The 107,670-nt window shown below is 33.9% G+C and overlaps 16 protein-coding genes, 2 long non-coding RNA genes and 2 other non-coding genes across 36 annotated transcripts; 9 read left to right on the top strand and 11 right to left on the bottom strand.

Annotated features, from left to right (window-relative positions):
• Positions 1–2,173: 2,173 nt before the first annotated feature.
• AGL8 (AGAMOUS-like 8) lies at positions 2,174–6,802 on the top strand. Its single transcript, XM_022281876.2, has 8 exons — positions 2,174–2,518; positions 4,436–4,514; positions 4,675–4,739; positions 4,817–4,916; positions 5,534–5,575; positions 5,983–6,024; positions 6,111–6,232; positions 6,316–6,802. The coding sequence occupies exons 1-8, from the start codon at positions 2,334–2,336 to the stop codon at positions 6,422–6,424; spliced, it is 744 nt and encodes a 247-aa protein (XP_022137568.1). The 5' UTR covers positions 2,174–2,333; the 3' UTR covers positions 6,425–6,802.
• A 3,527-nt stretch (positions 6,803–10,329) lies between these two features.
• Positions 10,330–11,502, top strand: LOC111008987 (uncharacterized). The gene is made up of 3 exons (XM_022281878.2): positions 10,330–10,665; positions 10,786–10,874; positions 11,025–11,502. Exons 1-3 carry the CDS (start codon positions 10,404–10,406, stop codon positions 11,337–11,339), a joined length of 666 nt encoding a protein of 221 aa, XP_022137570.1. The 5' UTR covers positions 10,330–10,403; the 3' UTR covers positions 11,340–11,502.
• Positions 11,503–11,709: 207 nt separating this feature from the next.
• ER-ANT1 (endoplasmic reticulum-adenine nucleotide transporter 1) lies at positions 11,710–13,903 on the bottom strand. Its single transcript, XM_022282058.2, has 4 exons — positions 13,755–13,903; positions 13,341–13,616; positions 12,650–13,021; positions 11,710–12,275 (listed from the first exon to the last, which is right to left on the bottom strand). Exons 2-4 carry the CDS (start codon positions 13,596–13,598, stop codon positions 11,964–11,966), a joined length of 942 nt encoding a protein of 313 aa, XP_022137750.1. The 5' UTR covers positions 13,599–13,616; positions 13,755–13,903; the 3' UTR covers positions 11,710–11,963.
• Positions 13,904–14,680: 777 nt separating this feature from the next.
• BASL (breaking of asymmetry in the stomatal lineage) lies at positions 14,681–17,867 on the top strand. Of its 7 annotated transcripts, none has more exons than XM_088122041.1 (7): positions 14,681–15,077; positions 16,071–16,177; positions 16,530–16,660; positions 16,769–17,127; positions 17,204–17,281; positions 17,402–17,541; positions 17,640–17,867. In XM_088122041.1, exons 3-7 carry the CDS (start codon positions 16,573–16,575, stop codon positions 17,746–17,748), a joined length of 774 nt encoding a protein of 257 aa, XP_087978167.1. In that variant the 5' UTR covers positions 14,681–15,077; positions 16,071–16,177; positions 16,530–16,572; the 3' UTR covers positions 17,749–17,867. The 7 variants fall into 7 exon arrangements, with proteins under 7 accessions (XP_087978167.1, XP_087978166.1, XP_022137114.1 ...); XM_088122040.1 differs by having other exon boundaries at positions 16,071–16,253; XM_022281422.2 differs by having other exon boundaries at positions 16,040–16,177.
• Positions 17,868–18,230: 363 nt separating this feature from the next.
• On the bottom strand, positions 18,231–20,805 carry MPB2C (movement protein binding protein 2C). The gene is made up of 5 exons (XM_022282054.2): positions 20,422–20,805; positions 19,934–20,017; positions 19,218–19,571; positions 18,796–19,014; positions 18,231–18,626 (listed from the first exon to the last, which is right to left on the bottom strand). The coding sequence occupies exons 1-5, from the start codon at positions 20,653–20,655 to the stop codon at positions 18,453–18,455; spliced, it is 1,065 nt and encodes a 354-aa protein (XP_022137746.1). The 5' UTR covers positions 20,656–20,805; the 3' UTR covers positions 18,231–18,452.
• Positions 20,806–21,831: 1,026 nt separating this feature from the next.
• LOC111008785 (dof zinc finger protein DOF5.8) lies at positions 21,832–22,604 on the bottom strand. Its single transcript, XM_022281595.2, has one exon. The coding sequence runs from the start codon at positions 22,517–22,519 to the stop codon at positions 21,932–21,934; it is 588 nt and encodes a 195-aa protein (XP_022137287.1). The 5' UTR covers positions 22,520–22,604; the 3' UTR covers positions 21,832–21,931.
• A 6,107-nt stretch (positions 22,605–28,711) lies between these two features.
• On the top strand, positions 28,712–32,660 carry LOC111009016 (rhamnogalacturonan I rhamnosyltransferase 1). The gene is made up of 8 exons (XM_022281925.2): positions 28,712–29,772; positions 30,161–30,228; positions 30,327–30,415; positions 30,501–30,666; positions 30,819–31,108; positions 31,200–31,404; positions 31,494–31,651; positions 31,828–32,660. Exons 1-8 carry the CDS (start codon positions 29,448–29,450, stop codon positions 32,099–32,101), a joined length of 1,575 nt encoding a protein of 524 aa, XP_022137617.1. The 5' UTR covers positions 28,712–29,447; the 3' UTR covers positions 32,102–32,660.
• A 1,207-nt stretch (positions 32,661–33,867) lies between these two features.
• LOC111008815 (transcription factor BIM1) lies at positions 33,868–39,414 on the bottom strand. 2 transcript variants are annotated; one of them, XM_022281628.2, is made up of 12 exons: positions 39,091–39,414; positions 38,595–38,961; positions 38,355–38,435; positions 36,906–37,271; positions 36,432–36,534; positions 36,205–36,341; positions 35,890–35,998; positions 35,674–35,743; positions 35,495–35,590; positions 34,929–35,380; positions 34,636–34,765; positions 33,868–34,523 (listed from the first exon to the last, which is right to left on the bottom strand). In XM_022281628.2, exons 2-12 carry the CDS (start codon positions 38,632–38,634, stop codon positions 34,425–34,427), a joined length of 1,683 nt encoding a protein of 560 aa, XP_022137320.1. In that variant the 5' UTR covers positions 38,635–38,961; positions 39,091–39,414; the 3' UTR covers positions 33,868–34,424. The 2 variants fall into 2 exon arrangements, with proteins under 2 accessions (XP_022137320.1, XP_022137321.1); XM_022281629.2 differs by having other exon boundaries at positions 38,595–38,930.
• Positions 39,415–42,094: 2,680 nt separating this feature from the next.
• Positions 42,095–45,631, bottom strand: LOC111008874 (uncharacterized). Of its 2 annotated transcripts, none has more exons than XM_022281730.2 (3): positions 45,032–45,629; positions 43,140–44,358; positions 42,095–43,052 (listed from the first exon to the last, which is right to left on the bottom strand). In XM_022281730.2, the coding sequence occupies exons 1-3, from the start codon at positions 45,401–45,403 to the stop codon at positions 42,805–42,807; spliced, it is 1,839 nt and encodes a 612-aa protein (XP_022137422.1). In that variant the 5' UTR covers positions 45,404–45,629; the 3' UTR covers positions 42,095–42,804. The 2 variants fall into 2 exon arrangements, with proteins under 2 accessions (XP_022137422.1, XP_022137423.1); XM_022281731.2 differs by having other exon boundaries at positions 42,845–43,062; positions 45,032–45,631.
• LOC148212602 (uncharacterized) lies at positions 44,355–45,162 on the top strand. The gene is made up of 3 exons (XR_015789937.1): positions 44,355–44,492; positions 44,611–44,713; positions 45,022–45,162. It is a non-coding gene; the product is annotated as an uncharacterized LOC148212602 (long non-coding RNA).
• A 3,164-nt stretch (positions 45,632–48,795) lies between the features above and the next one.
• LOC111008998 (uncharacterized) lies at positions 48,796–52,055 on the bottom strand. 5 transcript variants are annotated; one of them, XM_088121911.1, is made up of 3 exons: positions 51,416–52,055; positions 51,068–51,329; positions 48,796–49,136 (listed from the first exon to the last, which is right to left on the bottom strand). In XM_088121911.1, the coding sequence occupies exons 1-2, from the start codon at positions 51,899–51,901 to the stop codon at positions 51,093–51,095; spliced, it is 723 nt and encodes a 240-aa protein (XP_087978037.1). In that variant the 5' UTR covers positions 51,902–52,055; the 3' UTR covers positions 48,796–49,136; positions 51,068–51,092. The 5 variants fall into 5 exon arrangements, with proteins under 5 accessions (XP_087978037.1, XP_087978040.1, XP_087978038.1 ...); XM_088121914.1 differs by having other exon boundaries at positions 48,796–49,131; XM_088121912.1 differs by lacking the exon at positions 48,796–49,136 and adding an exon at positions 50,830–50,922.
• A 13,286-nt stretch (positions 52,056–65,341) lies between these two features.
• Positions 65,342–67,709, top strand: LOC111009083 (Ribosomal protein L7Ae/L30e/S12e/Gadd45 family protein). Of its 3 annotated transcripts, none has more exons than XM_022282025.2 (5): positions 65,342–65,559; positions 66,011–66,080; positions 66,379–66,484; positions 66,925–67,089; positions 67,432–67,709. In XM_022282025.2, the coding sequence occupies exons 1-4, from the start codon at positions 65,430–65,432 to the stop codon at positions 67,084–67,086; spliced, it is 468 nt and encodes a 155-aa protein (XP_022137717.1). In that variant the 5' UTR covers positions 65,342–65,429; the 3' UTR covers positions 67,087–67,089; positions 67,432–67,709. The 3 variants fall into 3 exon arrangements, with proteins under 3 accessions (XP_022137717.1, XP_022137716.1, XP_022137715.1); XM_022282024.2 differs by having other exon boundaries at positions 67,323–67,709; XM_022282023.2 differs by lacking the exon at positions 67,432–67,709 and having other exon boundaries at positions 66,925–67,260.
• Positions 67,710–68,719: 1,010 nt separating this feature from the next.
• On the top strand, positions 68,720–72,541 carry PK3 (serine/threonine protein kinase 3). The gene is made up of 6 exons (XM_022281936.2): positions 68,720–69,197; positions 69,445–69,587; positions 70,409–70,552; positions 70,996–71,181; positions 71,475–71,599; positions 72,073–72,541. The coding sequence occupies exons 1-6, from the start codon at positions 68,984–68,986 to the stop codon at positions 72,296–72,298; spliced, it is 1,038 nt and encodes a 345-aa protein (XP_022137628.1). The 5' UTR covers positions 68,720–68,983; the 3' UTR covers positions 72,299–72,541.
• A 743-nt stretch (positions 72,542–73,284) lies between these two features.
• TRNAV-AAC (transfer RNA valine (anticodon AAC)) lies at positions 73,285–73,358 on the bottom strand. Its single transcript has one exon. It is a non-coding gene; the product is annotated as a tRNA-Val (tRNA).
• Positions 73,359–73,892: 534 nt separating this feature from the next.
• On the top strand, positions 73,893–76,018 carry LOC111009038 (tetraspanin-8). Its single transcript, XM_022281952.2, has 2 exons — positions 73,893–74,526; positions 75,127–76,018. The coding sequence occupies exons 1-2, from the start codon at positions 74,023–74,025 to the stop codon at positions 75,439–75,441; spliced, it is 819 nt and encodes a 272-aa protein (XP_022137644.1). The 5' UTR covers positions 73,893–74,022; the 3' UTR covers positions 75,442–76,018.
• Positions 75,929–78,407, bottom strand: CAS (calcium sensing receptor). The gene is made up of 6 exons (XM_022281950.2): positions 78,028–78,407; positions 77,663–77,908; positions 77,040–77,232; positions 76,711–76,852; positions 76,455–76,586; positions 75,929–76,352 (listed from the first exon to the last, which is right to left on the bottom strand). The coding sequence occupies exons 1-6, from the start codon at positions 78,238–78,240 to the stop codon at positions 76,103–76,105; spliced, it is 1,176 nt and encodes a 391-aa protein (XP_022137642.1). The 5' UTR covers positions 78,241–78,407; the 3' UTR covers positions 75,929–76,102.
• Positions 78,408–78,726: 319 nt separating this feature from the next.
• TRNAA-UGC (transfer RNA alanine (anticodon UGC)) lies at positions 78,727–78,799 on the bottom strand. Its single transcript has one exon. It is a non-coding gene; the product is annotated as a tRNA-Ala (tRNA).
• A 1,165-nt stretch (positions 78,800–79,964) lies between these two features.
• On the bottom strand, positions 79,965–81,219 carry LOC111008656 (uncharacterized). 3 transcript variants are annotated; one of them, XR_002601143.2, is made up of 3 exons: positions 81,045–81,219; positions 80,490–80,555; positions 79,965–80,296 (listed from the first exon to the last, which is right to left on the bottom strand). It is a non-coding gene; the product is annotated as an uncharacterized LOC111008656 (long non-coding RNA). The 3 variants fall into 3 exon arrangements; XR_015789686.1 differs by having other exon boundaries at positions 79,965–80,555; positions 80,997–81,219; XR_015789685.1 differs by having other exon boundaries at positions 79,965–80,555.
• Positions 81,220–84,442: 3,223 nt separating this feature from the next.
• On the bottom strand, positions 84,443–90,499 carry LOC111008860 (putative phospholipid-transporting ATPase 9). The gene is made up of 12 exons (XM_022281707.2): positions 89,607–90,499; positions 89,021–89,450; positions 87,536–88,878; positions 87,289–87,399; positions 86,916–87,192; positions 86,710–86,798; positions 86,498–86,612; positions 86,080–86,289; positions 85,854–85,979; positions 85,654–85,752; positions 85,359–85,550; positions 84,443–85,257 (listed from the first exon to the last, which is right to left on the bottom strand). Exons 2-12 carry the CDS (start codon positions 89,414–89,416, stop codon positions 84,625–84,627), a joined length of 3,591 nt encoding a protein of 1,196 aa, XP_022137399.1. The 5' UTR covers positions 89,417–89,450; positions 89,607–90,499; the 3' UTR covers positions 84,443–84,624.
• Positions 90,500–100,576: 10,077 nt separating this feature from the next.
• On the top strand, positions 100,577–106,288 carry LOC111009085 (protein MIZU-KUSSEI 1). Its single transcript, XM_088121542.1, has 7 exons — positions 100,577–100,949; positions 101,604–101,712; positions 102,310–102,558; positions 102,684–102,769; positions 103,836–104,073; positions 104,193–104,403; positions 104,957–106,288. The coding sequence occupies exon 7, from the start codon at positions 105,122–105,124 to the stop codon at positions 105,968–105,970; it is 849 nt and encodes a 282-aa protein (XP_087977668.1). The 5' UTR covers positions 100,577–100,949; positions 101,604–101,712; positions 102,310–102,558; positions 102,684–102,769; positions 103,836–104,073; positions 104,193–104,403; positions 104,957–105,121; the 3' UTR covers positions 105,971–106,288.
• The last annotated feature ends 1,382 nt before the right edge of the window (positions 106,289–107,670 follow it).

The raw sequence follows: 107,670 nt of genomic DNA, 5'->3' as shown, positions 1-107,670 counted from the left end.
GCTATATTAGGATCATCTGCCAATGAAATTTTTTCGACTTAAAAAGACTAAGGGTTAGTTTGAGTGAGTTTGTGAGGCTTTAGACACAATTTTTTATACTTAAGCAAGTACTTTACACACATTTAAGCTATGGGAGTTAGACATGTTTGGTTCCAATTTAGTTAAATGCATTTCAGGGTGACTTGATTAAGTTTAGACATTAAAATTATCAAAAGTTAGATGAAAAGAAAGTGGGAACCATAAGATTTAAGGTGTTATTATATTTTGAAACACATACTAATTTTTTTTTTATGAATTTAATTTATATGCAAGCTAAATAATAGCGTTGGTTCTCATGCAAATATATAATTATGGTCACGCAAATTTAACCACTATGGAATTGTGTCTTAATTAAGTTTAAAAGGAAATTTAAGCATTATATCAAATTTGTAAATATAAAATAAGATTGTAGTAGTTGAGTGATGCTTTTTTACTCCAACTAAATGTCCATATGTATATAATATGATTTAAAAGTGACTGTGCAAACCTGAATAAATTGACTAAATTGACCAAACTTGAACTAGATATTGGTCAAGATTGATCGAAAGTAATTAAAGCCCATTTAATTAAACTTCAATATTTTGGATTTTATGAAATTTATTCAACTAACGTATGTTGTTCAAATTGATTGAATTAAATTTTAGTCCCTGTATAATGAAATATCTTAAGATTGGTCTTTATCATTAGTTAAATTAATCAATGCATGCATGATGACATGTCACTAGTAGGTTGATGTGTAGAGCTATTAAGGCCTTCACATTAGCAATATCTTAACTTAAAAGGACCATTCACATACTTTATTGAAGGTATAATGGCCAAATTAAAATATTCAAAATGTATAGGGACTTAGATATAAAATAATCCTTAAAGTTCAAGGTACCAACTAAAATATATATTTATTTAGTGGGACAAATTCTGTTTTTGTTTCAAACAAAATTTTAAATAATTAAATATATTGAAAATAGTGTCTTGAAATTAATTTAAGAATATTCCTTTTCTCACTAATATTTTTTTGGTTTTCACGTTTGAGACTTTGACGTCAATATCAGAGAAAAAAAAAGAAAAAAGAAAAAAAAAGAGAGAAAATTCTCTACTTAATACCCATCGAAAAAGAAAAAGAAAACGACAAGTGATTTAAAAATATATATATTATCAATACTCTTACGATAATAATGGCTCAAATGGAGTACTATTTCACGTGAATGAACTTTATCTTATTATTTAAAAAAAAATTATCTTATTTATTTAAAAGGCATAAATTTCATATTCGTGCCTGTAAACTTTCAAAATTATTATAATTTGATACTTAAATTTTCAAAGGTTATATTTTAATCTCCGAACCTTGTAGAAAAAAATCCATTAAAGTCATTGTTATTTTTAGTACAAAGTCATCCAATTTTGAAGACAGATTTAAATTTTTATTAAATATAAAATTAAAGGCTAGAATATGAAATTCTGGAAGTTAACTTAAGATACTCTCACGTGAAAATTAAATATCCTAATAAGTGTTTAGACGACTTTCCAAAACATTACTCAAGGGATTCTCTCAAGACGAGTTCTTAATCATACACGCGTCAGAAATTGTTTCTCTCATTTACAAGCCATACATTATTAACTTCGAAAAGTCATCCAAAACTCTCTCAAAACATTATACTTCACGTAAAAGCATTTGACGCCGTATATGAAAAAGATTTATGTTAAAGCCAACAATGGAGTGTTACCCAAATTTAAAGAAAGAAAAAAACCCAGTTTAGAGATAAAGAGGAGAGAAAGAGTAGATTCATAAATATGCCCAAAACAAAGGGTAATTTGGTGTCAGCAAATTTAACTGTTTAACATCAACGCATACCCAACCATAGTAAAATATATATATATAAAAAAACATAGAGTGGTCCCGAATCCGTACGAAGAGGAGCAAAAACAAAGCGGTAAAAGAAAAAAAAAAAACAGGCAAAATGGCTACGTCACGGACACCCGGTCAGCCAATGAGAAATCGACAGCGTTTTTGACGAAACCAGTCTGGTTTTGGAAAACCACTCATCTCATATCCGATCCCCCCCCCCCCCCCCCCCCCCCCCCCCCCCAACAACATCAACTACTTGTTGAGTAGTTGTTTCCTGTTTTCCACAGGAAAAATAAATAAAAAAATATATATTGCTTCATCGCCACTAATCTTCTTCCATTTCCATGTTTGAAGGAACTGGAACTAAAGAGAGAGACTCAGAGATAATAAAAGAGGGATTTTTTTTTTACCCTTTTTGCGTCTCTTGTTGTTCTTGTTGGTACTATTGGAGATGGGGAGAGGGAGAGTGCAACTGAAGAGGATTGAGAACAAGATCAACAGGCAAGTGACTTTCTCAAAGAGGAGGTCTGGTTTGCTTAAGAAAGCCCATGAAATTTCTGTTCTTTGTGATGCTGAAGTTGCTCTTATTGTCTTCTCCACAAAGGGCAAACTCTTTGAATACTCCACTGATTCTTGGTATGCCTTTACTCTCCATTCTTCTTCTTCTGATCTTCTTCTTTATTTCCATTCAATTTCTTTAATTTCTTTCTTTCATATTCATCACAAAAAAAAACCCCAATTGGAAAAGGTTGGAACTTTTCAACTATTTGTGTTTTGTTCGTGTACATGATTTATGTTGGAATATAAACTAATGCTTTCATTTATGTATGTAGTTCTCAATTCCAGCCGATGGGCAGCCAATTTTTTTCGTGAGAATCTAAGAATTTGAGAAAATTTGTATGATTTCTTTAATTAAAAATATGTTTTTTTTTTCTTGAGTATTTGGATCAACTTATAGGCGTGCCTCGCTTTGCGAGATTGTGACGTTGCACCATATTCTCTACTCATTGGGAGTTGTTCGGGGTAGTCACTAGTGTTGCACTCATTTTCAGTAGAAACTGTGTTTTCATTAAAAAAAATTAAAGGGGGACTAAAGTTAAAAGCTTGGTCCATGGGAACCTAGACTCTCCTTCCTCCTGATCATGCACTTGTTGTATCATTGGATGAACAATAATTCTCAGGATTATATATAGATTATTGTGTGTGGGTCTAATTCTTTTTTGAATAATAATAAAATAATATGATTTAATGTACTATATATATGCTGTTGAATAATGAAGCATGTCAATTTAGCAACAGCATCATCTTTAATTTGTGTTTCTAGAAGTGATCAACGTTACGTTAGTTTTTTTATATGCTTTGGGCACATATATATATATATATATATACATATATAAAATAACGAACAAAAAATTTAAGAATAGGATATTGGGTGAGTTTTTATATTTAGAAATATTTATATTTCTACTTTCTTTTAATCTTTTTGTTTATTATTATTATTTGGGTGTTTTTGTGTGAATGTTAGAACCAGCTAGACTGGATGATCTCTCAACTATCCTTCAATTCATCTCTCATTATTCATTAGTAAAAATATTCAAAAGGATTAGAATAAATGTTCTATTCAAGAACAAAATATCAAGACTTTGAATACAATAAAAATTATAAACAGAAATTATTTGTAAATTTAACATTGTTTGATAATGATTATGGTTTTAAGAAATTTGTTGGCTTATTAGATTTTCTAGTTGAAATTAAAAAATAATAATAATAATAAAAATATATTTTTCAGAAAATATTTTTCGTTTTTTAATTGTTTATAAACAAGATTTATAAAGCAAAAGTCAAAAACACTCCAAAGTACCTTTAGAAAAGCAATCCCTAGGTCCTTTGGCTCAAATGTTCATAATTAATTACTCTCATAATAGGCTTCTTTTATATATATAATCATTAATCTCTCCATATACAATTTTTTTTTAAATATACATTCTCTCGATCAATTGTTGTTAAAAAAATTAAAAAAAAAAAAAGCCAATTGATAAGTCCTCTATCAATTAATTCCAAAATTTGAGATTAACATTGTGTTAAATGTAAAGGTTTGATTATTACTTTTTCTAAGCTTGTAATCACAGGCAGCAATGTGAAGTTATGTCACTTTCAAAACTTTATTATAAGAAACTTTTTGAGTTGGGAAATTGACCATCTTTATGTTCCTCGTCCAATGATTTGTGTGCTTTTATTTCCCCAATTGGGGACCAAATGATTTCATACCATCTTCGTTCTTACTCAATTTACATGATCTCAAGTATATTCATACAATTCTTTTTCACTTTGAAAACATTGAAGGCCCTCCCTTTGCTTTTATCTAAAGTTTCTGTTTTTCTTTTTGTGCTGCAGGTTCTTCTTTTAAACCATGTTGTAATGATTGCATTATAAACACAATGTCATGGGCATTAATTACTTGATTTGAGTTACTAATAATGATAGTGTAACTAGAAGTTTACTATTATTTAAATTGGAGTATTACTACACTAATGAGTTTAACTTCGTGATCAGCATGGAAAAAATTCTGGAGCGATATGAAAGGTATTCATATGCAGAGAGGCGACTTGTTGCAAATGATAACCAATCCAACGTACGTACTAAACATGTTGATCCGTTACATATGTATAGAATGAAACCTTCATTCTCGATTCTATGAGAATTTTTATGACACTTTCATTCTCCAACTCAATAAATACTTTTTCTTTTTGCTTCATCGATTATAAAAACTGTGTTTTGCATTTTTTGTTTAGGGAAATTGGACTCTTGAACATGCAAAGCTTAAAGCTAGAGTAGAGGTTCTACAGAAAAACCACAGGTTAATCTCATTATCGATGAGTTTTTCATTAAAATTTGTGAGTAGGCTGTAAAGGGAAAACTTTGTTGATGGTTCAGGCATTTCATGGGGGAAGAACTTGACTCCTTGAGTCTAAAAGAGCTCCAAAATATTGAGCAACAGCTTGATTCTGCACTCAAGCATATAAGAGCTAGAAAGGTACGTAGAAATATTTTACTATACTTTGATCGGGTTGTTCAAGTCACTGAGAAGCACGAACACAAGACCCGGTGACCCGTTGTTTTTTAAAAATTTATGATATGGACTCAATGAAGGGCACATTTATTAAAATATACGATTTGTTTAGGAAGGTGAATTCAAAGTCAATAAGCTGCATATGCACTTTTATGTTTAAAAAAATAGTATAATGTATTTTACTCTCAAAATTTATTATTTTGTCATATTTTATGATTTATGTCTATTTCCTATGCGTAACAAGTGCCCGATATGTGTCCAACAATTATCAAATCCATATTCACTCTGTATAGCTAGTGTGTGTGATAAGTGTCGGAGTGTCGTTGGAGTGACCGACATGGAGACGTTACCCAAAATGTAGAGTCCGTGCTTCTTAGATTCAAGATTTCTTAAACATGTATAAATCACTAATTAAACAATACAGCAGTTGAACACATGGTTTTGCTGGCTCTAATACCATCTTAAACATCATATATTGAAATACTTAAATTGATGAATTAGGATAAATTTAATCATTTATTAGAAATATAACCACATTTATATATTTTGTTGAGGAGACTCCTAAACTTTTTCTCCTGCAGAACCAACTCATGCATGAATCCATTTCAGAGCTTCAGAAAAAGGTAAACTTGCTTCCTCAGTTTATTTTTTCCTTTTCTTTTTCGGCCCCACCCCACACTACTCTATAGAGAGAGTACACATGTCTAATGCAACTCTCAAGAGAGATAAAATTTTTTCGAGAGAAAAATCATTAGATTTTAAGATGGTAAAGTGGGTGACTACTACCAAGTTTGAAATCATGACCATTAAGATCAGATAAATCATGATAGCGTGTATTTGAACGAGACAATACAGGAACACAATTTCTTTCAATTTTCTTCCTCCTATATCACTTTAAACAAGAATAATGTGCATAAATATATAGTTGAATCTCTCCAAGTTATATTTTAGTACAAGACAATGATCTCACGTTAGAGTGTAAATAAAAGTTGAATAAGAGATCTTAATCCATATTGCAATGTTTGATCAGGACAAGGCACTACAGGAGCAAAATAACATGTTAGCAAAGAAGGTGATGACTCTTACCTCCGCATATTATAGAGAAGACAATAATATAGTTAATTATCTAATTCTTTGATTTCAAAAAACAACATGTAGATTAAGGAGAAGGAGAAAGCACAGGCTCAAAATCCACAATTGGAGCAGCAACAACAGAGTAGCCATGGAATAGAATCTTCCCCACTTCTCATACCTCAGCCATTCCATTCCCTTAACATGACGTTAGTATATATCTTGTTCAAATATTCGCTCCCCAGGTCACTCTTGTCGTAACAGTTAATTCAGTTGTTGACAATACATGCAGTTGTCCTTACCCGACGCGTGACACCGGAGGCGAAGACATAACCGCCTGTCACGACAGATCAGGCGCCCTCCTGCCGCCGTGGATGCTCCGCCACCACCTTGGGGATTAAAAATGGTATCTCACAGACATGTGTGATTGTAAAATCCTTATATATGTGTAGCCATGCAAATGAAACAGTACCTAACTCTTTAGGTGAATATCTGATCCTCCCTTTGGATGGATATGGATATTGGATCCTTTCTGAAACTTGTAGCTGAAAGGGTATGTAATCCAGAAAAAAGGGTATAATGGGTAAAGAAGCCATGCAATGCAGGCTTTTTGATTCCAAAAATATATATGAGACATAATATATAATATAATTTATAGAATAAGGTAGTGTCAGAACATGATTGTATAGATATATAATGTGTAAATGGCAGCCACCAACTTTTGTCATATCAAAATTAGCCATGTAATTCACAATCTTAGAATGTAATCAACTTCTGCAGCTCTGTGTATATGTAATGTTGTATTATGTGTCTGTCAAATCATCACACTTTGTATTTCAAACAGGAAAACATTCAACAATCATGCTACTTTAATTTTGTTCATACACACTTTACTCTAATTTTGTATAATGGGATTGGGACTGTTTTTTTTTTCTTCTTTTTGTCACATTTGTTTATGAAATGTTAGAATCATATATGGTATTGAAAATAATTGGATTTGTGTAGCTTCTAAGTTTATGTTGTACGTTGAGGTTTGATTAACAAAGTTTGAAATTTAAATATATATCTGAACCTATTATCAGATTTATTTGGTATTCCGTAATTGGGATAAAACCATCGCGAAAATTGAAAGTTTTGATAATTCAAATGGGACCTTTGCTTTTTTTTTTTTTAATTAATATTATATTTTTAGTACAACTTTTAATTAAATTTAAGCAATGGTTAGTTTGTGTCATTGACGCATTATTCAAATTTTAATCTAAAATGAAATCCGTACCAGAAAATAAAAAGAAAAAAGAAAAAAATCGTTCCGTACCAAAAAAGGAGAAAAAAAGAAAAAAGAAACCCTAGCGGATTCTTTCCACTTTCTTCAGCCGCCTCGCTTCGCTCCGTCTCTGTTCTGTGTTCTCTGCTTCTTCTTTGATTTTGTTTCGGATGTTCGTTTTTGGCTCTGTAATCATACCATAAACTCCACTGTAATTCCTCTTTAATTTGTTTTTTCATATGAGCTTCCAATTGGATCGAAAGCGAAAGCGAAAGCAAAGCATCGAATCGAAATGGGCCAAAGACGACGTATGGTATAAATTATGAAATAGGTATGGAATTTTTTCAGAATGTTTTTCCAAATTACGCATTAGATTTTGAGAACGTTGGGATTGATGAGAAATCGTTTGGAGCCCGAGCCTCCTCTTTTCCAAAATCAGTTTGTTACTGTCCCAGAATTTTAATTTGAATCGGAAATCGAACTGAGTTTCTGTTCGATTTTGACTGTGCTGGTGCAGGTAGATGAATCGATCCAGTTCGAAGTAATCCAATTGCTTTTTAGAAGTTTTGTTTGATTTCTCCCCATTTTTTGTACGTTTTTCACATGAATTCTTTAAGTTTAGCCCATTTTCATAAACGAAAACGAATTTTAAAAAACTAAACCAAGAAACTTCTCGTGTTCTTGACGTCGATTTCTCAAATTACAGGTAAAGTAAAACCTCTTCCTATTTTCAGAAATTCCAGCTTCATCAGCACATGCACGATCTTCCTTTTTTTGAGAAGTTCTAGGAATTTTTTTTTTTTTTTTTTTTTTAGTGAAGAATCCATTTGAGAATAAAAAGGTTGATGTAATCATGAAAGTAACTCTTAAATTTAAGAGTGCCATAGTTTTAATGACATATTTAGACATTTTTTAAATTAATTGATTTATTAGATATAAAATTGAATCGATAGGATCCTAAATTTTTTTGTATGTCCGAAAAATTTTAAAATGTGTAAAAGTTCAAAAACTTAAGATTTTTTTTTTCAATTTAAGAATCTATAAGATGTATATATTTTTAAAAATTTAAAGATTTATTAGATACGACCAACTAAACTTTTAATTAGTACAAATTCTTCCTCCTCGAAGGAAAAGTGAGTCTTTTTTTAATTGGCAATGAATACGTGTTTGAGGTTCAATAGATTTGTTTTTCATAACTATTTTTAGATTCTGTGACCTGAAAAATTCTAATTGTAGGATTACATTGAAAAAAAAATAAAAAGTTTGATAAAATATATTATTTAATATTATGAATTTATTTCATTTTTTAATTAAAAACATGTAAATTATAATATACTATAAAATAATAATTGTACCAAATTTATAAAAAAATGTTAATAAATAAATTAATAATATTTTAAAACAAACTAAATATTTAGTGGGTAACTAACTATTAAAAATTTACAAAATATATTAATTATTTTAAATTGAAATTGAAATTTCAAATATGTACAAATTATATATCAAAAAACATCTCTGATCCAACATAACTCCAGTGACAATGAAGGGATGGAAATTGTCATAATTTAAATTGTAATTTAATTTTGAAAATGATGTGAGTTTTGTTTGGGTAGATATTAGAATTTCCCTCAATAAGAAGATAAATGTGAACCCATTTATTTGTATGGCATTATTTGTTGGATTACATAAAAAAACAAATGGAGAATGACAGGTGTCACAACTCAACCAATATTGACCTTTAATTTTATTTCCTATTGTCAAGCTATTTTGTCCCGCTTCAATTTCATTTAAAATTTCAACATCCTTTTAACTCAACTTTATAATTGCATTTAATTCAAATTTAACATATTTATTTAATATAACAAGACCAACCAACCCAGCTCATTTACTTATCAATAGTAAATAATTTTTCACCATTGTTACCATTTCATTAAAAATGAAGGTACATCATGCAGTAATAATTTTGAAGAGAGGAAAATTGATATTGTCGGTGGGTAACTGAACAATCCAATCCACAGTAATTAAATTGAAAATTAATGAACCATTTACTCCATTTAACTACGTACTTGGAAAGCACCCCATATTGCCACCTTATTTGGAGAAATTTGTCTCAATCTTTGATATATTTGACAAACCACATTATGATTTCATATTTAAATAATACCAAATTAAATGCAATTCATATCACCGTCAAAAATGAAAAGAAATATGCTAATTGTCAATCTCAGACATATAAAAATATTCATGAACTGAACTAAAAAAATATAGACGTGAAGATTCCGATTCATAGACGTTTAATTGGAGATATATGTCTTGATTAATTATATTATACTTAACATATTTAAAAGTTAACACGATAAAGACTTAGAAAACTTTTATTCTCACGTCATGAAATTGTTTGTTTTCAACTTTTAGAAATAAACTCGAATTTTTGTTAAATAGTTAATAAAACGTTTCACGAGAGGAACGTGATACTAAATTATTACATACTTAAATTTGGGACTAAATTATTACCAATTTGAGAGTACATCGATTAAATTATTAAGGACTAAATTGCTACTTTGGATACGAACGAAAAACGTTTTTTTTTTTACTGGGAAGAAATATGACATTAGAACTAAAATTGTTTACCAAAGCAAATGCATCTTGAATTATTGAATATGACCAAATAATTGCTGGTTCAACGCCATTGTAAGAGCAGAGTGTTAGGTGGAAAGAGTCAAATCACTTATCTTGCAACCAAAAAAAGAAAAAGAAAGAAAAAAAAAACAAAGACAAAGGCAGGCCTCGTGTGAAATAATGCAAAGAATTCATATTACCAATCTTCCCCCCAAAAAAGGAATGAATGAATGGGGCACCACATTTTGTTGAAGACTTGGGTCCCAAAAATTAATGTCCACCACGTCTAGCTAGTAACAGCTCCTGCCGTCTTTGACATCCAAACAATAAAAAAACAACCTTAGTTTTTAATGCCCAAAATGTTGGACTTCAATTCCACTCCATTAAAGTCAATGGATTTATGTTGCTTCGTTTTGCCACTAACTTTAAAGCTACATAAATGGGTGGGGGAAAAAATAGTGGGTGTTGAGTTTCAGAGGGTGAGAGTGAGGATTTTCATGGCTGGCTTTTGGGTGTGTTCTGGACCCAACAAGAAGAATAAGAAGAAGAAGAAGAAGAAGAATGAGCTGTTGAGAAGTGGGGAAGAAGAGTTGAGCTCCAACAGCTCAAAATCTGTGTCTGAAAATGGAAACAGAGTAATGGTGGTTGTGGATTGGAGCATTGAGGCTCAGGGGGCTCTCCAATGGACTCTTTCTCATGCCCTTCACACCCATGACACCATTCTTCTTCTTCATGTTCTCAAGACTTCCAACAAACAAGGTCACAAATTTCATAGATATGCCTCTGTTTTTGCTCGCTGTTAAATAAATGTTTTAGTCCTCCATGTTTGAATAATCAAGTGGATTGAGATGGAGGAGATTGTTTTTGTTCTTTTTGCAGGTTTTGGGTTTAATAATAAGGTGGATTACATAAAGGCCTATGAGCTCCTCTTTTCTATGAGGAATATGTGCCTAAAGAGAAGGCCTGAGGTAAGTTCATGTTGATACTACGTTACGCTTTTCGTGCGGGTCGGAACTTACCCGACAAGAAATTCCGTTATCTTAGGGCCTTTATAGTTACACATACCATATATGTATAGAAATCCATGTACATACGTACAACTCAATTGCTTTGAATAGGTGCAAGTAGAGATAGCATTGCTGGAAGGGAAGGAAAGAGGTCCAGTAATTGTGGAAGAGGCAAAGAAGCATAAACTGTCCCTTTTGGTACTTGGTCAAAGAAAGAGGCCGATCCTACGACGTCTGTTGAACAGATGGGCAACCAGAAGCGATCGGAGAGGGAGGAAGAAGAAGAAAACAACTTGTCGAGGGACGGTAGAATATTGCATTCAGAACTCATCTTGCTTGACAATTGCAGTGAGGAAGAAGAGCAGACAGATTGGAGGATATTTGATCACAACCAAACGTCACAGGAACTTCTGGCTCTTGGCTTGATTCTCTTTTCTTTCCCCTTTTTCTGTAACATATTCTCTCATCTTTTATCTTTTAGGGTTAAAAAGTGGATATCATATTCAGTCCTTCAAACTTGGACTTGCTATACTATAGAGTGATTGAAACTGTTGCTTGCATTTATAGGTAAAGTTGGGATTTTCTCACATCAATCAGATACAAAAGGTTTTGAAATTGTAGCTTTTGTCCCGCAGAGAGTTATAGCAAGATCCACCTCTAAAATTCTGTTGTTCAAGCATATTTTTAAACAAAATTCGATAACTGAGGTCGAGGTAGATTATCATCGGACCCCCTTTTAATGGAACGACAGATACAGAATAATTCATTAAGCTAAGATTATCTACCAACCAAGATATAAAATGGAACAGAAACTTGTTAAGTGTGTCCTTCAATCTGTATTTTCAACTTGAATTCATCAATTACATAAAAAACCAACAAATGTAGATGAACGTATTTGGATTATACACAGACAATGCCTTCAATTCCGGAAGGACACTTTTCCAGTGGATCAACATCTTCTCTTCTCCCTTTTTCAAGTCTGCAATGCTTAATGTTGAGGTTGAACCAGGAAACAATAGAAGCTATATATCTCCATTTTCAGACTTTCAGTCATTTTGAGGCTATTTGATGTGGCCCAATGGAGTAACCATGTCTACATGCAATTTCGTGCAGTTGATCATAACCAGCAAGAACCCCAGCCCCTGCAACACCAACAAGCATATTGGCAGTTACTCCTCGAAAAAGAGCGGTAATACCCTCAACGCGAATGATCTCTGAAAATGCATGGAAAGGACTACGGTACTTCAGGGTTTGTCCAGAGGTAAGCATCATTCTCCGTCGCAAAGTGTCGAAAGGATAAGCACATACCCCAGAAAAGGTTGTGATACTCCACCCCAATAAGAAACTAGCAAAAAAACTTCCCTGCATATAACATTAAACTATACAGAATTTCAAGCCATTTGAAAGAGAGGTATAAAATAGGCGAGAAAAGAAATTGAAGATATATCTAGGAGTTGTATATCATCCATGCTTATGACAATCAGAGATGGTATTTCTCCAAGAATCAGGTCCCAAGCCAATCATTTGTGTACTGACAATTATGAAATGTAAATGAACGTAATTGGTTTATGGATATTGTTGAAAGTTATATGACGTAATTTCCATATCTAGTATCAGAACTGCTATAAGCATGAGACCAGAATCTTCTGGTTAAAGGTTTGAGATACAAGTTAATTGTCTACCTAGAAGAATATAGACCGAAATTAATTGATGTTCTAAATAGAATAGATGCTTACCTCAAAGTGCCCAACCAAAACAAGTGGCTTTAAAGTGTCGTAAATCCCAAAATACAATCCCCTGTACAAAGTGATTCCCATGATTGAAACACTGAATCCTCGGTAAAGTCCAACAATTCCATCACTCGAAAAGGTTTTTCTGTAGACATCCAGAAGCCCTTTAAACTGGCGCTGACCGTTACCGCCACAATCCTTTGCATCTGTGGCTAGTCGAGTGCGTGCATAATCCAAATGATACAGAAACAAAGATGTAGTTGCTCCTGCAGCACTTCCTGAAGCAACATTTCCAGCAAACCACTTGACGTATCCATCATTCTCCTTTGAGCGCCCAAATTTTGTTTTGAAGTAACCTTTGAACGCAAAGTTGAAAGCCTATGGGCAATTCAAATTCTCTTCTGTAAAAGCATTTGGAGATAGTAACATAAATTTAAACCTCTGGTTATCTAAAAAACATATCAACTAAGCGTTTAAACATAGATTCAACTAATTCTCAACCAGTTCGTGAGAATCTTGAACATTCTCCAAACTGCCATCAATTAGAATGCATCATATCTATGAGTATAGTTCTGCAACCTACTTACTAAACCTTCATAATAGGAGCTATGATGTTGATTTAGTTCCTCAATCAGTGCTCTGAAATTCATGAATTTATCCAAATGCTAATTTAGTTAATGATGAAAATAAAAAGTACCTGGGTAGGGAAATATCGTATAACGTTAGCCTGATTTCCCCTCCAAAGGGACAAGGGACCTTCTTCTCTCAAAACCCTTGTGAAACAGTCATGGATTCCGAGATATGGGTTCCTAAGGTGTCCTCTCTTTATCATCTCCCCTTGATTCTGCAACAAAAGCTTCACCCTCTCGATTGGCGCCGCTGCACTTTTCGCCACAATCGCAGCGACCCCACCCATCACGAAATCCGCCGAAAATTTCTCAGATTTTGAGGCCATTGCTCTCTCCTTGTCTCGCTGCACAAGTAATCGCGATAACACATTTACTCCCAATACGGAAAAGAGGAAACAATCCATAATCCAAATTCCAAAATCCATATAACAGTTTATTTCTATGGAAAAAAAAAAGAAACAGATATGAACCATAAGACTAACAATTGGAGAGGAGGCTGAGCCTGCGCCTGGAGGATTCAACTTTTTTAATTAACAATTTGATTCCATTTCGTGTGTTCTTCCTCCCACGGCGCGATGAAATCTCTGGCAAAAAATATACAGTTTCCTTTGCAAAAAAACAAAAAGTCTAAATTTTTTATATATATAGTGAGGAGGAGAGGAGTATCGTTCACAATTTTTTATTTTAATTAAAAAGTTATAAATTTTTATTGTCTTTCTCCCTATTTTCCTTTTCAATGCTTTATTTTGATTTACTTTTTAAAAACATGTGGTTTTATAGTCCGTTAAAAAAATAAAAAATCAAATCTCAATATCTCAAATTTGTGGTACTTAACCAAAAAAAAACTTACATGAAATCAATATATTTAAAAGAAAAGTCTCTTTTTCTCCCCAAAAGAAAAAAATTCATTTTTAATCTTTATATTTAATTCAACCGGTAGCTTGTAACATCATATAATGAAATTTCAATTTCATGAGATTTAAATTTAATTAATTGGTATAAAAAATTTGAACTCGCAACTTTTTAACTAAAAATAGTAAGTATTTTAATTAGATAAGTAAAGTAAGTTAAAAATAAATCACCTAAAATTAAATCAACAAAATACTTAAAATCAAATAATGAAATGTTAGAAAATAGATTGGATTAAAAAGTAAAAAGTAATATATATACACAATTAAAATAGTGACACAATCGATGTTAATTTCGTTCTTCTATTTTTTAATTTAAAGGATTAAAATATAATATTTAGGCGTCACTGCACTACTTTTAAGTTATAATTATTTTTTTATCAACAAATCAATGAAAAAAAAATTAATAATACTTGGTAATTGACAACCAAAATATGAGTCGGAATCCTCCACACTAAAAAAGAGTATATATATATTTCATTTTCAAAAAAAAAAAATAATAACAAAGTACATTTGTGTGGCAGTTAACAAAGTTTGCAGTGGACTTCCCCGCCGGAAGTCAAAAATAAACCAGAAAACGAAGAAACTTCCACTAATCTCCGCCTGTTTCAATCTCCTCTACGCTTCGTATTAGCTAGATTTACGCGAATATCTTTCTCCATTACTTCACAGGTATTAATTATCAATGCGCAATCTGGGCAATGTCGATAATTTCCTTTTCTCTGCGGGCAAGATTTCATATGAAGAGTCCCAAGAGTTCGAAATCAGTCGCCTCTTTTATGAAGAATTCAAAGAGTTCGAAACATTTTCCGTTTCAAATGGCGACCAATCTGGTTGTTACGCTGATCGTCGTCGTTACAATCCAGAAGAATTGGATTTCACATGAAACGATTGCAGGTCAGGGTATAACCAATTCATAGGGTTTTCCCTCTTTTTTTTTTTTTTTGTTGCTGTTGTTAATTCTGGATCAAGGCCTGAAATATAATTATACTAAATCCTGGTTTTAGATGTTCACACGTTCTGGCCACCATGTCCACAAACTTCTTACTTCATATAATTGCACGAATCTAAACCAAAGAAGAATCTACATATATAGACAGAAAAAAGTTGTTTATATGTTTGTAAATTAGCTGCATATGTTCGCTATCGGGTCTGTGGGTCCTGAATTGTTACCTTTTAGAAGAAAGCAAATCAAATCCAATGAACTTTCCGGCTTCTGTTCTACTTTACTGTTATTTTCATGTAAAGTAGATTATAATTCCTGCAAGAACACCAACGACTTATATTCCTTTTTTCTAAACATGGATATGGCGGTTAAGGCACCTATCTCTAACCAAAAGGTCATGAGTTCGAACCTCCACCCCACAATCTTGTACTCAAAAAAGAAAAAAAACATGGATATGGCTATTCATGAATGAGTTAGAGAAATAAATGCGTGGGTTTTATTTTTAAATTTTAAAATGTGTGAGTTTTCTGCAATAATTAGGAGTGTAATCTCCACAAATTTCTCCTTTTTACCATGTTTAGGAATATAACCAACTCATACCTCATTATTAGTCTTACAACAATGGAACTTCCCTCCATCTATTCTGGATTAAGTGGAGTCTGAGCCTGAAACTGTGACTCTAACAGCTAGGGTCTAAGAGGCCACGAGCCGCAATTCAACGCCTTGCATATTTCTATATTGTACAGGATCACGAACATATCTAATTGTTTGGACGGACCATCACAAGGTGTAGTATTGACTCAATCTTATGAGTTAAGAAGGAATCATTAGTTAGAATTCTAATAAACTGCGAGGGAACTGTATCTAGATCTCTTTTACGTGCATTGCTTACATTTTTTTTCCTTAATTGCAGATTAAGAATTTAACTGCACTTGTATGCATAGTTAGGAGATGATTGGTTGAAGATGTGTACTTACACCGGCCGATGAAAACTCGTACTTCTTCTTGATTTGATCAACTGCGCCTACCTTATTATCTGGATTCTAGTCAGGTTGCTCTTCCTTGGCCGAGTTTCCTGAATTTTTTTTGATGAAGCATGTACTGATTCAATTAACTCGAAGATCTAAGTTAAGTATAGTTTGGATTTGTAAAGCGTAAAGCCATAGTTGGTAGTTTAATTCTCATAGAAATAGAAGTTTCAATTTCACATTCACGTTCACACACCAAGCAGCCAATAGCCAATAGTAAATGTAGGCATAAAATGTGGAAAATATAATTCTACAGTTTCACATTCTCACACCAAGCCGCCAACAATAAATTCAGACATGCTCTCCCTTTCAAATTCAAAGGTTAGTTTCCCTCTCTCTCACACTCTTTCTCTCTCTGCAAAACTGTTTTAAAAGAGCGAAAAGGAGGAAACATTGGACGATAGAAAGAGACACAAAAATGTCCACTCCATGGACAATGACACGGCTGGTGAGATGGCAAGTCAGAGACTGGGCTTCATGCTTCTTAGCTTGCAGATTTCCTTTAGGTAAAAGTAATAGAAAATATCAGTATCTAGAATCAATCATTTTTAGCTGTCTTTGTGTGATTTTTCGTTCTGTTATGTTAATTGTGACTTGAGTTTCCTCTTATACAGATGATGAACCAGACAGATATTTCACTTCTACACCACCTCCAGTGCCAATAAGAACCATGGTTGTTGATAGAAAGAGTATTGCCTCGAGAGGTAAAGAGGATAGCAAGAAGATGTCAAGGCAGAGAAAGGGTGAGAAGGGTGAGAACAAGAGGCAGGAAAAACGCTTCTCGCCACAGACTTCTGATGCTGCTGTTGAAAACAAGATGACTGATAATCCAAACTGGCTACAATTCGAAGATGAAAACTACATTGTCTTCTGCTTCAATGATGGAGCATTTGATGTTACAAAGAATGGGAACTCAGAGGCTTCCAATCGCATTGATTTGGTTGCAGCACGTTCAAGACCAGTTAGTCGGAAGGTTAAAATATGATATTTTATTGTCTTGTCTGTGAGATGATGCTATATAAAAGCTTATAAAATCTCTCTCTAAACAGCTTGATTATGGCAAAGATGACAAATCAGTCAAAAGAAGCAGTAGTGAGAAGAAGTTAAATGGAGGCCCACCTCAAAAGGTACATAATCCAACCATTTATATATCTTTCCATGATAACAGAAGGACTGCCCACTTGAAAAATCACCATGATCACAACGGTCATGTTACTTGCTGCTTGGTGTTTTATTGTGGGTTGTAGGATGAAGAAGAACAAGTGGATAAAGAATCAGCTATGGGTGAGAGTGAGGCGATTTGTGACTGTAGGATCGTGGCAGTGTCTACTGAATCAAGTGACTCAAATCATTCAGATGTCAGCAATGGCTCCTTCGCCTTTCCTGTGTAAGGCCCTCCCCTCTCCCTTTGCCTTGCCCCCAAATAATAACATAAAGTAAAGAGAAGAATGGATAATGTTATTAGGAATTGGATTCTAATTGCAGGTTGGGATTGGAGTGGAGTGGAAGTCCTGTGCAGATGCCAAAATCAGAGGGTTTGCAGCTGAGAAAGCACAAGTCGCGGTGTGTAGGATTCCAGTGTTGTAAATTCTGAAACAGAAACTGAAATTAGGATTTTATTTGCCTCCATTTTTATTCAAAATCCCAAACCAATTCTCAAGTTGACCTTGCTAATAATTAAAGATTGTTTACGTTTTTCTTTTCTTGCTTTAATTATGGTTGAAGAAAAAGGATTCAAATAATTTACTTGAACCGTTTGGAAACCAAGAATGTTCTTTTATTTTAACATTATGAAGAGGGAGAACATACCACATTCCTGACAGTGGCCGTTGCACTTTACAATTCAGAATACTCAGAAGATACATTATTTCGTGTTAAAACGTCCTGAAATACCCAATCCATTTCATTAACCAGATATGATGACACCTGAGAACCATCTTTCTTTCTCATAGCATATATAAATGCTCATTCTCAGGGTTTTTTCCAAATTTAGATGGGGTTTGTTTCGATTGAACAAGTCTGAATTATCTAAACTACATCAGAAAATGAGAGATGTTCTCCAAACAAGACTCACCCTAGCGCACAACCAAGTGTGGCGACGTTTTCCATTAAACACAAACATGGGAAAGGTTTCATCATACATACAACATGAAACAAATGTTTCCTTTTTCATGTTCGACGAATATATTATTACGGATAAATAACTCAAGTAACCCTCTAGAGAACACCATAACATTATGTCGTAGTAACTATCAGAGAAAAATGCCAGTTGATATCAAAAGAAGCAACCGTGATCATCTAATGAACGTCTGAAAATTTTGTTCTGAAAACGAATGACTGTAGATGTGATCTTGCAGCTGCAGCAGCAGCAATGGATTCTTCATCTTGCCTTGCCTTTGCAGCAGCAACAGCAGCTACATAAGCTTCTCTTGCTTCTTCCATTTTCTGCATTTCAAGGTCGTCCAAATCATCCTGCATCAAAAAAGAAATAGTCTCAGACGTTAGAGGTCAAAAATGAAGGCAAACGAATTATTCATATGAGCATTTTCATAACGAGCTGGATTATCACATCTTGTAAGGGAACTATAAACACAGACTGCTACGAACTCATATATACAAAAGCATATCATAATGTGCTCACAATATAAGGACTGCTCTCTGGAAGATAGAATGAAAGACTATAATCTTGAACACGTTCGTCGGAATCATTCTTTGTCAAGCCTTCAAGAAAAAGCATAAAAGACGAAACATCTCCTCGTGAGGACTTTAGCTCTTCTTGAAGTTCTTCTATTTTTGTATTTGATGTCATTACCTCCCATTGTATCTTCTCCAAGGCAGCTTGCTTGTCTGCAAGCTTAATCTGCAAATGGAAAAGAATCATGCAATGATTTAAACAGTAGTTCGTAATCCATCTTTGGTACATAACCAGAATATTTACAATTGGAAAGCTGCTAGGCATCTTCTTCTGGAAATATTTTCAAGATAGTGGGATTCATCAATCAACTCATGTTACTACTGATAAATATATTTGAGCCAACAAAAACAAAATGCAATTTTTAGAACCTTTGCATCTGAAAGTTGGGAACGGATGGACTTTATCATAGAATCCTTCTCTGAATACTGGAGACTCAAAGCATCAAGTTTTGCATAAACACTGTTCATCTGGTCCTTCGACATCTCTGCTGATTTTAGAAGTTCATCCTTTTCAAGTAATTTCTTTTGCAGATCCTCCACTTGTTCTCTCAATGTATTTAATTCTTCTTTGTCCCTTTCACATACCAAAGAACTTGAGGAGAACATTGCAAAGGCATCAGCATCTGGATTATTATCAACATTATGACCTTGATCCTTGTCCCCGTGACCCTTTTTCTTCTTGTTCGGAATAGATTGGGCATTATTCCTACCTTTCTGTTCAATCTTCAAAGTAAACATAAAAGGAGCAAAAAGAACCATCAATTTATGAATGCACAGAAGAATAATTCTGCAAATGGCTAAATGGCCATGCATTGGGATTTGAAAAGTGACATTCAATTATAACGGTTAAAAGATTTACAATCGGCTATTAGCAACAGAATAGATAAAAATTAGAAAGTCAGGGTTCTGCGGTTAAATCAACAGAACACGACACAAAGAATTCAGTAAACTCTTCACAACTTGAAATCTAATCCCTTTTGTTTTCATGCCGAAAACTGGCAATACCGCACCCGATGAATTTTCTTAAAATGAGGGATAGAGTGTATACAAGAAGATCAAATTGCATAGAAGTTGAAAATACTTACTTTCTTGTGTAATGATTCTCTAGAAGGTGTCTTGGTGTAAATCATCGAACCGCGCTTTGTGAATGAACTGCTCGCTTTACGATCCTAAACCAAAATCAATAAACGTCAAAAAGAACAAAGAAAGCAAGAAGAAAGAGATGCAACGAAGCGCTTTGAATTTGACAAGAAATCACAAAAGAACATAATAGAGTTACATTCTCAACCATTACGCCTTCCTCAAAAACAGAAATATGCACTGGAAGAATCAATTTCTTTCCTAACTTTCTTCCCTTTCCTATTTCTGAAAATAAACACCTCCAGGCTTTCGGCCCCCAGTAGAATTTATACATCAACCTAAAAATAGTACGATTTCAAAATCAAATTTCCCTCGATCACGAGACTCCCGACACTACCCCCTCCCCCCTCCAGGAACCACGATACAACATTTAAACTTCAAATACTTTCCCCGCATCGGAACAAAAAGATTTCAAAAGAGAGGGAGGAATTACAATAAGAGACTGAACAAGCGGCACGATCTCGACGAGATTTTTGAAGAGTACGCGATCGACGTTGCCATTAGTAGTAGCAGCAGAAGTTGCCGAAGTTGCAATGGATGCGTCGGCGAGTGATGACTGAGTGAGGCGGCGAGTCGGGGACGAGTTGTGGTCGGCGGAAAGCCACGATTTCTGGTCCCCAAAACCAGAATTGTCTTGCAAATCGATGAAATGTTGGGGCTCAAACATGGTGGAGAAGAGGAAAATCTTGAGAAATTTACCGAAACGAAAAATCCTGTAAATACCAAAACAAGAGAGTAAAGCAAAAAAAAGGAATCCGATAGCGAGACGAGAGAGAGTCGTTGGAAACTCAGTTTTGAAAATCGTTCTCTTTCCTCCCGATGGATCAATGCAAATGAATTCGGTGTTTACTAAAATACCCCTCGAATTTCGATAAACTACAGTAATACCCTCCTGTTTTTCGTTTGAAAATGAATAAATAGTTATAGTATGGTTAGAGAGAGGAGATGTCATTTTAGAAAAGGAAAGTTTATAATTCCTTAGAAAAGGAAAGTTTAATTCTATTTTAAACTGGTAAAATGCGATTTATTCGAAGGGGGTAAAATTGGACCTTTGGAATATATAACGGCCGTCACTGTTCGAAATATAGGGGCCAGGGGGAAGAGAATTTAAAGAGTATTTGCACTAATCATGCTTTCATTAATTTACTATAACCTATGGATTAACTAAATTTTATTATAGGTTATAATAATTATTAGTAATCATTAGGTTAACTGTGTGATCTGAAAAGCAATGGACTGAACATACGAAGAAACCTACATAAAGAAATTAAAAAGTTCTGATGTTCAAGTCAATTTCGGTAGGATCGATTGTCATGGAGAAAAAACGACTTAAACGACTCTATTTATAAGTGTTGCTTTTTCGACAATTGTGTGTTGAAGGGTGATAACAATTATCTTATAAATCACAGAAAGTTGTCAGAAATACGGTGGAATGATTTTGTGATATAACTCATTTTTATTGACTGTGTATGAATTAAAGATGAACTATATTTATAGTCGAACTATGAAGCGGATGTTTTTTATGGTCGGTCCTAAGTGAGCTTTATAATCGAGCTAATTCTTATAGTCTAGCTACTTCTTATGGTCGAGCGGTATGACTGACTGAGGTACGCTTTATAAGCGAGCTTAACTCTTATGACCAAGTTGAGTTTTAAGACCGACTTAGTCTACGTATCATGATGGGTCGTTTTTATCAACTAACATTATCTTTGATTTATCCATATAAATCACTAATTTTCTCCGTCATTTTTTTAAATACTAACTACTTCGTTACGAGTTTTATATTATATTTTATATTTCTTCTGCTTTTAGTTTTAAGCTATCAAAATTGAAATCAGACATCAAATACAACAATTGATTCATATATATTTGGATTTTAGCTAAAATTAATTTCTCATGGAACCAGAAACTTCAGCCGATCAAATTTGAGTGTAGCCTTTGATTTAATTGTCGAAAGGAGTGGTTAATCCGCAGTGTTCGAACCAGGAAGCTTCATCCATTTCCATGGCGCCGCTGCAAATTTCGAGCATTCCTTCATTTTGAATTTGATCACCACCACTTGACAAATCCAACGATCCAAATCCCTCGCCAGTCCTCCCCCTTTTCTGCGCCGTCGGATCGGCAGGCCCCACCGCGATCCCCCGGCCTTGACTCTGAATCCAACCGTAGTAATCAGCTGCTACTTCTTCACTCAACTTAAACGGCGTCGTGAGATCAGATCTCGATTCATCCGACAGCGCACCGGTGGCGTTTGCGGCGCTATTCTTGGACCCAACAATTGCAGCTGGCTTCGGTTTCAATTTGGAGTTGTTGGATTTTCGGGTTGCACCGCCGACCGGAATATTGCGGAGGGTACCGCCGATGGTCCAGTAGCGGCGGCAGGTCTTGCAGAGGTGGCGTGGTTGGGAGTAATTGTAGTTATTGTAATAGCAGAATTTGGTGTCGAGAGAATGGCACCTAGGGCAGGGGCACTTCACTCTCCGGTCATCTCCACCGATTGATCCGATGTTCTGCTTCTGCGCGGCGTCCATGTCTGGAAAAATCAAAATCAGCGGCGGAATTTGGGAGGAAAATGGGAGGATTATTGTGGTGCATTTGTATATATGGAATTGGCCAGCGGAGGCATTGGTCGGCAGCGGCGGATGAGGGCGGCGGATGGAGGCGTAGGAGACGCGTGGAGAAAGGCCATGCCTTTTGTCGGCCACTAACATCATCAGACAGAGGTTTAGGGAGCGCCACGTAGGCATTGAGGGAATTGCTGAGCTGGCAATGAATGTCGGCGGTTGTGCCGTACCATGTACCCGATCGGATGCTTCGAATGTGTTCTATTTTTCTTTTTCTATTTTTTTAATTATAATTTATGAATCAGATGATCCGTGCGGGACTTGATTTGTTATTGGTGTCGAAGATCCAGTCATGTGGGCTATACTTATTTTGAAGAAACTCTTCGATTGATTTTCTTTTTAACTCTCTTAGAATTCAATTGATTATTATAATTGAGGGGAATATACGGCGTTGGTAACTATATCCAGTAAATCTACTTTATTGTGTGTTTCGTGTCGATATGGTTGAGGTACTGGCTGTTCGAATAGCTTTGTTGTTGATTCGTGATGTGGGGTTTCATCCTATCTAGATCGTGATCGACTCATTTGGATTCCAAAATGGACTTGATGATCTTTTCAGATGTGGATGTCTCCTTAACGACATCCGGTGATGCTGTATTTTATCTGATTTGATTAGTTTTTTTCTTTTCTTACTCTTCGCGAAGGAAATGGTGCAGCTCACCAGATGACATTTCACCAACATTTAAATTGTCCAGAAGATGGTCTAGTGAAAATTACTAGGATTATTATAATGATGCATATTATTTATATTGTTCCTGGTGTGCTTTTTTTTTTTATCTCAAAAGATAAATTTTTTTATTATTATAATTTATAAGTTTGTTTGGATACTTCATTTGTATAGAGCTAAATACGACAAAAATTTGAGCATTCGAAAATAGTGGATTTTAAATGTGTGAACATATCATTCACCATTTGTTTTTGAAGCTCCCAAAATTCTCAAATTGAAATGTAATAGTGGCATTTACTTATTAGGGTTTAGAATGAGAAAATGAGCATCATTCACCTCTTTCTTATTGGTAGCTTTTAAAAAAATGATTTTTTTATTCATTAGTCGAGTTGATGCACAGATTTGACCTATCAAAATTATTAAATTTGTATCACTCCTCTAAAATAAAAAAGGATTCGACAAAACCTGCAAAGTAGAAATATTATTATACATTAGATCGATACTAGCCACACATGCTCTGATGCTTAAGTCGAGTTTACGTGAAGCACGAAAAAAAATAAGTTTTGTAGCGTACCTTGACTACGAGTATTTTATCCTTTATTTATAGAAGGAAAAATATAGGGTCATATTCTCCGAACCAAATGGTTAATATCACACCTCCTTTTGAATTTCTTAGATGATGGGAATTCATTGTTCCTAGGGACAATTTGAATTTCTTAGATAAGGACATTTCAAATTACTTAGGTGGAGGGAATTTAAATTCGAGAACGATTACTTTTCCTACCCATAATAGTGGCCCCACCCTCAAATAGAAGTTTGTGAGTACAAATATATATTTTGAGAGTATTAATGACCATTTGGTTTGGTTTGGTTAACTAGTTAAGTGATCTATTAGATTTTTAATCGACTCAACTCTTTTCCTTACTTTGGCCAAACTCATTAGGTTCCTTAATTGGTTCGTTAGGTGGCAATTAGTCTGTTGGGCTCATAATTAATTAGTTTGGTTCTCTGGCCTACTTACAATTATGATAGCCTTGGAGATCCTTGACTCGGTAGATCACAATTAAGTTTGACAGACTCATGATCAGTTTGGCTCTCTAGCATGCTTACAATAATTATGATACCTTTGGAGATCCTGAATTGGTTTATGAGCTACAATTAGGTATATTGGACTTATAATTGGCTCGAGTCTTTCACCTACTACAATTACGATACCGTCAAAGTTTCCTAATTGCCTTGGTGTGGTACAATTAAGTTTAATGGGCTCGTTAATCATCTCGAATTTTTTCCCTGCAATTACGTCCTTGGAGTTCCTTAATTGGCCTATCCTTAAGTAGCTGCAACCAAGTCCTCTTCTAGGTTTCTTAGTTAGTTAAAATTCTTTGTTTTGTTACTACTTACCTGGACAATTCTTGGTCGGTCATTTTTGGTCTATTATTATTGGTTGGTCATTTATGGTTGGCCATTTCTAATATTCTTGGTCGACAATTCCTGGTTCGCCATTCTTACTCTGTCATTTGTATTACTAAATTTTATCCAAAACAATAGCCCCACTCTCAAATATGAGTTGATAAGCTTGCTTCAAACTTAAAGGTTTCTATTTTCTGACTCATTGATTTCTTAATTGGTACAATGGGCTTTTAATCAAGTCTCTTGGGTTTATTTACTAGTTCGGCTTGTTTGCCTACTTTCATTGTTAGTACCTTTAATTTTGGTTTATTAATCGGCTCGACTTGTTTACCTACTTTTAGTTTTAATACTATTTGGTTTATTAACCGACTCAAACTCATTTGTCTATTTTCAGTAAGTTTCTTGATTAGCCATGATGAATTATTACTATTTACCAGACCTCCACTCTCTTGATGAAATTTGTTGAGTTGATGGTCATCACGTGACTGTCAATTTCTATCTTGAAAGTAGTAAGATTTTCGTGTTAGGTGTAGTCTTTCTAAATCAGCAAGTCATTCCATTTGATGTAATTTTTCGTAGTTGTTTTCCTCAAGAGTTAATCGAAGGTGAGAATGTGTTGGTCATACGATTTTAGCTTGGTGAAGTTCTTTGGTTTTGTGTTGAGATATCCAATTCGTAAAATGTTATGATTCTTCAAATCTTCACAGAGTCTTATAATGCTTTTTGAGTGATGGTGGACTCTGAGTGGCTGCTCTACTTAAGAGCGGCTCAACCAATAAAATTTTTGCACGACCAAGTCCTTATTAAGTTTACATGGTTTGCTTTATTTGTAGAACCCTAACACAACCAAGTCCTTATAAGATTTTCTTGGTCGATTCAATCTACAGGACTCTGACGTGACTATCGAACATTGGTGTTACTTTTAAGGAACATGGTTCTCGGCTTTTTTCTCGTTCATGACCTTGGCCTCGTTCTCGATATCAACCCGCTCTTAACCTCGAGATAGTTCTTGCTTCTGTTTCGCGGTGAATATTGTTGTTGCATCGAGATAGATTGTTTCTTCCTCTAAGGAAATTAATGAAATTTTTTCTCTTCTCAGATCCCAACTTCTTTTCGATGTTAACTTGTCAATCTTCGGATGTAAGTGGTATGGACTCCAAATCTTAGTCAGTTTTTCTTCTTTAGTCTTTCATACCTCCAAAGCTGGATGTCTCTATGCAGCCGGGGAACCTTTTTCCTACCCATAACAAATCTACGCGAAATTAATTAGAGAATAGAAATTCCTTAAAATAAGAAATCATTTTATGTTTCCTAAATTCATAGGTCGGAGAAAAAATACAAAATAACTAAATATATGTTCCAATCTCTAATATTGGTCGGTAGTTTTTTCAATATAGTCTTTGTTATTTAAAGAGTTTCAATTTAGTCATTTATATTTTAACATTTCTTTATTTAGTCCGTCACTATTGGTGAAGGTTAAATTTGGCTAAGGTTAACTTAGCTAACCTAATAGGTATTGACTTGAAATTTCTACCCCTTTTTAAAAAATTTGGAGGAAGCCAATTCACTAAATATTATGCGATTTAAACTTTTCATCACCTCCTTTTAACATTTACCAGAGACTAAACTTTAAAACGTTAAATACATAAGAGATTAAATTGAAACTTTTGAAACAATAAAGATTAAATTGAAAAAACACCTAAAAATTAGGGACTAAAACATATATTTAACCCTTTTTTTTTTAAATTTCACTTCCGAACTATTTTTTAGCTAACACAATATTAGAATTTCAATTTAAATTCTACAATTTTCCATTTATAGATGTTTCTATTCATTTCCATCCCCACTTTAATAAATGTGTCTTACTTAATTTGAATTAAAATAAATGACATTTATCTCTTTGAACTTTAGCAATATGCTTCACTCGCAAAAAACAATAATAATAATAATAATAATAATAAATATATATAAGAAAAATCTCTTTTGAGCTAAAGGGCAATACTAGAAGTACAAATAATATCTCCACACATCAATCTTAGCTTTAATTTCCGAACTTTTCCATACTGCAAATAATATTAAACATTGGTCTTCATTTAATCGTAGCTATATGATTCTTTTCAAATATTGTCCACCAATCACATAAGAAATATTCCTGATTCATTACAGATTAATTAATATTTATGAACGAATCTCAACCGTTCGTTTTAACAAATATTAAATGGAGTACCAAGAATTAGCCATAAAAAATTAAAGTCTCCCCAGCTAATTTGCTAATTTATAAGTTTAATTAAAGTGGTCCAAAGAATATTATGCTTTACACCACAACACTTATGAAATTAAAGTCTCCTATCAAATATTTTTGTTTACTTTCAATTTATAAGATTGTGTTTGCATTCTTGAAGTAAAAAAAAAAAAAAAAAAAGATTATGTTTGCATTCTTGTTATAAAATTAACAACTACATTAATTTTTTTTTTTTAAAAAAAAGAAGTTGTAATTGAAATTACAAAAGAATAATAAAAAATGAGGAAACAAAATGATCCTCGTGACAGTAAGATGTTTCTTTAAATATAATATCTGCAGTCAAAATCTTGAAAATGATATCACGGGTTCAGGACTTTGAATAAAATAATTAAATATAAGAGTACAAATAATATTCATAGATTAAAAATGGAAGAATATAATATAATATATTCATCAACAAATTTAATTATTTAAAATTAGTTCTTTCATTTCTCGATTTTTCTCCCTTTTAATAATAAAAAATATATATAATTGCATTATTTCAACCCCTGCCAATAATAGAAGAATGATAAAATAATATTTTTATTTTATATTTCATAATAAAAAAATTATTTTTGTTATTTAAAAAATATCTATACATGTCAAATTCAGTTCCTACGCTATATATTTTGAATTTCCATGCTTTTAGATATTCACACTAAATTTTTGGAATTATTTGTAATTAAAAAAAATTATTAAGCTACATCATAAATTTAAGTAGTCAGGCTGATCTACTAACTCACGTAAGTAATCTCCCAAATTTAATCCGGCCAACTAACCAAAATTCAATGACAAAAATTCTAAAAGACTCAAAGTTATTTTATGAATTTTATAAAATATTTAGTATGCAGATTAAATGCTATATTTAATAGGTCTTAAATTTTTAATTTTATATCTAATATATCGTTAACCTACTTAATTTTTAAAATTTACGAAAAAAATAAAATTTAAAAGGTAAGAGATTTATTAACTACACAATTGAAAGTTTAAAGATCTAATACATATTTTTTAAATATAATATTGAAAATTTTAGAACCATACACAATTATGAAATTTTATGAATCAAATTTATAATTTACCAAAACTTTAAATAGACAAAAATGTGAAAATTTGAAAGAAAAATGTAACCAAACACGACTTAAATGGTAGAAATGAAATATATAATTTAACATATTTTCTCCTCAAAAACAAAAATGATTTTATTTATGATAAATAAATAGTAATTTTGATAAATTAAGAAAATTTTGTAGAGTATAAATACTTCTCTCATTCTATATATGTCACGTCATAATCTTATTAAAAATGAGGTAGGGTTTATCAATATTACAAATTATTTATAGAAATAAAATGAAGAAATGAAGTAGGTAACGGTGTTACTAAAAAAAATTAAGAAAAAAAACAAAATAAATTCTGTGAGTGGCTACCATGTCAAGCTAAAAAAATATTAAAGAAAAGAAAACTCAAATCTACGGCCACCGACTGCAAAATTCAATCAGGGAAGCGTGATTTGGTGAAATTATCGCGAGTTGTCGGCGTATGTCGTCAGATTGGATCTTATCGGCGATTATTTCACCACCCCAGACCCACGGCCACGCGAGATTTCTTTTAAGCCGTGTTCTCGAAGTAACACGTGGAAGAATGTCAGTGGACAGTGTTGGATGACCGTGACAGTGCGGTGACCTGCATGGGTCCTAGTTGAGCCCGAGCCCGAGCCCACGGCCGAAAAGCCCAGACCCGACTCCATCCATCCATCCACCCACCGGTGCGTCTCTTTTTCTCTCTCTCTCCCTCCGATTCCTATATATTCTCAACAGCGCCCTCGGTATTCGCGGCGACGTACTGGCGATGCGAAGACGATCTTCTACCGCCGAAAAATTCTATTTGTAGAATCATCGTTTTACAATTTCGAATTTGAATTTCCAAGAATCTCTGGAGGATGTTGTTAATGTTTTTTCGTTTCTTTGAGGGGACTGATTTCGGGGGGTCAACAACGGAGATTTCGGTAATGTAGGTTGCGGAAGGAAGGAAGGAAGGAATGAAGGAAGTATAGTTTGTGGATGTATTTTGAATTTCAACATATTTTTTTCTGTTGTTTCGAAGGAAGAATTGGTGCTGAAGGTTCGTTTTCTCAGAGGTCCGGGATTTTTGTTTTAGTTGCTATCTTGTTTTGATCTGGTTTCCCCAACCGTATCTGCGCGTTATGAATCTTGGAGATTCGGGGATTAGCTTACTAGACGGCCTGCACTTTCGTTCTGTTTTAACTTATTCGCAATATATATAATTCAGTTTTGGCTGTATTTGTTAGTTTTTTACGTTTCTGATCCGGCATTCAACGAATACGGAACAGATCGAGTTTAGGGGGAGGGGTCTCTTCTTGATTTCCTGATATTAGTATATAATACATAGATCAGGAGGGGAGGGGAGGGGGGTTCACTTTGTCGATTTCTTGACTTAATGCACGGCCAAGAGGAACAGAAATGTGCAAGATAGAGGGAAGTCGGAGGAAGCTTAGTGACTCTACGGTGATGGAATTGAAAGCGCTAGGAGAGAGCAAAGTCGATAAAGTAAAGATCTCGACGGTTTCATCTGGGTCCAGAGTTCGGCCGTGGTTAATCCGTTTAACCACCACCGTTTTGCTCTGGACTTGCATCGTCCAATTGATTTCGCTACGGGAGGTGTGGGGGCCTGGAGTCTTGAAAGGATGGCCCTCTTGTTTTTCCCAGGAATCGGCGGCCGCTGCTGTGTTAGGAATTCAGGAGAAAACCCTTTCAGTTCCGCCCAAAATAGTACTTCCTCCGAAAAGTGAGTTTTCTTAATTTTATACTTTCAAGTTTTGATTTCAATTGTTGTTAGTGAAACACTGCCTAACTGGTCAGATATGATGAGCTGTGCTTTCTAGAACTGTTTTTCGTTCTTGGAATTGGAAATTTCTGAAAATGATGTAGATACCATTTTCTTATCTGCCTGTCTTTTTGGAGGTGTATTGAAATTGATTTTGTTGCTTGGCAATTTCCCCTTTTCATTCTTAAGTTAGCGGAGGAATCGTGTGAAATTTTCCATTTCATTTTTGGAAACACAGAAGGGTTATTGTCAATTTTATTTTAACTATTTCCGAAACTTAAGTTTTTACTTACAATTAAAGGGAAATTTGCTGCTATTCTTATCTGTGAAATTTGATTCGCTCCCTCAGGATATTACAAGAACAATGGCTACTTGATGGTGTCGTGCAATGGGGGGCTCAACCAAATGAGAGGAGCGGTGGGTGGTAGTCGATGTGCATACTGCATTTCTTACAATCTCTATACTCAAATAACCCTACTTTGACTCCCCCTTTCCCTTCTCTGTATGTTGTGCAGATATGTGACATGGTTGCTATCGCAAGATATTTGAATGTCACCCTTATAGTACCCGAATTGGATAAAACCTCATTCTGGGCTGATCCCAGGTGCGTTATTTTTCATTCCTTTTCATTCATCTCGGGCTGGACGAAACTTCATATGGTTGAATTGCAAAAACCTTAAACGTTTCAGTGAATTTCAAGATATATTTGATGTGGAACATTTCATTGGATCATTGAGAGATCAAGTACGCATCATAAGAGAGTTGCCTATGGGGCTCAAGAAGAGATTTAAACAACGGAAGATTTACTCTATGCCACCTATTAGTTGGTCTGACATTTCATACTATCACAATCAGGTTAGTTTTCTTTATGTTCATGTAGATACCTTTGTACCTATCATATCAATGTTATTTCCAAACATATGAAGAACTCCCTAATTTTATTTGTTCTGTCTTTCTTACACAATTTTGAAAACTATTTGCCCCCTTTTTTTGTTTTCCAATTATAGATTCTTCCCCTGATTCAGAAGCACAAAGTTTTACATCTGAACCGAACTGATGCCCGACTTGCCAACAATGCCCAACCAAAGGAGTTACAGAAGCTGAGATGTCGAGTAAACTATAGTGCTCTGAGATTCACCTCAGAGATAGAGCAGTTAGGAAGAAGGGTTGTCAAGCTCCTTAGACAAAATGGCCCTTTCCTAGTGCTTCATCTTAGGTATGAGATGGATATGTTGGCTTTTTCAGGCTGTACTCAAGGTTGTAACAGTGAAGAAGTAGAAGAATTGACAAGAATGAGGTGACGTTTACGTTTTTATTTTTCAGTTTTTGGTATTGGGCTATTTGCAAACTCTTTTGCATTCTCATTCAAACTCACTTTATCCATGCAGATATGCATATCCATGGTGGAAAGAGAAAGTAATAGACTCTGACCTGAAAAGGAAAGATGGGCTGTGTCCGTTGACCCCAGAGGAAACTGCACTTACCCTGAGGGCTCTGGGCGTTGATTCTAATTTTCAGATTTATATTGCAGCTGGTGAAATCTATGGAGGACACAGGAGACTGGAGAGTCTTGCAAAGGCATATCCAAAACTGGTCTGTAGATTAGTTACGCACCAGTTTTTGTGTTCCATTATCATATGTTTTCTTGTCCTTACAAGTTGCCTCTGCTTTTGTTGAAATAGGTCAAGAAAGAGACACTGCTAAAACCTTCTGACCTCAGGTTCTTTCAGAATCACTCATCCCAGATGGCTGCATTAGATTACCTTGTCTCGTTGGAAAGTGATATATTCATTCCTACATATGATGGGAATATGGCTAAAGTTGTTGAAGGTCATCGCAGGTACTATATGATGCGACTTACATTTATTTACTGCACATGAAGAACTCCTTATGAGGAGATGATATTCAGCTAAACTTATCGAAATTTAGTATCTACCTATTGTGACTCTGCTGATTTTTAGGTGTCAAAGTATGTAATTACTGATATGTGACTTCTTATGTGTTGTGATGTCCTAGATTTCTTGGGTTTAAGAAGACCATACTGTTGGACAGAAAGATACTTGTTGATTTGATAGATCAATACAACAGTGGAAAGTTAAGCTGGGACGAGTTCTCTTCGGCTGTAAAAGAAGCCCACACAGACCGCATGGGGAAACCAGCAAAAAGGCTGGTGATCCAAGACAAACCTAAAGAAGAGGATTATTTCTATGCCAACCCTGAAGAATGTTTGCCACCGTCGGAGGAACAAGATGGGTTCATTTCCACTCCAGTGCTGAAGAGACTAATGTGAGTTTTGTATGTAGGGATTGTGACATTTCGGTACATGGAGAATTGAACTGATGGGATTAATCAAAGATTATCGATGTCAAGAACTTTGTATCTAGAAAAGCCCTGAGTACATAAGAAGCCAGTTGGAGGACGTTATTTTGTTCGACATATGGAAACTATTGTGCAACATGGTCGTATATAACCAGCTACCTTGCTGTTACAAGATGAGAGCAGTAGATCAAATTGCATAGGCAGCCATTGTTGTACACAGAGATGAATTGGTATGAATCGCACAACCTCTTTTTTTTTTTTTTTCTTTTTCCTTCTTCTCATAGTTCATTGCCTCACTCCCAGTGTTAGCCTCAGTCTTCATATTAGTTAGGAGGGGAGCTATAGGGAGTGAAAATTTGTTTATTTTTACCCCTTTCCCAATAAGCACAGGTAGTTTCATATTTATGTATTTAGGAAAGGTTAGATCACTTTTCCTTCCACCCCCACCCACCCTCTGATCTCCACTTTGCCTATCAAAAGACAATAGGCAATCAGATTCATTGATTTTTATGATTATTTTCATTTGATTCCGGATCATCTTCATTATCCTGTTCAATTGCTTTTTTGGTAGCTAAGGTCCAAATTTGTGCTGATTGCCATTTGTCTGGTGAAATCAAATTAAATGATGCAGCAGCATATCAAATTATAAGTTTAGAAAGAATTCAAAGTGTGAACTGAATTAAAAATATTGAAAGGGGTTTGCAGATTTGTAGGAGATATTTCATTTTGTAAATGGAAGATAATGGGGGGAGGAATCATGAATGCGCATGGCCATGGAAGCTGGCTGGCAATTCTGGTAACGTGTGAAACAAGGGGTTGAATTTGAATTCTAATTGTCTGAGATTCGAAGAGTAGACAAGAAGTGGGTGTCCATACAATATTTCTCTTCTCATAATTACTCATAATTCCAATGATTTCTGGGAGATTAGAAATACTCAACTTTGAATTTTGTTATAGAAATACTCAACCTTTTTTTTTTTTTTTTTCGTGTGTGTGTGTGTGTGGTTTGAACATAGAAATAGCGTGGACATCCCGAAAAGGGGGAGATAATGGAGTCGTGCCAGCAAAGTAAACATAATTATTTTCTTATGATTCTTTTTACCTCACTCCCTCCTATTAAAATATCATTTAAATTTATTATATTCTATTCCAGAATAAAATTTAAAATATATATATCAAATTCGTACTAGTTGACTTTGTGATTTGTTGGCAAGGAATTTCAATATAATTTTTTCTAATGATAAGTCAATTTGAGCGTTTACTGTTGAGAAACTTACAAAAATAGCAAAATGGAAGTATCATTTACGTTTGATATTTTCAAATTTACAAAGTTAAAAACTAAAAAGCCATATTTGAAAGAGATAACAATACAATTAGAAAAACTCTAATATTTAGAGATTTGTCAAAAATAGAACTCATTTATGATGGGCCCACTTGAAAATTATCAAATTACAAATATTGAACATTTGTGAAATAGTTCATAGTATTGACAATTTCTGTATTTGAAAAACCACACAATGTGTTGCTTTTGTTTTGTACCGTAAAAATAATGACATTATTTTTAATTACAGTTGGGTAGTAATTTTTCATTTCGCTTAACACAAGTAGAGAATCAAATTAATTCACAACATTTTCGGTTTAGTTGAGTTTTTTGAATACAAAAAGTGTAGAAAAAGATTTTGAGAAGAGAAAGAATAGACGTCTAAAAGAAACTATTAGCAGAGTATCAGTGCTTGGTTCAAGAGCAAACTACACACGTTTTGTTATTGATTCATTCCTAAAAATAAACAAGAAAAACGAGCAATGAGACCAATTTTACATCGAATGAAAGTCTTTACATGATAAAAAAGCCTCTAAATATTTTAGGGAAGCCCAACTTCCAAGCAGGCTACAGCTTCACCAGATGGGGAATGCCCAAAAAAGAAAAATCAAAACTAGCTACAATACTCACATTCATGGGGAAAAGTGGCGATTCCCAATAATACGAAAATAAACTACCCTAATGTACAATCAATCTGGGTCAGATGCCATAGATTCCCATATAACTGAAAGACCATAAACCCCATGGAAGAAATGGAACGTAAAACTGAAGCGATGTAGCCCCAAAGAGCGGCTTGGTTGGTAAGGACATAGGCTCTCTTAATCATGCTGGCTTAGCGGTCTCACGTTTGAGCCTTGATTCTCCAGGGTATTGAGGAGCAAAGCTCCAAATCCCAATTATAATAAAAAAATGAAGTGATCCATGTTATAATTAAATTGAATTAATGGGAGAACACTTGTTATATCCTCTCTTTTTATGTCTTCTGCTTCTTGCTTAAGGCCTGCTCCAAGTGCTCCGTAGCTGCAACTCTGGTACGAATGGTCCCTCCATCACTTGGGCGAACAGAATCATCCTATAAACACAACAAAGAAAATTCAAGAAAAGGGGGAAAAGTTCTGCCCCAAAAAGTTGATGCAACTAGTAAACGGACGTTCATTTTATAGTGCTATGAAGAACTGGTTTACCACAATAGCAGACGTAGGGACAGTTTCTCTATAATTGGTCCTCTTTCCAAGTTCTATCTGTACGGAGATGCTGGCCTGAGACATATCCACTCCAGAACTCTGTAACGCTTGTGTGAGAATATTCAACAACCTGCTCATCAACAAACCAAATCTAATGTCGCTTAATTGACAAATCAAAGCTCTAATTAAGTGTCAGTCTTGATGGTCACTAAATTTATTATTGATCGGTTGAAAAAAAATGATATATCAGAATATACATATTAAACAAGCAGATATAATAAGAATATACTCACCCTTGAGAATAGGCACTTGAGATGCTAATTCTACCACCTTCAACACTCTGCTCAGGTTTTTTCAGCTTGTTACCAACAGCAGCAACGTCGTTAGAACATGATCTCATCTCACATGATGCTGGTTGCGCTTCACATGGTTTGTTGTCTGAATCATATGCCAATTGAGAATGGAATTTAGTTTTTGCACCTTCACCTACGACAGGTGTGAAATGGCGTGGCTGCGACATCGGGTAGGGTGTTGCTTTGTTGGTTGTTCCAGGATGGTGATCCGTTCCTCTGAAAGTAGTGGCGGTACTAATTTCAGATTCTACTGGATAGAGCGAGTACCTCGGAAACGCTGAAGAGTGAGGATTATTTTTCTCGTCGGACTTGGCAGCAAATATAAATACAGGACTACTCTTTGCTATTTGAGATTGATCAATGTAACATTGTGCTGGATTGCAATTGTTCCTCTGCACAACAGAGGGTCAGACGGTTTACAGATTAGATAGCTAACTGTTAAGTTTAGTGGAGCACAGAAAAAAATCGGGAACCTTTTTTTTTTCTAGGGAGAATGGAGTATTTACCGAGGGAATTAATTTCGTCGGTTCAGGGTACCATCCTTGGTGAGAGCTTTCATACTTGCGAACCTTTTCTTGTAGAAACTGAATGTACTCTATAACCTGGAAACATGTTCGGAAATCAATCTACAACGCACCATAATCGAAAGAGAAGTGAAATATCACCAAGTGAGATGCACATTTACCTCTAACAGAAATGATGCCTTGTCTCTCTTCTGGTCGCTACGAGGAATAATTTCTCTCAACTTCAGAAATCTGCATGTAATGTTTACCTTCATGAGAAATGGAAATGAACGCTAAAGTGATTCTTCCACTAATTGCGTCTTATAAGAAAATATATACATATGTTATGGAAAAGGACACGTCTGCCATTGAACTAACGTATGTCGGTGGAAACTTGCCTATCATTAATTTTGCTCCTTCGGCGCTGTTCTGTTGCAGAATGTTTGGACCTCGGCGTGTTAGCCTTCTGATCAGAGCATTTTCCTCCGACATTTATCCTCAATTCACCTGTTAATTCAAGATTTCCAGAAAGATTAATATTAATCGAAGAGAGTTTTCCTGGAAAAAAAATTCCTCAAAGTCATAAAAACATATATCAGCTCCATCATTTCTGATACATTTTCCTTAAAGTGGCTTATCGTTATTTATAATCTAGTAGTCAAAATTTTGTACACAAAACAACCCAGAGAATGAAATCTGCGAGAATAATGTACCTTCGTAGGCAGTGGATGGTGATGATTCCTTCTTAATAACAAATACTTTGCCGTCGTCTAGTTCCTCTTCCTCGGAGGAAACCTTCACCGCGGACTTTAACATCTCATCAAAGCTCCGGTTCCTCTGGCCTGAAGGCCTGCTCGAAAATTTCCAGGAAGTCCAGTCTCAGTATTTAAATAATTGGGAAACCAAAATAAGAATATAGACGTTTAGAGAAGTGACTGACTGAGAGGATGAGAGAGAGCTGAAGCTGTTGCGATGGTTGCTTGATGATGATTGCGATGGCCGCTCCGTCGAAACGGCCCATTGCTCAATCTTCGCCGTTGATTCTGCAAGGAAGAACACGAGATCCGTTGAAATGGGAAGCAACGTAATTGGAAAACTCAAATGATAAAGGAAAAATATGCGCTAATACCAAGAACTCCATATATATTCGAATTCTAATCCATGTAATCCAATAATCCATGCAAGAAAAACAAACAAAAATTAGAGTTGATAAGAACACTAATTGATTTAACAGACTAAGACAATTTTATACGATCAGATATACGAAAGAGAAATTGAAAACTGTAATTATTTGAACGACCCTTAAGAGGGAACAACCATGTTAATTTTTTTAGAATCCCACACAGATGTCGCATATGGGCTGGTTGTACACGAATGATTAGAACTGAAAAGCAAATAAAGATAAAAACTTTACCCCTTAAACCGGGCTTTTCGCCCAAATTCTCGTTCATTGTCTTTCCCTTTTTAACTGCAGATTCTTCCCACAACGTGAAGCCACTTCCAGACAAAGAACTACAGCGGGAGTCATCATCACTTTTGTCAGTGTTACTCGGTTGAGCAACTGAAAACACCGATCCTTCTGGCTTTGGAGCCCTCTGGTTGAAATAAGAAATGTGGCTTATACTGTAAGAACCAATTCCACCTGGTAGAAGACGCGAATTCTGAGCCGGAGGAGCTGCTAACGGCGGCGCTGACACATTGACCGTTGTCTCTTCCTTGGCACATGTCTTCCCAATCCGTTCCAGCGGACGTAGAAAATCATGCGTTTTAATATACCCTCCTGTTCTCACAAAAATAGAAAAAATATCATCATTAATCCAAATGCAGCCATATGGCTTCTAAATTAATACTAATGCAATTAATCGCAAGGGACTAAATCGATAATACTTATTATTAGAGTCTTCCGGACAAATTACATGTACTGTAATCAACAAAGTCTTTTACCCAAAATGTCCACAAATATGGCAATAATTGGCAAAACGAATTGAACAAATAATTGTCCCCAGAAACAAGAACAATCTGAATGCAAGAATTTCAAAGTCCCAATTCAAATGAACACTACTTTATAATGAGGATCTCGTAAGAGATACGCGTGGTGGGGGCAGTAAGAATAGATTCGCTTTATTTATGATGGAAATTATTCAGAAGCAAAGAAGCATGCGCTTTTTTCAGCAAAAAGAAAACAAAAAAAAAATTGCAGATTTAAGCGGTTCCCGACGGTCATCTGAACTGAATTTGCTAATCGCTTATCCAGAATGTGCGATACGTCAAGTCAGTTGTCGAAACCCTAAGTGGGTCCCACATCGAAAGGATAAACCAATCAGATTGCGCCAACTGGCCACATGCTCAGCCTTTCATTTTCCTTTATGGAATTCGGTGAGCCTGTTCTGTATTCAATTCACAGCTCTTCATTTTTTTTTTAAGTTTGCAAAATTATTTTAATATCTCTTTTTTCTATATTTATCATTTAAAATTTTAAAGGTGGATTACTCAACATCTGTTCAATTGAGCCCACCCCCTCTCTTAATTTGTGCCCTAGATCCATGATTTTATTAGAGGTCACGTGCAGGGACATCCATAATTTCATTTTCAAACAAAAAGTGATTTGAATAAATACAGAAAATAGACCATGGCCTTTATCAAAAACAAACGCCCAACCAATCATAAAATTTTGAGTCTTAAGCCTATTGATTTTGGGTCTAAAATAATGGAGATTTTTATGTGAATAACAATAGAATTAGAATACAGCGATGGAGATTAAAATTTGAGTTGAATTTTATTAGAATTTGAATGTGTAAAAAGTTAAATTAGTGCAATAAAACTGTAATTAAATGGGCAGTTTTGATTAGAGAGGGAATAATACCTTGGAAGGAGTGGCATGGATCTTGTTGGACAGTTGAATGACTATAGAGTGACGACAGAAAGTCATGTGTTGGTTTCCGTCCTGTACAACCAACACCTCACAAATTAACATGCTGCTCAATCAAATCATTCATTTAATTTCCAAAAACTCAATTTAATCCAAAAAAAAAAAAACTCGAGAGATCACAGATATTTGATGAAGTTTGAAGAAATTGTGTTCTGCGAACAGAAGAATTAACACCTTCGTTTCCGAGGGGACGGGGGGGTTGGGGAAGCTCCATCGTCGACTATTGGGAGAATTACCGAGGACGTACTAATTGGGAACAGTTTTCCGCGAATTCGTCGCGTAATTTCTGGATTTTGAATTCGAAGCCCTCCAAATAGTCGAATTCTCTCGCTGAATTCGAAAATCCTTTTCCAGCCAGAATTGAATCGTTCAGGACGACGTGAACACCTGCAAAAGCTGGCGGATCGGAGAATATATGCCTCGGTGTGGAGATCTGAAAGGCGCATTCACTTTTTAGCTTTTCAGCGATCGGACTGTACTACTTCTCTGATTGTTACTCCACAAAAACATCTCCAGAAGAGAAATAATAATTGAGTTCCGGCTTCAGCAGTAGAAGAACAAGATGAATTATATTGTATAACAAAAAATTCGGATGAACAAAAGAGAGAGAGAGAGAGATATATATATATATAATATAAAACCAAAAATAAAGCAGAGAGGATCGGAGTACCTAATTAATTCAATCAGAAGAGCGAAGATCGAGTTCGTCACACAAAGTGAAGAGGTTGTTGAGAATCAAAGTGGATTTTGAAATTGAAAACTGAAATAGGGAGAGAATTAGAGATGGAAAATGGCAAAGAATCTGCTTCGGATTGCCGCTTACAAACAAAACGCTCTTTTCTCTCTCTCTCTCTCTCTCTCTCTCTCTCTGTGTTGTGTTGGAATTGGAATTGGAATATCTCTTTTTCTTCTTCTCTGCCCTTGTTTAAAAAATCAAACCAAAACAAAACGCTGCAGCGCTATCTCACAGCGCCGGGGGGCGGAGTCGCAGTCTCTCTCTCGCGGCGGATTCAGCATCTTTATATATACTCTCTCTCTCTCTGTTTCTTTCTTTAACTTTTTCGTTCGTCTGTTTTCGTCGTTTTCCGTTGGGTGAGGGGACGCCGTTTCATTCACGGCGTTACCGTCCACGGAGACGGACAACGGGGTTTATTTTAATTTAATTTGATTAATTTATTATTAGCCCCTCGCCGGAGCGTCAATCCCGATTTGTTTTTCTAATATTTTTTCGGCAATCCCAACTTGTGGAAATTGTTATTTTAATTTGCCATTACATATATTTTTCTTTTCCGTGGAGTCCAATTTTCTATTCGCCCTAACTAAGCTGTAATCCACAATACTATGATTTTTTTAGTTCGGATAAGTTGAAGCAAGGATTTGAACGTGTTAAGACTGAAATTACCCATCAAATTTTTTATAAACTAAAGTTATGATATGGCTCAAGCTAGATGATTAGAACTTAGTCGACCCAAATCCAATAAATTCAAAAGAGATTCTGAGTGAGACATATACCTTCACAATTTTATTTTTGCTACTGTTCAATGAAACGATGCAACTATATAGTTCTAAACCAAAATCTTGCATGGACAGAATTTCTAAATTTTAAGAAAAATTTATAATTTTTTAATTAATAGTCAAATACATGAACACAAATGGATTCAAATCAAGAGATAAAACTATGGATAAAAATATCTTTGATATATTATAATCTTAGATTTTTTTTTGCTCTCACATACATAGCTGCAAATATAACAACATTATTTTTTTAATTTAGAAATATAGTAAAATGAAAAAATCCAATCCAAATTCACTCACGAGAAAGACAAGATAGCCTTGAAATGTTCTAGTTTTTCCTTCCACAATATCTCAACCCACTATTTCAAGTGTATCATTTATTTACATTTATCCATCTGTGAAAATGTCTATCAATAAAATAAAAAATATATATATATATTTTTTTTTTTTTTTGAAGAAAGGTATGACTGAGGGGAAAGGATGTTGGTGGGAGGGGCGAGATAATCACGTGACTGACAACCCTTTCCTTTTTGAATATGTGTTTTGTTTTTGTTTAATCTAATCCCCAAAAAATAGGCTCACTTTTTTGGCATATTCTCCCTCTTTGTTTCTTCTTTATATAAATAAATAAATATATTTTATGTATTTACATTTATATTCACAATCACTTCTCCTCCATCTCCATGTGCACATCTTAAAAAAGTAACATCCACAGAATCAACTAAACTAACTTAATTAGAATAAATTTCACGATAATGCAATTAAAGAATGGCTTCTCTTTCTCTATAATAGCATGGATGAATATATAATATAACCATTTACAATTTTGTTTATATATCTTTATTCATCAGGGAACTAATGTACTCACACATTATTTATGATTCATATTTAAAATAAATGTCTCGATCTTTTTGAAAAGTCGTGAAAAAATGTTAGAGCGAGAAGAATACAAAAATAGTCATATATGTGATATTACATGCTTAAAAATTTAAAAAAAAATAGAAATTACTTGACTTGATTATTTTAAACAAATTAGCAATTGTTCTCTCTACAAATACTCGAAACTTTCCAACTTGCACGTTAATTAATTATGGGACATTTGACATAACACATAAAAGCTTTTAGGTTGTTGATTAGTTTCAATCTATTTGATTTAACGGGTGAACAACCTTTTAATTGTTTGCATTAGTTTTCTAAATCATATTTTATTATCTAATTGAGTTAAAACATAGTTTTCTAAATCATATTTTATTATCTAATTGAGTTAAAACAACTTTATACTTATCTACAACGATGTTGATTATAGATTGTACAAATAAATATTCCAATTAAATTAGTTTTGTATCATTATAAACATGTATGAATTTACGTAATATAATATTTAATCTCAACTAATACTAATCTTTCAAGTTTGTTATAGTTTAATTTGAATGATGTTAGGGGCATTTCTAATCCGTAGACCTCATGAATTATCATATTATAATGCCTAATATGGGGTTTGGTTTTTTTTGGTACAAATTTGAGTATAAAATATAACAAGTTGAGATAAATGTGGATAAAATAAAAGGGGTAGGAATTATTTATTTATTTGTTCAATCATTATATGCATAGAAATATTTATTCATAAGTGTCAATTTGAATTAATTCTTCATTAAAAAAAATTGGGGACTAAAATATAACTAATTAATATGGAAAAAAAGGAATTATTAGTATGGATTTTATTATTATTTTATTGGTTGAAAAGGAATTAGTTAAATGGAGGGAGTAGCATGAAACATGGGGGGAACTGGGAAGGAATCCGTTTAGGGATCAGTTAACAAATATTAAGTCAAGACCACCGGCGCAGAATCCGTGACGAGCACGTGATTATTTGACACCTCCGCCTCACGTGGCCAACTCACTGTTTCCGGGCCCCACACCACCCTCCATTGTCTATTTTCTTTCTTTTTATTAAGATATTATTGTCAAATAAAAAAAAAGGGGGTCATAAGGATGCCGTCCATATTGTATAAATTAAAGAAAATGTTTGGGGAGTAACTAATCAGCCTTATCTCAGGAAATTTTCTGATATTACGAAAGAACTATTTGTAGTAAATAAATTATTTGACAATTCATTATTACAATTTGTTTTTGTTTGTATATTTTTAAAATTTTCAAAGGACAGGAATATTATCCATAAATTAATGTAAAAGTAATGGATATGAATTAAAGCTTGTTTTGGGTTTGGTGGGTGATGGAAAAGTAAATTAAATATTGAAAAAAAGAAAGAAAAGGAAAAAGAGCGCATTACGTGTGCGACAAATAATGAGCCATGAGGTGACAGCACCCAATTCCGAAACCATTGTAGAGTAGGCACGTGATGACGCAGTTAGGTCACGTGTGCCCATCCTGCCGCCTCCACGGACCGCAGGCACGTGGTCGGATGCACAAACCGTTTTCTCTTTCTCGTGACGGTGTCACGTGTGGTGTGGGACCCGCTTCCAAAAGCAGCCACCCGCACCCACTACGATAAAATCAGTCAGTTTTGGGTTTTGGTGGGCCCATGTATGTCCCCCTCAGTGTCTCTCTGCTGACGTTGTCGAAAAGTCACGTGATCTCGTAGCGTCGGCGTGCGCAGGCCCACCACACCCACATGTTCGAAGAAAGTCCTGACTGAAGAGTGGCGCGCCACGCCGCACGCCCCACCACCACACGCACCCCAATTTCACTGCCCATGCCACTCCAAAAATGGATAACCCTCCAACTTCAATTTCAACTCTGGTCCCCCACCAGCTTTCTCTTTGGTTTCATTCTAATCCTCCCGCGGTCAATACATTTATCATCACTCCTACAACAACAACTGTACTGCTTAAGAATAGACATACACGATTTAGTTCCTGCTTGCCCCCAATTTTTCTGACATCAGGGTGTTAACGACATCCTTCACGAACACAAGGAAGCATTCCCTGCAGGAATCTCGCATTAGAGTGGATCTATGGAGTTGTCGGGCGTCTTCTCTATGGCTGCACACCGAGTAGGATAAGAATCGCTTGCTGCATCTTGGAGGGGGCTCTAAACCACATGCACCCATGATGGTGTGAGTTGCGACCCTTGCCACTTCCTTGTATCCTTCATATCCTGCATAAATCTAGACTAATTACTCAACTTAATATAATCCCATTACAAGATAAAGCACAAACTGCTTTACTTTTGATAGTAATGTACCCAAATTTTTGTCTCTGCTTAGAAGTTTTAGATTGATCTTGACCAGAGTCCGTATCTCGTTTTTGGCATCATGATTATTGTGAGTCTCACCAGCAGCATGGCCTTTCTCCGAGGGTTGTATCGTTCTGGAGGAAGATGAAACTTCATCCACCCTGATTTTGTTTGATGGGTTTCTCCCGTTTTCATAGATGGAATCACCTCGACGCGGCTGGACCACGTTACCCAAGGAGGTTTCTCCATAACTGGATGCACTGGCAGGAAAAAACCCATTCGAAGCTTTGTTCTTCTTAATTGCTACAGGACGACAAAGTTGCTCATCCAACTCTGGCGATCTGTGCTTTCCCATTTCCTTCTTATCCTTTGTCAGTTCCTGTAGCTTCTTGATTTTGTGCTGTTGACCTTTTGCTGTATGGGAATCTTTTACTTCTATGCCGCCAATTTGTCTGCTAGCGGGATATCTCAAGCTTTGATCTCCCTCACGTATAGCCTTTGCCTTTGCAATTTCCATCATCCTCCATGCCTTCTCAACATCATAAGAGCTCTCATTACACTCGGGTCCGGAAGCTTGCTGAGAGCTTTTGGCTGTTGAAAAGTGTGGTTGACCTGTTTGGTTATTGCTTAGTGCAGCACCAATTACTTGTTTAGAACTGTTTCCACCATATGATGATGAGCTAGAGGGAAAGCTCAATGACCCCCTTCGTAAGGCACCCCAATTTTCACGTAATGCCCTTATATGACCATGGATGTTGCGACAGCGGTGTAATGTTCTTGCACTTGTTCCAGCACCTTTACCACCACGACTAGGAAATGATTTCTTGGCCACGCTGCTTCTCCAACTGGGGACAATAGAAGGTTGCTCACGATTAGAATGTAAAGGGGCTCTTCTGGATGGCATGCCAACTGTTTCAGCACTCGATTCTTTTACTAAATCGGAAATGGAAATGTGGGCTTCAACTGTTGCTATTTGATTTTGATCATTGCCACTAGCATCCATTTCAGTATCAGCATGTTGAGCCCTGGACAGTGTGCAATCATGGCAAAACCAATCACCTTCTGGCACATTAGCACCCAGGCCGACACAATAAGTATGAGCAGCTGAATCACAGAGATCACAGAGTAACATTAGACCTTCATCTTCTACACCCTTGCATACAGTGCAATATGTTTCTGCATATGGATCATGAGGCCCATTCATATCATTTCCAGTAGCAGACTGATCCTGGAACCAGAGACATGTTATAAGCTTGTGGAGCTATGTGGATATCTACACCCAAGTTGAAATTTGCTTCTAGATAAACACCAAACAAGCTCTAGAGAACTTGAGAGAGAGACCGACATATTTCTAGTAAGGAGGTAACTGTAAAAATGCATATCATTTTCATACTTCATTACCTAGACAATATTACATATTAAGTAATTTTGATCTATAGAAGGGTAAAAAAATTCTTAATCTTTTATAGTACTTCTGCAGTTGCTATTCGAACTAGTAGATAACAGGAAAGAGAATCATGGAACTGGTAGAGATCATCAAGCATGCAGAAGTTCTTACATTTCGACCTTGTCCTGGAAACGAAGCAAGTATCCTCAAATTTTCTACATTGTTCTTTACAATCCATGTAACTTTAGGAAAATTTGTTCCTATTACTACAAGTTGCAACAGAAAGGGAAGAACTACACTTGCAGAAAGCTATAAATTGCACAATTGGAACTAAAATCAGAAACGAAAAATTAACAAATTCATAAAAATTGAACACACGATATCCAAATTCAACGTCCTAAAAATTTCATCCCTAAAAACCTAGAAAAGCTAAATGTCAATCTTCAAGCACAATAAAGCAGTTGGTATTCATGGATATCCTCTCAAGTAAATATACATTTACAGAGCTGCAAACCTGATTGCGCATTGGAATATTGACGATTCGTTCACGGATTCGACAGCCATCCTTGGGAATTCTATGAACGGCGGTGAATCTGCCCTTGCAAGCAGGACATCTAGATTCAATCCTCGCCCACTCCATGATGCAAACGAAGCAAAAATAGTGGTCGCAGGAATCGAGCTTGCCTCTCTCCGCTTTCCCATCGTCCGAAAAACAAATTACACAGATAGAAGACGGATTATCGTCTTCCGGCAGCTGGTTTTCTGGAAATTTGCCTTCTGCTGATTCGTGTTGGATCCCCGATTTCGTACTCGCGGAAGGACAGGAAATTAGGGCTTTTGGGCGCTCTTCTGGGGAGGCGAACGGGTTACTTAAGTCACCCGCCATCGTTGTTGAGTGGCCGAATGGCCGGAAGACCTCAATTATTTCCGGTGACGGAGTTCAGACCGGATCCCGGAGGGACGGCAACGAGCAGCACTCGGGGGATAGGGCCTCTGTTCTCGATATTTTATTCATTTCTCGAAAAAGATTAAAAATATGAAAAGAACTTGGAACTTGGCAGCGACAAACATTAGAAAATGAATAAACGTTAAATTTTAGAATATATCGGTAACAAATTTTAGTCTGTAATATTTGATATCTTTTCAATTTAATCTATATTGGTTGCAACGTATTAATTCACTCTATGACGTTTTAATATTTTTCGATTTAATCTCTCACTTTAGTATATACTAAAATTGACTTATAATAAATTGATATTCGGTGTCATCCTGAACTAGCTTACTTTATGATTAAGGCACATATATCTTACTAAAAGATCGTGGGTTCGAATCTGCACCTTACAGATGTCGTGAAAGTTTTTCATGTGTCAATTTTTTTTTTTTATATCTGTGGGTGTCCTAGTCAGCTTACGCACACTTCGACTAATTTCACGGGACAACCGTCTGACCCTACAACATTTGGTGTCGGAAAACACATAGAAATTACTAATTCTTAAGATTTCATAAGTTAATTTTAACATTCACCAACGGAAAGAGACTAAATTAAAAAGTCTTAAAACATAAAGAGACTAATTTGAAATTTTGGAAAAAATATCCTACTGAAAAAATTGAAAGAAGATCAATAATACATGTATTAAGCCTATAAAATAAACCGAATCTTTTTAGTTCAATGAAATAAGGTGATTAATATCTCAATGAGTTTTGACTTCAAGTACACTAATCTTAATAATAAATTAGTAGTTGAGTTAGTGGTTAATATCATAACTTTAAATAATCATGGTAGTTTTATTATTATTTTTAATTCAAACCTATAACTTTTAATAAAGTTACTAATATTTTAACTTAAAAAACTCATGCACGCAGTTAAATTTTCATTTTTTTTTTTAATTCCACTCACACTCATCCAAATTTTTTACACTACCCAATTCGAAAAGTGAAATTGAAACTTTAAGGTCTTTAAGATCACAATTTTACTTTTAAAAATTATGTTTCTATCTCCACTTTAATCACTACTCAAATTTATTATTATTTTTTAAAAAAAATTTGTTTTTATGTTCCATTTCTCCCCATTATTTCCGTGTATTCTTTACGTTTTCACATGGAAAACAAAAAAAAAAACAAAATAGTTATTAAAGTAGGGGTGGATTGAAAAATGACACGATATACATTACAATTAAATTAAATATTTGCATCAATTAAAAATAGATTATGTTGTTGGTTCCAATTCCAACGCAGGGATTTCATGTGAGGGTGTTTGTAAAAGATGAAACAACAGTTTTTATGGATCGAATCCCAAAATAGTTTCTTTTTCTTTTTTTTAAGTTACTCATATGTAAATTTGTAATAATAGAATTCCTATACTTTTTTTCTTATTATTTTTAAATTAAATATTTTATTTTAAATGACCATACAAAAATTTTATAATCCCCGGTCAAAATTAAACATGGCCGTATGTTTCAATGGAAAGTTCCAAAAATCTTGTCTATGGACAAAGTAAACAAAAAAAAAAAAAAATTAAAATTTGTTATCGGAAAGTGAAAAAGTTAAAAAAAACAAGACTTGGACAGTGTGGAATTACAATTACCGACAGAACTGTAAGAAAATGTGCTCACTGACCCAACGTGCATAGGTTGTCGCATTTCGTAATTTCCCACTTTTTTTTTCACCTCTCCGACATCCGCTCTTATATATATAAATAAATATATTACCACTCACGACCAATGTGTTTTAATTAATATAATAAAATTATATTTTAAATTATTCTTTTTAGTGTAAGTTATAGTGTTTGTAATTTTAGTAGATAAGGCACATATATATTGTTCATCGTTCCATCCTTTTGACTCTGCAATCATTCAAGTGAAAAAGAAAATAATCTAATTCATTTAATCATTTGATAAAAATCTAAAACATTTTAGAGACATAATTTTAGACTTTCATGATAATAAATATTCGTCGATACGTCGATATTTATATTAACATTTCCATATATCTGTATGTTTGACAGAAATATGAGAGGTAAATCGACATTTATATAATAATATCAACAAAATCTCATTAATATAAATATTGTTAATTTAAATAGTTTTTTCCAATTTTTTGTTTTTATAACATAAATATCTATCGTCATTGACATTATATTTTATCGATATTTTCATCGACATTTATGTGAAAATTGAGATATCAAAATTTTCATCGACATCGACATTTAAAACTTTAGACTTTTTAGTTATTACATATATATTAAAAAAAAAGACTAATTACATATAAGTTCAATGAATATTGGTCCGCTTAGATACCATGCACGTTATGTTTCAATTTGTGTATAACTCTCTTGAAAAAAAAACAAGAAGAAAAGAAAATTGAGTGTAACTTTCATAAGAAAAAAAAAAAGAAGAAGAAGCTATTATCCATCCCATGTGAATGAATAGCAAGTACTTGAAAGAGAGACTTTTGTTAAATGGTTTATAAAAGAAAAATTAAGATAATGGCTAAAATTGATTTGGTTCAAAAGTTTAAAGATTATGGAGTTGTTTGGGATGTGCAAGATTAATATGACCAAAGTTCTATATCAAATTCCAACCAAAATTATATATTAATTAGAATTGAGAAGGATCCTGAGATATATAAAAATAAGAATAACTATCAGTACTATTGGTAAAGGTGTGTTGTGTGTGGTGTTGAATGAAAATGTGTCATGTGGCATAGAGGTGGAACGAGAAAGATCTGAACTATTCCCACGTCGTGAAGTTTGAAAGGAAAATCACTAATTCTTTTTATTATTCGAAAAATTAACTCCAACCTAACAGGAATTGTTCCCAACAGTTCGGTAATTTTCTACTAACCATTACGTTAAATTCACGAAATGTACTAAGTAGTTTTTTTTTTTTGGACTTGCTCTTGAATACTTATAAATAATATGGCTCACTCCACAAATAGATAAGTAAAATTGATCGTCTTGAGACATAATAGCTCGAATTGAGACTAACTTGAGCTTTAGAATGCTTATGCCTTTATTTTGCAGGTTAATCATCACAATTCTCAAGAGCAACTGAATTTTGGTTAAAACAATTTTTTTTAGATGAAACTAAAAGTAAAAACATGGATACGTAACCATAGTATCATATATTCATCGAATGTAAGACAATACTTTTATCATCTAAAATCGTTTTGAGTAAAATATAAAATTGCGAAACGGTTGGGTGTAGATGATTATGATATTAGAAAGGTTTTGGAAGTATGGTCCCTAAAAATGAAGCCTTTTTCCCGATTTCAAGAGGGTGTCCCCCGCACATCTCCCCAACACGAAAAATCTCTAAAGTTTTCAAAGGCTTGAAGGCTTTATGGCTTGTCGCCAACACAAATTTCTTCCCATGCAAACGACCAAACTCGAACACACATAAAAACAAACAAAACACAGTTGGTTTAACCTGTGGGGAATCGAAATTCTACACTTTTAATTTGACTTCAAACATTGTTTTTTCTTTTCTCCTTTTGTTGTCTTATAAATCACACCACTCTTCCCATTTCAAATGCTTCCTTTCCCTAGCTAGCTCTCTCTCGACTACCATGGCATCTACAAGAAGGCTTGTCATCTTTTTGCTTGCTTTCTTCTCCCTACACTTGAACGATCAAGGTAATTTAATTCTAAAGCTGATGATTTTATTTTAATAACATGTGTTTTTTAAGTTAAGTTTCGTTATGTGGGCAGGTGGGATTATTGCATATGGAAGAAATTATCCCTTTCCAATGTCTCGGGTTGGAAGTGAAAAACAAAGAGAATCAGTGAGAAAGATGATGGGTAAAGAAGATTTGAGAAGGGTAAAAGAGGAAGGTCACCATTTTTCTGGGAGCACATCTATTTCCAATGGTAATTTGAATCCAAGGAAGAATGCAGAGAATTGGAGTGCAAAACCAAAGCTCATTAGCAAAAGAGATTACAACCTGAACCAGCATCCATTGGACGTTGAAGCTTCTAGTTTTGTGACTTTTAATGCGGACTATTTTGTCGCCAAACCACATCCTCCAAAGAACAATGGAGGGAAGTGTCTCTAAACCATTTATTGATTTATATTATAAAGTTTTTTTTTTAGATGGAAGAATTTTAGTAGAAATAAATGCTAAAACATAAACATGAAAAAAGAAATTTTAAAAACATGTAATTTTTGTCCCAATCTGGGTTTTAGTAGAGCAAACTTCTTTTTCAACAATTAATCATTAATTAATTCGGGAATCTCATTTTTGGTAAACCCGTTCTAATGAAAAAGCAATGCTTGATTTGACAATCCCACCCTTTTGGCTAAACATCATCATCCTTTTAATTTATAGCTTTTATCATCAAACAAATTTACACTTCTTCCCAGTTTTACCCCTCCCAACTAATTATGGCTTCAACTTTTAGTTCATGTTGTAGTTTAAATTAAGATTACTTTAGTTAATAGGAGCATTACTCAGCTCTAAATGTACTTCTTCTTTTAATGTTGGAAGTTCAAATTCTCCGACCTTATATTGGTTGTACTAAAAAGATTTTAAAAAAAAATTATTTCTTCTCTCTTAAATGCCAAGATTTGCATTTTTTAAATGCAATTCTTTTTAATTTTTCCATAAATGTTTGTATCTACCCTACAATAAACGGTGTTATAAAGAATTGAAACAAAAATCAATCGTAATAGGAATGTTATTTTCTATTACGCCGCTTACTAAAAATTTTCAAGAATCGTAACAAAAAATCTATTGATGTTCTCTGTCAAAGGGAATAAAATTCATTCTCTTGATTCTTATTCTGCTGAACGACGGGGCTTTAATTTAGTACTTACAGTCTTAAGGAGAAAAGAAAAATGCCATAAAAGTGATCATGAAATGACCATCATATCCCTCTCCTCCCTTCCATTACAATCTTCGTTCCTAATAAACTTGTTTTTTTAATGATTTTCTATATATAGAAAATTAAAATTGAGGAAAATTTATTCTAAGGGGACCTCATGCCTACCATATGACTATTGAAGCCACATCATTCCAATTCCCGTGTAATTTTTCCAAAGATCTTTTTTAAGCTTTCAGCAAACTCTAATTCCATCAAATTAAATTTATCTAATTTATTAACTTAAATTTTTTAAATCTATTAGTAGTTAATCGTGTTTAACATTTTTTCTCTATTTTTCATTTTAAAATGAGGGTTCAACTCGAACAACTTTAGATCGGATCTCAAATGAATAGAATACACCTACAACTGCTATAACACGTACAAAATAAACTCCGTTGAAATACATATCTAGTTTGATGGATTATATATTTAGGAAACTACGAACCAAAAACCATATAATATATTTCAAAAAACATGTCAATTTTTGTCTGGTCGACTGTAGAGAAGTTAAAACAGATGGTGGGAAAAAAAGGAAATTAAAGAACCTGAAACACATTGAAAAGCAACAGAAGAAAGTTAAAGGTAAATTATCCAGATGGGATTAATTATATTAGATTAATAAACTAAAAGTGATGATGATGAGGAAGAAAAAAAAGATCATAGCAAAATCCACCAGATAAATAAATTAACCTTAATTCATGAAGAACAAGTAGAGCTAGCTTGGCAAATGGTGGCTAGAGTTGGAATTAGCTTCGGCTCTGGCTCGATTATTGGAGTTGCAGAAAGCTTCTTCAAAATTTCTCAATGGCGTCAAGAAATCAGTTAGAATTATTTGAAGCGATGAAACTTTTCTTTTCAGCTCTGCATTTTCATGGAGAATCTGCTGGTTGCACTCCAGCAGCTGTATCAGTTTCTCCGACAACTGCCTGTTCGAAACCTCCAGCTGTCCCACCTGACAATAAAGTATTAAATTTCCATCCACACGTCGGTGTTCTTGTGAATATAACACATTCAATTCAGGTAACAAAATCATCTTGCCTGATATTGCAACTCTTCAATCTGCTTCTTCTTCCTCATCCGCGACCTCCGTGCAGATTCGCGATTCGATATCATTCTCCGCAGCTTCCTCTCGGCCATTATCGTCAGCTGATGATGCCGCCGATGGCCGTCGGGGTCGAAAACAGCATCGTTGCTATAACAAGAGGCAGTGTTGGGGGAGAAGACAGCAGTAGGAGCCGTCTGCCGAGTAATAATGGTGGGAAATATTTCTCCATGAAAACCACCACACGAGTCGTTTGATGGATCGTTGTTGTTGTTGTTATTATTCAAGCTCATCTCATCACCATCACCATCATGATCATGATCACCATATTCATGAATTCCATCTTCTCTTCTGATCATCATCTCTGGAAAAGAATAATGTCTTCTGATCTTCACCATGGATGAGTTGTTCTTCAAGCTTCCATCAAATGGGTTCTCACCAAATGCCAAATCATCAACACCCTTCATTTCATTCACCTCCATTTTCAAAGAGAGATGAGAGATTTAAAGAGAGAGAGAAGAAAAAAAAAAAAAAAAGATGGATGGCTGTTATAAAATGAGAAGCTTGTTTTGATTTTGAAGGCCCTTCATAATAATTTCCTTTATGATCACCACATTTTCTAGAGAGATGGGGACCAGAAATGGGAAATTAAGACTAGAAGAAGTGAAGAAAAAAAGAGTGCTTAATAGGCAAGAATTTCTCAAAATTTTCAAATTTAATTTATTATTATATTATTTTTATTTTTATTTTTGTAATTATAATATGCTCTTTAGATATAGGAATGCCCCCTTTACTTGTTTTGCACAAAAATTTGGAATAAAAAACCATATGCATGGGTAGTTCTAGTTCACTTCTAAACGTACATTAGCCAGAAATTATTCTCAATGTTTTTTTTTTTTTGAAGAAAAAAAAGAATAGAGAGAAAAAAAAAAAGAAAAAAAAAAATTAAACCTCTGCTGCTGCCTCTCATGTCAAAATCAGGCACATCTGATCTTGACATATGCCAATATTCCTACCAAAACCCAAAACCATAAGCAAATCCTAAATGATAATGTTTCCTTCTCACATATTTTTGCCATTAAATCTCCAAAAATAAGCATATGCTATAATTAAATTTCATTTTCAACCCCCTACTTAATCACCCACTTTTCCCATGGGTTCATTTCAAGGAATTAAGCTTTGTGATTTTCCTTTTGAGAAAAATATGATTATGTGTGATTAGAGAAAGTTTTGGTGGTTTAATTAACCCCTTTTTTTAGTTTGTAATTAAGCAATTAATTAATTTTTTTTTGTGGACTGAGGTTTTTAATTGGGAAAATTGCTGTTTTGCCCTTGGGGTTTTAACCATGGTTGGTTCCAACTCAGACCCAAGTTTTGGCCTTAGCCATATTCTAAGCTAGCTTCCATAAGACATGGCCCCCCCCCACACCATTTATTATTATTGTCGTTTTAAAGAATCTGTCTCCATAAAAATAAACCAATTTTTATATATGGCTAATGAAATCGGTCAGTTGTAATTAATTATATGCTATAAACTTTTCAGAACCAATCAAATTTCTTACATTATAAAAACTTAGTATGTATACGTATTTGGTTTATGAATTTATAATTTATGAAAAGCTAGTGTGTGTATATATAGTTGAAGTTTTCGTGGGATAAATAAATTAAATCTCCATTAATATAGGTTTGACTTTTTAATCTCTCGAATTTTACAAAATTTGTAATTTGTCAACAAAACACACGCAAGGTTATTTATTTATTTATTTATTTATTTATATTAATGATAGTGAAATACACAGTCAATAAGTTCTTTTTTGGCATTTTTATGATTGTTGAATATTTGATTTAACCGAAAAGTAGTTCAAATGTATATTTTCCTATATATTTTGACTTTTTTTTTTTATGTTGATCTTTTGGTCAACTTATATGCGAATTTTTTCTTAAATTTAACTTAAATGCAATTAAACTAATGTCATAAGAGATTTAAATAATATAGATTTAAACTTATAGAGGAATAAATATATACATATAGATTATTGGAGATTCCTTACATATATGTACACTCCCTCAATAGAGGTAATTGGCAATAGCCAAAATCATCTCAACTAATTTGATTAGAGTTATTTTTCTTTTTAATTTCATAAGAAAGCATATTTGATTTTCTGAATTTTGAGTATATTCTCATAAAACATTAAAAAAAAACAAATGGAATCAAACCTAACAAATTAAAAAACAGGGAACAAGCTCTCAAACCAATGAAAAAGGTTTGAGAAAATTATTCTTTTGCCACTAAGAAAATATTTAATGGGTGGTTGGGCAAAGCTAAATCTCACCCTATATGTCTACTATAAAGGCATACCCAAATTCGAATTATACCAAAATTAGACAAATTATGGACCAATTGAAACATACCCTTTTAGCTTAAGTAGTAAAATATGCGAATTCCAAAAAAAAAGCTTATTAATATTAATTAATTAATACATGCTATAAAGAGCATGTTAGTGTTTATAAATGTTTCAGCTACCCTGTTTGTCAAATCTTATTGACCCAATTAGGGAGAGATTATGACATTAAACCTTATAGCTAAAATTTGAATTTACGTATGCAATACGAATCGATATTTGATCATTAAAATTTGATTATTAATGTCATTAGGAAGGAATTACCCAAAATGAAACTATTAATGATATTCTTAGTATGCAAATTGTTGAGGCTTTGATAACTTATGTGTATTTTTCAGTAAAACACCTAAAAGAGGCTATTTCCAATGTTATATATAACATATAATAATATGCAGTGTAATTTATGGCTACAGAATCAGGTTGGGAAGTCTAATACTTATATATATATATATATATATATATATATATATATATGTATGTATATATTCAAATAAATTTGGAATTTGGAATTCAGTCATTGAAACATATCATTTTGTTCTTTGATATGAGTTAATTAATGATTTAAAGATAATTTCTAATTAGTACCTAAATTTTATAAATTCATTTGACTATATTATTTATTTATCAATTTAAAAATGTGGATAGTTATATATGTATATGTTATTATTTGTTGCAATTATCTTCTGTTTAAAGAATATGTACAAATAATTTAAAGATGATTGGATATTCATTTACTAGAATTTAATTACATGATAAAATAATGTAATTTTTTTTAATACAAATGTAATATCTACATATCCTTATAGTTAGGTGAGAATATTTTTGCAGGTTTTAGCACTTTTAATTATGTTGGAGGCTAGTTATATTTGGATATTTTTTTACTTGATTTTGGGGTTAGGTTTGAGTATTTTTTGTAATTAGGTTTGAAATGTTTCTTTTCATGATTTTTTCGTTTTTAGAATTAGGAATGTAAATTCGAACTCATCTCTTGGTCAAGAAATAAGTACCTAAATCGTTTATCTAAGTTCAAGTTTACACATCTCACGTTAATTAACTAAATTTATTGCCTACATTGATAGCGATTTTCTCAAATTAATTATTAAGGCATCGTTTGGTAACCATTTTATTTTTAGTTTTCTATTTTTTAAAATTAAACATTCTTTTTGTCTTGTTAGGTTAACTTTTTCAAAATAATCTAAGAATTTAAATGTAATTCGAAGAAAGGTAGAAAAACATGTTGAAGAAATAGTGAAAAACAAACATAATTTTTAAGCATAAAACTAAAAATGAAAATCGTTATCCAACCATGTTTAAACTTTATTCAAAGTTGGCGGGCTAAAGAGACTTCATCCTTTCATCCTCCTAATTATGAAAATAAAAATTCATGGGTCAATTGGGCATGTGCCATGGGATTCGAGAGCCGCCATATTCTACCGTGACAAATTAAGATATACTTTGTTATTGTTACACATTTTCGAGAGAACCATACTCGAACTTTTTATTATTTTCACTAAATTAATAAAAAGTAGTCAGCTTATTAGACTAAAGTGTTCTCATCACTGCTATTAATTTAATAGTGCACCCATTGATTAAAATGAAAATGTAAATTAAATCTAATCCCCACCCAAAGAATGGTTGGTTGGATGAATATGGCTTTAAAATTTTGGATCATAAAGTCTATAATTTAAAAAAGAAAAAAGAAAAAAGAAAAGTGGAATAATGAAGAATTTTGAAACTTACATCTACGTGGAATTAGGATTCTTTGAGAATGCGAAAGTGGGGTGTTTGATTCTGGGGATGAGATTTATGAAATTAAATTTATAAATTTGCTTTTCATTTATGATGATATAATAATTTTAAAGAAGTTAAGATGCACTAAATGCTACCGTATTATAATTTATTTTACTCAACAAGTTAAATATATAATCTACTTAAAATTAAAAAACAGAAGATTGAAGAACAAAAATCGGAGGTAAAATAATGTCATGATTAGTTGAACTATGTAATATGTTCTTGATAAAATTTCAATTATTAATATGAAATTTTTTTCACATCGCTTCTATTTACTGTTTACCTTATTAACTTGTATTTAAAAATGATATGATGTTATCAATCTAAATATAAGTAGTGGATAAGAGATCTATTTATGGACATTTGAATTTATGGGTTTGTTTTATAGAAAGGTAAGATACACCAACATAGGCATGATTTTTATAGTCTCTTAAAACACTAAGTTTTTAGGGCTCTTGGATCTATTTATTCTTTTAAGTTTTGTGTTGTTTTTTATGTCAATATATATACACACAGATCTATTTATTATTTTTTTTAAGAAAAATTAAGACTTACAACACAAATAAAAAAAATCTGAAAAAAGAAATGTGATTAGTCGTAAAGAAAAAAATTAACATGTAAGAAAGAACATTTTATGGCGCTTTGAATAACACAGTTAGAATTTTTCTTTTCGACGCAAATAATGATTAGGTTGGATCCGAGCCGATCCTTCAAAATTGCCGGCCCGGTCCATGGGCTGCGGAAAGCTTGGGCCAAACCAAATAACAAACCACCATTTCCGCACGGCCCGGCCCGGCCCATTTTGCAGTTTAAAGTGGTCGGTCACATTTAGAGTTGATTGTTAATCTAATCAATGTTTATTATTAATTTCCAACATGACTTTCAATCTAAGGTCAACCATACAAAACACACACAATAACAGCTTGCCACAATCTTCGACTTTTAATAAATAAATCAATCTCACGCTCTAATACCTTTTAACCATTAAAAATAATATACATTAGAAAAACCAACAAAAGCTTGTATTATTTTTATTAAACACAAGTTAGGTCGAAGAAAGTGAAAGAAAAATACTTCCGTCGATCACGGTTAAATTTTTCGATTAATCTCACGAAACAACCAGGTACAACATTTAGTATCGAGAAACACATAGGAATTAACTCTTAAAGTAGGTGGCAAATCATTGGACTTAAATGAACTCATTTTCTCTCGCTTCACCTACCTCCGTGACAAATTGAAAAGTTTCAAAATTATCAATGTTTTATTATTAGTGAAGTGATGTTTATGTTATCTTACGTTGGGAAAAAAAAAAACTTTTGATAATAGATATATACTACTGTATTCGTTTTCAATTTATTTTGAGATCATGAGTATTGATATGACCATGTGGGTGTTCTATAAATGGTCTCGTAGGGAAGCTCCCATTTCACATATATATACGAAAGAGGAAGGTTGTAACTTGTAAGAGAGAAGAGAGAGATTAAGAAAGAGCAGCATGTGGTGGGTTGGGAATTGCATCAGAAAAGTACGCAAGTGTTGGGAATTATATTTAGAGGATGAAGTAGAAGCTGGGGGCGGCGGGGGGCAACCGGCGGCGGCGGTGACGGTAGTGGAGGCGTGGGAGGAGATAATGGTAGCGTTTTGCCTGTCGTCGGCCATAGCCATAGCCACAGTTTCAGTTCAGATAGAAAAAGAGCTACCTTTTGAGTTTCGGTTTCTATCGGTTGCCCTGTTGCTGTGTTTTGGATGCGTGGCGTTTGGGAAGATGACAAAGCCCATATTCCATAGAGTTCCGCGAATATTGTATTATGGTGGCGGGTTTTTGGCAGTCACGGCGTTGTTCATAGCCACAGCAATTCCATATGCACCATATTTTCAGACCATAATCTTCCTCATTTACTTAATCTTCTGGTTCCTTTTCATGCTCATCGCCCACAAGGCTCCTTCTAGTTCTACCACCACTACCCTCTCACTTTGACTGGTCAGCACTTATTTCTCGTCGAATCTCGATAAATATTTGATTGGTCGGAGAGATTTAGAAAAGAAAAATATATTTTTTCTGTTTTTTCAAATAATGAGCTGAAATTAGCATGAAAATTCCTCTTCATGATGTACATAACTCTGCTGATCTCTCTGCATGCTTTTTCAACATATATATTAATGATAAACAACTTGGGTCCTTTTCATGGATGTCCATCAAAAGCTTCTTCTTTGTAGTTTTTTTCTTTTTCTTTTTTTTTTCCAAGTTTTTTACAGAATAGGTCAGATTTAAAATGTTGAATTACAAGTTTGTTCATTAACTTTGAAAGTCCTATTGAATTACAAGGTTGAATTAAAGCATATAACTTAGAACAAATTGGAGTGTATAGATAATTAAAAACAACATTATTATTATTATTTAAACGAAATATTTTGGATATAGCTTATCTAAGTAAAGCTATGAGAGTTTCAAACCCAAAATGGTAATGACTTTTTAGACCCGTTTATGTATCTGCCTTCTTCTTCTTATAATTTGACATATTAAAAAAAAAAACTAACTTTCAATAAATTGAAAGGTTAAAAATATATATATTTCGAATGTGCATAAAAATGAGTTTTAATGACGTCTTTAAATGATATATAACATAAATATTTTTCTTGTGGTCGGAAGCTAAAATCTCAATATACTTTAGATAAAACTTTCTACTTTCGTCGAAAATATCTTAATCAATTGTGTTATTCAGATTAAAAAAGATACATATATCAGTGGGTTACCCAAATCTTAAGTTTTTTTTTTGTTTTTTTTTATTTTTTACCAAGTCTTTTTAAGCTTCTGGAATTGGAACCTTGTTTGAAACATAGAATTTATGTATTATTTGACAGGCGACTCGTTGACTCTGACCAACAAAGTATAAGAAGGAAAAAAAAAAGGAAAAAAGAGGGAAATAAAAACAAGGAACGAAAAAAGAAAAGGAAAAGGGCAAAAAGAAGGCACGTGATTGGTTTTGTACGGATTCCCAAAAGTCAAGAAAGACCGTAAAATTTAAATAATAAAAAAAAACAAGAAAGACCGTTAAATTCAATGTTATGATTTCAGATTGAAACACGTGGCTTTACCCCGATGAAGCACTTGCAGTTGCCAGTTACCATCGCTAGCACACACATTTTAATATTATTTCATACCTGCCGTCCAGTCATTGAAAATAACAATAATTTCCCTTTCAACAAAATAATAATAATAATAATAATAAATAAACAATAGATAAAATAAGAATAGTTAATGTTTATAAACAATAACATATGCTTTTAACTAAAATATGTAGTTTAGGGTGTTGACACATTAATAAGAGATTTGAAGGTTGACACGGTTCGAACCTTTCTATATAAAGGAAATAAAAAAAATATATATTCTCAATTTACTAGAATATGCAATTCTTCACAAAAGATACTTAATAGCGTAAATTGTAAATTAGAGAATTGAAAGAATTTTTAAATTAGAATCTTGCAGGTTGATATATATATATATTTATAGTTTATATATATATATATATACAAAATAAAAGTTGTTGATGTACGTTTCTAGTCGAAGTGACACTTGAGTAGCTGTCTTATGTGACTTTGACTTGGTTTGTCTTCCAACACCAACGAACAAAAACTTGTTATAATTAAGTAGGAGTTGGTTATCGAGCAGAACTTAAATGAAATTACAAGAGATTGCATACCTATCCTTTAACAAGTTTTCTATCGATAAATAGAAGATCATCTCTTTTAATTCCTCTAATTTTATCTCTCGTTCTAACTAATATCTTTAAATCTTAACAAATTTCTCTCTCTTGATTTCCACCCCTCTAAGTTTCTCTAATGTATTCAACCTTTCCGATACTATCTCTCAATCTTTACCATTTTGAACTAAATTTAAATAAATGATAATTTGAGTAAGGAGTTTAGATGGGTGGAGGAAAAAAAGTCTAAAAATGAATGAGAAAGAAAAATAATGAAATGATTGGAAGAGGCCCGATGGAGAAAGAAAATTAGTGGAATTTGAGAGGGTTTAGAGAGAAAAAGAGATGAATGACAAACATACCTCAATAATAATGAGAAGTTGAAGGACAAAATAGGGAGATTTCTCCCTACAGTTTTTTTTAAGCAGGGAATATTTATAAAAGAAAAAAAAAAGTTTGTCAATTGTAGTTTTATTTTAAGAATATTGATTGTCTGGTCTTCGTCTTGTCGTTTTCGGTCAGCTCTATATCGTGGAAAATCACGAGGAAATAGAGTAAAGATGAGGTCACGGACAGCAAGGCCTCTTTTTGTCATATCATCACGAAATTATTTATAGTTTAAAAGAATTAAAATTTAGGTTAAAATATTATTTTATTTCTGTATTTTATTTTTTTTATTTATTTTGTCATATACTTTTAGTTATGATTCGTTAAGAAATAATGAGTCTGGTGACATTTTCAACGGTGTTGGTCATCTGTCAAATATTTTTCTTTTCAAAGTATTTATTTTGGTTCATGTATTTTTGAAAGATAATAAATTTGATTCCTTAATCTTATTTGTAATCATGACTTTATATTAAATGAATTCTGTTATGATATTGAATTTGTGTTAAAGAATATACAAACTAAAATGAACCAATATTTAAAAAGTATGAGATCAAAATAAGATGAATAATAATATTTTAGCTTAAACAAAAGTAAATATATTAAACAAAAAAAATGGAGGATTTCACAAAATTTTTCTAATTCTCCTACCTTGTAAATCTAATTTAAATTATAATATATTCTAAAACTAGTCCTATGTTTAGAACTCTGGATTATTGCAATTGCAAATCAGACGGATTTTTTAATCATTTGTGCGGTTCGGTTTAATAAAAAAACGAAGGGACTTTAAATCAAATGATTTGAAATAATACATAGTTTATTTAAGGTTTATTTAAAAATTAAAAAAAAAAAAAAAACTTTTTGGTTCGGTATGATTTCGTGGAAAGTAGGCTGAAAATGATTGATATTGGATTTGATAAATAATAATTAATGGGATATAGTCCACAACCCCACTTCTAGTGAGTCATTTGATGGGATGAAATCTTGTTCAAATACTTTATTATTATTATCCACATCAAAATATGAGCAATTGAGCCTATACCTTAGCCTAGGAAAAGAAATCCCATTATATATTTAGTTTACATATAAAAGACTAATGCTTTACAAGAAAACACCAAGAATAATATGAGGATTCCATTAACATAATGGAATTATTTATTCCTCTTACCTATAACCATCATTTCTTGGTGTACTGCATCTAATAACTAATAACTAATAAGTATAAATTAACTGTTAATACACCTATTTTTCGATTTATACAATTGGTTCTTTGAAATACCTGGTTTTAGAATAATTTAATAGGTCTTTCTCGTCCCACATCACTCCAAAGAAATACAAATTTTTAAGTATGTGATGCATCGTAACTTCAATACGGCAAATAAGATTCAAAGAAGATTTTTCTCTTTTTAACTCTTCAGCCAAGCAAACGTGCTTGTGTCATGTCTTGAATTAAAGTCTTTGGATCAAATCTTGATGTTTTTTTCGCGCCCAACAAATTCTTTTACCTCAAAAATTGAAATAATTATATTAAAGAATGACAATAAGATAAGATGGCAACTCATATCAAAGTTTAATGGTAGTTTTAGTGACATTTTTGGATAGAAATGAATATAATATATGCATATTCTAGGACGTCGTAACTCACACCTTTAGAAAAAAACCATTACATCTACTTCAATTTAGTCCAAAATATCAAGTTTAATTTATTCTGTAATTATGATATTCTTAATTGGAGTATTTTTACATAAGTCTTTTTCTTTTTTCTTTTTGAACTAAATCCGCATCCTTTTGTTATATGCATCTTACCTACATCGGGAGAGAGATTGAGCTTCGACGAAATTGAATAGTAAATGAATCAAAAGGAAATAAAAATAAAAAATTTGTCTCAAAGCAGTTTTTGTGACAAAGAAAGAAAAAGGAAAATTCTATCAAATGCAAAATCCATAGGATCGGAATAGGATATTTTCAAGATTGAGAATCAAAATTAAATACAATAATTCAAGATAGGATTGAATTATTAAATCACAGTAAGATTTTCTTTGTTGTAACTAGAAAAAGTTTCAAATTAATAAAATCTGACGAGTGACCAGTCTTTTGGGAAAGCTAAGTTTGTTGTAGACTTGTAGAGGTATATTTCTTTTCCTAATTCCATATGTTAACAGAGACCATCGAAATCCCAATACAAATTCCATCATATTAGATCTCCTCCAACATTATGTCCGATTATGTTTCATATATATTCTTTGGTCCAAATACACCTTCTAAAAAGAAAAAACTTATATTAATAGAGGCAGTATCTAGATGATCTTAATTCTAATTGATGTGAAACTTCAGTCGCGTGCTTTAAACCAAAACCTTGGAGTAAAAAAATACAAAGACCTGTGAAAGTCATTCTTTATAAGGTATGTAGAGTTGGAAAAAATGCTTTTTGAGAGTGCATGAATCCTCTTTTTTCTTTGGGCCTACCACTGAAATGATACATATAGTGGTGGACAAAGCTTATTATAAAATGTAATAAAAACAAATGTAAGGCATTGGCTTTCCTTTTGTGGCTGCAACTGTAAAAAAGGATGACAAGAGATCAATGAGAGAGCTGTAAAGTCTTATTATTAATTCAAAAGATTAGGACCTGAGATTTTGGGGAAAGGTAGTAATGCTCATAAGAATAAGAACATAAATTTATTGGCTTAAATAAAAAGGTTAATTTCTTCCCCCTCTCCCAAAGGTCCAAATTGGCAACTCTAACCGGCAATATAAAGCTAAAGTAATAATTTTAATGTAACCCTTTTGATAATGGTAGCTAAAAGTCTTTATCTTTACTTGCATCATTTTGATATTCCTCTTGTCGACTTTAAAAATCTAAAGAAATTTCCTTGGTGACTTTTAATTAATGCTCCTGTTTTTTTCTTTTTTTTTTTTTGTAATAAAAGATTGGAGTTGACCTAAAAATTTTGAAACTAGTGGTTTATATCTGTGTTCCGACGACGAAAGCTCCGTCAAATACCTGTACACATAAGAAATTTGTACAATGTATTGACGGTAAGTCCAACACGCTCTAGTGCTTAAGTCAATACCTAGAGTTCTTTAAAGGGAATCTCCTTGAGTTGGTTCAAGTGGAATGGCTTCATCGAGTTCGGTTGGTTCAGGTTCGATTTGTTGAGTGGTTCGACTCAGCCGGTTTGACCTGAGTAGCCCAACCCATACGCTTCTCTAGTTTCAATTCTTACAAATTCGATAGTATAATTTTATTTTACCTAACATTTTGTGTAGATTTAAAGATGCTAATATAAAGGTTTCGAAAGCATGATGGGTAGTTTTACCAATTTTTATCTTCCACTTTTTTTTAATAATTATCTTTAATCAAAATGTAAAAAGAATGGAAAACTGTGCAAATTTAAGGGGGGAAAACTTGTTTTTAGCGGCGCAAAAAAAAAAAAAATATATATATATATATATAAATAAAAACAAAAATAGTTATTCAAGTAATGCCTCCGTTCACTTATTTTTTCACTAGGGTGCTAAGGATTATTATTTTTTTTATTTTTTTTTTTGAAAAGGGGTTCTAAGGATGTTTTATTATTATTACTAGTTCATTGGGAATATTAGATTCTAAGATGCTTTTGAACACAAGTCTTTTTAACTTAATGATGGATCTTTTCCTATTTAATTAATATTAATGAGAATCCCACAAGAAATCCACATAAAAGAATTTTTTAGCTCATCTCAAATTCAAAAAGTGAACTTTAATACGTGTTCTTAAATAGTGCAGATGTTATTATAAAAAAAAATAAAAATAGTGGAGATGTTTGATTTGGTTTTGGAATGAAAATAAGGAACATCTATTATCTACCTATTTTTTAATTACCATATATATATATATATATATATCTACAATTCTTTTTTTTTTTGTAATTTTTTATTGTTCTTGATTTGAAAAAAAAACATATATATTACAAATAAATGTTTAAAATTTGAACATAACTGATAAGAAAGGTGTACAATAGCTCCTCTAATTATTTGAACTAACAATTTGACCTTTTAATATTAGTTTGATTCCATGGAAGAGAATTGTAAGGTAGAGAGTATTAAAAAACAAGTATATTTTTAGTGTAAGAATATGTGGAGTGAGGTCTAAACACACGACTTTTTGGTCGACTATACATATTTTAACTAGTTGAACTAAGTGGAAAAAAAAATGGTGTGACATACGAAAAATGTCAAAATATATGTCAATATATATATAAGTTTATAATATTATATAAATTGTTGGAATTTGTGATTAAAATTGTTTTTAATATAAAATGATGTATCCCAACTTATGTCAGAGGATACAACCTTATATGACAGACTATGTTCTTTTATCAAAAGACATGACCTTATCTGAAAAGATATGATTATTTAAATTAAATGAGATTCAGAAGAAATCTTCCCTAAAATTTTCGTCAATTTTTGTACTGTACGATTACTTAAATATATACTTTGAGCTCCTCGAGTTCTGTGCATGAACTACTGCATTCATGATTGGTAAATGCGTCATATTTTGAGAGACAGTATTTCATGCAACCTTGAGCATCATAAAAGGAACAAAATTGTCTTTAAAGAAACAATGCTATTGTTGGATTCGAACTATTTAATTTTGTGTTTTCTTAAATTTTTTATGCATATTTCTCTGACATAAAATGGTTTTCAAATTACACATAAATTATAGGGTATTAAAACCAAATTCTTCAACTCAAAGTTTGGATTTGTAGCATAGTGTCATAATTTTTTCTTTTTGAAATAAAAAAAAATGTGGGCATGATTTCAATCTTTGACATATAAAGAAGCTGTTCGTATCTTAAACCCGATTTGATAATTAATTTGTTTTTAAAATTTAAGTACATATATACACTACTTGTTCTCGGCTAAAATTGTGAAAACTAAAAGAAATAAATTTCAAAAACTTTTTTTTATTTAAATTTAGCTGAGCATTCAAATAAGAATTTGTGAGGAAGTAATCATAATTTTCAAAAAATAGAAAATTAAAAGTGATATTAAACTATACATACTTTTTGTCTGAGTATAACTCAAGTCACATATCTCCGATTAAAATATTGTGAGTTTGAACATAATTCCTACATGTGTATTAAAAAAATAAAACTATTAATGCTCTCAAACTATCTTCGATTGATCTCTTATAACGAGAAACAATTTTAGCACATACAAATTTGAGAGTGATGAATAAATATCTTATACACTAAATTATGATGGGATGAATCATATAATATAAATTTAGTCATATGCACTCACCATAATATATAGTAATACATATATCCGAGTTAAATCCTTCTTTTATAGCATAGCCTATATATCCATTATTCATCATACATACACTCGTGGTTCCCAACCTCATAAGAGAATATTGTCATAATGATTTTTTTTAATAGAATATGTGTTTTAGTTGAAATTCAAACAGAGAGAAATGACATGAGGAAAAAATAACGAGAGAGAAATGACATGAGGAAAACCCAAGAAGCTGGGCTTATTGGGCCTTTGAAGCCCAAATAAGCGTATTTGTGTGAAGATATTATTGGGGCAGAACGTGCGAAAAGTTAGCACGTGGGAGGCCATTGAGCTGGCCAGCTTAAACCCTAGTAATAAAGAAGGGCAGAAGCGAAAAACCCCGAGCAGCCAGCAAATCTCCGTCGCCGTCACGAACCCATTCTTCCGCAGTTCCATTTTCTTCCAAAGTAATGGGGAGCGACAGCGAGGCTGAGAAGCCACATCAGAAGGAGAAGAAGAAGATCGTTGCTCTTGCGCCGATTGCCAAACCGCTTGCCGGCAAGAAGCTCTGCAAACGTACCCTTAAGCTTGTCCGCAAAGGTATACGATCTCTTCTTTTTTGTCAACGCAGGCCTTATCCGTCTAATCGCAATATGAGTCTGAACTTCTTTTCTTAGCAAATCTTTGAGTTTTAGTTCAGCGATGATTCCCCAGATTAGTGAAGGCATTATTGATTGTGTGTACGTAGTTTGAGTTCGAATTAGTGTAATTGGATATGCTGGTTGAATCTGTAAGTTGCTAACGAACCACTAACCAGAGTGGTACCTCATTCAATCAGGCCTATGTTGATGCTGTTTCTGCAATTTGATGTTAGAGCATAAGTTGTTGAATTCAAGTGCCAGCCTACGGCGGTTGATTTACTTTGAATGGTCCTTGTTGATATTAATTGCGTCGTCGTTCTTTGCATTGCCCGTTTTTTATACTTTCATTTTCCTCGATTAAAGTGACATTCGTATCAAATGTAAAGCAAATTCCATCCTTGTTCTTCCAGCTGCTGAGTACAAGTGCTTGAAGCGGGGGGTAAAGGAAGTGGTCAAAAGCATAAGGCGTGGTCACAAAGGGTAATTTTACTATGATTTTTTTTTATCTTACTTTTAGTCTTTTAGGGGTCAAAGGGCAAGGAATGAGGAAATAACGAACCATAGGGTTATAGTTTTCTCATTTAGTGTTCATTATTAGAAGCCGTGCAATGGACTTGTTGGTTACATGGACAAGATAAATTGTAATAATTTTTTAGATAGACTAAAATTAAAAACCAAGTCTTTGGAACATTTATATTTCTAATATAATACCTGAAATTCTACTGAGTAGTATCTTTAATTGCTTTCCCACCTTCATCTTTTGTTGTATATAATGCAGATTGTGTGTAATAGCTGGAAACATATCCCCCATTGATGTGATCACCCATGTTCCGATCTTATGTGAAGAGTCAGACATTTGCTACATATATGTTCCTTCAAAAGAAGTAAGTTTTTTTTAGAATTCATTAGTAATTACGGCACTAAAATTGAGTAACGGAAGAAGAAATGACTTTATTTTTAACTTCTACTGTTTTACTGCTCTAACCAGGGGGAGTGGGGTTGGCTAGTGTATTGGGAATGTTCTTTGCTGTTTGTTTGTTGGCGTGTTATGCAAAGTAGTCGAGGAATGATGACTATTTTGATCATTGTTTGTGGATCAATTATCAATGAAATACATACTCTGATTGTTTTAGCTTGAGTTTCATTATTGATTAGAAGTGTAGGGCATTATTAAGTTGAAGATGTTGCAAGTTAGTTGCTCAAAGCTATTGATTTCTTTAAATAACATTAAGTTCCTTAGGACCCTTAAAATTTACCTCAATGATAATTTGCTATGATTCTTCATATTCGTTCTCATTATGGTGTGGTGAAATTTGTTCTCCAGGAACTTGCCAATGCAGGGTCGACCAAGAGGCCAACATGCTGTGTGCTGGTACAAACCAAGCCAAACAAAGGGGAGCTTGGATCAAACGAACAAGAGAAACTCAAGGCGGATTACGACCAAGTTGTAGCAGAAGTATCAGAACTTACAAGTAGTCTTATCTGAAGGGTAAAGCCATTGTTCTTTAACTTCCCTCTATGTACCTGTAGCTTTTTCCTGCGAACTGGTTAGTGCAGTACTGTGTTTTACCTGAAAATTTGTTTGGTCATATGCCATTTTTATTCCTACCATCCCTCTTAATATTAAGTAAGTAGAGAAACCTAGAGGTGTTGACGATGATATTTTCCATCTAGTCTGTCCAGTCAAATTTGAAAATGTTCTATGTTTCTCGGATTGCACAGGATTCAGTCAATGGGTCGATCTTTTTTAAAAGAATTCAGTGATTCGATAGAATTTGTCAAAATATAGCCTTGATTTTAGTAGCTGAACGATTCATTTTACCAAGTAAAGGAAGAAGTGCTTAAACCATTCATGTCCACAAAGGCTGCATCAGTTTCTTCAATCAAAGTCCATGAAGGGGACAGTGTCCGGAGTGTATGGATCATGCTGCTGTTCCATTAAATCTCTTCTTGAAGCTTTCGTGTAAAAAACTAAGTTCAATTTTATAGGGCTTTCTCGTTTCTGCAGTTCTACGACAGAGTAGGCAATATAAAAATTAGACTTCTATTCGGCCTTTCATCATAGGAACCATCAATTTTCTTTAAAATGAGAGCTCGTGATTTATTGAAGTCCAACATTTCAATTCTTAATATGAATTCATCTGAATTGAGAACTTGGGATTAAGTATAAGATTTCAACCTTAATTTCCTTTCGAATGGATGAATGAAGAAATGTGATTTGTATTGCTGTTTGGGCATGATATTTGGGGGACTGTATTGTGTAAATTTATGTTTAAATCAAGATTATACTTTAAACAATTCAATCAAAGAAAACTTTTAACTATAGTTAAGTTTTTTTTTTCCTCTGAGGACGCATAAAGCTTGTTCTTTCTCTCTTTTTTTCCCCTTTATTACTTTTAAAGATGCTTTATATAAAGAATTAAATAAACATGCAAATTTTTTCCAGTTATCTTTTCTAAAAATTATTTCCGTTCTTATTTTGTAAAGCTACTAATATTTTAAAAGGCTAAATATATGTTTTAGTATTAATGTTTAAGCGTTTTATAAGGTTTTAATTGAGTCTTTTGTATTTTAACATTTTTTAATTTATTTTTTTATTGTGGGTAAATATTAAAATAGTCTGATAACAAACTTATATGGCATAGTAATTAGTAATCGGTAGAAATTTATAAGAGAAAAGTTAGCTAAGAAATAAAAGTTTCAAATTTCTCCAAGATTCTAAGAAATTGGCATAAATATTAAATTTTTTTTAATGACAAATTTTTCTTAAATTTCAACCGAAGTATTATATCAAAGAAATTTATAACCAATCAATTTCAATTTTCAACATGTCACCAACGGTTGAGAGATTAAATTAAAAAAAATAAAATGTAAAAGATTAAGTTAAATTTTTTTTTCTACACCATAGAGATTAAATTGAAAAAATGTAACAATAGGGACTAAAATATATATTAAAAATATTTCTTAATTCCCCATGAACCTACTGTTATATTTTTAAATATATATTTTAACCCTATAAACTATCAAAATCGAAGGCTAAAAACATTTGTAAATGTTTAATGTTTTGTACTGAAAAGCTAAGAAGTGAATAATGGTGGCCGAATGCTTGCGTATGTCAAAAGCCGCAGTGTATCCATGTGCTGTAGACTAGAGCGACACACCAACAATTACCAAAGCCTGCTCCTCTCCTACAGGTCAAACACCAAGCAATCCTCCTGATTACTTCAAGGAAATGTATATATTTTAGTGTAACGTAATTCGCAATCTCAGTTCCGATCCCTTTTATGAAATCAGGTCTTCAAAGTGACTCACTTGGAGCCTGATTTCGTTACCCCTTCCATAGATTCAAAGAATTATATGCTTTACTCTCGCTGAAGGGGGAAATGGGCTGCTCCTTTTCTGGGTTGAATGCTCTGTACGACGCCGTTAATGGGGGCGGAGACATTTGGATCAACGAGAATCGCTTTAGGATCGTTAGGCAGCTCGGAGAAGGTGGGTTTGCCTATGTGTTTCTGGTCAAAGAGGTTGTTACCGACTCGTCTTCTGCCTCTGGCGGCGGTCTCGCCAAGAAATTGAAGGACCCATCTCGTCTCTCTGGTTTGCCCCTTTTCCTAAATCTCTGTATTCTGATCTAGTTCCTTTTTCAAATTAACCTAGAAATGTTTCTCAGTTTTATCTTGGTCTTGGGTATTTTAGAATTGACTAAAGATTTGAGTACTTCTGCTATCATGGATTCAATTGGTGCTTCTTGCTCTTGTTGTTGATTTTTAAATTTATGCTTTCTGTTTAATATATGCCTACGAATTATTCTTCCTTTTCCTCAATGAATTTGATTCTTTTGCAGATGATGGCTCTTATGCTTTGAAGAAAGTATTAATCCAGAGCAGCGAACAATTGGAGCTGGTGAGGGAGGAGATACGTGTTTCCTCGCTTTTTAGTCATCCCAATCTACTTCCCCTGCTTGACCATGCTATAATTGCAGTTAAGGTACTGGCTGGAGTTGTTTTTTCCATGTCTACTTTGAGTCGTTGTTTTATCTTTTTTTTTTTTTTTGGTTGAATTATCGTTTCTGTATTGGTACACTCCTTTGGCTAGTAGTATTAGTGGAAAAAAGCAATAAGGAAACTCTGCCTTATTTTGACTCTCATCTGAACATGAACCTTTGATTGAATATTATGTGCCAATCTTGCACGGGGCATTTGGGCATCTATAGCACTTGAAACTTCTCATACCAATTGTAAAGAAATTTTATCGTTTTGATCTCTAGGTTCCTAACCATTTTGAGGGCAGTGTAGAAGTTCAAAGATTGCTTGTTGTGTCGAAATTTATGGAAATGAAAGCATAATCACCTTATGCATTTAGGAAGTGCAAATAACTCATATAAGGGAACGTCCTCCTAGTGGATGATAGTATCTCTATCTTGTTTTTGGTAACATAGCAAAAAGTTTGTCTTCTACACTTCTAGTCTGGACTATGGATGGATGGATGGATTAAATATTAATATATGGTTAGCTCATTTAATACCTTCTGTAAATGCAAAAATTTTCCCTTGAGATTTGCTGTCATTAGAATGTTCCATTGATTACTTAAACTTGAAACTTATTCTGCTGGTGAGAAGTCAACAACCTTTTCAGTGTAAAGTGTGTAATTTCTGATTTATAATTACAAGTTTGGGACTTAGTATTGACATTATCACATAGGCTTCAGGTTCAAGTAATAATTGCTATAAACTGTCCTTCACCTTTAATAGTATTTACCACTGACTGTGCATAATCTTTCTTCCCCTTTTTTCTTTTGTGGTGAGGTAGTCTACTACGGAAGGATCTTGGAAACATGAAGCATACTTGTTATTTCCAGTTCACTTGGATGGAACATTACTGGACAATACCCAGACCATGAAAGCTAAGAAGGAATTCTTTTCCACATTGGATGTTTTAGAGATATTTCGACAGGTAATGGCTATCCGTTCTTGCGTTATGTCATCGCCTTGAGTATAATTTATTGCTTATTGACCTTTCTTGACTTGTTTTTTTGATGAATATCTGTTGAAGATGTAAATAGTTTAGACTTTATTTGTATCCTTAACTTTAAATTGTTTTTGCTATCACATACCCCTAGCTGCAGACTTGTAGATAGTATAAGAAAACTATGGATAAATTCTAATTTTCATTGAAGTTTTACTTACTCCCTTCTTCTTCCCACCTTTTTCCTAAAGAGGTAAAATTTTGACTTCTGTAAATTACACATTTGCTCTAATGCTGTTGAAGTTAACCTGGAAGATTCCTACTTTTTCTCATGTTTTGATTTCAAATAATGCATATATAGATGCTGTAGTTTGCTAAATTTTCATGAATTTTCTTGAAACTAGTTCTTTTAAAAATATTTGGTGCTGCAGCTTTGTGCAGGACTGAAGCATATGCACAGTAACGAACCTCCTTACGCACACAATGATGTGAAACCTGGTAATGTTCTTTTGACTCATAGAAAAGGGAAGTCACCTCTTGCCATATTGATGGATTTTGGTAGTTCTCGACCTGCAAGAAAAGAAATCCGTTCTCGTTCGGAGGCACTCCAATTGCAGGTTATTGATTGTACTTCTTTCCTTCCCCATACTAGTAGAGCAAGATCTTCTCATATTCTGCAACAGATTACACAATTTTCAGCTGGATCATTAATCATGTTTGTAACATCTTCGTTTAACATTTTAAATAAAAGAATTATAATCTTAGAAGCGTAGGTCCTTTTATGTAAACGTAACACCGAAAGATCATTGCAAGGGAACTAAAATCTTCAGACATCATTACCATAAATTTCACTGAAAAGTTTCATAATAAATTTGATGAACCTAAGTACCTAACCTTATTTGTTTTGTAGGAATGGGCATCTGAGCATTGTTCAGCACCTTTCCGAGCACCGGAGCTATGGGATTGTCCAAGCCATGCAGACATTGACGAGAGAACTGACGTTTGGTCATTGGGATGTACTTTGTATGCAACAATGTGAGTAGTAATACCTTTCTTTGGACATTATTGAAATCATATCAATTTTTCTGGAACTATGAGAGTAGGGTATGCTTGCATGACAACGAGAAAACCAAGTCTGCCAGTGGCTATAATAGAAAGTCCTTATAACTTTTGGCATGCGTGGACGGAACTACCCTTACTGACCAAAAGCCTTTAGTTTGATGCATAATTTCTCTGCCAACTATGAAAAAGACCATTTAAATTTGGGTTAGCTTATTTAATAGTAATAATCTATGAAGAAAGGAAACAGAACCAAATGTTACACTGATCTTCAATTCAAGTTGGTGCAAAGAAAACATTTAATGAAACCATTCATCTATTTGCATGGTTTATTATTTGGCTGGAGTGCATCAAATTTTATCACATCATTTACATATAAACTAAAATTTACAGTTGATTGCTTTTAATTTTTCATGATTAGAATTGATACGATGATGGATATGGTGTAGGTATGGGATATCTCCATTTGAGTATGCACTTGGAGAATCTGGTGGAAGCCTTCAATTGGCAATTGTAAATGCACAAATTAAATGGCCAGCAGGACCTAATCCTCCATATCCTGATGCTCTTCACCAGTTTGTTAAATGGATGCTTCAGCCTCAGGCTACAGTTCGACCTCGTATCGATGATATCGTTCTTCACGTTGACAAGTTGATTGCGAAGTTCTCTAATTAGATAAACGAAACAGAAGTTGATCATTGTACACAGTTTCGACAACTTTTGTGCGTTGACGCTAGCATGCCAGTTTAAGCGGGTACAATTTGTCATCTCAGATTATTTTCTGTTGTCTAGCATAGCTGATAATTGGTTCAAATTTTTTTCTCTTCCTCTTAAAACCATAAATCCTCAAGTTTTCCTCTAGTTTGTAGAACTCCAGGGGATTCTTCTATACATCTGTTGCGTGTACTTTCTAGGATTGTTGATTGTTGCATAAAGTATAATTACATCAAAACTAACAACGCTAACAACAAAGTATGAATGAAAATTATATATAGGTCCATGTGATAGGACCTTTTCTTTTGATATTGTTAATATTTGAACTTATTTTGAAAATAATGCTAATTCAAAACTTATTAAAAAAGAATAATGCTTTAAAGATTTCGCCGCCACTAAATCATCTCTTGAAGTCCACTTCAGCTCAAAGAAACAGCTTGCAAATCACGTTGCTTAAAAAATAACATTTATTTAAATTTGTTTAAAAGGAAAAAAAAATTGCAATATAACATTTGATTGGAAAAAAAGGGAAAAAAATGACATTGTGGACCCCTAAATTAGAAGTTGGGAGTATAACCCCTCTACCAAAATGACAATATTATTTAAAATTTGGTATATGTAGTCTCTTAGTTTTTTTGTCATTTTTAAAAAAGAAAATTACTTGCAATGTCATGTAACTAATGAAGAAGGAATTTTCACAGCGTTATTTTTAGAATAAATTTTGAATTAGCATTATTTTCAAAATAACTTTAAATATCAGCAGTATTAGAAAACAAAGTCCTCCATTTGATACGGTTCTTTTCTTCAATTTTGTTATCTCAAATTCTAAATTTATAATATTAAGATTTACCATGAAGAATATTTTTACAAAAAGAAGATAAAATAATGCATCAGCTCGGAAAGATGTTTGTTTATCAAACGGAAAAAGAGATTAAATTTTAAAAAGATGGCGTCGCCCGGATTCGAACCGGAGACCTTCAGTGTGTTAGACTGACGTGATAACCAACTACACCACGACACCAGATGTAGCAGAATGTGTTTTTAAAGTTTAGAAAGTGTCAAAATAAATAACCTCAATGTAATTCTTTTCAAGAATATATATATCTATTAAAATCTGTAGAGTGACAAAGTATAAAAGTTAGTTTGAAACAATACTATATCCTCTCAAAAGTTTTAATACTGTTTTTATCTTTAGTTCAATAATTTTGAAACAATATTCATATCCTTCCAAAAGTTTTAATTCTATCTTTTACATTCCATAAATAAAAATACCTTTTAAGTAAATATTTGTTAGAATTTAAAATCACGCCACAATTAACTATAAATAATTTTGAAACTAAAGATATAACTATCAATTTTAAAAGCAATTATTATTATTATTTTATGATATAAGTACTATCATTATTTTTCCATGTCTTAGCTTCAAACGAATGTCTCTTTATTGGAACAGATTTTTATTTTATTTTTTTTCCGTTACGTTTATTTCTCTTTTCTTCTTTTTTTTTGTGTACGTAAATATATAAATTAAGAATGTGACGTTTATGAGTATCCGGAAGGAGGACGAAGTTTTCTCCATCTCCTTCTTCGTCTCCTTCTTCTTCCATCCCAAATTTTAGGGCTATTGTAACTAAATCACATTTTGCAGATTCTGAATTTTCCCCGTTTTGACATTTTTGTAAATAATAATGTGTCGATTAAGCAACATAGTGGTGAGTCTCCTGAATAGCTGCACCATGATCGTCGGCCTAATCCTGATTATTGCGGCCATGAACTTCCGCAGCCATGGCGGCACCGAATGCCAGAAGGTTCTGCAGGACCCGGCTCTCATCGTCGGAATCTTCTTCTTCATCGTCTCCATGCTCGGACTGATCGGATCCTGCTGCCGCCTCAATTCCATCCTCTATCTGTATCTCACCGTCATGTTCTTGCTCATTTTAGGGCTAATGGCGTTCACGATTTTCTCGTTGTTGGTGACGAACAAAGGAATTGGACAGGCGGTGTCTGGAAGAGGGTATAAGGAGTACCGGCTCGGGGATTACTCGCACTGGCTCCAGAATTACGTCGTTAACGACGAGAATTGGATTCACATTAGGAGCTGTTTGGCTGATTCCCCCATTTGCCGGAGCCTGGCTGCTGATTTCCATAAATCGCAGGCTGATTTCTATAAGGAGAATCTCTCCCCCATACAGGTACGACGTCCCTTTTATCTCTCTCTCTGTTTTTTTCCTGCTTGAGAACCTTTTTTTTTTATTATTATTATTTTAATAATTTTTGAATTATCTGCCCTATATGGTGAAAATTTTGTTATCTCATTTTTCTGCTGGTCATGGAGTTTGGGCAGCGGCAGAGCAAGAAATTTTAGGGAGGGATAAAGTTCTTTGTCGTATCTTTCTTATATATAATCTTTCCATTGTCAACATTTTACTTCTTCATATAATTCTTTTATTCTGCCTCCACAATGGGAGTTCGAGAATAGTTCATTGAAAAATAATTGCCTCGTCTCTCTTTCTTTTCAACGCTGAAACTTATTATTTTTCTTTTTGGTGAAGAAAAGTTCTAGAATCCTTTTGTTTTTGGTATGATACTTAAAAAATATTGAGCTGCTTTCATCATGTATTCCTTTGTTTTGCTATTACTTAGAAAATTAGTTTTAGAAATTTGTTCTTGTTTTCAAAAATTCAAATATGTCTCAAAAGAAATGATGGGTACCTAATTGTTCCATGATACAGCGAGTTTCCGTAACAAATTTTGTCTAAACCAACGTGAGCATTTTGTGTTGTGTGTCCCAGTCTGGTTGCTGCAAGCCACCATCCTACTGTGGGTTCGAGTTCAAGAACGCCACCTACTGGACAGGCCCGAAAACAGGCCCGGCAGTGCCCGACAGCGATTGCAAGACCTGGAGCAACAGCCAGAACACACTGTGCTACGACTGCAAGTCGTGTAAAGGCGGAATGCTAGCCAACATTCGCAAGGAGTGGAGGCATTTCGCCGTATTCAACTCATGCACTCTCGCGGTCATCACTCTCATCTATTGCATTGGCTGCTGCGCCACCAGAAGCAACCGCTCCAGCCATAGGTATAACAGATACAATGGCTATCCTTAAAAACGAATTCATGAACATTATTAGGTTGTCTGTAGATATATATATATATATATATATATATATATATATGATGACAACAACTGCCCAAACTATAGTTTCATAGATCTTTTTCTGAACTTGTTTGGGTTGTCATGGTGATGTGTGTTTTTGGTTCCTCCAATTTGCATCACGTAGACCTGTGTGGCCTGTTTTTCAGAAGTTTTTAATCTCTGCAATGAAAGGCTATAAACAAAAGTTGTGCAGCCACCTAAGTCTTTTTCTTTCTCTTTTTCTTTTGTTAAGAATTATTATCACTGAATTCTTGCCATATTCTCCTGTTTACAGACAACCCCTTGGCTCTAGTTGTTCCATAGACATACTTGTTCCCTATGTCTTGTACTATTAATCATTCTCGTTACCCTCAAGTTTTTTTCCTTTTTGACTTCGTAAGTAAAGACTTCGATTGATGCATGTATTCCGTTGGAAAGAGGATGAATGGATCCTAGTGTGATGCTATTTCTACCTTTTCACCATTATACAACCCGCGAAATACAGCAGCAAGCAGTAACTGAGGCTAGATACGAAGACAAAAATCAAATCAAGGATTACAGGGGATAATTTACAAATCCTATGGAGCGTGGGAAGGAAACCTGTTGAGTGCCAAGCATGAATAGCCAGAATTTTAATCAGCCCCAGGTAGCAATTTTTGACCAGATGTAGATGTCAATGAAGTCGTCCCGAAACGTTTGGTTGCTGCTGGGATAACTCGGGATGGCAAAAGGACCTCTGCGAAGGAGAACTTATACGAATCTGTTCCTAACCGACTCTGTAACCAACCTTTGCTACCTGAAAACCCATCAGTTACAATCCAAGAGTTCTTGAAGCCAAGGCTTGTCAGTGCTTTTGCAACTGCTTTTTCCGAGTCTGCATACCTGAATTTCCAAGAAATTTGATGTGAAAATGATAAGTGAAGATATGGGCGAGTGATATAAAGTAATGATGCACAAATCAAGTAGACCGGAAAGATTACTCACGAGCCTAAGATCACTATATTGGAGCCTCTGTTAAGTTTCTTGAGATATGAAATCTTGATCGCCGTCAGTTCAGATTCTAGTTTCTTTACATTTCGGACAATGCCCCGCAACTTGCTCGGTAATTCTTCCAAACTGAAACAGTTTTGATGCAAATACTCACAAGGTGATCCCATATTTGGTGTTTCTGAAGAGAGGGGGGAGATGTAATTCATTATGAAATCTGTGTGGTACAGATATGAAAGCTTGTTTAACTTACGGAATGGGAATCATCTTGTTTTTCGCGGTGGAAGGAAGGCGAGGAATGCCAGCCTTATCCTTGTCCTTCTCTGATCGTATATCAATTAGAAAATAATCTCTCGACGATATTAGATCAAGAGTTTGAGCAGGAGAGATTTCACCTAGTTAAAACATGTCATAACACTAATCAGATTAAATTGCTCAGAACACAGAAATATCAAATGTGGACTGCAAATGTAAGTTTCATGGGTAGAGAGAGTAGAGGCAAAACTCTGTTTGTAAGACCTCAAAATTAAAGGCCAACGGCATTTTCTTGTAATGCATTCCATAAAAGAATGTAAAATGAACCTTTGTAACCACGAAAGCCGAAGGAGATGGCAGACCAAATGGGAGGAAATAGCAGGTATGCCAGTCCTAAGACTCCAGCAATTTCCACGATTACAAGAGGATCCGCTGCGGAGATCGTCTCGACAGTTGATGAAGCTATAGGCTTGGCACCTTCAATGACCTTACCAGTTTGTTGTGCTGCACCTACTACAGTCTGCAACCAAGGAAAAAATGCTTGATGAGTGAATCTGAGTTTGATGAAAACAGTCATGCCAGAAAGACTCTCCAATTGGCACCAATGGCAGAAAAAGCAAAAATACTAAAATCATCGTGAGAGTAGTCCAAGATGAGTCCATAAAAAACATTATTCCAAACTTCACCATTAGAAAAGCCTACTGAGATTTCAGGCACTACGAAATATAGCATGATTCGAAGGGGATTAGAATAATTTCTCAACCTTGAATCTCAGCCAAATATGAAGTATCAGTAAACCATAGGAAATCTTGAAACGACTAAATATTTGCCAATGGTGATTGGTGAGCATGTTACTTCCTAATTAATCATATATTCATATGGAAACTCAGCCAGAAGAACTCCATCAGAAAAGGAAAAAAAAAATGTTAGTTCAATTAATAAGTACAAACCTTAGCAGCACTTAGAACGGGCTCGGTGTCAATGCCAGAGCCCTGGAGTGCTTGGATGGCTTTCTTGGAAGCCTCAGAAATTGTCGGAGAAGCAACCTTCAGCGCCTCTTCTCCAGCCTGCTTCACAATCGGCAGCGCAGCATCAACGCCCGGCTTCAAAACATTTGCGGCAGAGTCAATGACCTTCTGTGTAATATCCAAGAAACTGGAGCCCGCTTCTTGAACCTGACTCATCGTCTTCTCCACCTACCATTCCACAAAACAACAACACCGATTCCGAGAAATGTCTCATCACTCAATGAACTAATCCACTGATTTGAAATCGATGCTTCACATTGGACAAAAGAAGCTTACAGCTTACTTACTTCAGTGAGAGATGAGACGATTTGGTCTTTGTTGAGAGCCCTAGCCTCGTAGGGAGGAGAGAACAGGGCTAAGAGAGAGAGGGTAGTGGACGCCGGTAGGGCAACGGAGATGGGTCTGAATTGCGATTTGGAAGCGGATCTGTCTCTGTGTGAGGAAGGAGGTGAGTGATTTGTGGGAGTGGTGGAAGCAGTGATGGCCATCTTCATCGCCATCTTCGCCGCCTCTGGAAAACAGAAACGGAACCACCAAACAGCAAATGAAGAAGAAGAAGAAGAAGAAGAAGAAGAGAGGATAATATTAAAAGTGAATTGGTTTCTTTTCTTTGGCCATTGTTAAATGTTAGCATCCATTTCCATTTTGGCACAACTCTGGATTTCATTTCGTGGCTCTAAATTTCCCGATTGAGTAAATCCCTAATTTTTTCCATTTCTAGAGCTATTATTCAATCTCTCTAAAATTTCTTTCCTTTCCTTTTTATTTGTTTTGTGTATTTTTTTTAAATTTTAAACAGGTTCTTCAACCTTGTGTTTGAGGTTGAAATTTCAAAGCGGAATTTTATTTTTTTAAAATTTTAAAAACAATAATACGTATCACGGAATTTTATTGCTTCAATCGTTGGGCTTGAGGCCCATAATGCCAGCCCAACTCTAACTCTGTGTTGCCTTTTGTACTTTCTAAAACATCAAAAAATGAAAAGATGGAGATGCGGGGTATCGATCCCCGTACCTCTCGCATGCAAAGCGAGCGCTCTACCGTTTGAGCTACATCCCCGATGACGTTAGTTAAATTCAGTTATAATTAATATTAATTACTTAAAATATTACAACATTTGATTTTTTCCAGTTCTGCCCGGGTGAGGATTTCAACATCTTTTGATCGATGATGTATATAAAATAGTTTAAGCTAGATTAGCAATTAGCTGTGTGACCTCTTGATCTTGTGGTAGATTTTTGTCAAATACTCTTTGAAAGCTACCCATGTTATGCCATATATAAGCCGGTTAATTAATTGCTTATCACCCCCAATGTTAATCTACTATATAATCTAATGTTATCATATTAAATGCAAAATTAAAATATAGAAGACATAATAGCAAAAAGTTCAAAAAATTGTTACAAACCTTCTAAAGTAATAGATATGATCTTCAACTTATTATATAGTTTATAAACCAAACTTATAATTTTAACTAGAAAATGAAATTTCATAAAAATGGTTATAGTAAATAATTTGTTTATATTCTATATTTTTTGGAACGTAAATATTTTTAATTATAATATCTTTTATTCATGTATTTTAAAACATAATTTAATAACGAACATAGTTTTTTTTTTTATTATTTATGTTTGCAAATAAAATAAATAGTAATTGACGACATCTTCAATATGTTATTTATTTTGAAAAGGCAGTTTTCCATTTTCTTTCCTCTCTCTCTCTTGCAAATTGAGCAAAATCTGGTGATAGAAACAACATTTTGAAACCCACTTTTTTTAATTATTGAAATTTGAAAGTTCGATGTAGATTAGAAAAATACTTGTAAAATACGGATTATGCACTAAACAAGCATATTGTTCCTTGTACTAAAATATATATATTGTTCAAAAACAAAAAAAAATTATCTTTGTTTGATAATCTTTCCACATTATTTATAAAAACATATCAATCAAACATTGACAAAGTTTAAACTAAGTTATCACTTAGATACCACCTAAAAAGTAAAAACACCATAAGATTTTCAATAATCTCAATTCAAAAGAGTCAAGGGAGCCATCCCAAGGCACAGAGTGGTTTGTTGAACCTTCCCTTTATACTGTAAAATTATTTTCAATAACCAAATGCTACATCACCTGCTTGAGAAAAAAGGAGGATGGTTGGTTGGCATTTGTTTTACAGTATATGGAACCTATGATTCAAAATCCAAACCATGTCAAGGCTTCAATCAGCTCGAAAAGATATCCATGGAATTGAAAAATACTCAGCACAACCATGTAAATACAGAGTTATTATCAGAAACAATAATTTAACTAGAAAGCCTGAAAAACACTGGTCAAAGTTGGTAAATTTCTTCCCGAGAATGATTATACGCCTTTGCCCAGATCATGGACTAACTCCAAAGCGCTCCTGTTTACGACTTGTGCCATCATATACTTAAGAGGGCCGTAACAAGGGACAACAGCATCAAGAACATAACAACCAGAACTGGTGATAATGATATAAATTACAATAAGACAGGAAGAAATTGCTTCTCCAACCAGATTCTGTTGAACTTGCCTGATAAAAACAAACATCTGCCCATTAGCAAATCTTAAAGAAATTTTGAAAAGTTAACAAGAAACTCTTGAGAAAATCAATATTTCAAACCAGAAACCATCTGTTTTTTCCTCCAGGGGGAATAAAACTTACTTTATCTTCCAAATAAATAACAATATGCAACAAAAAGACAAGAAACTAGACAAGGAAGCACCAAATACTACTTGGAAGAGATCTGGGATTCGTAATCTTGCATCCACCGCCAAGAAGATGAATAGATCTGGATAAGAAAATGAAAATATCACATTCGCATTCGCATTCGTGTTTTCAGACTGAAGAAAACATAACTTTGCTTCTACACTGTGATTGCCTGTCTATTTGGTATATATTTACTACCCAGAAGAGGTATGGAAAAGAATCAAGAATAATACCGAATTTAATCAATGCATTGAAATAACCCATTTCCCATCAACCAAACAGAAAGAGAGAAAGCGCTGGATGCAGAGGTTTATCGATCAATTCGTGTATTGTGGTTTGTTTTGAACAAAAATCTCAGGAAAGGATCGATGAACCGCTGCCTCCAGTGACTTCACCTCCAAAATCAATCAATCAATCAATCAAATCCAAAACAAGTAAAAAAGCAATCCAAAATTAAACCCTAACTCCTTATTGGACTAAAAATCGAAGGAGAAAATGACAAAGAATTAAAGACGATACCGACCAAATCGGATCCCAAACGACAAATTAAAGGATCATCAAAAAGAACTACCCTAATGTTCATCCTCTGCAGCAAAATTAGGGCATGATGGGTGTGGGTTCCATATCGTCGACAAGATCAACAATATTGTCTGTTCAAAGTCTATCTCTTTCTCTTCTTCTCTCATCACACATTATCAATCATTTTTTAGGGCCACCCCTGAGTCATGTACCCAACACCAACACATCATTCCTATCATTTTAAACACCCAAACAATTTTTTTATTCTATTTCTTTTTTTTTAAGGCTAAAACTCTGTATTTTTTTATTATTTATTTTAGTTCAGGTAGTTTCCATCAATTCGTTTGAATTATTATAGTCTTAAAAGAGTGATCATTCTAGTCTTATCGTTATACTTTTTATCTCATTTTTTCCATCACAATTTTATCACGATATTACATTCAATATATTTTTTGAAATATAATCGTAACTTTATATATATTAGAGATTTTTTTTATTTGTGTCTAGAATTTGTGTTAAAATTTTGCAAACAAATACTAAAAGTGTTACTTTTTAAAAGTACATGGACTTAAATTAATATTTTGGAACTAAAATGACTAAAATAAATCAGAGCTAAAAGTAAAAAACAAAATTAACATTTTTAAAAGTAGAGTGATCCCAAAATGAATAAAAATTGAAAAATATAATGACCAAAATAGTATTTCTAACTTATTTTTATCATCATTTCAAAATATCACAGTGTGAGGTTGTGAGCCACTCTTAGTCTAGTCGTTAATTCGAGTATAACTTTTTGACAAGATAGTATTACCATTTTAAAAGATCAATGATTCGATCTCTTATTATTTAATTGTTGAATTAAAAATCTCTTAATCTATTAATTAAAATATTCGTAGGTGAGTTTGAGTTTTCATATTTATACTTAGTAATTTCATATTCTTCAAAAAAAAAAAGTAAGTAATATTAATATTGTTATTAGACATCAATTAATTTTTATAGTCATAATTCTTTTAAGCCTCTATTTTTCTTCTACCGTGGTTTAACCTTTTATTTTCAAGAAGGTGAGTTTAAACACCCACGAGTTAAACTTTTATAACATTTGTCTAATTCAACAAATTGGGAATTGCACATAGATTTCTTACATTTTACAGTTTTGCCTCTCGGTGGATTTGATTGATTGTCGCCATCCTTGAAAACAGTTACTTTGTTTCTATAATTGGTTCACTTTGAAGATTCTTCAGCTTCTTTCTTGATGCAGAAGTACTGACAAATGTAATACTGAAACTGTTTGCTTTTGCCCATTCTTTTCTATCAGAAAATGACCAGAGAGACTTACTCATTTCAAGGTGATTCATATTCTTTCTCCCCCATTCACATTCCAAACCAACACAATATTTTAGTTGTCAAACCGAACATAGTTCAACGATAATTGATATATGTCTCCAATCAATAGGTTGTAAATTCGATTCTTCAGTCCCACACGTTGTTGTTAAGAAACCCTTGAGAGTTGGATCTAAGAACCTTGCTAACGAACAAGACCCATAGAACTCAATCCCAAAAACCTCGAAAACAAGTATGGAATCAACCCAAGGAAAAGTTTTAGAACAGATTACCTTGATGATCAATATCAAGAGTAGAGAAAACTTGTTTCTAAACTCGTGATTCGAATCACTCCACAAGAGGTATGATCAACACCGCTTGAATGATCCTAACATGCAAATTCTAAAGACACAAGAAATTGCACAAGAAATGGGAGATAAATCTCTCAACCAAGCTAATGAGAAAACTCACTTTTCATTCAACTTCAAAAATTGTGTTTACAACAAGACATCTCAAGGCTATATATAGTCATCCTAGCAAGCCATATGAAAAGTCTTAAGCAAATGAAAAGACTTGTAACTTACAAGAAATGAAAATACTTGTAAATGAAAAGACATAACTTACAAGAAATGAAAAGGTCAAGAACATGGAAAGCCAACCAAAATAAGTGCAATCTCGTCCATAATGATGGATGTGAGTGTTTGACTTGGTTTTTGAATTGAATGAGTTGACTTTGACTTGTCTTGATGGAGTTGACTTTGACCTTGACCAAGTGGACTTTGACTTGCCTTAAAAATACTTAAAAATGCATAACTTGCACCAAATTGAAGTGCATAGTTCCAACTTCTTGCACATCTTCCTTTTTTTCTCTTGTCGAGTTCAAGAACGCTTGGACACGAAGTAGCAAAGCTTGTTGAAGTTTCCTAGCTCTCGATCTTGTAATCGGTCCATGAGGCATAACAAAGGTAGCTTCTTGGTTCATATCAGTTGTACTCAAACAAAAAAAAACACAATATTTTGGTTTAATCACTCCAAACACCTAATCGATTAAATGATCTACTTCATGTTATATGCTAAATCACACAAAACTTCAAAAATCTAAAAAACGGATTTTTTCACATTGGATAAGGAGAATACCTATTTTCGAATTAGCTGTATTTTTTCTCCTATTTATTATTTATTTTTTTTGCTTTCAAGCCGTAGAAATGGGAGGTTTTTCCGAACACGTATCATATCACTGGCCTCATTCTATGGTATCTCTAAACATCTATTAGGGAACATCAAATTGCTAGTTTATTTCAATGGGAAGGAATCTAAAGTCTTTCTGATTAATTACTTGAGCGAGAAGGAACCCTAATTATTGATTAAACAACACCAACTTTAAATTGGGAATCTCAGTCTTTTGAAAAAGAAGATTAGAAAAAAGCCAACTTTTCTGCAAAACGCCATTCAATAATTCTACCCATCTCCCCAAATTCCATATCTATAAATGAAGCAGCTGATTCCACGTGCCTCGGACTCTCAGCCATGGCCACCGCATCATCGTCACCACTGTTACCGGACCAGCAGCAGACGCCGGCGGGCGGCGGCGGGCAGTCCTCGGGTTCGATCGGACCGTTCTTCGCAGTGATCTCTGTTCTAACTCTGCTGTCGATTCTATCTTGCTTTCTGGGTAGAATTTGTAGCCGCGGATCTGAAGAAACGCCATTACAGAGTAGAAATTGTTTGAGATCTTTGAAGGGGCAGTTGCAGAGGCGCTGCGTTAAAGATGTTGAGGTGGGGGTAAAAGGAATTGATTTGGGTGATGGAGCTGCTGCAACTTCAATGGATCGAAAGTTTTACAAAGATTGCCATCTTCAAAATCCTTCTTCTTCTTAATTAGTCTCTAGCTCACTCTTCTGATTAAGGAAAAACCAGATAGTTTCGTCGTGCTCTGATTTTGATTTTTGTATCAATCTCTTGCTTGTAAATTCAAAATCCCAATTGCACATTGTTCATCATTTTACAGAAAGTGAAGTGGGGAACTTAATAATTATTTGAAATGAATACAACAATTTATGTATTTCCTATGAATTCATGAGAGGAAGAAAATTTTTGACCATATGAGTTGATATGGTCATTTCAGCTGCCAGAGCATCAAACTGGTGCTTTCTCCTTGTTTGACTTTTGACATTTTTGACAAGCAGCAGCAAAACTGAAGAATCTTATATACATTTGTGGTACAAATATATATATTTATATACACACAGAGAAGAAACCTCCTATTGAAACAAATTTCAAATCTTCCTATGGAAAAAGAATTTCATCAGCAAAAACTAATGGATGCTGCTTTCTAGGATTTCTTCAAAATGCTTCGATGCTTCAAACCGAGCTGTGTAACCGACGGTCGTGTGTCGTAGCGATCTCTGTCTCACTACTTGACAGTATTCTGGATCGTTCGACTGGCCATCAGATTTTATCCACTGAATCATTTGATGATACATTGGAAAGAACCGCATTTGGATCGAAGCATAGATGAAGTACGGGAGCAGGGACGCTACTAGAGCTAACAGTGTGAGGATCCAAAATGATGGGGCCGGGGCGCAGGCCTCGATGAAGACCTGATATGCAGTGGTTGATATGGTTGGGTCTATAGCTCCATATGCCATGAGGAATAAGTACCAGATAATGATGCTGCCCCAGATGAAGAGATGCTGAATATATGTGAAGTAACTGATGGATAACGCCATTTGACAGTTTACAACCCAAACAACACATGTGTACATGGTGGCACCAAGAATTTCCAGCCCGACGACCTCTCCACTGTTACGGAACGCTTGATGCTCCATCGCCACAACACAAAAGAAGAAGATGATGACAGCACTTAGTAGCCCGTTGAACACCCAGCCGATAACTCGAAACCAGCTAAACAAGACATTTTGTACACCTTCTTGGTATAAAAGTGGGAACTGAAATGTCAAAACACAGGACCATGAGCCATTTGCATTGTAATAAAGGATCCCAGAAGGCAAAATATTGCATCAATTCAAAATGGCGACATCGGACTTACCTTGAGACAGAACCGGGATGAAACGTCCTGATCGAATACTCCCAATGCGATCACCGGGAGAGAAGTAAAGAAGACATTATACAGCGAAAGGAACCAGTCATTGTACACAGATTGTCCGGAGAATGATGCGTACATCCCAAAGAAGAATAGAGTGAACCCGAAAACAATGTTCTTGTAGAAGAAATAGCATATCTGCCACAAAGAAAAGGAGTCAGTTGGACATATTTCAACTATTTTGCTCTGTTTCTTCAAGCTCTAAATAAGTTTGAGATTCCCATTAAGAGCCATATCTCACCATGGAAGAGATTCTCCTGTAACACCAATGCCCATGGACAAGAAGCAGCCGCTCCAAATATCGAAACTGCGCTATAGCAATGTCACTTGACATTACTGCCTGATATTCAGAAAGATAAAAAAGTATGAAACAAAATCAATATCAATGAAAACTTGTTTTGATCACTTGGAATATACAGTGGGGATCTGTTTCATATTTACCTGCATCCCTTCAACGCCGCTAATACCAATCCCGATATCTGCTTCTTGGAGCATTCCGACATCATTTGCACCATCACCAACTGCTAGAGTGGTGCTGCCTGTTTTAACCTTAACCAGTTGGGTAACCTGCGTTTATAAAAAGGACATCATATTAAACTTCTGCTTCTTATTTCTCAATTTCGGCTAAACTTGAATCAGGTTTAGATAAGAAGGAAGGTCTACTTACCAATGCTTTCTGTTTGGGAGATGATCTGCAGCATATAACTGAAGCACAACCAATGGCAAGCTCCAGAAATAGGTCCTTCACATCATCCTCTAGAGCATAGGCGAGGGACTTTCCATCAATTATCAAAGCCAATGCTTCCCGGGTTTCGCTCGAAGGCGTAAGTAATGCTTTTGCATCGGTTACTTGCTGAGTCACACTTGTCTTAAATGCCTAAAAATCAGTAAGAGATCCCTTCAGTACCACAACTCATACAGCTTTTGAACAAGATAGTGAATTAAATCGACACAATAAGGTCTCCATTATAAAAACTGAAGCCGTAAGTTCAATTAATGGGATGACTATAAAAGGAAGTAGATGCTACATTCTGATACTAATAACTGCAGCTTTGTTGTCCACTTTTTGAATTTGATTTATTTACCTTGATAGCTGCAGATTTGTTGATATCGTCGACTTTGTCTAAAGCTTTTCCTTCTGGAGTCTCTGAGCTGATGATTATTTGCTTCATTCCTTGTCTAAGTAAACTGCAAGCAAAGCTGAAGAGAGGACGTTCGGGTTCAGGAACGAGAAATTGTTAGCATACTGAACATCTTCATGAACTGGTGCTCAAAAATTTGTATGGCTTATGCTTACCCAATGTTGATGGCTGTTTCCATTTTATCTCCAGTCAGAACCCATATTTTAATTCCAGCCTGAGCAAGTTTGTCAATGCATTCAGGGACCTACCAAAACAAAATAATCAATAACTTGTCAGTTTTTGTTCTTGATATGAGTTTATTAATTTCCATTGTACATTTTGCTAAGACAATAAAACCACCTCCAAATGGCTTAAAACATACCCCATTTTGAAGTTTATCTTCAACTGCTGTAGCACCAAGAAGAATCAAATCCTTCTCTATGCTTTCTGTCAACCGATCAATTATGTCATCACGATCTGTGCTCACTGTGTTTTTGGCTTTGATGAATTCCTGATGAAATTTATTAAATTCTTCCTCCTCGAGATCTCGATATGCTAGCACCAAAGTTCTCAAACCAGCATCGGCGTACTCATTAACATGCACCTTTGTCTTTTCTTCAAACTCACTTCCATTCTTTGCAAGTCTTTCAAACATAACACTGCACTCCAAGGTAAAAATAAAAATGTCTTTAACTACAAAGAAAACAGAACACTATCATATGCTTAGGCAAACAAAATGTTTCTAGTTTACCAACCTGTCAGCACCCTTACAAAGTAGTTGTAGCTGTCCCTCCATATTTCTTATGATCACGGACATCCGCTTTCTTGTGCTATTAAATTCCAAAATATCCAGTAGTTGATATGATCTGCAAAACCATAGGCACAAGACTCAGTGTTGATTATATGATTGAGAGAAAGATTCATAAGATGAGCATCTAAAATATGGATCCTTTAGAGGAGATAATTCTATAAATTCAGGAGGCTTAAGACCAGTGATCTGACCTTTCAACTTGTTTGGCAGAGATCGGGTCGAACTCCCGCAATGAAATGCTTGTCTGAGTCCTTTCGTAGAATTCAAAACCAAATTCTCTGGCTGCAATCACAAAAGCTGCTTCATCTGGTGATTCAGCTTCATATGAAATTCTTCCAGTGTCCTCATCAACTTCTGGCAATGCAGTATGGCAGATGGCCAGTAGCTGCAAGAACTTCTGGATTACACTGGCGTGAGGCTCCTTCACCCAATTACCATCCATTATTCTTTCATCCTTAAAATTGAACCCCTTAACGGCTGGTTTTCCGTTGCTAAGACGCGCATCGTTGGCCTCTAAATTTTCAGGTAAAGTTGACTGCTTTCTCCTTGCAAGAGCTCTCTCTACTTCCGTAATTCCTCGCCCATAAGCAGTCCCGGCCACTGAACACTTGATAAACTCCATCGAATTGCAGGTCAATGTTCCTGTTTTATCTGAAAGTATGGTGTCAACTTGGCCAAGCTCTTCATTCAAATTCGAGGTACGGGCATGAGCTGGCTTATCAGTTTCCTCGTGGTACATATGTAGATCTTGGTTGATAAAAGCACTCTGCAGAACTTTGACAATTTCTATGGACACATACAATGATATGGGAATCAAGTAGCTAAAAAGCATAAGAGCAGTCAAAAATTGCAAAACCGCTGCAGCTGGAGCTTTTCTGGGGTTGTAATAGATTGTAGTATTGTCTGGCCTAAGGTACCATCTCTTAATTCTTCCATTCTCTATATCGTCGCTAGTCATAACTCCAAAGAAAATCGACCCAGCAATTGATATCAAAACCAAGAGAGCAAACAGGAAGAACACAATCTTATCCATCCTCTTCTCAATTTTGCTTCTCTTGGAAGGCGGATCTGTTGAGTTCTGAATGACCTTTGTATCATGGCCTGTGAAGATCACCACCCCGTATATAAAATCTGTGTTTCGCAGCTTCGAGTCCCGAAGTAGAAGCTGTTGAGGGCTGAGGGGGTGTTGCTGCTCTTCAAGCTCCATACTGCCAACAAAGGAATACAAATTTGCATTGGGGTCTTCACATTTTATTATGGCCTTGAAATTACTGAAGCTCGAATCTTCATGGAAGTTTGAGCTTGCTTCTAACGCGTTTTTCAGTTTCAAATTCGTTTCCCCATCGAGATTCATCGTCTCAACATAGCAAATTGCTTCCTCATAACTTGATGAAAGTAAAATGAGATCAGCAGGGAAGAATTCATCCTTCTCCACTTTAACTACGTCCCCAACCTTCAAATCCATCCATTTACTCTCAACAAATTCACCATCTCGAAGATGTACTTTCACCTTCCTGTTATTCATCTCCATATCCTGAAAACAATTCCCACAGTCACATTCTGAACATAAACACAATAATAGTCATGTCACTGCAAATTTCAGAAAAGAAAAAAGGATATGCTTTCAGATTTGAGCAATAGTTGTAAGCTGAAATTAGAGGGTATTCCATATTTACCTGTTTGGTTCTCCGCCAATCTTCAAGAGCCTCTTTGGCCATGGTGACTCCAATAACCACAACAAGAGGAAGAACATTACTGACGGGCGAGTACGGCGACAGAGGGCTGAAGGAAAGCAAAGCACAAAGGAGGAAGTACAAATTGGCAACTCTTCTGAATTGCTCAAACAATGATTTGGGGAAGAATGAAGCAATGGTATATTTTGAAGTTTTGACATAATTGCCTCCATAATTGAGAAGGTTGGCCTCAAAGCTATCTGGATCATTACAGTAAACTACCCTTGAGAAGCCTGGGCCTCCAATTAAAGAGTGCTCATCTTTGAATGAAGCTCTACCACAAGGAAAGGCATGGATTCTTTTGAACTGCTGCCTCCTCCTTCTTCTACCGCCAGCCATTTCAATCCAACTACAACTTCTGATTCAGAGCCTTCTGTTGCATAAATACCAAGACGACAATAGAGCGGAAAATGGAAGAAAGAGAAGGAGGGTAATAATCTTGTCAGAGTTAGCTGAAAAACTGTAGAGGTCTGAAATTGAATGAGAAATGAGAAATGAGAAATGGGGTTGGTTTTTTAAGACAATCTACCTGGGAATAAGGAAACCTTAAATCTGAAACCCTCAAATGATGATGTAAGAACAGACGGCGAGGCCACCACTAAGGACATAAAGGGCAGATTCTAGGAAACAAAGAAGTTTAACACTGTTCACAACTTCCCCCCTTCATTTGGGGAAGAGAGAAATTCGAAGCCCTCAGATTTGACCAACAACTTCAAGACGGCAAATTGGAGATGGGTTTTTACCAACTCAACTACTTCAATAAAACTACAGCAAAGTAGATTTTTAAAAGGCTAAAGAAATCTTAACCCCGAACCCACAATGGGCATATCGGAAACTCCACCAGATTTGCGTCGGCTTCTGCTAAGCTGGAATCTGATGTCAACGGCAAAACCAAAGTCAACAACTCAAGAGGAAGGCTTTCTGAAAAACGTTGACCAAGCCCTTTCTTCCTCTCCAAGTCAATAAGTTTTGATCGCAGCTCAAAAAGGTAAGTCGGTAATCTGGGTTGTTCTTCTCTGCTCTGCTCTGTTCTGTTCTGTTCTGTCAAGCTTTTTCCCACAGACAACAAGAATTCAGAATGGACTAAACAAGCATCTTCAAGATAATTAATAAACTTCCCATAAACGAGAAAAGAAAAGGAAAAAAAGGGTTCTCAGAGGGTATGAACTATGAGGCAGTAAATAAATGCGTAACCAGTTGGAAATTTCCTGGCAGAAGCATAACACAAAAGAAAAGTTTTTTCATTTTTCATTTTTTTTTTAAGAAAACAAGCGAATTGCGAGGTGAATCGTGTCAGAGATGGAGGCTGAAAGAAACAGTTTTAAATGACAGTTAAAGAGTTATGGAAGGCGAGAGAGAAGGAAGAGAGGGAGAGAGGATCTAGCGAGCGAGGGAGCGAATAAATTTACTAGGAAGTAGAAGAAGATTGATGACGATGAAAATGGCGGATGAGGCTGCGTTGGGTTAGGGTCAAACCGGACCATTCACATGACTCCAAATAATTATAATTATATATTCTCTCTCTCCACATTAATTATCCATTAATTATAACACAAAACATACACATAATCCTTCCTCCCCAGTTTTAAAATTACCCTTCCCTTTTTCTCTCTTTCTCTGTTCTCGAAACTACGTGCTCGTTCTCTATTAATTAAAATATAATTCAACATGTCAAGACATATATATTTAATTATAAAATTTTGTTATGAAAAATTGACATAACATAATTTGGAAAGACTTTAACAACCAAACCAAATTTTTAGAGAGAGAATCAGGATAAAATTTGATCAGACTTTCTTAATAATGGATGAGTGAAGACTTAAAATTTAGATTTAGTCGTCACCATTTCTTGGTTTAAAATATTAAAATCGAATTTTTATTCTAGAATATTTTTGAAATATTTAGAAAAGATTAATAATAGTAACAGGGATAATTTTTAAAATAAATAGCAAAGTTTTAGGCGTTTTTTTGTTTTTTGGTCAAGTCGCGAGCCAATTATCTTCTCCCTTACGGATGAGAGAGCACCCAACGACGACTTTTTCCACGTCTACGGTTAGGAAAATCATTACCAGAAATAATAATAATAATAATAATAATAATAATTTTTTTTTAATCAAGGCTGCAGATTGGCTTGGCCCAATTAAAATGTAAAAAAGTCTAATTTTTATTTTTTGTTGAATTAATTTTTCTTTTTTCGACGATATTTCCTGCGGGTGACGGTGGTGATGACGATGACTTGTCTAAAAAAGCGCCAAATTCTTTTGATTCACGTCACTCCAGTATCTCACTTCATCCTTCCCACTTTCTTTTTTGGAAATTACCATAATATCTTCTTACGTTTCTCGCCTTACTTTCGGATCTCGTTTCTAAATTGTAATTCCACTTGATGCCCAATTGGTGTTTTTTATGGTTTAAATTATTCATTTTGGTTTATTCCTATACCTTTGAAAACTCGTATATTTGTAAAATTTTATACACAATAAAATTCTCTAATACAAATTTATGACTACTTTTGTTGGAAGATGAAGAACGGCATGCCACGTGTCCGTAAGAGATTGTATGCGGTTCGAAGTATTTCACCTTCGAATATAAAGTCTGATAAATGATTTACTCCTAAGGATCGTTTGAATTAAGGTTTAATTTAAGATGTCTCTCAATGAGTTACCTGAAAATAAGATAAATATGAGAATGAAAAATAAATGTGTTTAATTGTGTACGAGACTATTATAAGATTTATTGATTGATGTTTTAAGTTTTGAACTTGTAATATTGCTTATTTTGCATTTTTATTTTTATCCCGATTCTCAAGGTGTGATTGATGAATTGATTAAGGGCATAAAAAAGAAAGGAAAAAACGAAGATGTGGGGCAACTGAAACATAGAAAGCCTGAAAAAAAAGAAAAAGGAAAAGGAAATTCAGAAGCGAGAATTCGAACTTAGGCGATGGGACAGCTAAAACGCAAGAACATGAAAATGAAAATGGGCATAAAAAAAGATAGACGTATAAGAATAGAAATGTAAAATAGCAAAAAAAAAAAAAAAAAAAAAAACTTAAGAAGAAGAACATACATGAGATGGAAATGGAAAGAAAAATATAAGAAAGGGAGGAAGAGTTGGAAAAAAGAAATAGAAGAAAAAGAAATGGAAGAAGAGTTGAGAAAAATAAAGAAAAATGTGGAGGAAATGAAAAATAGCATAATAAAAATGAGGAACAAAAGAAAAAGAGAATAGCTGGACGTACCTGATTGAGGGCTTCAGCAAACCCGTCTTTTGAGACAGGTTAAGAGAATCCTGACAATACCCTAATTAATGATGTCTGGGAAAAAATATTTTTCCCAGACAAATATTTCAAACTCTTTTATTAAACATGGGTTTCACATGTCTAAGCTCGTTCCCTCTTTTAAACTTTTCCAACCAAATAGTCCCTTAAAATTCGGTCTAAAAGTCCAAACAAAGTAACTCTCCTACGCCGGACATTAAAACTGTCTTGCAATGGTCTAAACCCTCCACCCAAAGTGGCTAAATAACAATTTTCATCTTTTTAAGAGTCTATAAATATCATAGATGAGCCTCGAGTCAATATTGTTAGGATTGAGATTGACTAGATGTTCCCAATACTCAATTTTTTTTCAAATAGTTATCATAACTATGGAAAAACACGTTTTAAAAAATCTAGTGAGTGAATGCTAAAATTAAGATTAAAAAAATTATATAAAATATAAATTAAGAGACTAAAATAGTCACTTCTTACATATTAAAATGAACCTTTCGAAATTACATATACTAAAACAAACAAAAGTTAAATATTGAGGATGAAAATAGTATTTACTTTTTTCTCCTATATTTCCTGTTGAATTTATGTTTATATTAATGGAATGTAAATGAATTTTCTTTTATACCTTGTACGCATTATTAAGGAATATGAATATGACTGTTGATGCAAGTCAAGAAAAGCGTATCCTTGCTGGATCAAAGCTGAAATTTCTCTCTTTATTTTTGCCCTCTTGTTGGTCTATTTTGAGATTCTAATTAGAATCAAACATTTGAGTGTTTATTTTTTTAAATGTAAATTGCTATCATTATACTAAAATTTCATAAAACATATATATATATATACATGCATACATTATCAATAATATGTCAATCTCGTTGATTGAAGAAACAAATTACAATAAATACTTATATAGAACATGTGTATTTTGAATCAGTCTTTTCTAAAGAGGTGTGAGAATTCGATTTAATGTGATTTTTTCTTCCTCGATGTAAACACAAGATTTGTCAATTATTCAAGACGTTAAATAATATATTTTCTTTCCTTTTAAGCCATCTTCAACTTGGAAGATTTAGAAGATTCTAAAATTTAAAGATGTAAAAGAAAAAGGGGAATGAAATATTCCAACCATTTAAAAATAGTGTAAACATATTAATTAGCATGTGCAGATTTTCTTGTTTCTTTTGCTTTATAATATTTTGATGTCAGCTTGAATTAATACTTTGAATCTTTGAATTATTCTTTAATTACTTAAAAGTCATATTTCCTTATCAATATACTAAAGTGTCAATTTAGAATACTTAATTGTCCAATTATCCCTTTAATTAGATTTACTCATCAACATAAAAAAGTACATAATTTATTGTATCGAGCATTAGAAAGAAAAAAGATGGTGAAAATAATTTATAAAAAAGAAAAAAGAACTCAAAATAAATTTAAAAAAAAAACAATTTATTAATACTTTCATAAAGTTGGAGAGAGAGATTTGATGGTCAGATCGTGCATGTGCATTTAGGATTTCATCTGGGTAGCATATGTGCCTTGCCCATTTCGCTCTCTCAAAAAAAGAATTATTTCTTTTGCAACCAAAGAAAGAAAGGAAAAAAAAAAAGCCTCAAAAGTTCGAAAACCTAATAATTCGTACGGATCTTAGTCAAACTTTTGATATTGACCCCATTTTTGCAGTTGTCCACGTGGCGCCCTTACATTGCACGAAGGGCTTTTACCCATCTTCTCGTGCCTCCATGCCGTTCACGTTTAAACAACAAATGGAAACCTCCAATTTGCACCTCCGTTTTGACCGTTACATTCTCGATATACGGCGTCGTTTCCTTTTTCATTTTACGGTAAATTACAAATTTCATCCTATATAACTTATACATAATCTTAATTTTATCCATGTGACTTTTAAAAGATTAAATTAAGTCTTTAGGATTTAAATTTAATTTAAAATTAGTATACAAATTTAGTTAAACCTCACAAATCGTTATGAAATAGTAGATCCTAATCTCATATATTTCATTTTTTTTACTCAGTCATAAACTTTGATATAGTCAACTTAGCACAATTTCAAACGTGAGGCATGGAAATAGGTGTGGTTATTTCATATCGATGTCAACCAACATATTTAGGGTGTGTTTGGGAGTGATTTGACATGATGGAAACCTACTAAGTGATAACTTTCAAATTCAGAGAAACCCTGGAATTAAAAATGGGCAATCCTGAGCCAAATCCTTTTTCCGAAAACAAAAGGGGGTAGGTGCAGAGACTCAATGGAAGCTGTTCTAACAAATGGAGTTGACTACGTTGCGTTAGTAAAGGAATGAATGAATCCTTCCATCGAAACTCCAGAAAAGATGAAAGATAAACGTATTACGTACTGAAATACTATTTGATTAATGACGACCCGAATCTCTATTTTTTATATTTATATTTATATAAAAATATAAAAATGAACGAATTGTTATGAATCGATTCCAATATCTCCAAGTTGAAAAAAGAATCGAATATTCATTGATCAAATCATTTACTCCATCATACATAGTCTGATAGATCTTTTGAAGAACTGATTAATCAGATGCGAATAGAATAAAGATAGAGTCCCATGGCCAAAATCATTTTTACATTACAAAAATCACTTTCCTTTCCATTAATCATGTTTAACAAATTAAAAAATTGATTTTAAGAAAGTTTAAAATCACTTTAGATTAATTTTTAAGATATCACTTGTATGATTTTGAGAAATCAATTATTGTTAAATTTTAAAATTTTTTTTTTCAAAATTACTCATTCTACGATCATTACTCTCAAACAGTCAAATAGAAAATATCAGGTCATTATCACATAATTAAAAGATAATGTATCAATATGGTAATAACGGGTAAAGTTTAGCTATACTCGTGTGAATCAAATTGAAAATTTCAAAATTGTACCTATTAAATTGGAAACTAGGGCCAAATTATTGGGGGATGACTTTCTATCTTAACATTTATTTATTTTATTTTTATTATTATTTATTTATTTATTTTGGAATTCTCAATGTGTTCTCCGTGTGTTGGGGATTTGAAATATCAGACGGATTTAATAGATATAAAAAATTATGTTATTTTCCAACTAATAAAAAATCTAAAAAAGGCTCCACATCGGACGGTCACGCCGGCCCAGATTTGCTGTGGATTCAACGATGGAATTTTGATGAAGACGGCAAAATTGCACGGCCGGACGATTCTCCTTACGCGTTTGTTGATTTTATTTGGTCAATTATTTATTTTAACGATTTTTTTTTCCAATTTGATGAATTTAATTCCAATAAGGTTGAAAATTTTAATACAAATGAAGTATTGATTTATACGAAGTATATTATTGACATATGATCAAAATGTAAGAAATATGGACCCGGGTGCTTACTTTATAAAAATGTTGTTATTTGTATTTTTTTAGTTTAGGATTACAAGTCCGTTGACAAAATAAAAGTCTTCAATGGATTGCTATAATTTATAATTGCTCCTAAGTGGTAATTTATAATTTATTATTTGCACATGGTTTATTTTTCAAATTTTCAATCAAACAATTCAATTCGGTGTGTCGTTTTTGTCCCTTTCAATTTTATCATCTATACATTAATTATTTTTAACAAAGTTTTTTGCCATTACTAATCATTAGAACTATTAATTTGATATTAAATTACATTTTTATTAATCGAGGTTGAAATAATTCATTGAATTTTTTCATTTATAAAATTAAAAATCTATTTAATTCGTAATTTGAAATATGTTGATAACAATCAACTTCATTAAAAATATATAATCTAATTTTTCATATCATAACTTTTAGCATTTATCAAATAGATTAAAAACGGTGTCAAAAGGTAAAATGTATATTGGAAACGAAATTATATAATTAATTTGATTTATATGTATACATCAATAAAATAGTCTGTATGATGTGTCATTTGATGGGAAAGAATTCAAATACTACGAAAATAATATATTCCTTTTATTCCCACATTATAATTCTATCTGTATAAATTATTTTTGAACATTGATGGACTTCACATTATTTTTAATACGATTCTTACATGTAGACAATTAATAGAAAGTGCGTTCATATCCTTATAATGAGCCACGATATTCGAGAATTAGAGAAATTGGGTGGAGGAGTTGGGTGGGGGTTGTTAGGAGTTATATAGATTGAATGGTTGAGGTTGAGCTTCATTCAACTCTATGCCCCCACTCTCATTAAAACACCATATAATATATATTTCACATTAATGGATGTGACAATTTTGAATATATACCTTCTACTTTGAAAAGGCTGCACCTTGTTTTATGACAAAGGCTAAAAATGATTGTTAATGGACCAAATTCTTGAGGGCTTCAAACTACTTAGAAATTGCATGTATTCAACTAATTTTCATTACTTATATATATACCTGATTCTTTCAATATGTAGGGACCATGAACATTATATTAAGATAGAAAAGACATTGTTTGTCTAATCAATATATGGAATTTGATTACATTTATTTCAGTCATTTAAGGAAGAAAAAGACACAGAAAGTTGCCTTTAATTACATTCTCAATTCAATTAACTAAGAAAAATATACAATGGTGTTTGATTACATTGTCAATTCAATCAATAGAAAATAAAAGCGATGATTGTCTCTCATTTTTTATTAATCACTAATGATATAAAATTTAGATAAAATTTTATTAAAGTATGAGTACAAAGCTAACCCAAATAGTAAAACACATAGACACAAAAATTAGTACAACTTTCTTTCCTTAACCCAAAAACACAGCTTGTTTCTTTAAGGATTTTGCCATAGGGTTTTAAGATGATATTAAATAATCAAGTTTGTTTTACCATGTTTTTCTTTTTGGAAAAATATTTACCGTGAGTTATGAAAAAAATTCTCATCCATCATGAACTTTTGATATTTACGTAGGTGTCCATCCAGAACAAAATTCAACTAGTTAAAACATGTATTATCCATTAAAATGTTAAAACTTCTTATCCACATTTTTAAAACTAAAAAAAAATTCAATAGATAAATTGTTTATGTTAGTGAAATATATTATAAAGAGAATAACATCGTAGTTAATTAATATTTATTATTTCAAATTAACTGCTTAATTAAATGTTTATTGTTTAGTCTTAATTAATAAGTTGAAATAACTATATAATAATAATGCCTAAAACCTTTTTTTTTTGAAATAATACCTAAAACTTTTTAATCAATTGATATTGATACTTGCGTCGAACTTCAGCCCCTTCGAGTTGGCCACGAGGCAACAGCCTTTGACGCCCCACACCATTGCGGCTAGAGGGGTCTTGCCCATCAACCTACTTTGCCAAGAGGTGGGGCAGGCAGGAGCGCAACGACCTCGCCCAAACCAAATAAATGTGAAATTTTTTCATAAAGATGCTCGTTGATTCGGTTTGTACTCAAAAAGAAAAGAAAAAGTTAAAATGTCAAATTAATTAGTTACTGATATTAAATTCAATAACATTGATCTAGAACAATAGGTGGTAGGAGACAAATTCCAACTGTTTCACCCAACAACCCTCACGGTTATAATTCCTCTTTCTAACTTTTTAATTGGCAGGAATCCCAACCCCTAAAGCGCCAAATACTTTTATTTTTCTACTAAAAATTTCCCTTTTTATTTTTTGTCTTTAGCAAAAAAGAAAAACTATTTATTTACTTATTTAAAATCGCTGATTTTTATTTTATTAGACGTAAGGTTTGATATTTGTGTTACTCAAACTTTTTAGTCGGATATCTTATAGATCTATGAATTTTTAAAATATTTAATAAATTAAAGGTCTCAAACTTAAAAGTTCAATAACTTACTAAACAATTTCATAGAAATGTATTGATTTATTATAGACATGAAATTGAAAGTTCAAAATCTAATAGACGTGGGTGTTGGGAGTTTGGGGACTAAACTTGTAATTTAATCTATTTTAAAAACCAATAACTTCACTTCTTCAAAATTATTACGGGTTCAAATCTTTGACATCTTTCTACCTGCATGAACATATCTAATCAAGATAATTACTCGGTAAACGTAATCGTCACCCTCTTATCTTGTTGGTCTAAAATAAAAAATTTATGTTTGTGCAACAAAATTTTTGTTTATTCGATTTATATATTGAATGAAAAAAAAAAAATACATCCATGAGGAGATGATCAAAGAATGTGTGTGATATACAATTGATTAAAATATTGGATGAGGATTTGTTAAATGTATTAAATTGGCAAAAAGAAACTTCTGGATGCCATAATTCAAAACTGAAATATTTCAAATGGCTTGGTTCAAATCTTACCCAATCCATTTGCCTGTCTCAAATGATTTGTCCTATCTACACAAGTGTGGCTGATAAAAGTCACTTTCCAGTTTCCAACTCCAACCCTTTTGCTTCAAAATTGTTTATATGTAATATAAATAAAAACCACTTTTCACTTTTTCTCTTTTCTTTTGAAAAAATAGTTGTGAAATGTCGAAATACACTTTTTTTTCCTCCTTTTTTTTTAATTCATTTTCGAAATACACTTTATTAATTGACTTGGAAAGGTTGGAATTCTAAAATAGATGTGTCCATATGCATAATAATAATAATAATAATAAAAAAAAAAATTCAGTAATTTTTATATGAATTGTTATTCAAGAATTTTAAAATATAATATCAATTTCAAATCTACGTAGATGAGTAAATATTCGATTAAATATTTGTTTTGATTAATGTAACTTTAAAAAGTGACTTTACAAAATTTAATTATTGGTTCTATCTATATTAGAAACTCTTTAATACAAAATTTGACGGAATTCTTAACAAACTTATTCTGTACGATATCCTCGTAAAATTAAACTGACTTAAATGGTCTCAATCCACTTTATTTATCCAATTGTCGGTGAGTAAAAGTGAATGTCTTGGTGAAAAGCATCAATAATTATATAAAGTTTTATAGTTTTTCGATAATCATGTCTAAAATAGTAAGGAGTGAATTTTCCTCCACCACAAGAGCAGGGCCGAGGTGAAGGGCCCAACACCAAAATCAAACAACTGTGGACCCCACTTTGTACCCAATTCTTTATTTTAGGTGTAGTCTATTTAAATTTTAAACTTCAATATTCTCCCCCTCAAACTTTATAATCTACACCATGGAATTTGAGTGTGTTTCAATGCTTCATTGTGTTGTTATCTATGTCATTCATTCCTAATCCCAACAAGTTTACCACCATTAGATACCGACTTGTTTTTACAATACTTTAGTAACGAGTAGACGTTTAGCCTTCTAGAAAGGTACGAAAATTATAATTCAAATAGATGACGTAACGATTTAGAAACAATTTAAGTGAGCGAAGGTCAAGTGGGTGTTGTACGTTTTGTATTGTTTTAATTAAACAATTGTGAAAGTAGGGATCAATCGATAGCTATTGAGAGCCAAAACAAGCATAATTTAGCTGTAATTGACATATATCTTCAACCAAGAGGTTGTGAGTTCAATCCTCCACTACAAATATTGTACTTAAAAAAATGATGGCTATTAAGATGGTAACATGTGTCTTAACTATGAAACTATATTAAGATTCACACCAAATACTTTTGATTAGATAGGTTATAAAGGAAAATGGTTACCTAAATTAAAAAAATAATAACTTTAAGAAGTTGTGTTAACATAATTTGAAAGTTAAAATACTATTCGTATATTTTTATTTTGAAATTATATAGCATTTATCACACGTTATCTTAGTTTATAATATTATTCAAAGGTAATTGATTTTTTTTTTAATCAGGAAACCAACGGTATTTGATTGTTTCAATTTCCCCATTTGTCACTATGATATTTTCAATACTAACATTTTGTAGAAATAATAAACTTTTTAAAAGTTGAAATAGTGGTAGATCTGATTATGTAAGAATGGAAATGTAAATCACCAAATTATATATATACAAACATATATATATATATATATATATATATTTCATTAATTTAAAATTATAAATATGAAAGTATATTACAGGCAATAAACAATTTTAATAATAAAAGGAAAATTTACAAAAATGACCGACGATAGACTGATAGAGGATCTTTAACGCGAGTACATGAGAAAAAACGGGGCCAGGGCCCACGGCCCAATTGGATTATAAGCCCAAGAGGTGCAGGCTCTCTGCTTGTTACGACGCGTCTGATTGGCGCGTGATAACTACAGTTGAACGGACCTCCGGCAACGCATTTCCTTGGCGCCAAACCGCCTGCAGAACCACCACGGCTTCGTCCCCGTATTATGCCTGCATAAAAAATGGCCTCTACACCTGCTGTCGATTTTCTTCAACTCGCATCTTCAATCGGTTGTCTCGCTGCGTTTCTTGCCGATTTCACTCAATAAGCCGTTAAGCGCGATCGCGTTTCTCTGCTCTGCTTTCATTTATTCTATGTGTTGGATGTGCGATTCTTTATTGCGTTTCTGATTCAGTTTGTTCGTAAGATTCAAAAGTTTCGAGTTTTTTTTTTTCTCTTTTTTTTGGTGAAAGATCATTATGGAGATGGATGTTGAACACCGTGGGAAAGTTCAGAGAGGTCGCTCAAAGGTATAGTGTTAGTATGCACTCTACGACGTATAATGCCGATTACTTTTAGGTTTCCTTTCTGAAGTTCTTAATTCGTATACTTAGTTCTGTTTTTTCTTTTATTGAGCTCGACAATATGAAGGATATCTGTCGCTTTACGTCTATAGGTTGTTGAGAATTCGGTATTGGAATTGTTAATGCATTGTCGACGGTTGATCAGCGAATTAACTCTTATGTTGTTACTGTAGATGCTTTCTTTTTCTTGGATTGTTGCTTGATCGAGAGTTCTTGAAAATTATTTACTTTCATGTTCTAGTTTTATGGGGAAAATGCATTGTACTGAACCAGTTCTATCATGATTTGTTTGTTTGTAGAAAGTAGATGAAATAAAAAGAAAGTAATAATAAAAGGAACCTTTGAGTTGAACTGTTCCTGTTTTATCATCTTTGTAACAAGATTGATTGATATTTTATGTGCAACCATTATTCTAGTATTTTTTACTGTTTCTGTTCTTTACATTGTTTGCAGTTGTGATGATTTGCTCTTTGGTATGATTAGTCCCCCTTTTTATGCCAATTCACGCTGATTATCTCAATTTGAGATTAAATTATTTCAATATTATATGTTCTGGTAATTTTGGCTGATGCAATATATGTTCATCTTCTTCTTAATCAGCTACCATGACCAAAATCATTAAAGATCGAGACGTTTCCCCAAGATGTAAAAGTTGCAAGAGGTGCTCAAGATCTTTTGGTTCAGTCCCATTAAGAAGAGGAAAACATAGGTAAAGAAAAAAGTACTAGAATTCATTTTCACTCCATTTCTTTTCCTTTTCTTTCTTCTTTTGTGTGTGTGTGTGTGGGTGTGGGTACCGGGTGGGTGGGTGGTTGCAATCTGCTACACTATCTTACATCTAAAACCAAAAAGGTGGTTTCCGTTTTTCCTCTTCTATCAGTTTTCTGTTTTTTTTTTTTTTTTCTTTTAGGTTGTGTATGATTTTCCTCCCTCTTTTCTGTGATTTTTTCCCTTTCCTTCCTTTTTAGGTTCTTGAAAAGTTTCCCTTCCTTCCCTTGAACTTATTGATTTCCACATTCATTAATTGCTTCTAAACTCACTGTATTCTTTATTCTCTGGTGTGAAAGTAAAGCTAGCAGCTGTTTTCAATCATCCACCAACTCCTAATCTAGCTTTTTATGAGCATATGTTTCTGCAAATATATTTTAAATTTGATTAAAATGGCATGGAAGCATTTTATTTTAATCTCTTTGGCATGCTGAGGCTGGGATACTGAGAAACTGGCTTGTTTTATGATTAGTGTAGAAATGAGAAACTAAGATTTTTTAGGAAATATAGTTAACTATTTCTTTATGTCAAGCTGAAGGTAGATAATAAAGACGTTCGTGGCTTCATCATGAATTTACAAGAGGATGGAAGATAAGTTGGCTCCTTGAGTTCCTTAATTACCTCTATTCAAATTATTGTTGTCCCTTTACCACTTATTCATTTCTTCATTTTGCAAGCTCACTATTCTCTGTACATTGACGTAGAGTTTACATTTTCAGAATCTAATTACGCTTAGCAGAGAATAAAGAAGAACAATTGCACCAATCATGGTCTTAAAGCCTTAAGGGTATCTTCTTCCCTCTATCTTCTTTGCCTGCGAATGTCCTTCATCTCTTTATGCTATATCATCCATGTATTCTGTTTAACATGTATGCTTTTAAGTTCATCCACTGTTGTTTGTTTTAACCACAGACAGACATGAGCATCAACCATCTCTTACATGTGCGCATTGCTTCTATTGGTTGGATCTCTATTCTCAAAGAGTTTGGTATTTCCTGGTGCGTGCCCATAGACATCTTTTTCAATTACTCGAGGGCAGCTACTTATGGGAAAAGCTAAAGTTATTTGGTTGAACACTTGCAAGATACTTCGATTGAATAATTGCCTTAAAAAGGAACTGGAGAAACTTGGAATACAAACATGGGGATTTTTATTAACTAATTTCCTTAATTTGTTCACCGTGTAGTTTGTTCGTGATGTTCTCTTGATATAGTTTTCTTTCACTAATTCCAGGGTCTATCTGTGACCCTTGTGGTCTTCAGGGTATGTGTAACAGTTTAAGAGTGTTTTCTAAAGTGTGCTTTTTTTTTTTTTAATTTTACGGGAGTTTTATGTTTATGATGATAATTATTATTATTACAAGTGCTTCAACGAAAATGATTAATGAATTTTGTACTTTGAATTTACTAAAAAATGATTTTGGGAATAATCGATATTATTTGAAAAGTATTTTTAGAACGGACAAATTAATAAATAGGATACATTTAAGATAGCAGAAATATGATTTGTGAGGGAGAGTGTGAATGGAGAGAACAAAGCTGATGAGAGATTGTGAACAGAGAGATGAGACGGTGAGAGAAGTTGAGGAGAGATTTTGTAGAGTTAAATAGCAAGATAAATTTTGTTGAAAGAAATTGGTGAGAACAGTTGTTAGAGATGCGTGACTAAAATTGTGAATTTTTTATATGTCGCCTTCTCTACTTTTCGAAATTACTCAAGAGATTGTTTGGAGACTATTTTCGAGATGGTTTTCTCATTTTAAGAATAAATGTTTTTTATATACCGTTGTTGGAAGACTGTTTTTCAAATGTTTTTTCTTTCTGTTATTGCATTCTCACTTCTCACAACTAGACTATTTTTCATTAAAAAAATGTTATTATTTCCAAAGTTACGATCATGTGGACAGTGTTTCAATTTGTACGAAAATATCAATCGTAACTCATTGCATCACAAATCTTAAGTACAGTTTTGAAAATAAAAACGTAAAATAACCAGTTTTGATGACATATATTTTCTGTAAATCATTCCATTATTGATTTTGGCTTTTGAATTTTCTCTTAACAGGGTTCTGTGAGAGTGGAGTTGAGCAAAACATATTTGAATGGACCGAGGAAGAAGCATTGGCTGAGCGGCAGAGAATGTTTGCAGAGGCACATGCAATAATAATCTGTGGAGCCCCTGCTCCTAGTCCTAGACAGCCACAGGTTGATCAAAATTTTGAGAGTTAAACTTACAAGTGATTAACAGAGTATGCAAAGCTTAGAAACATCTGTACGAAATCAGTTCCCAGTTTCTGGTCTCTGTACGTTTCCCTTCTGAAATGTTTTTGTATGAAACCATTATTTTATACTAATTTATATTCAGTAGTCTTTTTTAGGCTTTTTTTCCCCTCTCTGACTCGTTTGTTTTTTTGCTTAACAGTCAATCTATTCTTGATCTGTGCATTTCAGATCATGTGCTGGTTGATCTTGAGCTACATCCTCCACTCGGGATCAAACTACATCATTACAATGAGTTCTCATAGATGCCTACAGGCAGCAGCGCCAAAACGAGATTTTTTCTATAGATGCTGCAGTAGAGTCAATGGCAAAATGCAGTTGAAGGCGACCAAGATTTAGTTTATGTTGAGGAGGTAAAATCATATAACGGCTAATCTTTTTTTCAAAAGAAAAGTTTCCCTCTTCCTTCATACCATTGGCTCATTAAACAATGAAGTGTCAGTTACAGAAGTTGGTATAATGTTTGCTCCACAACCAGCAACGGCCATGAGATTTCAGTAACTATCAGATAAGCCTTACGTCACCTGTTATGATACTTTGCATCTCCATAAGACACAGCTCAGAAATTTTCAGAGGTTGCATTTTCCGACCAATGTTCATTATGAACAGTGTTGTCTCTACTCTTTTGTATGGTCTCGATCCTCGGCTCCCATAATTTTACTCGTTTGAGATTTGGGTCAAAATGTAAAAGGGGCGGTCAAGCAAAATCACCCCCCAATCCTCCTCTCTCGTTCCCTCTCTCTCTCTACCCACAAGAAAGTGAAAGAACACTCACTTTGTCTCCTCAGATTCCTTTCTTTTCCATTTCTACATCTCTCTCTCTCTCTCTCTCTCTCTCTCTCTCTCTCTCTCTCTCTCCATATTTCGTATATCAGCTGGTGGGTCAGTGTGTGTTTCTTTTGTCAGGATTCTCTTGCGCTGCCTAGAAAAATAAAGAATTTTGAGTACTGCCCCCACATACCAAATTAAAGAGAAGAGCCCAGAATCTCCTCTCATTCTCTTATATTCTCTCACCCAGTCTCATCTCAAATATTTTAAGGAACTGTCTTGCTCTCATCCTTTGCTTTTCATATGAAGACGGTCATGGATTCCTCCTCCTCCAGAAGACACTTCCACTGGACCAGGAAGGTGGGGAACGAAGAAGAAGAAGACGATCAATGCCCACTCCCAACCCTCAAAACCTCCTCCGTAGGCGCCGAGCAGCAGGAAGAGATGAAGAAAAAGAACAGAGTCGTCTCTCCAGAGCCGCAGCAGCAGCAGCAGCAGCCATCGCATCCCGCAGCCCAAGCTCAAAGAAGGAAGATGCCGGCCGTTGCGGTTGCACGGTTGCGTTCGGTTCTCACAGTGTTTGGCAAAAATCGGTCGAACCTTTCTCTGGGTCTGGGGCCTCGGGTCATCGGAACCCTTTTCGGTTCTCGGCGTGGCCATGTGCACTTTGCATTCCAAAGAGACCCCAACTCCGAACCTGCCTTTTTGGTAGAGCTGGCGACGCCTATTAGTGGTTTAGTAAAAGAAATGGCGTCTGGGTTGGTCCGAATTGCATTGGAATGTGATAAAGAGAAAGAAGGGGAAAAGAAAGCAGTGAGACTACTAGAAGAGCCTGTCTGGAGGACATTTTGCAATGGGAAGAAGAGTGGTTTTGCTTCGAGGAAGGATTGTGGGGCCAAAGAGATGAAAATCCTCAAGGCTGTGGAGCCAATTTCGATGGGTGCAGGTGTTCTGCCAGGAAACTATGAAGCTGAAATCGAAACGGCTGGAGCTGAGTCGCCTGAATCTGAAACTGGTTCTGATAATGAAATCATGTACATGAGAGCCAAATTTGAGAGAATTGTGGGTTCGAGAGATTCCGAAGCTTTCTACATGATGAACCCAGATAGCAATGGAACTCCTGAACTCAGTATCTATTTGCTTAGAGTCTAATTAAGCTGCAGCCATGAAAGCTCTGGATATTGCTCATCTGAAAAGAATTTAGTCGAGCCTTGATGGAGCCTAGCTAGTTTTCCCCATAACCTTACTTTTGTTTTTGATTTTCCTTTTTTCTTCTTCTGATCTTTTGGGATAATTTAATGGTTAGTGGGTTATTGTATCTTGTTAGAGTAGGTGGGGGGCAATACATTATAACATGATGGGAGGAGGGGCCATGAAGGTGTATATGTATAGTTTTTTGTTCAGTCCTTTATATTTGATAAGACAAGGTGGGTGTTGCAATCAAATGATTGTCTTTGCATTTTGGTTAAATTCTTCTTGTTTGCCAATAACAGAGACTCCCCAATCAACAACAACATGTTACAGTTACAGGAGCAAAAGAAAGAGGGCTTTAAATCAATGCCTAATACTTATTGCAGGCAAGTGCTTTTACTATTTGTTCCCACTCTGCTCTCTTTCCAAAAATGACATCCATTATCTATCTATGCTTTCATCTTCTTTAATTATGTCATCTGGATCTAACATAAGTTTGTTTGTTGGTCTCTAAACTTACCTTAATGAGGATGCTTTATGCTCCAGTGAATTTTGGTCAAGATCTTGTCCTACTTTCCTGCTTTTGTGTTGATATGAGATATTGAAGGAAGATTAATCTTTCTTTTTCACTTTAGTCTGTTAAAACAACCCCTACCCTTTGAATCATCAGACCGTTGAGCTTGAGATGAATGATTTTTGGTCTTCACATTTTAGTTGTCAAACTCTCTTCTATCTTTAAGCGAAAGCAGACGTATTTTCATTCTCTCTGAGAGAGACTTTGTTTTATTTGGATAGAGAGATGCATTTCGTGAGAGCTCGTAAACTCGGTCGTGGTTTGATTTAGAGAGTAAAGTTGGATGAAAACTCGAGAAGAAAAAGAGATTATTCTAATATTCTTGCTGTTGCCTTCTTTTTCGGGATGGTGGGTGCTCTCAATGGTAAGGATGTCCCCCCCACCCCCAACCTTCCTTCAATAAATTCATCAATGATCATTAGTTCTGTGTCTTCTTCCTTCATCTTTCCCTGTGAGGTTCTGGTGGCAACTTATGTTCACATAACCTTCCCACAAAACTTCAGCATTTGGTCCGTCAAGATGTTCCAATCATTACTTTTTGGTTTGGGATTAATCAATCCCAAAATGTTTTGAAATAAAGCCAAGCCATAGAAGTCATCAAAAGGCAAAAATATTCAAAGGAAATTGCAACTCACATTCCCTGACACCACTGCACTGTTGGGCTTTCCTCCTTTTTTTTGTTGACTGCTTTTCACTTTTCTTTCACACATCTCTTGAGTTTCTGACTTAATTTTTTTTCTGAAAATTTTGGGATTATCACTTCATCATAGATTGATTCTGAACTGAAGGAAGTGTGTAATGTGGTGAATGAATGAAGAGGGAGGAATTGTGTTTCCATTATAGAGATAGATGAGGAACATGAATCGCCAACGATGGGGTATGGTTGAAAGAAAAGATGGTAGCCACTTTGGTAGTGGCCTTTCTTTCTCTCTTCCTGGTTTCATGGCTTTCATAAGGCTTCTCTCTCTCTCAATAAAGAGGGAGAGAATGGGGCATCAAAAAAGACAACAAAAATAAAGGAAACAAAATGCTTAAGATTATCTCTAACAAAAACCACTGTTCCTCCTCTTTAGTCTTTACCTTTACC

Source organism: Momordica charantia (assembly GCF_013281855.1).
Source record: "Momordica charantia cultivar OHB3-1 chromosome 3 unlocalized genomic scaffold, Mcharantia_2.0 BLBB01000003.1, whole genome shotgun sequence".
Taxonomy (NCBI): domain Eukaryota; kingdom Viridiplantae; phylum Streptophyta; class Magnoliopsida; order Cucurbitales; family Cucurbitaceae; genus Momordica; species Momordica charantia.
The sequence above is the reverse complement of the archived record's forward strand: the minus strand, read 5'-3'. Positions and strand labels throughout refer to the sequence as shown.

Excerpts from the sequence above, each read along its gene's own strand:
- LOC111008815 (XM_022281628.2), bottom strand. The coding sequence starts at position 38,634 with ATGGAGCTTCCCCAACCCCCCCGTCCCCTCGGAAACGAAG. Across the intron at positions 35,744-35,889 it reads AGGAGCAAAATTAATGATAG|ATTTCTGAAGTTGAGAGAAA; the intron begins GCAAGTTTCCAC and ends CATTACATGCAG. Across the intron at positions 34,766-34,928 it reads TCAAGTGCCTATTCTCAAGG|GTTGTTGAATATTCTCACAC; the intron begins GTGAGTATATTC and ends GTTGATGAGCAG.
- LOC111009085 (XM_088121542.1), top strand. The coding sequence starts at position 105,122 with ATGAAGACGGTCATGGATTCCTCCTCCTCCAGAAGACACTTCCACTGG.
- LOC111008998 (XM_088121911.1), bottom strand. The coding sequence starts at position 51,901 with ATGGAGGTGAATGAAATGAAGGGTGTTGATGATTTGGCATTTGGTGAG. Across the intron at positions 51,330-51,415 it reads TTGAAGAGTTGCAATATCAG|GTGGGACAGCTGGAGGTTTC; the intron begins GCAAGATGATTT and ends CTTTATTGTCAG.
- LOC111009016 (XM_022281925.2), top strand. The coding sequence starts at position 29,448 with ATGTGCAAGATAGAGGGAAGTCGGAGGAAGCTTAGTGACTCTACGGTG. Across the intron at positions 30,416-30,500 it reads TCATTCTGGGCTGATCCCAG|TGAATTTCAAGATATATTTG; the intron begins GTGCGTTATTTT and ends TAAACGTTTCAG. Across the intron at positions 31,109-31,199 it reads GAAGAATTGACAAGAATGAG|ATATGCATATCCATGGTGGA; the intron begins GTGACGTTTACG and ends TTATCCATGCAG.
- ER-ANT1 (XM_022282058.2), bottom strand. The coding sequence starts at position 13,598 with ATGGCCTCAAAATCTGAGAAATTTTCGGCGGATTTCGTGATGGGTGGG. Across the intron at positions 13,022-13,340 it reads TACGATATTTCCCTACCCAG|GCTTTCAACTTTGCGTTCAA; the intron begins GTACTTTTTATT and ends AATTGCCCATAG. Across the intron at positions 12,276-12,649 it reads TTTTGGTTGGGCACTTTGAG|GGAAGTTTTTTTGCTAGTTT; the intron begins GTAAGCATCTAT and ends TGTTATATGCAG.
- LOC111008860 (XM_022281707.2), bottom strand. The coding sequence starts at position 89,416 with ATGGCTGGCGGTAGAAGAAGGAGGAGGCAGCAGTTCAAAAGAATCCAT. Across the intron at positions 85,551-85,653 it reads ACAGGAGAATCTCTTCCATG|ATATGCTATTTCTTCTACAA; the intron begins GTGAGATATGGC and ends TCTTTGTGGCAG. Across the intron at positions 85,258-85,358 it reads CATCCCGGTTCTGTCTCAAG|TTCCCACTTTTATACCAAGA; the intron begins GTAAGTCCGATG and ends TTGACATTTCAG.
- LOC111009038 (XM_022281952.2), top strand. The coding sequence starts at position 74,023 with ATGTGTCGATTAAGCAACATAGTGGTGAGTCTCCTGAATAGCTGCACC. Across the intron at positions 74,527-75,126 it reads AGAATCTCTCCCCCATACAG|TCTGGTTGCTGCAAGCCACC; the intron begins GTACGACGTCCC and ends TGTGTGTCCCAG.
- MPB2C (XM_022282054.2), bottom strand. The coding sequence starts at position 20,655 with ATGTTTGAGCCCCAACATTTCATCGATTTGCAAGACAATTCTGGTTTT. Across the intron at positions 19,572-19,933 it reads GAGAATCATTACACAAGAAA|ATTGAACAGAAAGGTAGGAA; the intron begins GTAAGTATTTTC and ends TTTACTTTGAAG. Across the intron at positions 19,015-19,217 it reads CCCAACTTTCAGATGCAAAG|ATTAAGCTTGCAGACAAGCA; the intron begins GTTCTAAAAATT and ends TTCCATTTGCAG.
- LOC111009083 (XM_022282025.2), top strand. The coding sequence starts at position 65,430 with ATGGGGAGCGACAGCGAGGCTGAGAAGCCACATCAGAAGGAGAAGAAG. Across the intron at positions 65,560-66,010 it reads CCTTAAGCTTGTCCGCAAAG|CTGCTGAGTACAAGTGCTTG; the intron begins GTATACGATCTC and ends TTGTTCTTCCAG. Across the intron at positions 66,485-66,924 it reads TATATGTTCCTTCAAAAGAA|GAACTTGCCAATGCAGGGTC; the intron begins GTAAGTTTTTTT and ends TTTGTTCTCCAG.
- LOC111008785 (XM_022281595.2), bottom strand. The coding sequence starts at position 22,519 with ATGGACGCCGCGCAGAAGCAGAACATCGGATCAATCGGTGGAGATGAC.
- AGL8 (XM_022281876.2), top strand. The coding sequence starts at position 2,334 with ATGGGGAGAGGGAGAGTGCAACTGAAGAGGATTGAGAACAAGATCAAC. Across the intron at positions 2,519-4,435 it reads GAATACTCCACTGATTCTTG|CATGGAAAAAATTCTGGAGC; the intron begins GTATGCCTTTAC and ends CTTCGTGATCAG. Across the intron at positions 4,515-4,674 it reads CAAATGATAACCAATCCAAC|GGAAATTGGACTCTTGAACA; the intron begins GTACGTACTAAA and ends TTTTTTGTTTAG.
- LOC111008874 (XM_022281730.2), bottom strand. The coding sequence starts at position 45,403 with ATGGCGGGTGACTTAAGTAACCCGTTCGCCTCCCCAGAAGAGCGCCCA. Across the intron at positions 44,359-45,031 it reads ATATTCCAATGCGCAATCAG|GATCAGTCTGCTACTGGAAA; the intron begins GTTTGCAGCTCT and ends CTCTGGTTCCAG. Across the intron at positions 43,053-43,139 it reads AAGCAGAGACAAAAATTTGG|GATATGAAGGATACAAGGAA; the intron begins GTACATTACTAT and ends AGATTTATGCAG.
- LOC111008987 (XM_022281878.2), top strand. The coding sequence starts at position 10,404 with ATGGCTGGCTTTTGGGTGTGTTCTGGACCCAACAAGAAGAATAAGAAG. Across the intron at positions 10,666-10,785 it reads CAAGACTTCCAACAAACAAG|GTTTTGGGTTTAATAATAAG; the intron begins GTCACAAATTTC and ends TTCTTTTTGCAG. Across the intron at positions 10,875-11,024 it reads GCCTAAAGAGAAGGCCTGAG|GTGCAAGTAGAGATAGCATT; the intron begins GTAAGTTCATGT and ends TGCTTTGAATAG.
- CAS (XM_022281950.2), bottom strand. The coding sequence starts at position 78,240 with ATGGCGATGAAGATGGCCATCACTGCTTCCACCACTCCCACAAATCAC. Across the intron at positions 76,853-77,039 it reads CGGCTTTCGTGGTTACAAAG|GTGAAATCTCTCCTGCTCAA; the intron begins GTTCATTTTACA and ends TGTTTTAACTAG. Across the intron at positions 76,587-76,710 it reads AACAAGATGATTCCCATTCC|TTTGGAAGAATTACCGAGCA; the intron begins GTAAGTTAAACA and ends AAACTGTTTCAG.
- BASL (XM_088122040.1), top strand. The coding sequence starts at position 16,216 with ATGAAGCATGTACTGATTCAATTAACTCGAAGATCTAA. Across the intron at positions 16,661-16,768 it reads AGCTTGCAGATTTCCTTTAG|ATGATGAACCAGACAGATAT; the intron begins GTAAAAGTAATA and ends CCTCTTATACAG. Across the intron at positions 17,128-17,203 it reads CAAGACCAGTTAGTCGGAAG|CTTGATTATGGCAAAGATGA; the intron begins GTTAAAATATGA and ends CTCTCTAAACAG.
- PK3 (XM_022281936.2), top strand. The coding sequence starts at position 68,984 with ATGGGCTGCTCCTTTTCTGGGTTGAATGCTCTGTACGACGCCGTTAAT. Across the intron at positions 69,198-69,444 it reads GGACCCATCTCGTCTCTCTG|ATGATGGCTCTTATGCTTTG; the intron begins GTTTGCCCCTTT and ends ATTCTTTTGCAG. Across the intron at positions 69,588-70,408 it reads ATGCTATAATTGCAGTTAAG|TCTACTACGGAAGGATCTTG; the intron begins GTACTGGCTGGA and ends GTGGTGAGGTAG.